Here is a 128570-nt window from a genome sequence, read left to right as displayed (position 1 = left end):
TAGCATTCATTTCATTTGCAATTAAAATGAATTCCTTAGTAAATTTTAACTAAACTTAGTAAGAGAAGGAAGTGAAAAAACTACATTAATAAAAATGTCAGGTGTATGCCCAAAAAGTGTCCTAATCCAATTTTTCTATTAGAGCAGAGAGGGAATTTCCATCTCTCTTAAACAATCTTTTTAATGTTCCTCTGGACCAACAAAAAGATATTGAACATGATTAAAAAAAATAAATTTCTTTTTGTCTTTTCTTGTGTCAACTGGCTATGCTGTTAACCAAAAAATATATCAACAGCTGAAATGGTGAATTCCCAAGACTGTCTACTCCAAACGCATGGAACAGTAAACATAGCGGGGCTCAGGTTATGCCATTTCCCCTTAACTATATTGGTCCCCCTCACGAAAAATAGTCAAGTCTTAATTATTAAACATTTTATGTGCTTCACTACTTTGAACATTACAGGAACAACCAAATGGAAATTTGTCTGCTGATGGTTCCATATACTGATTGTGGCTTATCACAATGGCTATTTTATAGTTTTAAAGAGTTCATGAGCATTACTATTTATTTACTTCTGAATAATAGCTTCTCATTCGGTCCTTTTTATTATGGTATAACTGTAATAGTTGTCATATAACAGTAAAATAAGCTCATAGAGGCCATCGGACGTATTAAAGTGGTACTTTTTTTTTCTTGCCAGAGCTAGGATGAATCTATTTATCCCTCCCTCTATTCATCGAGCCTTCACTTTAACACTTCCTTCAACCTGATTCCTTTAGAACTCTTCTTGCTTGATTCACACAGAATCAAGGCTATAAGCAAGATAAAACAAGTAGTTGATCAGCCTTTTCATATTTTCAATAGGAAAAATTTGATGCTTTTGCAATCATGTGGAATATAAACATTTCAATGCTAATTTTATGGACCCAAGAAGATCATACATTAGCTCGTGAGATTGCCAAGATATAACTGTAAATGCGGAAATGAAATAGAACTTAGCTGGATTTGAGCTAAAGTTCTTATAAACTGAGCTAAATCTGAGCTCAAGTTCTTAAGAAATATGGAAATGATGAAGAGAAATTGAGAGGAAATGGCTGGAAAATATGTTTTTTTTTTCTTATATTTTCAGCCTTTAACATTTGATTTAAATAGAGAAGGAGATTACAAAAGTTGTAGTTCCCAATGCCACTAACATAGGAACTTGTACAAAGTCAAATAAGAAATTAAATACTACGTGGGAACTTACAAGCTAGTAGTTCCCAATGCCACTAACATAGAAACTTGTACAAAGTCAAACAAGAAATTAAATACTACACGGGGACTTACAAGCTATGGAAAACTGCTGGAAACCATGTGCTTGTTTCCAAGACAAGCTCACATGTTCCAACACTCCTCCTTGAGGTTGGTCTTGGAAGCTCCTAGCTGATTCTTCAAAAAATCAATTCTTGGTCTTGATAATGGTTTGGTAAAGAGATCGAAGTACGCTCTTCCGAAGAGCAATCACGGAGCTTGATCTCCAAATTCTTCTCGGCTTCTAATGGAGTGAAACTTCACATTGATGTGCTTGGTTCGTCCATGTTGAACTGGATTTTCAGCTATAGCAATTCGCCGACTTGTTGTCACAATAGATTGTAGTTGGTTTGTCTAGCTCAACACATAACCGACAAGAGCTTCCTAAGCCATATAGCTTGATTTGATGCACCGCAATCGACACATACTCGACCGGTTGATCGAGCTACAACTTCTTGTTTCTTTGAGTTCCAAATGAAATTGCACCGAGCCTAGCGAGAACACATAGCCCGAGGTGCTCTTCATGTCATCCATACTTCCAATCACTATCATAACCTTGTAGCTCAATTTGGTCAAGCCTGTGATACCAAATACCATCCTTCACGGTACCCTTTAAGAACTTCAGAACTCTTTTAGCTACTCCTAAATGCACACTCGTAGGATAGCTCATGAATCTTGAAAGAAGGCTAAATTTGGATACATTAGGTCAGTCTTGTAGGCTGAAAGATACGAAGTCGCCAACAATGCTTCATACACAATTGGGTTTTCTAGCTTTTCTCTATCATTCTTCGAAAGCTTTTCATTCTGAGCTATTGGAGCTGCAACTTCTTTACAAGCTTCTAGCTTAAACTTCTTCAAAACATCAAAAGCATACTTTCTTTGAGATATGAAAATTCCTGAGGAGCATTGATGAATTTCCATCCCAAGAAAATAGTTCATTAAGCCCAAATCGGACATCTCAAAACACTTTCCATTTGCTTCTTGAGTTCAAAACGACTTCTTCTTGGCTACCAGTAACAAGGAGGTCATCAACATATAATGAAACCACTATCTTGAGCTTTCCATCTTCTTGCTTCAAATAAAGAGTAGCTTCATTATCACTTCTCTTGAACCCTTGTTGCATCAAGTGAGCATCAATTTTCTAGTACCAAGCTCTTGGAGCTTGCTTCAGCCCGTACAAAGCCTTTCTTAGCTTGTACACCTCATCTTCTCTTCCTCTCACTTGGAAACCTTCTGGTTGCTCTATGTAGAGCTCCTCCTTGAGCTCACCATTCAAGAATGCTGATTTCACATCGAGATGGAAAACTTTCCAGCCCATTTGAGCTGCAAAAGACAACAGCAACTTGATAGTGTCATGTCTAGCTACTGGAGCAAAGGTATCCCCATAGTCACTACCCGCAACTTGAGCATAGCCCTTCGCAACTAATCTGGCCTTGAGCTTGTTGATTGAGCCATCAGGATTGTACTTGGTTCTGAACACCCATTTGACTCCTATAGCTTGCTTGTTTTGTGGTAGCTCAGTGAGCAGCCAAGTGTTGTTCTTTTCTATCATTTGAATTTCAGCTTTCATAGCTTCAATCCATTCTGGATGCTTGGAAGCTTCATCAAAGTTAGCTCGTGAAGACAAAATTGCATCTTTCATACACCTCAGCTAACGGTCTTGTTCTGAGCACTTGAGTGTCACTAGTGTTGTGCACATCAAATAGCTCGTCATTGACGTTCTCTTCTTCTTCCACTTCAAAAGTAGGAGCTAATAAGGAAAGGAGCTCATGCTTCTCGACTTCATGTGAATCCCAATTCCAAAAAGAGCTCTCATCAAAGCTCACATCTCTGCTGAGCTCAATTCTTTTATTGTTGAGCTCAAAAATTCTGTAGCCTTTGGACTCTGTTGAATAGCCTACAAATATACCCTTCATAGCTCTCTGATCTAGCTTCGTTCTTTTGACTGAAGGAATGTGAAAATAGCATATTGAGCCAAAAATTCTGAGATGCTCAACTGAAGGCTTGACACCATTCCAAGCTTCATATGGGGCCTTGCCTTCCACTGCCTTCTTTGCAATTCTATTCAACAAATATACTGAAGTAGCTACAGCTTCAGCCCAAAAAGTCTTTGGTAGCTTCTTCTCAAACAGCATGCCTCTAGCCATGTTCATCACAGTTCTATTCTTTCTTTCTGAGACTCCATTTTGTTGTGGAGAATATGGAACCGTGAGCTGGTGTAGGATGCCTTCTTCTTGGCAAAAGGAGCTGAATTCTTATGAAGTGTACTCTCCACCATTGTCAGTTCTCAACATCTTAAGCTTGCAGCTACTTTGAGTTTCCACTAGCTTCTTGAAATTTTTGAAAATTGAAAAAACTGAGGACTTGGTTTTGAGGAAGTGCACCCAAGTCATCCTTGAAAAATCATCAATAAAGAGCACAAAGTACCTGTTTTCACTCAAAGAAGGTGTTGCCATATGACCACAAATATCTGAATGCACAATTTCTAGCTTTTCAATAGCTCTAGTGACTCCGCCTTTTGGAAAAGGAGTTCTTTGTGACTTTCCGAGCTTACAGCCCTCACACTCTACTTCTGGAGCTGCAATTTCAGGCAGACTCAAAACTAGCTCTAAATCATGCATCTCTTTTAAAGTTCTAAAATTGTAGTGGCCTAGCCTCTTATGCCATTTCAAGCTATCATCCTCTTTTACACTAAATGCACATGTCTGAATAACATCTAGCTTCAAATAAAAGCTATTACCAATCATCTTGACTTTAGCTATCTCAACACCACAGGTATCTAAAATATAGCAGCATGCATTTTTGAAATAGACACCATAACCTTTTCTAATCATTTGAGGCACACTAAGCAAATTTTGATTGAGCTCAGGTATGTAAAGAACATCTGAGATAACTTTGATACCTTTCTTAGTGTTGATAGAAATTTAGCCTCTTCCTCTAGCTTAAACCGTTGAGCCATCTCCCAGCTTCACTCTGGTTGTTATTGACTCGTCAAGTCTAGTAAAACTTGTAGCATCTGGTGTCATGTGGCTAGTATATCCACTGTCTATGAGCCAAGTGTAATTCTGAGTTGTTTTGTTAGCTTGAGAAGCCATGAATAAATGCTCTCTTGGATGTGATTTCTCCTCCTCAGCTGCAAGGACCTGCTCTTGAGCTTGCGTCTGAGCTTGTTGAGCTTTCTTAGCTCTGCAAAACTTTTCGGTGTGGCCAATCTTGTTGCAAAAGCTGCATTTTGTACTTTGGTTTTTCACCATCTTTGTACCAACAATCTTTTTCAGCATGGTTTGTTTTCTTGCAAATGGAGCAAGGAGGAAGCTTGCCCTGTTTTGAGCTCGAATTTTCTGGAGCTCGATTTTTGTAGCTAGTACCTCTTCTATTTTTGCTGTTTGGCTTCTTTCCTTTATGAGAAACAAAGAAAGCACCTTCAGCTGTCTCTTCATCTCTCATTGAGCTTCTTTGTTCTTGAGCTACTAATTTGCTAATGAGCTCAACTACTGTTAGCCTTTGCAAATCACATGACTCTTCAATAGCTGAAATTTTAGCTTCAAATTTTCTTGGTACGCTGACCATAATCTTCTCCACCACTCTCTGATCAGGTAGAGCTTCACCATACAACCTAATTTGGTTTACAAGATCCATCATTCTTGATGAATAATCTTTCACTAGCTCGTCATCCTTCATCTTGAGCAGCTCAAATTCTCTCTTGAGCGTCAAGAGCTTCACAGCTTTCACTCGGTCTGTGCCTTCAAAGCTCTCTTTGAGGTAATCCCAAACAGCTTTGGGTGTTTCCAGGTCCATGATGCTGGTGAAAACATGATCTGCCAAGCTTGAGTGGATGCAAGTCAAGGCTTTATCTTTCCGAGGAGTACGTTCTTCATGGTCTCCGAAATTTGAGCTACTGTTGGATTTGGCCTGAGAGCGGGAGGATCTTCATCTGTCTCAACCACTTTCCATAGACCTTGAGATTTGAGGTAAGTTTTCATCTTCACCGACCACAAATGATAAAGTGATCCGTTGAAGGTAGGAGCTGATGAGCTACTTGAAGCCATTTTTCTGGTTTTGTTCTTGTTCTTGTTCTTCTTTTTCTTTTTTCAAAAAATCTCACAAATCTTTCAAACACTCGGTATTTCTCTTCCTCACGTGTTTGACTCTCTAGATTTTTTGTTTTTAGCCTCACAGCACGTAGGACAGGAGCTCTGATACCACTGTAAATGCGGAAATAAAATAGAACTTAGCTGGGTTTGAGCTAAAGTTCTTATAAACTGAGCTAAATCTGAGCTCAAGTTCTTAAGAAATATGGAAATGATGAAGAGAAATTGAGAGGAAATGGCTGGAAAATATGTTTTTTTTTTTTCTTATATTTTCAGCCTTTAACATTTGATTTAAATAGAGAAGGAGATTACAAAAGTTGTAGTTCCCAATGCCACTAACATAGGAACTTGTACAAAGTCAAATAAGAAATTAAATACTACGTGGGAACTTACAAGCTAGTAGTTCCCAATGCCACTAACATAGAAACTTGTACAAAGTCAAACAAGAAATTAAATACTACACGGGGACTTACAAGCTATGGAAAACTGCTGGAAACCATGTGCTTGTTTCCAAGACAAGCTCACATGTTCCAACAATAACAAGTAAGAGCAGCTTTTTCATACTTTCTTTAGAAAATTATTGCTGCTTTTGCAATCCTGTGGTGTATAAACATTTGCATGCTATTTTTATGATGGATCTAAGAATATCATACTTATTCCGCGAGATTGCCAATTTCCTAGGGAGGACTGTTAAGTACTTCTTTGAAAATAGTCTAGAACTTCATAGGTAAATTTATGGTTAAGAAATCCTCATTCTTATACATGGTTATGCCCTTGCCTGGGGATCAAGTTCAGGGGTATATGTAAATATATGGTGAGTACAACAAAGTGTAAATGGTTTCACTAATTTATAACTTTAAATGTGTTTTTTTTTTTCATATAAAGGGAGGTATGTGGTTAGAAATTATGATAAAAAAAATTGCCGTTAAAAAGTTTCAATTTGCAAGAATTTAGCTATCTTTGCTCCGATCAACTATCATTATTATGTTACTCGTGTTTGATAATATGAGTTTAGAGCTTAACAACTCCTAATTTCGTTATTTAACTGTTAAGTCGATCTCATCAGATCAATGACTTTTTAAACCGCGATTTGACGTGCAAACAACGAAATTAGAAATTATTAAGCTCCAAATTCATCTTATCAAATACGAGTAATATGATAATGATGGCTGATCGGAACGAAGATGATAATTTCTGTGAATCGAAACTTTCTAACAGCGAGATACATTTTCTTGTTAGGATTTGTAACCACATGTTTCTTCTTAGATGGAAAAAAAGCACATACTTAAAGTTATAAAACGGTGAAACCACATGATATTTTTTTGTACTTATCCCAAAATATTAAGACACTTAAAAGGATGAAGGAAGGTGAGTAAACATAAGAGCAACTTGGGAGATGCAATTTGATTGTTAAAATGGACATGGGTGGAGGTAAATACTCATAGGGTCTGTGAAACACCTCTGTGAACTTTCAATATTGTCATCTAGGGTTTCTAGAGGGGTGTTCCAAAGGGTATCTAGAGCAGCGGAGAGTATATTTCTAATTTATGTGAGAGGGTTAATACAAGAAATTGTGGGTTTGGGCTTGATTAGCTTGAGCGAAATTCAATTGTGTCGTATACTGTAATTTTTGTTCTCATATAATGGAGATTTGGTGGCGCTGTAATTTTTGTTCTCATATAATGGAGAATTGGTGGCTCTCTGTAGACACAGACAATTAAGTGTTGAACCACGTTAAGTCTTGCATGCACTTATTTTCTGTGTTTGGTTTATTTTTTGGCATGCCTGCTCGTTTGCTTATTCTTTTTCCCAAAAGTATCATGACTTTGACATTTGAATTTGATGTCTTTATCCTAATTGTGCAATTTTTACAAAAACACTTGCACAGCTAGAGACCATGACCATCGCATAACAGCCACAATGGCCTTGTTCTGTTATGTCCAACTGTCTTTGCACTGTGACCTAAAATAATGCTTTATTGGTTATTCTTCGATTACTATTTGTAGACTTGCCTTCATGCTAACTATAACTATCATTAATAATCGCAATGCTTATGACTGTTTTGATGGCAAACTATTAGTGATATTCATCTTAATGACTGTCAGTCACCAGCATCAATCATAGTCATCTTACAACTATTGGCAACCATTAGCATGTAATGAACTTTCCTCATATTCAGGATAATAATGATAAATTTATTCTAGTATTGTGCAACTGGCAACTATCTTGGTCAAATATATAGGAAAGAACTTCACTCTTCTTTTCCGATCTTTTCTATATAAAGGTGTAGAGAGAGACATGAAGTGCATTTAGACATCCTAGTTAGGCTGATACATTTCTAGCATCAACATCACAGCCCTCCTCCAGGATTCTTAGCAATTAAGTACTTCTATTAATGGTTTCAAGCACTGTCTGGAAACCGCATGATGCTTATTGAGTCAACCACATATTTGCTTATTGATTAATGCTTTGCATGGATGGCTACGAGCAACACCGCTAACCACATTTGGTTTCAAATCTTTGGGGTTGCTTTTTCCAATAAATGTTACTGTTTGAAAACCCCATTATATATTAAATTAAGTTCTTAGTTTCATGGTCGTTTGATTTCCATTTTCAGGAGTTTAATAAATTTTGTTTCAGTATTTTGATGACTTCAGAGATTGTTATATCTGTGATATATTGGTTTTTGCTAACACGTCCAGAAATGGGATTCATGCAACTAAGAACTCAGTTCTTGTGGTTCTGGGACAATAGTTCTTTTGAATATCTTCTATTAAAGAATTAAGAGAAGAAAAAGAAAGAAGAAGCCCAGTAATGATTTCAGTATGAGGAAATTTGTGGTTAGTTTACCAATTTTAGCTGTAATTTTAGTCGAGACTGGTTAGAATTACTTGTATTTGGGAAAAGTATGGCAATAGGACATTACATTTAATTACTTGAATAATAGCATGCTAGCTAGGAGCTGAGGATGGTAATTGTTTGAATGCTGGAGAGAACTTCATGATCTTTGTATTGCAGCTACTCTGGAATCATGTTGATTTTGCCATCTGAAGTTTCGTAATTGATTCATTTAAATGATAGTGAAAACATGTTGATATTAAGTTTAAGGATACACATCTGTCATTTTTTTGACCTCAACTTAGGCTGAAACTGGACCGGTTCACGTGCCTGGACCGGTTCACGAGCCTAATTAGTTGAGTTTTTAATTTTATAATTTTATGGCTAAAACAGCAATTTACCCTTTGAAAAAGGCTTTTGTCAAGGTCTGAGATTATATAGAATTGTAGGTTTCAGAAAAAAGTGAAAGAAATCTGTCAGACCTATAAACAGTATGGTTTTTGGCATTTCGTTTAGTATATTTTACTGGTATAAAATGTGAAATGATAGTTTAGTAGATTTTCCAATTTGAAGAATTTTGGATTAGTATCTTTAACTTGACATTTGGATTAGCATTTTCTACATAGATTAATCCAATGTTTTCAAAACATTAAATAAGGTAATGAGCTTTATGTATCAGTTCCTCTTCATTTTTAGGTGGTAATTCATGCATTATTGTCCTATTTAAAATAAAAAATACTTTTTAATGAAAGATTCATCTTCAATAAATGGCGTAACCATGGTCTTAATTGAGTATGCAGTATGTAAATGGATTTTACCTAAGAACTCATTTAGCTTCAAAGATTTCACTTTTGAATTGTAAATGGTTATGGGTATTAGAGTGATATTAATCTAGAAAAATGGTGTGATTCTTTTAGGATTATAAAGATGACAATGGGGTGTTCGAAAAATATAAGATATTCAAACAAGTAGGATGGATTTCCACTCGAAAATGTGTGAGAAATCCAGTCTGAAAAGAGGAAATCCTTCCCTTGCAGTATATATTATAGAGAAGTAGTATATTTATATTACCATATAGAACAATATTAGAATAATATTGTATAATTATCCTGGACCATTTAGTACTATAGTAAAATTAAGCAAAATTTATTATATTAAACATACAATATAGTATATAAATGTATATATATTCATTCAGAAAAATGTATGCTAAATTTGTTTAAATGCCAATGATACCATACAAAAATAGAAAACCTAACAACCATTCTAAATATAAAAACTTAAAATGTGTAGTTTTTTATTAAAAAAATATTTAAGATTTTTATTAACTTTAATTTTAAATGGGAATTAAAAAAGTAGGCATACCATATATTGATATTGATATTGGAATTAGAAAATTTATTAATATTTTAATACATTTAATTGCTGAAATGGGAGAATTGCCAAGCTCGAGGGCATGGAGCTTTTGTATAACATTATTAGCCGTGAGGATTTCCTCACGCCCTTAGGGAAGTGCCAGAGCTACAAGAATTCCTCACACCCCATGAAAACTTTCTCAGCAGATGTAAGGTGTTGTCCTCCCTCACGACGAGTGAGATATTTGTCACGCCATGTGATGTATGGCTTTTCTTTTCATCACCCTTCTTTCTCCTCCTTACCCATCCCTTCACATTCACATTGACACCTAAAGGATAGTTCCATCACTAATTGGGCCATTAAATCACTCAAAACCATTACCAAAACCTTATCATTTTTTAGTTTTGGAATACTAATTGAAACTTGTGTTATTTTCTTAAGTTTGAATAAGAAAGAGTAATCTTCAATCATTTTTAATGGAGTAACTGGGTGTTATGACTCGAATGTAGATAGTTGATTAGTTATGGATAGAATAACACTTGAAAGTTTAAGTGCAAATGAGCAACAATGAAAAGACAGTTCGAAGTATTGTTCATTCTAATACAAATGCAATGTAATACATCCTAGAGCAAAATAGTACTTAATATAGTTCATATGAGTATGGAAAAGGACTCGTACTTTAGAATAATTATAATCATAAATATATATATATATATATATATATATATATATATATATATATTTATATTTAAAATTATATATTTTTACAGGTTATATTCTTTTCCTTTTTATAAAATCATATTTTCTCTTGGAATGTTGCAATATTATAAAAATTAGATATTAACTATAAAAATTAATTATCACAATATAACTCATTATAACAATGCAAAAAATCTAATGTTACCATAACCAAAAACATATATTACTATAGCCCATAAGGAGGCCTTTTTGTTTTCTCATAAAAAATTAGATACTAAATGGTCGTAAAAAATATAAAATGAGGGAACTCAATTAGTTGAGATTTGAAAAATCCAACTTTGTTATGTAAATTTTACACCCACAAGTGAAAAATCAATCAAATCACAACTTTGTTGATTCCCAGAGCAAAAGATGACCAAAAACCAAAGGAAAATCTTTGCAACTATTTATCCTTAGGTGTGGTCCCTAAACTCAAACGGGTGTGGTCCCTAAATTAAACAGATATGGTCCTTTAAGTGACCAAGTGTGGTCCTTCAATTGGACGGACGTGGTTCCTAAATCAGACCGATGTGATCCCTAAAATTAGATAGGCGTGGTCTCTAAATCAAAGCTAGATAGAAGTTTGCACTCGGGCTTATGAAACATAGCCTCTTCAACTCATAATCATAGCCTTTCTAGTATATCATTAATATTTATGATTTGTCTCGATTTATTGAATCATTTTTATGCTTATAAATCTTAACAAATCGTGAGCAAACTATCAACACTCGTTTTTTGAATTTAGATATCGAGAAAATTACAGAAAATCTGATGATGAAAGTTACTGCTTTTCTCAAGCTTTTGAGGGGTTGAGAACGATCAAATCTCAATTAGAGTTATGAATAATTGGACCAAAATTATTTTCTAAAATCAATTTGGACTAAATTGACATAAAAATTTAAGTTTTTAGGATGAAATTGTAAATTCTAAAAGTTTAGGAGCTAAATTGTGAACTTTGTCTAAGTTTTTTAACCCAGAGCCAATCTGCTCTTCATACAACCGAATCGATTGTACACGGAGACAATTAGCTCCACATAGAGTCGATTGGCTTTACATAATACCCGGCTCCAATTTCAAAATCTGACTTTATTTTTTAGTATTTTTTATTTTAACATACCAAAATAAATAAAAATACATCTTCTAGAATGTTTTATTAATAATTATTTAGATTTTTAGGGATTTTCATAATTTATTCAGTATTTATCGATAATTATATCATTAAAAAAATTTTATAAGTCCAAAAATAAGTTTTTCTTAATTATGAATATTTATCAAAAAATTAGAACGCATATCTAAAGTCTTTAGGGTTTTCTTAAACATTTTCCTATAAATAGAAAGGGAAGTCCTAGGCTTAGAGGTTGGCAATTTTCAGTAGATCGACAGTAAGTTTTCAGCAATATAGACATTCTAAAAAATCAAACACAAAATCTTTAAACACTATGGATTACTACCTTGTTTTTTATTCAACCTCCTTCTCATCACCTAAGAATCGATGAGTCTTTTCATTTCTTTATTATTATAAACATGTTAGGATTTCATATAATTACTATTTTGATGTTATATATGTTAGAACTAAGGTTTCATATGAATTTACATGTTTCTATGATATTTATGTCTCCTAGTTTTGAAACAAATAATTTCTGATTCATAGATTTTGAATCTAATAATCACATGAATATATCTACATGTTAGGTTTGTTCCTTTTTATCAATAATTCATATATATTGATATGAAATAGATCTAGATTGAATTGGATTTGCATGTTCAAGTGTCATGTTAATTGTTCTAAGAAATTGTCATTTTAGGATATTTTACTTATTGTAAGTATACCCGTGCATTGCAAGAATACTAAATATTTCTCACATGAGTGGAGCTGCTCGCAAGCTACTTAAAGCTCGACTTGGTAAAAGCTCGTTCGAGTTTGTTCGTCAGGATAAACAAGCCGAGCTCGAGCTTAGTAGTACCCAGTTCATCTAAGGTCGCAAGCTGGCTCATTTGAGGAGCTCACAAGCTGGCTCGTTTAATTAGCTTGCGAGCTGGCTTGTTAAGGAGCTCATGAGCTGCTCGTGCATTAGTTCAATAAATAAATAAATAATATATTCTAATTGAAAATAAATAAATAAAATAAATAAATAAATAAATCATAAAAACTTAACTTTTATTATGTTAAAGTAACAATGTATACCTACAAATTAAGTTTTAATTATAAATATTCTAATTGAATAATTTTAGTGTTACTTAAGCAAGTGCTAGTTTAAAAACATTGTTAATTATGTTAATATTTAATTATGTACATTTAATAATTATTAATGTCTTACCAATTTATTTTTTTATCATAAATTAATTTAAGTAGAATATAAAATAAAAACTATATATGAAAACAATAACATAGTTTATGTATAATATAGTTAACTTAAATCAACATAAACTATATTTCTTTACTATAAAACTATGTAGTTTTAGTGTTGAATATACAAGCATGTATTTTGTAAATGCTTAAAGATATTACTATAAAACTATGTAGTTTTAGCATTGAATAAAAAGCATATATTATGTAAATGTTTAAAGGTATTTGGAAATTATAATATATACATTTATAAATTAATGAAGCATGAGTAAATATTTTTGCAATATGCTTAATGTGAAGCTTGTAAATATAGCAAGAACTTTATAAATTAACATAGAAGATATTGTAGTCTAATTGATAAAGGCAATGTACTAGAGTAAGAACTATTATAAATTAACATGAGTAAACATTTTTGTAATATGCTTAATATGAATGAAGCTAGACTCGACTCGTTTTCACCTCTAGTTCTGACCGAATTATGAATGGATTTAGAATGAGTTTGAGATAGAATTCTATGAAGTTTGTTGAACTCTTTCTTCTTTTTTTTTATCAAGAACTTGATTTAATTATTTTAGTTTTTGAATTTATATACATATTTTTCTTTTATATATAATTTATTTATAATTGTAAAATTTATAGTTACATATTTGGTAAAATTGAGCTTGCTTGACGAGCTTACTTAAATTTATATAAATACCGAGCTAATAACGAGCTGAGCTCGGGTTAGACTCATTTGTGTATATTATCTAGCCAATTACTAGCCGAGCTTAAACATATCAAAATTACAACAAGCCGAGCTCGAGCTCTAAAATATAAAAGATTAGCTCAAGCTCAATTAAATTTTTACGAGCCAAGCTTGAATATTGAAAAGCTTGGCTCGACTCGGCTCGTAGGCAAATCAGTTTAGCTTTTTGGTATCAGTTGTCTTCAACACCTGTTTGTTTGGTGGTTGAATAAGAACTTCTATTATTTTGGATACAACCTTTTATTTTTGTAACCATGAATGCTTTGAAGCTTGGGATATATTAGGTTATCAAAATGTCTTGATATGAAGAAGTCTTTCATAAACTTTGTGGTTATTTTCAAGTCATGTATACTAATACTAACCTTAATATTGTAATGGTATTGTTTATTGAGCTCATTACAAATATCATCATCATATGAGTGTATGCTTTTCTTCTAAAGATAAAAGCCATTTTAAGGTTATTCTTTTGAGTATTCCTTGGAATAGCTAAGTGATGAGCTCGTTATCTATCCTAAAGGTTTTATTGCCCCTACATATATCTTTAAATGAGTTGTAGGGCAACCAAAATAATTAAACCTATACAATTCTAACATTTTAAACTTTTTCGGTAACCTAAAATTTAGAAAGGACATGAGTGAGTTCACGTCAATAAGTCCTTATCTCTGTTGAAGGCTTTTAAGGTTTTTTTTTTAAAGTCTTAATGTGTTTTATGAATTTTGCCTCCCATTTAGTTAAGGTAGGCTAGGCTTCTTCTTGGATAGAATCTAAACTAAAGAATGGTTAATAGAAGTAGTATTTGGTGATGTATTTATGGAGAGATGATTGTTGGTCAAGTCAATATCAAGTGTAGTATTGGAAGAATCTGGGATTATAGTATTTGGTAGATTTTAAGTGATGGGAGCATAATGGAGTAAAAGGGAGATGGCTATTCAAATCACCAATCGGTGTAGAATTTGAGGAATTGGGGCTATTGCTGGCATTTTGAATGGTATTGTAATTTTGAGATAGTAAAACTCTCACTTCATCCATGATAACTTGTTTATGTTGATTGAGTACTTCTTTCAACATTTTGGAGATTATAACTTGTAGAGAGACATGTCAATTCCTTTACTAGCCATTGCTTGTCCTTTTTGACAGACATAGAAAATATGGGATTCTATTTCTAAAGTAAATTATTTTATGTATAGCCTTTTGTGAAGTAAATATTCTCAATTGTTGACAAGGTCAAAGCGTAGAGCTATTAGCATGTGTGAATAATATGTATGAATGAAATATATTTTTATGCATATGGTTACACGCAATGACATAATGTTTATTTGCTTAATTATAGAGCATACATCCTAAAAGTCATGATATAATGTTATTTACATGCTTTTTATAAAAGGTAGTTTAGTCTTAAAGGTCTTGTCAACTACAGTGTGAACACCATATGTGACACTAGGAGCATCACATGGGTCCAGCAGTATGATGGCCCATTATACCTCGAGGGGATCGAGGATTCATTGCGAGTTTGGTGCTTTACAATCGACAAGAGCACCTTAGGAAGGTCTCCATTCGGAGTTACTAATAACAACTTCATTATTTTTTAAAAACTAGATTTCATACAATCATACAATAGTTTTATACAAGAAATTGATGCATGTTAACATAAAAGGATTATAATTTTTGGCAAGGAAATAGTTATTAGCTATGAAAAATCATTTTGTAATCATCTTTTATTTTTTTGTAAAGAAAAACCATTAAAGTCCCTAGTAGAGTTGCCGACTTTGAGGCGTTGCCCGAGTGCCGCACATAAATTAAATTTAGAGCACTTTTTTTTGGATGTGGTCTCATTAAGAAGATGACCTACCATCTCATGCCTTGACTTTTATATTAATTTTATTTTGTTAGAGTCACTACCTTATATTTAAAAAATAAATATATATATATCTAATTTTAGATTCCATTTATATATATTATAGCTTAGATAAAACAACTAGTCTCGAGTCTAAGAGGGATTCGAGTACTAGATTTAGATTTTAAAATAACATTACTAATAAAAGAAATTATCAAATACTGTAATCTTTATTGATGTTTACATTGAAATTACATTTTGCATGATTTGGAATATACATGAAAAAAAAATAATAGGAATTGGGTTCAATTTGACCGTTAAACTTTGCAGTCAAGTTCAATTTGATCTTTTTTAAGTTTTACAGCCAATTTAACCCCTGAATTTTTCGAATGGGTTTAATTTAGCTTCTTTTTTAAGCGAGTTTGTTGCACACGTTATGACAAGAGCGTAAAAAAGTAGTCAAATTGAGCCTAATTGTAAAGTTCGAGGGTCAAATTAAACTCGAGTAACAAGTTGAAAGACCAAATTGAATTTTATTAATTTTCTAAATTAAAAATTAAAAAATAAATATAAACCTTTTAAATTACTACAAATCAATAAAATATCAAAACAACTCACTATTGATGACATTACTTATCCATTAGTATCAGCAATGATTCTTAAGTAAAAATTTACTAATATTATCACTAGAAATATAAAAGCATATATGAGATTTTACAATCTAGCACCATCATTGTCACCACCTTATCAGCCTCTACATGACTTTCACCAACTAATTTAAATCCTAAACTATATAAAAAATTAAATGTATAAATTCAACTATAATTCAAAAATTGAACCGTACAAAAAGTTGAGTGGTCAAAATAAGCCTGCATTAAAAGTTAAATGGCCAAATTAGACTTTATAGCGCTTGTATTTCACTCTCTTAAAAAAAGAGACTGATATGTCTTTTTTAGTACTCGCAAGTGCACGAACCGTTCCTATAGTAAGGGTAAGTTAACCGCGAGGTCGATCTCTCAAGGAACTATGAGGCCACTTATTATAAAGGCTAATTATCAACACAAAACAATAAAAGTAAATCTAAACACTCTAAATCGTATGTTTGAGAGGATAATGGTCATAAAGTAAAGTAACTAAACAATAAATAAATATGCAATGCAATGCAAATGCAAATGCTTATGTTCTAAAACTATATGCTAAAGATAGTATTTAATCTAGTCATTTACTTAGTAATCTCCTTGTTTTACTTTAAACCTAGATTTAATGAACGAGATAATGATGTGCCTTTTCCACTAAGTCACTCAAGCTAATGATGCAACCTAAGTTTCTTATACCAACATAGATTAAAGTAAAGATGATGTTTCTAATACTTTTAAACCTAAAGATTTTCATAACAATTACTATTGCTAAATTAATATAATGGTTAACTAACAATAATAATTGAAACTAATAAAGATATGAAGGTAAAGAAATCATTCATTAAATAAATAAATAACAAGGTTCATACAAAAGTAAAAAGACTAAACTAAACACTTATGAAAACTAGCCTAACATATTTAACCCAATGATCATGGTATTAAATAGAAAGACATAAAAAAGTAAAAACTCCCTTTAGATAAAAAATTTCTTCAAGTAGGAAGAAGATTGATCATCACTCTCTACTTCTTGAAAGCTCTTTAGATCCTAAAAAGAGTAATGAAAACTAAAGCTATATATTTATGGAAAATTATAGAGAATTATAGAGAAAATAATAGTGGCGGGTGTAGAAAGCATGTAGGAGAAAACTTCCCTCCTTATTTTTTTTTTCTTCTCTTCTTCCTGAATTAGGTTTTATAGAGATATATATAAAGGAGAGTTATCCTCTAAATAAATCTCTCTAGAGATAAGTATACTAATATAAGTCTATCTAATAGATAAGACTTAAAGTATCTTAATCTTCACCAAATACTATCCCATAAATAACTCTTAATATAAATTCTAATAATTATACAAAATAATTAAAATATCCTTTAGGCCTTTTAATTAGCAGTCTAAGCGTCTTAATCTTAGGTCTTGATACGAACATGTCTCATTAAGCTTCTTTTAGTTCCATATTTTCCTCTTTTTGCTAATATTCCTGAAAGTAGACAATTAAACTTAAGTGAGGTAAAAATACATATTTTCACCATTTTATATATAGAATTATATCATTAAAGCTTTAAAATACTCTTAAATTTCTATACGTAATTTGGACCAATCAGGGACTACACTAAATCTTTTCAAAGAGTTTAGGGGTTAAATCAACCGTAAAAATTAAAAAAAGTCAAATTGAACTTGATTGCCAAATTCGAAAGCCAAATTAAACCTTATCTAAAATCCTAATAAAATCTTTTGAGAGGTAATCCTTTAACCTAAAAGAAGTTTATATTTCCTATTAACTGAAATAGGTTAAAGCAGACTAAAACTTTTTAAGTAAAACAAAAATAATTTTTCTAAAGCATACATGATTCAACTAAGTCGACCAGTTTTATAACTAAACCAAAATTATTATATCTGTATATTTTTGTCTACAAAACTGTAATCAAATTATTTTTATTAATTAACCAATTATTAGTTAATCGTTAAAAATAGCTTGTTCTCAATTAATTGAACAATTAACTATTCTATTCTGTACTATTTAATTTTTAAATATAATATAAACACAAATAAAACCATGATTTTATTTAATAATAATAATAGTACAATAACAAATTAACACAAAATATAATAATAAAAAAATAATATAGTGTGCATATGTAAAATAATATAATAAAATATATAAAAATATAATTTACCAGTTAATCGAAAAATTAAAAGACAAAAAAAAATACAAAATCGATTAACTGCTTTTTCAATTCGTTCGATATTAACTAGTTCCGGTTTGATTTTCGGTTCAACCAATTTTCTTGCCTACTCAACGTAAAACTAAATTGATATCCATGATTGTACAAATGTGTGTGGTAAAACATGTCTCAAAAGAATTGAAGAATAAATGAAGTGACCACAAAAATGATAGGTGATGAGCAATGCATACAAAGACTTTGACATTGCAAATTGGCAAAATGGTAGGCCACGCGATGTTCTTTAATTTACTCTCGCCTTTCACATGGCTCATGGCTCCAACCTTTCATTTTCAATCCCTCGTTGCACATGCCATTGGATAGAGACCTATTCATTTCTTTTCTCTTTTCTCTTTTTTTTTTTTCTTTATAAATCAATTTGGTTCAAATATTAAAAATAAAAATAAAATTATTTTTAAAAATATATAGTAAAACGTATTTATAGTCATATACTTTAATCAAATAAAATTTATGATTATGAAGAGGTTTTATAACTTAATAGAAGTTTGAGTATTAAAATTTTTCTTTACACTTAATACTTAATTTTATAGATAAAAATGATATAAACAGAAATAAGATACATTAGTATTCTATAACATTATATAAATAATATTGATGAAAAAAAATAATACTAGCATAACATATATTTTTTAAAATTATATATATATAAATATAGAAAAATATTTATTTAAGATGATAATTAAAAAATTTATAACTTATTATAATAGAATTTATTTTTTTTATAACTGGTTCAAATTGGAACCGTAAAATTTTATTACTATACAAAAGTTATTTCTATATAGAGTATTATTATAGAAAGATTTTACCATACATAAAAGATATTTTTTTAATTAATTCTATTTCTTACCAAATAATTTTTACTAAATCAACGATCACCATAAAAGATGATAATGATAAAAGTGCAATCTCATTATACTATGAACTGTCGATAGGAAACAAAATAAAAAATAAATTGTAAAAAAGAATATTCTTTCAAACTATCTGTTTGGACCTCTCCTCCAACCACTCATTCTATCAAACTCCTAATAGATTTTATAAAAACTTTTGTTGTGTTGGATGGTAGCAATATTTCAAAAAATCAATTCGCGATTAACCAATTAACGATTTGATCGCTAGTTCAAATTGGTTAAATCAATTGAACTGTTGCTCTGAGTAGTCTTATATTTTTTTTAATTTTAATTTTTTTTGTTTTAAAGGTTCTATAATTAAAATTAGTTAAACCGATCAAGTTTATCAAATTAACCAATCAGAACCATCATAGTCTAGTTTCATTAAATTTTTAATTGTTAGTTTCTAAGAGAACCGAACTAGCCACTAATTTTTAATTTAATTAGTTGAACCAGCTAGTCTGATCTAATTTTTAAAAGTTTAAAGTTTGACTTCTGTATATAAAAGTAATAGAGGACGAAGAATTATTATTATATAAAGATAAGAAAATTTAAATTGAAATAAAAAAGTCAAACCAATCAGGAGGCTCAATTTTTTAAATTCAATTTTCAGAAGTAGATAAAATTCTAGTTTAGCTCAATTTTTTAACAAAGAAGATTTTGGTTAATCTAAACCAATTGAAATCTTTTTTTTTTATTGAAATACTTGTACATATTATAAAATTATTATTTGGATGGCATTTCATATTATTGAATTAAATTTTAGTAAAAAAATAATTTATTTTTGTTGTTTCTTACTTAAAACATTAAAACTTTATTATCTAAATCATATTTAAAATATTTGAACCACAAGTATTTAGCTCAATATATATATATATATATATATTAAATTCGAGTCGGTTCGATATTTTAAAGTAAACCGGCTATTTACTCACGTGTAGTTTGATATATCTTTAGATATTGTCATGGTGGTCCACCAAAGACCCGGTTAGGTTATTTGTGTGTAGAAAAGTAGCCATGTGGGGTGGTATTTCAGAAACCGTGTTTGTGGTGCAAAGCAAGTACACAGTTTTTTTATATAAAAATTAAATAAATAAAATACTGACAAAAAAAAATTTATATTTCTGAATTTATATTGATTAATTAATTTAATAACTTAATTTTTAATTTAATTTAATAGACACCTGAATTTTACTGTTTTAATATTCAAAGACTTTTAATTTATAATTTAATCTATCATGCACCATGAATTTTATTTTTTTAGTAATGTTTAAACAATTTTATATAATATATATGAAACATATTAAATAGAGACATATATCAAAAAATATTAAAATATCACAAAAAGATAAATTCAAATGTATATTAAATTAAACTGAAAATTAAAATATTAACTAATTAAATGATCAAAATTTAAAAATATAAATATATATTTGGCAAAAATTTAAGTAAATAAATAATTTTCCCACCACACTATTGCCATTTTACTTCACCATTTACGATATGATAAAAAGGTATAGAAATTTCAATATTATAGAATATAACAACCAACAGTCATCAACTCTGTTTATGTCGGATTTAATTAAAATTGTAGATTTTTTTTGCTCTTTTCTTTTAGTGCCGTAAAATTTCACTAATTCTACTTGTGGAGTCTTTTTCACTATTAGTATAATTTATAATTTGCGAGCCATTGATTTTAGTGAATTTCTATTCTGTAATAGCTTTTCTCTGTAATTTGGTAAAAATCGAATCATCAATTTTTCTTAAATTCAACGAAACTTCTTGCTATCTCTTATGTTTTTTTATTCTTATTGATCGAGCGAACCAACAATATATAGATAGCGTTAGTTGTGAGGCTAACAATTATTATGGTCCAATGTTGCTGGAGAAAATTCTTAACCAAAGATATAAAAATAGATTTAGCGTTTAGATTTTTTTTTATAAATTATGAAAGAAGACATCGAAAAGAGAAAGATAAAAAGTAATTTTTTTTATTTTTAAATTAAATTTTTTATTATTATAAATCTATTTATTTAAATTTTTTATTATTTAATTAATGCATCATTTTCATGCATATTCTCAAGAAGTGATGAAGGAGTGAATTGCTCAATTTTGCAAGTTTCTTGAGTAAATCAATGAAGGATGAAGTTGAGGAGGCAAATTGCGGCTTAAGAAAATACCCTTTTCCCTCGTGAAAATTGAAAAAAGAAAAATCTTAGAAAAGACAGAAGACACGTGTCAATAAAAGACTGTCATTACTATTCCTACTACATCAACCTTTCTTTTGTTTTTGAGAATAGCCAACGTGCTTTCTCACCTCCTAGACCGGGTCTCTCTTACCGGACCCGCCTGTTTCTTATCTTTAATTGTTTTTTTTTTTTTTTTGGTTAAGAAAATATCTGATAATCCAACGGCTGAAAGCAGACATGAAGCAAGGCAGTGTTTGGATCAAATGGAAGATAATGGGAAAAGAAAGTTAGTTGAGGAACAAATGCCTTCTTTTGCATCAAATCTTTGGATAGGTGTTTATTTTTCTACTTTTCCTTTCTCTTATCTATATATCTATCTATCTATCCACACACATATAATATATATATATATATATATATTAATTTTTTAATCCTAAATTTTTTAATATATATATTTAATATTTTATATATAAATTTTTATTTTAATATATATATATTTTATTTTTGACATATAAAATTAAATTTAAATATAAATTTATAATTTTTATTAATTTATAAATTATATTTCTAATTAAATACTGAGTCTATCTTTAAGAATTAATTATATTCTAATATTATATTAACTAATAAATAATTTTCTAAACAAAATCTTATCTTAAAATATTAATTATATTGTAATATTATATTAACTAATAAATTAATTTTAATTATAAAAATTAGCATCTTAAATTATATATTTAATGTTATATTTAATAATAAATTATTTTGTAATAATAATAATAAATTTTTAATAATAAAAATAAAAATATCAATTATATTGATATATTAATTTATATAATATTAAAACTAATTAATAAATAAGTTTTATATCATTACTTTTATAAAATTCTAAATTTCTTAAAAAATAAAAAATTCTGCTGTTATTTTCTAAATTTTATAAATTAATATTAAATATTAAAATTTTTATTACATTAATATCTATCAATTTGATATTATAATTTAAATAATAATAACAATCATAAAACATACAGATAAATAATTAGTTACTTGTAAATATAAAAGCACATATAAACCTAAAATTTCTTATTATATCATAATCTGGATATAAGCAAAGATGAATATTTATTCTAAAACCAACAAATTTATATGATCATATCTTAAGAATTTTTTATAATAACATTAATAAATGTATATTTATTTATCAATAACAAAGACTTTTACATATATTTTTTTTAGTATATGGCTCAAAAAAAGTATACTCTAATATTATGATTCTTTAAAGTTCAATAACAATCTAATTTTACGATTATTAGCTATGAAAAAATATTTTATTTTATAATAAGGTCCTGAATTTTTAATTTCTTCCTTCTTTCTTTATGTTCTCATAATATCATTGAAAATCAGCCTATTAAATAAAAGGCAAGCTAAATATCAATATAATTTCTAGTAATATATTTAATAAGAAATAAAATTAAATCAAAGTAAAAAGTTCATATTAATAAGATTGAGATCATATGTAATACTCTACGTTTTCAAAATATTATATTATATTTAATATTTTTATTTAAATTACTAAATATATTGCATATATTAATAAAGAGAAAAATAAAATAACCAGTAAAGGAAAAGTGTTCGTAATCTTTCATTGAATTAGAGACCCTGACAATTGGATTAGAGATTTTTATTAATTAATTGTAAAAAGAAAAGAAAAACTTAATGTAAAACTTAATTATAAAATAAGATTATATTTGATACTTAAATTATAAAATTAAGAGTTATATTTCAGTGAGGTGAGAATAAATATAAAAAAAGTAAATATATAGTTAAAATTAAATTTGGTTGAGTAGAATTAAAAAAAATTATTATAAATTTTATAATTTAATTTAAAAAATTAAAATTTTAAGTTATTTATTAATTATATTTTAAACTTAAGATTAAAATTTGAAATTCAAATTTTAACTATATAACAGTATTAAAATTTTAAAAATAATAAAAAATATATTTTTTAATTTTTTATCAAAAATATATTTTTATTATGTAAAAAATATAAAAGTATAATTTTAATTTTTTTTAGAAAATATGATATTGGTTGTTTTTTGATCACCAAAGAAAAACAGAAAAATAACCATATAGTATTGTTTAAAAAAATTAAAAAAATAATTTTTTTCTTAAAATCTATATAGTAAAATAATATTTTTTTTTTTTAATTTTAGAATATTTCTAAAAGATACCTTAAAATTTTTAACAGAGTTTTATTATCCACTCCCACTCAATAAGACATAAATTAGTTAGTTAGATTAACTGCAGATACTGAATTTTCATTTTTAAAAAGGAACAGAAAGTCCAACAGTAAAAGAATAGCTATTGCCATACTTCCTCAATCCTTTCATTTGTTATTCATTTCCCTCCAGTTCCTTGCAGCCAAACCTATAATAGCAGAGAACAATATAAATTATTTAGACAGTATTAATATATAAAGGACCACTCAGTTTGCCTTCTCTGTTTAAACAAGCAAACTATTTTATTTTTTTCTCCTTTGTTCGTTGGGAAAGCTTTTCAGCAATAAAAAACAGGAGAGTAGAAGAGGAAAAAGAGAAAAGCAGAAACCAGAAACTGGGTTCTCTAGTTATAGTAAGCTTATTCGCTTTGTGGGTATTGAATGAAGAATATGATAGAGAGAGATTTTTTGGGTCTAGCTTCAGAAAACATTCCTTTTACTGTGAAAGAGGAGACCATTGATAGCTCCGAGGATTTGGGTATGTTTGTTTCTTGGTTTAGATTTCACTTCTTATTCAAAGCTTATTTATTGGAGAATATATTGCTAGAATTCTCTTATAGTCTTAATTGTTTTTGTTGTAATCATATTGTCTGAAACTTGGTTCTTGAGTTTTTCTTTTATTGTTTGGTTGCTGGGAAAGTGTGAGAAAACAAAGAAAGAATCAAACTTTGTCAATTCTTGTTGGGTTCTTTTTTGAAGCGGCTGTTGAGTTTAATTCAAGTATTGGTTTGATGGTTACCATATTGTAGCATTTGGGTAATGTAAACATTGAAATTGGTTTACTTTGAAAACAGAAATCTCAAGTTTTCTCATCAACCAAACGTGGGATAAGGATAGTGTATTCAACAAGAAACCTCATGGAGAATATGTAAATAAAGACACATCTTAAGCATTAAGCACAATTTTTTAAAGCAACCAACCATTGGATACTTTGCATAAAGTAATCAAAGAAAGAAATAACAGAAAACAATTACATGATAATTTGTGTTTTCATTATTAACGCGAATTTTTAGGGGTGTTAGCCTAGCAGATGCAGGGGCACTTCTGACTTATAAAAGAAAAATTTATCAACTCAATAGCTATTCTGGTAGGTAACTTCACGGGTTCAGTTGGCTGGTTAGAAAAACGTGTTTTTCTTTTTAATTTTATTTGATTGTTTTGGATTCTGATATAATTTTTGTTTAGGTTTCTACTTTTGACTTTTAGGTTATAATTTTATTTTGGTATAAGATAATGGTTTTAAGCTAACATGCACATGAGCTGTTCATGTTTATATTAATAGGTGTTGTTTTATTTAAGCGTATTATATTAATAGGTGATGTTGAGTTCCTTTAAACAAAGAAAAAAATTATGTTCTGAATGGTAGTGCCTGACAGATGCAACGATGCATATTGCTAATAAAGTATTTGCCCCACCACAGAATAAAACACATTTATATGATATCTAACGTGTGAAAAGGAAATCTAGAAAGAAGAAATTAAATTAAAAGGTACGATATGATTAAATTATGCTCTTAATACAAGGGCTTTTGTATAAAGTAATCTTTGTTTTTTTATTTTATAATTTTCATGTGCTTATTCTGAATGGTAGTGCTTGGCTAGGTGCAAGCAACTTTTATTTTAAATGGAATAAAGAAATATATTTTTACCAACATCAAGATTTAAAAGTCCAATGTTTCTAAGGTCATTACTTGTTCTCTTTGTTGTCTTTAGTTCTTAAAAGATAGCAGTAACAAAATGGATTCATACTTGGTTATTAATTTTGGAAGCTGCAACTTCATTTCGTTTCTTTTCCTTGAAAAGATTTTATGAAGGGTGTGTTTTGGCATCATCATCACAAAATACTGGTAAATGATCTGTTTGCAAAAAATCTCCCATCATTAAATATTTGGGATTTTCAGCAAAAGGTTTTACATTCAAATTCTATATAGTCTTTCAATAGAGACTGGGATTACTACCCTATGTGTAGTTCATTTGATGAGAGCATAGCAGCCAAAAAAGCAACAAAGAAACCTAAATTTTTGTTAACTCTTCATGCAAATGTTATTTGTCATTTTGAAACATGTTGTGATAAGAATTGTTAACAATTATTTTAGTCCTAGCTCACATTAAGAGTTCCACTCTATAAAAAAGTTTCTTATTTAACTAAATTTAAATATTGTCTGTATGTGAGAATCAAGATTCTTTTTGGCATATGGTATGGCCACTAACTAGGTGAGCAATATATAAACTGCTTTTTCTACACTTGTCAATACCTCATTTGGTCTTAGTTTTGTATCAATTATATTATTCTATCAAACTATTATAAGTTTTCAAAGTCATTCGTTAATATATTTATGTAAGCATGTGCCAGTGTATTTATTTATTTATTTGCAGTTAGTCATGCCGGATCTTAACTTATAGCAGGAAATTACTGTCATGGACAGAACTAAGTTCTATTTTCTTTTGGTTTTGCAGTATCAATGAGAGGTTCAGCAATGCAGTGGTCTTTCTCAAACAAGGTTTCTGCCATTCCTCAATTCTTGTCATTTAAGTCTAGTCTGGAAGAAAAGCCAAGAAAGACTATTCATGATCCCCTTATATCTTCTGGATTTACTCCCATTTCAACTGCTGATGCTTTGGATTCCACCCGAAAGACATTCTCTAGCATCGTTCAGGTTAATCATTGCCACTGTGTTATTTTTCTTTTTTTTTTTCTTTTGATGTTTAGCTAATTTATGTTCTGCAAGTTACATATGAAAAAATAAGGATATTTACCTTTAACATGAAATTATATGGCATCCATGAGAGATTATCTGGTGATACTGTTATATGGTGGTAGTTTCTTGAAATTGTTAATCAATTTCAATAGGAAATGGTTAGCTCAATACATGCTTCATATGGTCTTTTTCGTGTTTGAACTAATCTTCTGCCCCATTATTTTCCACCCGTGAACTGCAGAAAAAAATGACTCTTGATAAACAAGGGACAAACAATTATGCAACGACAACTTATTCTGTGCAACACTTTGATGGATATTCAATCCATCGCCCCCAGCAAATGAGGATATTCCCAGTTTCCAATCAACAGAATCAAACAATTACTGTTTCTATGAGCAATCCTGTTTTGCAATCCCATTTTACTTCCACAGGTCACAATATGATTAGTAATGCCATGAACTCTCTATCTCTTGAAGGAGTACAAAGCTTAAGCCCTGCATCAGTTCATCCCACTCCAAGTTCTATTGTTGGCACCACTGATCTTAGGTATCTAATTATCTAATGCCCTTTTTATATGTGCATACAGTGCAACTATCTCTGGAATTGCTGAGAGATGAAATTGATTATCTTTTGTAGAAATGGGTCTAAATCCCCAGGAGCACCTGCTCAGTTGACCATATTCTATGGTGGTTCTGTTTGCGTTTATGATGATATTTCTCCTGAGAAGGTATCATTTCTCTTCTTCTTGAAGCTTTAATGCTAGTAAATTATGGAACTCACATGTACAAATCGAACAGAAACAACACAAGAATTTTTAAGGTGGTTCTGTTTCCCCAATAGACCTATCAGCCAAGCTTATCTACATCCATGATTATCTATATGTGGTATTCATTTTTATTAATTGCTTGCTTCTCCATACAGGCTCAAGCTATGATGCTGTTGGCTGGACATGGATCTTCAGTGACTCAAAATAAGATGTTCTCGACAGCTCAAGTGCAGGCACCGATCACAAGGGCTTCTGCTGGTGATGGTTATATTGAGAATAAAGTCCATACTACATCTCCATGCTCAGGCCTCCCAAGCCCCATTTCTGTGACTTCTAGCAGTCCCAATGAATTAGCAGCAGTAAGATCAGTTGGAGCTTTAGCATCTGGAAGTAACCAAACAGAAACCCCCAGGGCAATTACTTCTGTAGGACCTGGTTCTGCAACCCTGATTCCAGCAGGTAAGATTCTTTACTTTTTATGTTCAAATTTTAATGGTCATTTGAATACTAATTGACTTAATCTTTTATATATGATTCATTGTAAAAAAATTTCTGTTTTCTTTGCAGTGGCTGTACCTCAGGCTCGTAAAGCATCATTGGCTCGGTTTTTGGAGAAGCGCAAAGAAAGGTATGCAGTAGTGCATATTCTTCAAAGAAAGCATATGCCTAACCATAATAATTTGCAATATAATATAAGTTCCTAGTTCAGGATCATGACATTGAAAGTTGAGTTTATGCCTATACGTTTTTTTGGATTGCCATAGGACATGAAGTACTCTTGATGCATATATTTTATTACACTATATCTTAGTTTCTGCCTTCTGAAATGAGTTCTTTTTAAACCATTAAGGGGGTTGCTCTATGTTCTTTGGTGAATTTGTTTCTAGGTGCTTATGTGCTTCACAATGCATTTTGCACATTAAAAAGATGAGATTACTTTTACTATCTGCCAGAGAATGTTTGCAGAACATATATGACTGTCTAAATTATTGTGCTGCACTTGAGCGGTCAAGCAAGCCATCATCTGTTTTCTAAGTACCTACTTTTATTTTAAGATTTGGATAATATCAACGAGTAGCTTCTTTGCTAAATTTGTCCCATACTGACTTGCTTGCTTGAGTTCTTGAATTATTTCAGTCTTGTGTATTGTTCGACAAAGTAACTATTAATTCAACTGAAATAAATTGTTTGTAGCACGATATCAATTGCTGATGGTGTATTTGAGAAGTTCTTAATCCATCAATCCTTAAGAGGAAGGGAAATTCAAATTATGAAATAACTGTTACCAAATGCATATCGAGTGACTCACTTTCTAATAAACATTCAGGATATGTGTCACTCACCTATTTGTTGGACTAGATACACCTAGGGTATGCAAATCTTAACTTAGTTTCTATAATATGAAGAAAGCATTCTTTTCATTAGACATATTGTAAATGCTTTTCCGTATGCTCAAACCTCTTAGAATCAGTGGATTCACTAGAATTACGAAGACTAAATATGAAAGGGCTACAACTTACCATGGCCCCTTGTATAAGGGCAGTAGAATAGGCGTGGAGTTGGAAACTTGGGATGGTGCCTATCCTGAACTTTGTTATGTGCTATTAGTATTAGGAGGTGAAAGTAAGCCAGGAAAAAGGATAAAAGATATAGACATTGAAGATTGGTGGTTTCATTGAATAATCTGGGGTGCGAGCAACTGATTTTGATTAAATGATGAACTAGAACTGTTAGGTAGCCTATCAGTTATCAACTACTTTTTCTTTTTCTAATTTACCAGAAGAATAAAGTTAGCTGTTGGGAGACAAACCTCTTCTTAACTACTAACAACTAAACCAAACATGCTGAACCCTCTTTTTTTTTTTCTTTCTTTAAGAAATATATTTATTTGGTTTGCAACTCAATTTTCTCGCCTTAAATTTCCATTTGTTCATTTCAGGGTGATGAATGCCTCTCCATACAATGTTAGCAAGAAATCTCCAGACTGTGCTGCCAGTGGATCAGGAAATGTGAGTTTGTCCATCAGTTCTTTTTCTTCTTCCAGTCATCAATGAGCGGTCAAAAGGAGCTCCGATTCAGAGGACTCAAGACCATAATTATGTACTCTACAAGTATGTAACAAAGAGAGATATATTTGTTCTGATATCAACTGTAAGCTTAATTCTTTTCACTTAAAAATATTAGGTTTCCCTTAGTTTCTTAGATATATGTTTCCTATTTATTTTTTCTTTCCTATCACTACCAATATCATTTTTGTTTAAATTTTGATGTGACAGTGTTATTTGTGGAGATGACACTGTGAATGAACATCTTGTAACTTATGTCAACTTCCAATATGTTGTAAAATTATTGTTATACTGTTATTTCCATATCCTTTTTCTTTTTCCCGTTCATGTTCATAGTCTCTCACAGTCAATATGGGAACATTTATTTTTTGGTATAAGTTCTTGTATGATGCATGGGAAACTATGAAAGATGATCTCTTTTTGCAGTTTGTTGTACTAGCTTCAGCCATTGACTGGTTAAACTTGCCATATTTCTTTTTTAGGGTTAAATGCACCGCTGGTACCAAATCTTCGCACTTTTTTTCCAAATGGTACCAAACCTTCAATTTGTTTCTTTTTGGTACCACTCCTATTATTTATGTATCTTCCGCCAGTACCAAAGAGGAATCCGGCACTTATTTGCTCATGTGGCTGCCGGATTTTGAATTGATAACACACCTGTTGCTGACTCAACAACTTAATCCTAGTCAGCAATTAACTAATTACCTTAAATTTTAGCTAAAAAATTGAGGGAAATTGTAATGAAATTGATTTCTTCCTCTAAGCTAATCCAAAAGTAACTGTTGGTACCAAACCTCAAAAATCAATGCAAACCGCTCGACTTCCACCTTCATTGTCAACAATCTCTGAATCTCTCATTTCTCGTCTCTGACCCTCTTCTTCGTACCTGGATATTACGACATTGTAGAACAATGACACTCGACTGACGAGTAAGGGAGAAAACCGAAGATCCACCACTATACTGTAAGTACAAGCGGACCGATATTTATTCTGTGGTTATTGAAAGCTATTTTGCATCTTTCATTGAGTAATGCACGCTGCATTTATTTGGAAGTTAACAATGCAGGGGCTAGGATTTTCCCTAATCCTTTTTAAAAATGCAAAGAATGTTGATGATGTTTGTTTATAAACACTGCTTATGTGTGGTTGTTTCACATTTGTTTAATTAATTTATTTTGCAGTGCCTAATTCCGAATACTTCATTTTGTATTGGTATGATTATGGAGTTGATGTTAGAGGTGAACCTAAGCTATGGGATATAGGAGTTGTGGATTTTTGTAGTTTAGATAAGATATCCAGGATAAAAATTGATTCAATGGCTAGAGAGCTAGGACTGAATCCTGAAACAAAGCTGATTATGTGGAAGGATCCTACAAAGAGTATAAGTGATGGGTTAAGAAGCCTTGAAACTGATAAGGATGCTTTAGAAATGGCAGTGGCTGTGGAGGGTTCTAAATTAATGCATATATTTAGTAGGGATAAGTGGAAAACAAAAGAAAAAGTTGGGGCAGAAGCTGGGGACAGTTTGTAGTTGACAAACAAGAAATGACATGCACATGTAGGAGGTGGGATCTAACTGAAATACCTTGTTGTCATGCTGTATGTGCAATTTAGTATAACAATGAGAACCCTGAATTTTATATACATGACTTCTACAAGGTTGAAACATACCTAAAATGCTATAGCCATTTGATTAACCTAACCACCAGTAAAGAATTTTGGCCCAAGGCAACTGCCCCACCAGTCTTACCCCCTAAACCAATAAAACCTAGAAAAGACAGACCTGCTAAAAAGAGAAGGTTAGAGGAAGAAGAGATAGAGGGTTTGATTAGAAATGGTAAGGTCACCAAGAAGGGCTCTCTGATGACATGCATAGTTTGTGGTGCTAAGGGCCACAATAAGAGGTTTCATGGTGCTGGTGCTTCTACAACGAGGGAAAAACTGCCTATAAGTACACCTAATTGGTACCAAACTGTCTTCTTTTATATTCAATTGGTACCAAACTATATCAAATTGGTATCAAACATTGGTAACTTATATTCAATTGATACCAAACATTGGTTACTTATATCCAATTGGTATATAATACCTCTTCAATTTCTTTCTTTCTTATTGTAGGTGAAGAGAAAGACAAAAAAACAGCAAAAGGAAAAGGAATCAAATGCTGCAACTACTGCTGCACAGAATGTAGATGACCAACCTGATAATGTAGCTCCTACAAACACAGCTCCTTTAGGGACAACTTCAACATTTGATAATTTGTCACTGCTAATACCACTGCCACAGGTAAGTAATATGTCACCTATAATATTTATTCAGTAATGTCAACTGTTTGCTAACTTGAGACTTTATTATACAGTTATTCAATGTAATACCATCAGCAAAAGAATCAGAAAAACCTGCAGTTCACTCTACTACATCACCTTCAAAACCTACCAGCAAGAAGAGTAAAAGTATTAATGATTTGTTGAGTGTGCTGCCACCAGATCTGGCCATTGGAAGACTTTCAGAAACACAGAAAGGAGGAACTGAAGCTAAGGAAAAAAAGACTTTCAAATTCCCAGGGTTGTTGAGCAAAGATCTTGGGGCTGAATGAGTTACCACAATAACAAAACAAGACAAAAGGAAAACAAAAGATTGATGGAAGTGTTTCAATAAAGAAGAGAGCTCGGGTGCCTCCAGGAAATGCAAAGAACAAAGGAATTACAATTGGAAACCCTAAAAAATAATGTTTATTTTGGTTGTTGTGTTGTTAATATGTTAATATATGTGTGGACCTAACATGTGGTCCTTTGACTGAATTTTGTTTTTTGTAATGCCTTTTGACAGCCTTGGGTGTAGGGTTCATGTGGACAGGATTTCCACATCCATTCACTTTTTGTTTAAACATTTCATTATTTAAAGTAATCAACAGAGTACAATTATTTTCACTTAACTTGTATGTTGCGAGAATTGCTCTATATAGGACATGTCTGTGCATATTTATCATAATAGTAACATTCAAATGAAGCAATATTAATCAACTACTGTAAAAACCAAATACTCATTTATCATTTCATTCATTCATCAGTAAATTACATAAGTAACAGTAATTGTAAATACTACTGTATCCAAAGTATATCTTTAAGTAAAGCTATATCTTAAAAATAACAATCCTAGCCACACCATAACAACCAAGCTTAGACAGGTCCATTCTGCACTTCATGCTCCTTCTTTCTTCTTTCATTTTCTGCAGCTTTGAATTTAGCAAATTAATCCATTCTTGTACTCATTCAGCAGCTCAGTTGTAAGGTCAGATTCACCACTGTCCATTTTTAAGTTAATAAAATGACAAATGAAGAATATGTACAAGAAGAAGGTTCTTCATTACAACTCAAAACATATCAATGTAAGCTAAGACAACATCCCCAAAACTTACTATAATAGAGCATAACCAAACTTGCGCTCGAATTTCCTTTCTGTTCGAGAGACGAAGCTTCACTTTTAGTTGTTTTGGCAAAGCTTCACTTTCAGTTCGACAGACGAAGTCACCATGCACATATAGATCAGTGGCTCAACTCCAACACTAAACACACTGTAATTCAATACGACACGATAAAGAACAAGGAAGCTATATAATCGATTATTACAGAAAGTAAATCGATCGATATAATAAAAACTAGGTTTCATAATTTGGGAATTTTTCTGATTTAGGGTTATTTATTTGGGGTTTAGAGTTATAAATTGGGAACGAAAACTAGATGTTTGTAATTGCTGAGTTGGATAACTATTTGTTGAGTGAGCAACAGATGTGACAAGTGGTGTGTTATCAATTCAAAATCCAGTAGCCACATCAGCAAATAAGTGCTGGATTCCTTTTTGGTACTGGTGGAAGATACATAAATAATAGTAGTGGTACCAAAAAGAAACAAATTGAAGATTTGGTACCATTTGAAAAAAAGTGCGAAGGTTGGATACCGGCGGTGCATTTAACCCTCTTTTTTAAGTAATGCTACACTGTCTACTGTCTATTGTTATTTGTTTCAATTCTTGCCCTTGCGATGTAGCATGTAATATTTTTATTAAATTACATGTTAATGGTTTAAAGGTAAGGAACAGTTTAGTAAAAATATTATATATGCCACATCAGTCAAGCAAAAGCTGAGACAAATAATAATAAAATATTTGATATTTTTCATTCTTCTTATAGTTCTTCTTATAATTAAGCTGCAATTATTACATTCATAGATTTAGCTCATTCGTAAATACAAATTTTTGAATTTTTTTTTTAAAGTTTGAGTATCCTCTTATAACTTAGTAATTATAGAAAGTAGAGTTAATCATCACAATTTAATTAAAGAAAAATTTCAATAAATTATAATATCCGAAATTTTTCTTTAATAAATATAACGTTAATAATGATTAATAATGAGTTTTTATTTAAGTTAATTTTAGCTTTATTTTTATTTGGTTTAATTAGAATGATTTAAATACAAATTTTGAATTTTAATGTTAGATAAATAAATGAGTTATTTTTTATACCCAATTAGTTTGAAATTTTAAGAATTAATTAAGTAAATTATTTGAAGGGTAGATTATATTTTTGATTATTCTAATTTTTTCCCAATGTATATGTATTTGTATAAATAAAATTATATATATTGGAAAATTTTTGAAGAAATTGTAAAGGATGTTTTTATAAAAGAATTTTGGGGGAATTGGTATTTTAATTGGCTAGTAGTATTTAATTTTAAGTTGGAAAATAATTAGTGAATTTATTATTTAAATTAATTTTGTGTTAGGATTAAATTGGAAATTTATTTTGGAATAAGGATTGAAAGTATAATTTTATTTTTATGAGATTTTAATGGAAATTTGTGAGTTTGGTATTTTTATAAATAAATATGTCGGTCAGGGGTATTTATGTAATTATATATTTTCAATAATTCTGATTTGGCCTAAATTAATTAGTTAAGGGCTTAATTGAAAGGATAAAGAAAAGTTTAGGGGTTAAATTGGAATCCTGCAGGATGAAATTGTAAGTAATTAAGAAAGCTGGGGGACCAAATTGTAATACGGAAAAGTTTAGGGGTCAAATGTCGGTATTGAAAGGAATGGAATCGGGGAAGAAGAAGAAAAAGGAAAAGAGATGTCGGGGGAGAGAGAGGAGCGTGCGGAGGAAGGAGTTGCGGCGTCGGGCGTGGAGCCAGGCGGGCGGCACGCGAGGAGAGAGCCGAGACTCCTGCGTCGTGCGTGCGTTGATCTTGGTGGCGATCGACTCCTCTCAGCCTTAGCTTTGTTTTGGCGGCGGCGGTGTCGACAATGGGGGCCGAAAACGAAGGTTTGCGGTGGAAAGAGAAAATGGAGGCAGCCGAGGTTCTTGGGCATTTCCGGCGAGCTCCGGCGAGCTATGGACGATCGGAGGGCATATCCTGGCTCTCGTCAGCTCAAGCTTCGTAATGGCACCGGTTTTGTGGCGATCGGGCTTCGTTTACAAATCGACGGCCGAGATCGTCCGTAAATCTCTCCGGTTGATCGGAAAATCAAAAGCGGAGATCGTCGTCAGCGCGTCGTTTGGAGTCCGATGGTGAGTTCGGATCGTCGATCGGACTCCGGCGGTTGGAGGCGAGTCGACCGAGCGATCGAATGTCTCGGTAATTTTTTCTCTAGCGTGTAATTTTGGAAATTCTTGGTTTAATTGTGTGTCTATTGGTTTATATTGAGTATTTGATGATATTTGTGAGTCAAAAATAATTGTCTGTCAGTTTGCCTGCCTTGTATTTTGTGATGTGTGGCGTGGTCAGGAAATAGTGAAGTTTGGGGACCCGACTCCCGTTGTTTGAATTGTTGAATATTTGAAGTGTTTTTCTGCAGGTCCTGGATCCGTTTTTACGGGTGGTAATGTCCGTGTTGTAGGGGAGGTTCTGCCGGATTTTCGGTAGAATTCTCCCGAGTCGAGATTCTTAGACAGTCAGTTCTAGGAGTCTAGACCTAGGATTAATGATCGATTGTTTCAGCATTTTGATAAATTGTTTTCCGTGATTAGATGATCTGTCTGTTCGGTTTGCTCCAACCGAGGCACCGGAGCAGAGCTAGGAGGTCGCCCAATTCTATGAGTTAAAGTCATTTAATCATTGCACTATTGATAAGTCTGATTTTAATAAGCTATTTTAGAATTTATGCTTGATATGATTGTTAGTATCGCAATATAAATGATTTCCCTTGATTATTAATTATTGAAAATAATATAAATGTTATTATTAGTAATGTTATAATAATACATACGTTATTATTTTTCCCCTCACGAATTGCACGTTGCTTTACCCTAAATGTTTAATCTTTACTTCGATATGTGTTGGATGATTTCATTAGACAATGATATTTATTAAATGTGATGATTGCGATTTGGAAACATGCCACCTGATGGGTTACATCAGGACCGCGTGCGCACCGGTAATGATCATGGACGGGTAATAAGATTTTTATGAGTTCGCCCTGGTCGAGCATGGCTCTCTGGGCTGATTTGAGTGAGATGCCGGAGTAAAGGACCCTGGTCGAGCTTCGCTCTCTGGGCGCCGGCTTATTTGAATATTAAGTGACCGGACTGGAGTTAAGGACCCTGGTCGAGTAAAGGTCTCTGGTCGAGCATTGCTCTCTGGGCGCCGGCTTATTTGGATACTTAAGTGACTAGACTGGAGGTAAGGTCCCTGGTCGAGCATTGCTCTCTAGGCGCCAGTCTTATTGGATCAAGAGAGCCAAAAGGCTACTAGAATTTGGAAATTAGGGTTCTACTGAGCCACTCGTCCTGTAAAAATAAAAATTTATTTTATTTATTTATTTATTTCGTATGATTATAATATGAGTTGTATTTACGTGCATGGTTTGATATACTGATTCAAATGATTAATATTTTCTGTGAAGACTGCAATAGTCTCTAGATTATTTGATTTTAACTCACTCTCGTGACTGACAATCTCCATTTACTGTTTTTCAGATTCATGACTGTTAGTCTTCCCGTGACTCTTACTCAGTAACCCGACTTCTTCATCATCGGGTGGTATTTGATTTGGTATGTCAAATTGTAAAAATCTTAGATTCTCCGCAGTTGCAATAATAGAGGTATCAGTTGTAAATTTTATGAGTTTCGGGTCTCGCCTAATTTTTCTGGTAGACCGAAGTAATTATGTAAAATGTAACTATTAAGATAATTTGTGGCTTTAATAATATTAATTTGAGATGAGATTTGATTGAGTTAGTGAGTGTCAGGCTTACTACGGGATTCGGTGGCCTTAAGCCTACACATTCCCTAGTGCTGGTCATGGGTCCACAGAGTGGGTCGTGATATAAATTATTTTATGATTTAGCATATTTTCATTTTAAGGTTTGTAGTTTATTTTTTTTCACTTTAATATCTTATGAATATGAACATTAGCAAATAATGAGTAAATTTCATAACACTATTAGCAAGTGCTGACATGGTGGTTGGAAGAACAATAGTTATTGCATGCTATGTCAGAAGTTTTTAACGATAATGTGCAATTTGGCCGTTATTTACTAACTGCCATGAATATGTATTAAAGTAAAAAAAGGTAAACCACATTATCTAAAATGAAAATATATTAAATTATAAGGTATTTTAACAAAAAAATTTCATTAATTAATTATTTGGTAATTTTTCAAGTGAAGCTGCAGGTTTGAGACTATATATATAACACTTTTATCAAAGAAAATGGATCCAAGTTGCCATGTTGGGTCAATCCGGATCATTAATAAGAAAGAAATAAAAATAGATTTATAACTGTTAATTAATTAATCAAGTAATAAATAAGAAATGGTTTTTCTATTGAGTGAACATCTTCTAAGTTATCTATATAAATGTTAAATTCTTTATTATAAAGAATTATTATTATTATAACATATATAATAATGTCTTACCATTTCTTAAATTAATTAAATTATTTAATTAAATAATAAATAATATTAACAACTCTAATTTTAAAAATTCAATTCTATTAAGAATTTAAATTATTAATATAATTAAATCATATTAAAAGTAGAAAAATAAAAGATATCAATTTATTATATATATATATATATATATACATCCATTCGGTTTAAAGTACATGCTTGGACTAATCAAAATTTTATTTAATTTATTTTTGTAAAAACATTTTAGTTTTAATATTTATATTAATCACTTAAAATCATTATTAAAAATTTAAAAATAAAAACAGTAGCAAACACTAATTAATATTTTAATATGATATAAGTATTTATTATGTGTTTCTATTAATTAAGTTAATCTAATTAAAATATTAGATACTTAATTTGATGGATTAAAATTATTCATACCAAATTTAGTTATAAACACATTAATTTATTTTATATCAATTTGTAACATTAACAACATTTATTTTTATTTTAAATTTAATAATTATTTTATTCTTTATTATATTAGTAATAACTAATTCAACTATTGATATTTACACACATTTAAAATAAAATTAGTATAAGATAATAGTCCAATTAACTCTTTCTTCTTCAACTATAAAACAAAAAGTTGGATTATCTTCATTATAAATTTAATTAATATTGATGTGTCTAAATTAGTACTCACAATAATACGAACTGAATGGTAGTTCGGATAAGCTCACCACGAGGTCGATCTCACAAGAAATTGTCGAGCATATATTATAAAGACCAACTATCACACAAATTGCTGAAAGTAAATATAAACACTCTAAGCCGATGTTTTGAGAATGATCTTAGTTTAATAAAAGAAATTAAATAACCAGAAAGTAAATATGCAACTAGAATGATTAATATGAACTATATGATAAAATAGCATTTAGTCTAGCTTTCACTTAGTAATCCCCTTAATTCCCTTAAGCCCTAATTTAACAAATGAGATGGTGATGTGTCTTTTCCCTAAGTCACTCAAGCTAATAATGCAACTTAGGTTTCTTATACCAACACAGCTTAAAGTAAAGATGATGTTTCTAATACTTTTAACCTAAAGATTTTCATAACACATATTACTACTAAATTGATATGATGGTCAATCAATAATAATAGATGAAACTAATGAACATATGAAGGCAAATAAATCATTCATTAAACTCAAAATATATAAGGTTCATACATAAATAAAAAGCCAAACTAAACACTTATGGGACTTAGCCTAACATACTTAATCTAATGATCATTGTAATTAAATAGAAAGACTTAAGATTCATAAAACAAAAAACTAAAACTCCCTCAAAGTTCAAAGGCTCTTCAAGGAATGAAGAAGATTGGTCCTCTTTCTCCACGTCTTCGAAAAGCTTCTCTGATTCTTCAAAGAATGATGCAACACAAGCTAGCAAGATATCAAAGATGATGAACTCCAGAATTTTCTACAGAGAATAATAGAACCCTTCTCCAGAGGGATTCAGTAGCCGAAGAACTCCCTGTTCTAATTCACCTCTACTCCTTATAGAGATTCCCTTTTTTAGAGTTCTTTTCTCAACACACAACTCCTATAGTTTCCCTTATTGTCCTAAACAAACTAAACAATTCAAATGATAATTATCCACTAATTACATAATAATTACTTAAACTCCCCTTTTTGGGCCTTAATGAATTAAGCTAGGCCTAAACTATTAATAGCCCACGTGTCTGATTCTCGAGCCTTTAATAGCCGCAGCCCAATTAACGCCCATTAATGCGTTTTTAGCTCAAATTCTCCTTTTTTGCATTATTTTCTGAATTTAGACAAGAAAAACTAAAGTGAGGTAAAATACATCTTTATACCATATTATATATAGAAATAAATTATTAAAGCTCTAAAATACCCTTAAATATCTATATGCAATTTAGATCGATTAAATACCCCCACACTTGAACTTTTACTTGTCCTCAAGTAAATAGTAACTTAAGAATCAATCGTTGCAAAAAAATCAATAAAGCAATTCGCACTCAGCTCAAAAGTACTATTCTAAAGAATCTCACTAATGCAGAAATTATGCAAATCAAAGAAAACTTGAATCATAAGAATTTTTCTTAAAAGGTTGTAAACTCCATCATAGTTAGTCAAAAGATTCAAGTATTCATCATTTACACATGTTTATAACAAATAGTTTAACTCATTATCAATGAATACAATTATAATGCATAATCCAAATTATGATAACCCTATTCAAAAAGGAAAACCTTAATGTTCAAATAAGAGATCAATAGGCATTTGCATTTTTCACTTGCTTTGCAAGCTCTTTTTCTTAAATTTTCTTTTCTTTTCACCCCTTAGATTTACTTTATACTTGGGGTTTCTTTCTTTCTTTCTTGATATGTTAATGCCTTTTTATGCAAATACAAACATGGGTAATGAATGCACCTGGTTACTCAATAAAACAAAAATCAAGATGCTCTGCATTAGTCATGAAGACCCCCGGTTACTCAGCAACTAAAACTAGCAGAGTAGAATTATTAACTTAGAGCTTTTAACTTACCCATATCATTTTCCAAAAACATAGGTAAACCATAATAATAACAAGGAAATAATATCCTAAATCATGTACTTCTAATCATACCCATGTCAAATGTTGCTAAACTACTAATCATGTTCTTATGCAAACGATGAACATTTGATCATTTAAGTGCAATCAACTCATGAGTTCACATTCATATGTGCTTAAAAATCAATTCAAGAACTCAAAGATTTATCATAATAGCATTCTTTCATTGATTCTTTAGTGTAGAATAATAACAAAAAGTTAAGTATAGAATAGTTTTAAATTTTTTTTACAAAAATTAATTAAAAGCTACTAAATACTTGGCATATATAACAGAATTACTCTAAATCTTTCTCCCCCACACTTATTTTAGACATTGCCCCTCAATGTCTTAATCATAAAAGAAACACATAAAAGAGAAAAAGACAGAGTACTTCCTTTAGAAATCAGAGTGCCTTTTGAATCACTACTGGCCATAAGTAATTATCATCCCGTATAAACCTTAAACAAGCTTTAGAGAACCATCATTGATAAGAACTAATTAGCTTAAAATAAAATATCATAAATAAAATAGAATCTAAAAGTTATTATTACAAAATAAATGCATAACAGAAATCCTAAATAGCTATAAAGCATGGAAATCCTAAGATAGCTAAAAATATCAAAGCAAATGCCTTATAGTAACTAGATAGCTAAATCCTAAAACAAAAAAAAAAGACTTAGTACAAAACTAGAATCAATGATGAGGCAGGGATGATGGTGGTGAACTAGCATTAAAGTCGACGGATTTGAAGTAGCAATCGAGTCTGTATGCTTGTCGACGTTGACTCTTCTCCACATTAGCCAATTGAGAATCAAAGGCATTGCGCCGTTTGTTAAGGTTGATGTTCATTGCTTGAAGTTGAGTTAAAACCTGGTGCCAACCTTGATTACCCCATTCTTGCCCTCTACTTTCTTCACTATTTGATTCTTCCTCCATATCATGTCTTGGTGGCTCATCCCTAGCCACACTACTACTACTTCCACTCGATCCGTGCTTAAAAGTAAGAGGACCACCACGACAATTTACCAAATTAGCTCTAATCAATGCATTAGTATCTAAATTGCCCATGGAGGGTAATGCCTCATATGGAGAAGACTCTGGATCAAAACTACAAAGATACATTGCCAACCCTGTAACAATATGTCCTAACCCGATACAATTCTTAGGTCTAGTCAGTGTCCTTAGTAAACTTTGCATAATAAAGTATGCCAAAGAAACAGATTTATGGGTATCTAAACACCATAGAATATTTAGTTCTTGCTTCGTCACCTTATTTGTCTCTTTCCTACCAAAGATGCCTCCACACATGAATTTTGAAATAAGCATATAGCAATGATCATTGAAGACATTATTTGACATGTTATTAATATCATATTTGTCTTGACCCGTTAGTTTTTTCCAAAACTTACCCAAATTAAACTTATGATGTTGCTTACAAATACCTCCTTTCTTTAAACCGAAAGCTTGGACAATTGTATCAATAATAACAATATAATTATGCTCAAACAATCTTACCTTAAACTCCTTGTCATTGGAAGGATCATAATGTAGAGTTGTGAAAAACTCTAAAGTTAATTCATTATATGATGGCAATGAGTTAAAGGCAAAACCTTCCATCCTAATCTATCTAAGAGTATCATCATTCTCTCAAAAATATTCAACTTAACTAGAGAGGGAGCATCCAAGCATTTACATGAAACTTGCTCTCTTGAAGCAAGGCTAAGGAATCGATTGCCTTCTTCATGAGAGCTTGAGACTATCTCTTTCCCTTTTTCCTTTCTTGTTCTCTTCTTTGGGGCCATTATTTACCTATGGAATGGGTAGAATAGGGATTGATGGGTAAAGATTTTGAGGTTTTGGAAGAAAAATTGAGGTTTTTTGTCAAGAGAGAAAGAAAAACGAGAAGAGAGAAAATATAAGGTGGTGTTAATGGAGGAAATGAGAGAAAAAAATAGGTTTTATGTGAGGGTTAGAATTTTGGGGAGGAGCGTTTTTGAATTCAAATAAAATTCTTTTTGGTGTTTTAGTGGGAGATGAACAACTTTGGAGTCCTAATATATTTCAAATTAAAGTTGCTCAACTCTTTTTTTTTTTCTTTTTAGGGTCCGCGCGAATTTCGCCACGAGGTCGCATTGTGCGGACCTCCCAAATGCCTGCCCGCGGGGTGCGGCGGGTGCTTGGCTCCTTCGGCTGCTGGCTGCTGATGCTTCAGGCCCGTGCGTTCTTGCCGTGACTCTGCTATGGGCCCGTGTGAGATTTCGCTGCCGCAACATGGCTCGCTCGAATTTTTTTTTTAAATAAACAAAATTGTATCTAGTAATAATAGGAAAAACTAAGCTATCAAGTATGACTTGACTAGAATTAAGACTGAATTCCTAACTAAAGACAAGCATTGCAAAGGATATTCAAATCCTAACTAAATGACCTTTATATAATACATATAATCTTATAAATACTTGAAGCACAATATCGACTAGTAAATTAAGTGTTACCACATAAAGCTCCTTTGTTGTACTTGATGATCGTGCATATGCTCGGATGGTTGAATCTCTTGCAGGATCCTAAAAACAAAGTGAGAAAATACTTTAAATTGAAAACTAAAATAGTAAAAATAGAAAATATGTAATATACAAGTGCTAAATTTATTGTCTATAGCTAGACATTGATAAAAGTTATTTCAAATTGGAGGTGCTTCCATGCACTCCACTTCATGTCCATAGGTCATCCCTCATAGTATGGCTTTAAGCGATGGCCATTAACTTTGAATTGTTCTTTGGTCTTAATGTTACGTAATTCCACCGCACCATGATTGAAAACCGTTATTACTTCGAAGGATCCATTCCATTTGGATCTAAGCTTTCCTGGAAAAGGTTTTAAGCGTGAGTTAAATAATAATACTTTCATTCTAGTGACAAAAGATTTACGAAGTAAACTCTTATCATGTTGCTTCTTGGTCCTTTCTTTGTATAGCTTGGCATTCTCATATGCCTCACTACACATTTTTTCTAGCTCATTTAGATGCAACAAACGCTCTTCACCTGCTTTAGTTAAGTCCATATTAAGCTCCTTAATAGCCCAATATGCTTTATGTTCTAATTCGACCGGTAAATGGTAAGCTTTGCCGTTTACTAATATATAAGGACTCATTCCAATCGGTGTGTTATAAGCCGTCGATATGCCCACATGGCATTATTCAAGTGCATAGCCCAATCTTTTCTAGATGGACGCACTGATTTCTCAAGTATTGACTTAATTTGTCTATTGCTAACTTCCACCTGTCATGATGTTTGTGGGTGATAAGGTGTTGCAACTCTATAAGTTACTCCATATTTCTTTAGTAAAGCGCTAAATGCCTTATTGTAAAAATGTGTTCCCCCGTCATTAATGATTGCTCTAGGTGTTCCAAACCTGCTAAAAATATTATCTTTTATGAATTTGCATACTATCTTAGCGTCATTAGTTCGTGTAGCTATTGCTTCTACTCATTTAGACACATAATCAACAACAACAAGTATATATTCATAACCATGAGAAGGTGGAAATAGTCTTATAAAATTGATACCCCACACATCAAATAGTTCAACTACAAGATTAAAAGTCTGAGGCATTTCAGTTCCTTTGCTAATACTTCCACTTCTTTGGCACCTATCACATTTAGCACAAAAAATATGAGCATCTTTAAATAACGAAGGCCAAAAGAAACCTGATTGCAGAACCTTGTAGGTTATTTTCTTATCACCAAAGTGAAAGTATATATTCATAACCATGAGAAAGTGGAAATAGTCCTATAAAATCGATACCCCACACATCAAATAGTTCAACCACAAGATTAAAAGTCTGAGGCATTTCAGTTCATTTGCTAATACTTCCACTTCTTTGGCACCTATCACATTTAGCACAAAAAATATGAGCATCTTTAAATAACGAAGGCCAGAAGAAACCTGATTGCAGAACCTTGTAGGTTATTTTCTTACCACCAAAGTGACCCCCACAATGCATTTCGTGGCAAAAGGCCAGAACGCTTTGTTGCTCATCTTCAGGAACACATATTCTAATCATTTGATTAGAATAATGTTTAAATAAATACGGGTCATCCCAATAATAATGCCTACACCCTGATAGAAATCGTTTCTTTTCCTGCCAAGTTAAGTCAGTTCTCATAACACCACATGCCAAATAGTTCACAATGTCAGCATATCGTGGCTCATGACTTACTACAAACAATTGTTCATAAGGAAAAGTCTCATTAATTACTTTTTTAGAACCAAGGTTATCAAAATCAGAAAATCAACCTCGAAAGGTGATCTGCTACTACATTTTCACCCTCCTTTTTTTAATCTTTTATCTCTATATCAAACTCTTGCAATAAGAGCACCCACCTAATAAGCCGTGGGTTAGCATTAGGCTTAGTTAAAAGATATCTCAAAGTTGCATGATCTGAATGAACAATGACTTTAGATCCCACCAAGTAAGATCTAAATTTGTCTAATGAATATACAACAGCTAGAAATTCTTTTTCAGTTGTCAAATAGTTTACTTGAGCATCATCAAGAGTTTTGCTATCATAATATATTACATGTAACACTTTATCAACTCTTTGGCCTAAGACCGCTCCTATAGCATAATCAGATGCATCATACATGATTTCAAAGGGAAGAGACCAATCAGGTGCCACAATAACTGTGCACTAGTCAATCTTTCTTTCAAAATGTTAAAAGCAGATAGGCATGCATCATTAAAAACAAAGTTAACATCTTTAGCCAGCAATTCAGTTAAAGGACGAGCAATTTTAGAAAAGTCTTTAATAAAACGCCTATAAAATCCTGCACGGCCAAGAAAACTTCTAATGCCCTTTACTGAAGTAGGAGGGGGCAATTTGACAATTAAATCAATTTTTGCTTGGTCTACTTCAATACTTTACTAGAAACAATATGCCCTAGCACAATACCTTGTTTAACCATGAAATGACTCCTTTTCCAACTCAATGTTAAGTTACATTCAATGCATCTCTCAAGTACACGAGTCAGATTACCTAGACATGCATCAAATAAGAAACCAAAAACTGAGAAATCATCCATAAATACTTCGATGCAGTCTTCTAACATGTCAGAGGAAATAGAAAGCATACATCTTTGGAATGTTGCTTGAGCGTTGCACAACCCAAAAGGCATCCTTCTAAACACAAAAGTTCCAAAGGGACATATGAAAGTTGTCCTTTCTTGATCTTCAGGTGTAATGGGTACCTGGTAATATCCTGAAAGTCCATTAAGAAAACGATAAAATTCATGTCCTGCTAAACGTTCTAATATTTGATCAATAAAAGGAAGAGGAAAATGATCATTCTTTGTTGCGGTGTTTAACTTTCTATAATCAATACACATTCTCCACCCCGTTGTCATTCTTGTGGTGACAACTCCCCTTTTTCATTTTTAACAACTATTGTGCCTGACTTTTTAGGCACTACATGAACAGGGCTTACCCAATTACTATCAGCTATAGGGTATATAATACCCTCATCCAATAACTTTTGAACTTCCTTTTTTACTACTCTTTCATATTGGGATTAAGTCGTCGCTGTGTATTTCTAACCGCTTTAGAATTGTCTTCTAAAATAATTTTATGCATAGACATTGTTGGACTAATCCCCTTAATATCAGAAATTCCCCACCTAATAGCTTTTTTAAGTCTTCTCAATTCTCTAGTAGTTGCCTCTTCAGAGGCTATGATCACTGGATATGTATTCTTTTCTCCTAAGAAGACATATTTAAGTGTGTTAGGCAACTCCTTAAGCTCAACTTTAGGTGGTTCATCAATAATTTCTGATTTACTTTTAATGGATGAATTTAAAGCTTCAATAGTGCTTTCATCAGGTAATAATGGAATAGCTTCATCTAACTTATCATGTAAGTCTAAGACTTCTTCATCTAAATATTCTTCATGCTTTTCCAATGTTAATGCAACTTCTAACTTATCATCCTTATCCTGTAAATATGTTTCATAAATAAAATAATCCATGCAATCAACATATGTACATTCATCAATTGAAGTGCTAGGAGATATAGTTAGAGAATCAAACACTTTAAATTCTACAGTTTCTCCCAAGACTGTTATAGTCAGCTTCCTATTGTGCACGTCAATAACTGTCTTGGTAGTTGCCATGAAAGGTCTACCAAGGAGTATTGTTTGCTCCTTATCCCATGCTGATGTACCTTCCATGTCTAAAACCACAAAGTCAATAAGGATTATCAGTCTTCCTACCTGAATCAACAAGTCTTCCACTATGCCTCTTGGATATTTAATTGACCTATCAACCAGTTGCAGAGACATGGTGGTTGGCTTCAATTTTCCTAAGCCAAGTTGTGCATATGTTGAATATGGCATCAAATTGATGCTTGCTTCCAAATCCAACATGGCTTTAACAACCTTTTTGTCCCTCGTTGTAATATCAACGGTAAAGCTCCCAGGGTCTTTCATTTTAGGAGGTAACTATTGTTGGAGAACTGCACTTGTTGTTTCAGACACCATAACTTTTTCATTATTCCCATATCTCCTCTTGTTGGAATTGAGTTCCTTAAAGAACTTAGCATAAGCTGACATATATTCCTTATCACATCCAACAATGGCAAATTAATGTTAACTTTAGAAAGCATATCAAAAATTTCAGAAAATTATTTATCCTGTTTGCTTTCTTTCAATCTGTTCGGGAAAGGAATAGGAGGCTTATAAGGCTCAACTGCCTTATGAAACTTAGGTCTTAAAAACGCCTCATTGTCTTTCTCTTTCTGCCCAAGATTGGGCTCTATTCTTCCTTCTTTTTGTAAACCTCCTTCAGTTATCTCTACATCAACTAGTCCACCTTTTTTTGATGTATCTGCGTAAGAAGAATCTTTTTCAATTAGATTTTTAACATTATTATCAGATAACTCACCATCCTTAAGAATAGTGATTGCTTTAGCTTGCTCAGGTTGACTTGTCAATTTTTCTTTCTTATTTTCTTGTACCGCTTCAGCAATTTGCCTAATTTGAATTTCTAATCGCTTTACTGAAGCTTCTATAAAATCAGTTTTCTTCTCATTCCTCTCCATTCTATCATGGGTAGCCATCATAAAAGATTGGAGTGTTTCCTCCAAACTTGGTTTTCTTTGAGGGGCTTGTCCTTGATTAGAGAATGTAGGGTTTTGGTTCCTTGGGTATTGAGGCTCTTGATTTTGATACTGGGGCTGGTTTTGGTTCCTCAGTATTTGTGGTAGGTTATGATCGTTATTTCTCCAGGAGAAATTCGGATGATTCCTCCATCCCGGATTATAAGTGCTGGAGTATGGATTATTCCTAGGTTGCCTAGGTTGATAAGATTCCATTAAGTTAACTTGTTCATAATCATCGCCTGCATGAGTCTCATATAAGACGAACAAACGTTAGCACCATGACTATAAATACCACATATACCGCATACCTCATTGCTTTGTACATTCTTAGTTGAAGCAAGAATCTTAACTTGTTTAGTTAATTCGGCTATTTGCATAGCCATCTCATTATTAGATACAACTTCATTCACTCCTACTCTTTTTGTTCTCACACTCTTTTGTTGTGAATTGGCTCCTAACATCTCAAAGATGTCATAAACCTCATCAGTAGTTCTTTCTAGTATAACACCCCCAGCTGCATTATCCATCATACATTGGTATTGTTATATTAAACCATCATAAAATGATTAGTTAGTAATAGGAAGTGGGTATCCATGGTATAGGCATTGTAGTAAAAGTGATTTGAAGCGGTCCCATGCTTCATGAAATGATTCAATATGCTTTTGATAAAAATTGGAAATCTCAGCTCTTAATTCTTTGGTCTTTTAATGTAAGTAAAATTTACTCATAAATTTTTGATAAACTTCATCCCAAGTTCTCAAAGAATTAGGAGGCAAGATCATTAACCAAGCTTTCTTTTAATGAGTAAAGGAAACATCTCATATTTAATTGATCTTCATTGAGTCCAGATAATGGGAATATGTGAACTATAGCATAGAACTCTCTAATGAATGTCAATGCATCCTCACCAGGCATACCATAGAATGATGGAAGCATATTAAAATGGATTTTCTTAAGCTCATAATTCCTAGATGCATTGCCTAAGACTATGCATGAAGTAGTGTTACCAATTATCGGATGAGCATAGTCCTTCATGGCCATTTGCCTTTATGCTGCAACTTCCCTTTGATCATTAGCCATTATCTCAACTTTTTCTTCTAACTCTTGTTCCAGCTTTTCTTCAAATTCAATTCCTCTTGGAGGTACAAACTCACTCTCTACCTCTTGGTCTCCTTCTGCTTTTTTAACAGTTGATCTCAAGTTGTAGGAATTTTGAGTTGATGAATCACCTGATCTTGTTTTCCTGCTAGGCATACAAAATCAAAGGAAAAATTAAAAAAAAAACTTAAAAACAGAATTTAAAAAATAAAACAGAAATAAATAACATGCAACACATAAAAAAACACAAAAAATGATATTTGACAATTAATCAATATAATATTGACACAATTCCCCAGCAACGGCGCCAAAAACTTGATGTGCCTAAATTAGTATTCGCAAGTGTACGAACCAAATGGTAATTCGGGTAAGCTCACCATGAGGTCGATCTTACAAGGAATTGTCGAGAATATATTATAAAGACCAACTATCATACAAATTGCTGAAAGTAAATATAAACACTCTAAACCGATATTTTGAGAATAATCTTAGTTTAATAAAAGAAATTAAATAAGCAGAAAGTAAATATGCAACTAGAATGATTAATATGAACTATATGATAAAATAGCATTTAGTCTAGCTTTTACTTAGTAATCTCCTTAATTCCCTTAAGCCCTAATTTAACAAATGAGATGGTGATGTGCCTTTTCCCTAAGTCACTCAAACTAATGATGCAACTTAGGTTTCTTATACCAACACAGATTAAAATAAAGATGTTGTTTCTAATACTTTTAACCTAAAGATTTTCATAACACATATTACTGCTAAATTGATATGATGGTCAATCAATAATAATAGACGAAACTAATGGACATATGAAGGTAAAGAAATCATTCATTAAACTCAAAATATATAAGGTTCATACATAAGTAAAAAGCCAAACTAAACACTTATGGGACTTAGCCTAACATACTTAATCCAACGATCATTATAATTAAATAGAAAGACTTAAGATTCATAAAACAGAAAACTAAAACTCCCTCAAAGTTCAAAGGCTCTTCAAGGAATGAAGAAGATTGGTCCTCTTTCTCCACGTCTTCGAAAAGCTTCTCTGATTCTTCAAGGAATGATGCAACACAAGCTAGCAAGATGTCAAAGATAATGAACTCCAGAATTTTCTGCAGAGAATAATAGAACCCTTCTCCAGAGAGATTCAGTAGCCGAAGAACTCCCTGTTTTAATTCACCTCTACTCCTTGTAGAGATTCCCTTTTTTAAAGTTCTTTTCTCAATACACAACTCCTATAATTTATCCCTTATTGTCCTAAACAAACTAAAGAACTCAAATGATAATTATCCACTAATTATATAATAATTACTTAAACTCCTCTTTTTGGGCCTTAATGAATTAAGCTAGGCCTAAACTATTAATAATCCACGTGTCTGATTCTCGAGCCTTTAATAGCCGCAGCCCAATTAACGCCCATTAATGCGTTTTTAGCTCAAATTCTTATTTTTTGCATTATTTCCTAAATTTAGACAAGAAAAACTAAAGTGAGGTAAAACATATCTTTATACTATATTATATATAGAAACAAATCATTAAAGCTCTAAAATACCCTTAAATATCTATATACAATTTAGATCGATCAAATATATTATAAATTTAATATACTTTATTACTCGATATTGTTATTTATTTATTCTATTGATAAAAATTAGAAAGAAAAATAATGAAAAAAATTAAAAGAAAGAACAAAATTATGAAGTGGCAATTAGACTTAAATATTTATTTTATATAGTTATATAATGATTACAATATCTATTATTATAAGATTAATCCTTTTAAAAGCAATTAGTACTCTTGGAGATTGAAGTTATTTATGGACTTATTGGTTGCTTCTTGTGAAAGCATGATCGAAATTGAATCATTGATCTTTTGGAGGCAATCAATGTATTAGGAAAGATTCAAAAGCCTAAAATTCTTTTGATATTGCAAAGTATCTTGTCTTCTCCCATAAATACTCCTTATCTTTTGTTTTATTTTTTTTTACTTAGAATTAATGTTATTAAAATCATATCGGACCGTTCAGTTCAATTCATTCAATCGATAACTGTTAATCAATTTAGTCTAATTACTTATGACAGATGTATATATAGTTAAATCGAATTGAATTTGCCAAATTGGAAAGGACCATTTCAACTAGCTGGTTCTAATTAATTAATTAGTTGAATTATTCAAAAAATAAAAAAATAAAAATAAATTGAACCTCCAAATCTTAAATGATCTTATATTTGTTCACTATAATTTGCCTTTAAAACAAAGGTGATAGGTTTTCTTTAAAAAATTTAACATTTATGGTTATAATTTGTTTTCTTGCAAACTCTTTTATTATTTTATTTATAGGCTTGATAATCAAAATAAATATCATGATTCTATTGATTATATATGTACTTAAACTTGTTATTTGATTATTTAAATTTTAGTGTTTAGATTTTATTAGGTATTATATTCTGTTAGTTATTTGTCATATTTTAGATATTTAAAATTTGATAAATTACTATTGGTATATATTATATTTACCATTTTATAATATAATAAAATTAAATATAATGAATTTTTATTGGATTTGATAAATTATTAAATAAGTGAAAATTAAACATTTTAGATTTAGCTTTCCATTTGCATTTGATTTAGTAATTAGTTTATTAGTAATAAATGTTATTTATGATTGAGTATACTTAGCTTGGTTGCATGTTTAGAATTTGATGTGTTGTTATGAATGTATATATTTATAAAAGTGTTGTTCAAATTATTGAAGTTTGTCGGGACACTTTAAAATCAGAATAAAATCGGGTATCAAACCTTCAATTTGTTTCTTTTTGGTATTAATCTTATTATTTTATCTTATTTTCAACGGTACCAAATTTGGTCAATTTCAGCTTATGTGGCAGCTGCTTGTCCAAGTAAGCCTTCCAATAATATTTCACATCACATAAATAGTAAATAACCCTAAAATTTAATTTTCACCCTAATTGCTAACCAAAGTACATCATTGTTGTAAGATTTTCTTCTTCTTGCTTGCTTACTTATTAGGCTACCCTTATAACAACTCTCCTCTTCCTTTAAGTAACTACATGTGGTAGTAATAGAGTTGCGATGTCTGGGACTGGTCAAGGTGTTGGTGGACAGGACCTGAGTGTGGAGTGCCTAGTCCAAGCTATAGAGAATGTTACTCAAGTATTCTTAGCGCGTCAGATGCCAGCTAGAGCTAGTGCCTCAGTGGGAGCTTTTTTAAATGTTATTAGAGAGATGCAGATGGTGGAATATATGAGGTTGAATCCTCCGTCCTTTGCTAGAACGGAAATAATAGAACCAAAGGACTTCTTGGAAGAGGTGTGGAAGCGAGTCTGTGACATTTGGTGTGCCGATGTATTGTGCGCTTGCTGATACAACTGCAGAGTTATTCTAGCTTCAATAGTTAATTACTGATTTTAGGGTGCATGTATTTACTTTTACTCCATTGCACACACTATGATAATCAAAGTGCAATTTAAATTGCTTATAATAATATTTTCACGAACGTATTAAGTATATTGAAATTGATTGTCACTTTGTTCATCGCCACTTGTTGTAAGGCAACTTTCATCTTCTTTCTATTTGCTCTATTGATCAACCTGCTGATGCTTTACTAAAGCACACTTTGTTGGTTGTCTCTCAAATTATTATCTAAACTCAAGTTGACATCACATATGCCACCTTGAGTTTATGAGCAGATGTTGTATGATATAATCTTATAATATATGCTGCAATTATGCTTTTATTCTTGTAATCTTTGATCTTATAATACAGGTTAGGATTAGTCTTACTTTTTATTATATTTGGGTATAAATATTTTTCGGTATAATACTTACATACAAGAAATATAAACTTATTTTACATTGTTCCCTTAATACTTTTTCATTATTATAATTAAAATTTTTATAGATATTTATATACTTTTTTGAAGTGAATGATTTTTTATAGTATTTATAAAATTTTAATAATTTTTGTAGAGTTTATGATTTTATAAATGATTTTCATAAATTTTATTTTAAAAGACTATTATAGATATTAATAGACTTTTATTGATTTTTGATATTTATTTTGATATAATAAATTTTTATTTTTATGTAAGAAAAATAGGTTCTTAGGATCATTAATGGAAATAGAAGTTTTCAATTAAATAATATTGTTTAATCTAAGTAATAAATTAAGTTAAAATAATATTTAAAAAATTTAAAATTCATTAATGTTATGTGCTTAATATTGCTTCACATATTAGTAGCTATAATAGCCCTTCGTTCATTGCTAGTATCTTTCTATTGTTGTTGATTCTCAATAAATGGTTCAATATTCTCTTTTAATTAGTTGGTATAAATTAAGATGATAAAATTCCGAAAAGAGAAAGGTAATATAGACCCCACTTTTTCTTATAAAAGTATATTATATTTCATTTTTGAAAATAAAAATATTTTCTAATTTTAAAATTCATTAAATAATGAATATTATAATTTGTTGTTATTATATCACTAATTGGGATATAAGGATCATCTTTTGTTGTTGCAAATACAAAAAATAATTGCCACTAAGTTAACTTTAGGGTGATTTGGACTTCAGTTGTAACTTCAAAGGCAATTCGCTACCTAAACTAATAATTACCTATGTTACATCCAATGTACTAAAATGTGGATGTCATCAATAGCTCCAATTCAGTTTTTAAATAATTTAAATAAATAATTAAAAAATAGTAGTAACAACCCAATTAAAAAATTGATAATATACTTGCTTTAAAATAAGAATAAAACCTTATTATCTTTTTTCTTTTGCACACTCAGGAGATTGGTATAATTATCATATCTACTGCGATTTTGTATAATATTTTTAAAAATTAGTCAAAATTTTAGTTAATAATGAAATGTGGTCAACAAAATATTCTACAAATTAAGAAATATCTAAAATGCTGACCAAGAGTGATATAAATGTTACAAGTACTTCTCCAATGCAAATAAACTTCCAATCTTGTAAGGATTGTTTTTTCCTCAATAATAATATTGCATATCTTGAGAAACACATTAGGATACATTTTGTATATTTCAAAACTGTGTTTAGAATAATGTGTATATACTCATATTTACTTAAAGTTATTAGTCATCTAGTTAGGGAATGCCATAAATATTTATATGACAAGCTACATATAACCTTATTTAGCACATATAAAATTACTTGAATTATTGTGAACAAATACTTAATAGTTTGGCACTATTTTTTTTGTCTATTTTTACTTCTTCCATTTCTTGATTATTTACCTTATCATTTCCATACATGATGTGATATGTATAAATAATATGCTGTTGGAAAAAGAAAATTAACTAGGTATGAATTTATCCATCTAAATTTCATAAAAATCTTATATAATAGATACTATTTTTGAAAATAAATATAAAAAAACTTGAGTACGAATCCTTATATTATAAATCATCAATTTTATACATAAAAATATTGATAAAATATTGATATATGTTATCAAATCGCAACAATAGATAGATTACATAATAAAAAACTAAAATAATTGATAAGAAAAATAGAAGTATGTACATGGGAGAAAATAATAATGGATTATTATCATTATTTTGAAGATTGCATTCCTCTCTTGTTAGTAAATGACTTCGAAAATGTCATGTGAAAATTTTAGAAGGGAAAGAAAATTTTTGAAATTTTATATCTATGCCATCATAAAAAGTCATTTAAAAATATACAGATCAATAATCTATTAAAATTAATAGCATTTTATAATATTATTTACTCGTATAAAATTTATAAAAATCATAATTATATACTCTTTAATTTTATAGACTTTCTTAAATATTAATTCTTTAACTCTATCAAAATCTTAATCTTTCCGAATTAATACACTCGTGAAGATTGTTAAAATAATTGTTTTAATTTTTTGGAATTAAAATACTTAAATTAAATAGTTCTTTTGTTAATAGTTTATCTAAAAGTTTAGCTAAAATACATCTTTAAATTCTCAAGTTTTTTTTATTTTATTTAATTTTATTAAATTTTTGTAATTCTATATTAATTTAATCAATATAAACAGATTCTTAATTCTGATAAAAATAAAATAAAATTTTAACTCAGATAAAAATAAAATAAAATAAAAATTTAAAAATTAATAGACATGTTTTTTTATGTTTATTATTAATAATATTATATTATACCAAAAATTATTACTGACAATATTATTATTATATTGTATAAATTTAATATAGTAATTATATATTATAGATTTATAATTTTATATTGAAAAATTTAAGAGGTTAATAAGGTTGTTTAATGGTTAAATGTCATTTCATTTTTTTTGAAAAAAAAAGTCTTAACGGTTTAAAGAAAATTAGAAAAAAAAGAAAAGAAAAAGAAAAACCAGCAGAATCTCTCAGGAAACAGCATACAATTCCACTTGTCAGTGTAAGACGAGCATTCCACTATATTCTCAGTACCCTTCAGGTGTTTTCTAAATTCTGTCTTACAGAAAGAAGAAAGCGGCTCATATAATTCAATGGATGCCGCCACAATAGCAGACCTTAAGCAATTTGTCGATCACTGCAAGTCTAATCCTTCTATTCTTCACGACCCATCTCTTTCATTTTTCAAATCCTATCTTGACAGGTATTTCGTTTTTTATTCTAAATAAAAATTTCTTTTGAAGGATATGTTCTTTTCTCATAAATCTTTGATGGGTTCCTCTCAATTTTCTGTCTTCTTTTGGTTAATTATACAATTTCTTTCGAGTTTGCAGTTTGGGTGGTCAAATTCCACCTCAAAATAAACCGGTGAGGACTAATTCCCTTTCAACACCTTTATCTATGTCTTTAGCAATTTTGGGTTTCTTCAGCTTGATTGTTAGACTTGTTCTTCTATTATATTATTGTCGAAAGGATCCCTTTTCAATTTTGATTAAGACTTATTCTTTCATTTGCTATAAATGGAAGTGCTTTTTATTTCTTTAGATTTGCTATTCAATGATAAATAACTCTGTATATACAAGACTGGTTTTCCTTAGTCAAGCGAGAGTGCTTAATTGACTTGTGAAATACACTTCCCAGGACCTTTAAGTAACTTAAAAAGCACTTCACAGACAAGAGAATCTCAAAAACTGAAGTGTTTCTTGACCATAAAATATCAGTGTTTCTTGTCCTTCCTATTTAAGGTTTTTGACGTTAGACTTAATGTTAATCCTGTTTGCTTCAGCTTATTGGCATTTCAAGATAACATTTCAGCTAATTAATTTCGTAATCTGTTTTGAGTTAAATTTTCACAGGGGATTCTTCCTTTATACTTAAAAGTGTGCTCTGCGTTGTTTCTCAACATTGTTTTTGAAACTGTCATTTTGGATTATTGAATGCAAGTGGCTTTCTTACATGGCATTGATACCTTCTCTTTCGCTATTTTAAGAATTCTTTTCAGAATTAAGCTGAACTCTTTGCTTCATTTAAATTTTACTTTTCTAAGTTGCAAGCATTTTAACAGTGAGTGCAGACCATTTTGTTTGTTCATTTGGCAATTAATATGTGTTGAAAAAAGGATTTTCACTTCAGGAGAAAAGTGGTATTGACACCTCTGACTCTATGGAATACTTTGATGCTCAAAGACCAAGTGAAGAGGGTGATGATGTAATTGAGTCTGATGTTGAGTTGGACGAGAGCGACATTGTGGAACCTGACAATGATTCACCACAAAAGGTGGAAGTTTCTTTTATTTTTTTGTGTTTTTATTTTCTTTTTGTGCTGTTCTTTTTTTATTTTCCTGCGGTTAAAAAGCCTCAAATTTTTTGATATTCTTGGCTAAGTACATGTTTGGTTCCTCAAATGCAGATGGGTGACCCTGAAACTGAAGTTACAGAAGAAAGGCAGGATGCTGCGCAAACGGATAAGTTAAAAGCTATGGATGCAATCTCTGAAGGTATGTCATCTTGTTCTGCCATTAACCTTTTTCTATAGATGTGGTCTTGCTTTAGTCTTTTTGGCCAACATTTCTAAGCAATCCAGGTAAGCTAGGTGAAGCCATAGATCATCTAACAGAAGCCATCATGCTGAATCCAACATCAGCAATATTATATGCAACTAGAGGTAAGTTGCTCTTCTATTTCTTTCAAATGTTTTTTTGATGGGAAGAAAATAGATTCCTTATTTTTTTCGTTATGTTATATCTTGCCATTATCTTGATTTCTTAATTTCCTTGTCTTCAGCCAATGTCTTTACTAAACTGAAGAAACCTAATGCCGCCATACGTGATGCTAATGCTGCTTTAGAGGTTAGTCCTGGGCGGCAGGGTCCTCTCTACACCTGAGGTTTTATAGGCAGCAAAGCAAGTCTGAAATTTGTTACTTGGAATGCGTGTGTTGATTTTTATGATTTTTGACAAACAAGATGAGGAAATTGCATGTGTTCTAGATCAACCCAGACTCTGCAAAAGGATATAAAATACGAGGAATGGCACGGGCCATGTTAGGCTTATGGGAAGAAGCAGCGAGTGATCTGCATGTAGCGTCCAAGTTGGACTATGATGAGGAGATTGGTTTGGTGTTGAAAAAGGTAATTTGCCTTTTTTAATTAGTAAAATAGTCACAATTATGTTTTCTCCCTCGCTATAGGTTTTGTTCAACAGGTTGAACCTAATGCAAAAAGAATACAAGAGCATCGTAGAAAATATGAGCGGTTGAGGAAAGAAAGGGAGCTAAAGAAGGCTGAATGTGAGAGACAACGGCAAGTTAAAGCCCAAGTAAGTGTTGTTACTGTTATTACTTAGTATTGATGATACTCAATACTGATGGGCCCTCACTGTGATAAGAGAGGGCGTTTATATTAAACGAGGTTTGATGAAAGTACATGTTGAGATCAAGGCTATTGTTGAATTTTAACATCAACAATTTCAGATGTTAAATACTCAAACTAGAAGGTCGGAAATGCAAAATCATTGAGGAAGTTAAGGCAATAGCAGTTTGGAATCCCTTGGTGTGGTCTAAAGAAGGTTTACACAATTCAGTATGTCTGAGTTGTGACTTTTAGGTGATTGATGTGACTGCATAGGAGCACATTTGGTCAAAGGATACTTTAATGCTTTAAGAATGAACAGATTGAGTTAAGGGTATCATTCATTTTCTTATCTAATAATAGGAGCTTCAAAGGATTCTTTGGGTGTCTCTTGTTTGGTCATAATTGTAAATACATTTAAACACTTTGAGTACACATGGTATGATGTTTAGGAGTTCCAAATTATTTTTAGTAATTTGTAGTGTACTTATTCTGGGAATCTTTAATACTTATGTAGGTGATGTAGAACTGCAATAACAAAATACAGTGGTATAAAATTTCACAAAGTGATAAAGAAAAGCAAGAAGCTATACATTTGAGTTAACTTATTAAATTTGACAAACGACAAATTATTGATATATTCTTAAAAATAATTTGTTTAATTTCTTTCTTTGCTTATGTGTTGATAAATGGGCTTGGGTAGAACTCATTCCTAAAAGTTAGCTCAAAAGAAGAGGGTGCCCAATCCACTTATATACACTATAACAGCCTAGTAATCAAGCGATGTGGGATAGATACAACTTCTAACATATGTCAAATTCTTAAACTCGAGAGATGGAAAATATTGTTATAAGGTCAATTGGTTGAAAAGATCCTCAATTTTGTGCTTTGTCAACTGTACTCTTTAACATTTTAATTGTAACAAGTTAGCACATGATTTTGCACATTGGTTACAATTGTGCTCGTCATGTGAGGAGGGCGTGCAGGTCGGCATGGCCTTTTGAGGTGGCTTTATTTGCCATTTAAGTAGCTATAGGTCCCATTGGGTTGAAAATTTACATGTCATAGAGATTTGTGGTTCAAGGGGCAGCAAATGACAAGGTTGTTCATATCAAAAGTCCTGCAGCTGTTTAATGACAACTTTGCAGATGGCATGTCAACCTTAGCTAGGTTGTGGCATATGCTTTTTAAGATGATGGATATAATTGCAATCAACATACAAACTTATATTCTAAATTTTTAAAATAAAAAATCTAGGATACAATTGAAAAAACAAGCAAAATGTAGGATATTTTGGAGCATTGGGCCTTGACGTAGACATTTTTGGATCTCTCTCTCTACACACACACATGTGCGCATGCAGAAATTCTAACTAATGGTAAAGTAGGAGTTCTCTAATTCAATTTATTATAGGTAGGAAAAGAAATCATAAGCTCTTAAAAGTTCCCAGTGATATTAAAATTCATAAACTTTATTAGACCCTGAACTTTCTAAATGTGACCTAGAGAAATTTGAATTTCATAACTAAGAAAAGATTAAGATAGTTCCTAAACTTATATGCTTGACAATGTAATTCTTCCACTATAATTCTGAAATTGAATTTCCTTGACATGTCATCCTTCCACAAAGAAAGCTCAGCTTCAAGTTTATATTATAGAAAGATTGAAACGTGGAGATATAGGTTAATCTTTTTAGTGGCAGCAACAAAGGCGAAATTAAGAACTTCATATTTTTCCTTAAAGTTACCAAGTTTATTAATACAATGAAATCATTTGTAGCTTTAAAGATTCAAGTCCTCTTGTATTCACCATGAATAAGAAAATTATCTAGGTTTGCAATTTTCTTTTCATGACTACGGTCACTTATAAATTCTGTCTCTAAAATAGGTTCCTTATAAGTTCTGTCAAATCCTTAATGAGAGCAAAGTTGCTAACTATTTCTAGAATATATTTAACTTCTCATCATGCATGTCAAGATAGTTAAGTAATATGTTTCAGTTGTTGCATGTGGCCATGATTATTCAAACAGTTTGTTTGGACTACTATTACTACTAGTACTGCTATCACTATACCTTGCCATTGCAGCTATAATTCATGTAATTGATGTGTTATCAGCATCAAATTCATTTTCTTTTGATTACCATTTTGTAATTTGCGGGTTACTTTATATTACACTTGTCTGTGGATAGAGTATTAAATTCTGAAGTATTTTACAATTTTATGCAGGAGCAAGAAGCTTTGTCTGTTTTGAAGGAGGGTATGGTCTTTGCTTTCTTTTTTCATTCCTTTTTTTTTCCTTGATTTGTGTGGTTGCACATATACACCACACAAGCATTTGTGCATGCATATGAGTCAAATCTTTTCCTTTTCAAAGAGGAATCCTGGTTGAACTAAGACTAAATTGATTTTTTGAGTTCATGGCCTTGATATTTATGGTTTTAGAAGATATTTGCTTTTCATACTTCTATGAAGATACTGGGTTTGTGATTGTTCTTAATCCTGCTTTGTTTTTTGTCATTCTTAATAAAAAAAAGTTAGCAGTTGCCCTTTATTATGGTTCTGATTACTTAAGTGTTGAAATAGCGCAAAGAGAAGCTAATATGTTTGATGTAGCTTAATCTTCCCAAGGAAAAACTCGATAATTTGTTAACATCGATATCTAATATGGATTAGCATTGCTAGTATTGTTTATAGGACAGAATTCATATGCAGGTATCTCATTATGCTTTTGGTATCGGCAGGACAAGTAATAGGCATCCATTCTGCTGGTGAACTAGATACCAAGTTGAATGCTGCTTCTAGGACATCTCGACTTGCAGTCCTGTACTTCACAGCAACATGGTGCGGACCTTGCCGTTTCATTTCGCCTCTTTTTACAAGCTTAGCTGCAAAATACCCCAAAACTGTGTTCTTGAAAGTTGACATAGATGAGGCAAGGGATGTGGCTGCAAGATGGAATATTAGCAGTGTTCCGACCTTCTACTTTATAAAGAATGGCAAGGAAATTGACAAGGTAGTGGGGGCCGATAAAAATGGACTGGAAAAGAAGATTGAACAATATGCAGGATAATGTTGTACTAACCTACTTAAGAAACTTGCAGCTGGCAATTTCTCCTCTCTCTCTTAGCTCGTGTGATCAAACTCATCAATAATGTTATTTGCGAATAAAAGTTTTACTCTTTCATGATAAAATGACAGGTTAAGTTATGTGTACCATTTAAAATTTACATTTGTGCATGCTAAGCATGGACTTGTTGCCTTCTAGCTGAGATCACGATTGCCAGCCTACTTTTAGTGTTGAAGAAACTGCAAACTTCTGATCGCTATCAGCAGAGTAATATTGGCAAATTGGCAAGGCCTTTGGCTTGATATATTTTTTGATCGTAATCAGAATTCAGGGGGCCTGAAATACTGCAGAACCTATGCTTGTCAATAGTTATCTGGGTTGTCTTTGAACATGCTAGAGCATCACATGTACTCTTGATTGCTACTCACTTAAACTAAGGAGCACTTTTTCTTATGTTTGATCCTTTTCTTTAAGCCTGTTGCTGGTTGAACAATTTTTAAAACTGATGTTTTTTTTGTGGATGTATTGATTTTTTTCATGGCTTGATCTCAAGAAAATCCTTCTCCTTAACCCCACGTTGTCCACATGCTGTAGAACATGATATGATTCTTATGCAAGGTTGTATGCATGGAACTTCTCATTACTAATGTTGTCCCGTGTTGATCTGCTATCTAATGACTACTGACCTTATTTCTGTGTTTCAACTTTTTATTTTCAAGTTCTTTAAAAATTGTCAATTTAGTCAATATTTAGCAAACTGAATACAATTTTAATCTAATTGAGTTGATTATCAAAATTAAGCAACACAATAGTGACATACATACTAATTAGGAAATGAGAAGGATTCTAATGCCATAGTATGTATACATGGTACTTAATTTGGAATTATCATTGTCTAAATCGTATTTACGTTATTAGTGTTGCTTAACTTTAACCAGCAAATTAATTCGGTTAAAATTGTACTCAATTAATTAAATTATAGTTAAATTGATAATTTTTAAAAAAATAATAAAAATAGTAAACTACTCCAAAAGTTTGTATTTTTTTGTATTTTTTAGACTATCAAGTCATAAAATTTTATTATTTAACATATTTAAAACTTAAGATTCAGTATTTAATTTTTCATCGCTTAATGTTCAATTTTATCGAACGGCATTGAGTATGAAATTGCTCCACTCTTGTTTATGAGTCATAATAAGTAATAAAAAAAAGTTAGGAGACTAACAAGATTAAAATACAGGCTAATGCAAATAAATTTGTTTTATGGAGAATAAGAAAAAAAAAGAAATAATAAAATAAAATAAAATATATTAAAAAGCTTTCTTCATTTTCGCTCATTCTTAGAATAAAATCTGAGTACCACATAGAAGAAGAGCCTGTAAAGCACTCCCCAAGCTAATAAGATAAGAACATCATACCAAAGGTTGTCCATCTTGATATCCATTGAGAATAGAATATCTTCTCCAATCAGTGGGCAATTTGTTCCAGTTGTAAAATTGTTATGCAGTTTGCTGGTTTTGATCTCTCCTAAAGGACCAGGTGAAAGATCTACAGGGTTTCCATTGTAGCATTTTGTTCCTTTGAACTCATTTGATAACATTGCCTCAAATGGATATTTAATTGCAGATATGTAATGGAGCCACCTCCAGTAAATTGGTATCTGCGTCCGCTTCAAGAAAAACCCACAAGTTAGGAAGAAGAGAGCAGTCGTGGCGATGACTACTGCATAACCTGTGATGTAACTGGGAACGAGGGCACTGACAAGCATAACGTAAGCATTGGTTGTTATCAGAGAGGCGTAGAGTATAATCCAGAAATTGAAGAGATTGCTTTTCAGGTGCAGCGCGAATCTGGTAATAGCAGCAAATGTGAAACCTTGGATGGCGAAAAATGGGAGATAGACTAAGAGAGAGGAGACCACATAAGAAGAAGCACGGTAAGCATTGTGGGAAGTCTCCCTGATGAATATGAATCTTTCCTGGATGAATGTTGGAACAGCGTCATTGGAGGAAAAGAAAACCAAGCAGACTGCAAAAATGTAGAAATTCAGGAGCCGGTTGATGGTTTTAAATGTTGGTTCGCTCAGGTTCTTAAAAAGGGAGGACAGAATTAGTGCCATGACAGTTAATACGATCTCTCTTGAGAGAAAAAGTTCAGGAGTGCGGACAACGTTAAGTGCTGTCCGCCATGAGAGGACTGCAACCTCACGGAGCCATGGGTTAGCAAATTTAGGACCCTGTGCTGGCACATCAAGCAGTTCCTCTTCCTCCAAGTCGAAATCTGCGTATGAAGCTGTATACGAGTCCACTGAGGAGCTGAAGATTACTGGAGTTTTGGGACGAGAAGGGGCAAGCTGAGCTGATGGAAACTGACTCGAGACTTGACTTCTTGCCCCAGAAATTGGGGTTTTGGCTGGAGTTCTTGCAGGAGTCCAAGATGGCGCACGGCGAGGAGTTCGTTTGACACCATGGTAGAGCCAGACTGGAAAATCTTTGTAGAACTGTGAAGCCAACCGTGGTTGATAGACTCCACTTTGCGGATGCATTGGTGTGGACATCGTTCTACGTTCAAGGGATTTATCAAAGTCGTCGTCGTCGTCGTCGTCATCATCATTGAAACCATATTGTCCAGAGTCTGCTCGGGATGTCCCTGTGAATGAGAATGCTTGGCTCCAGAGGTTGATGGCATGCTTGTTGGATCCAGAGGTACTTGTGTATGGAGTTCGTGGCGTTTTAGGAGTTTTTGGTGTCTTGGGGATAGGTGTCCTGGCTACTTGATCAGGTTTGATTCCCTGCCTTTGGTAAAGAACAAGAGGATCGAGTCCCACGGTGGATTCATCATACTCTTTGATCACATCAAGGAGATATTCCAGGCTGTTTTCACCGTCAGGAACTGGCCTTTCAAATCCACAGAGATAAGCAGGAAGAGCAGCTGGGGATCCCATATATACCAGTCTACCCCTGTTTACAGGTTTTGATATCTTCAAATCTTAGTCTCCAATATAAATAGAAACAATTAACAGCTAATTTTTAAAAAATTTAGTCTACTCGTAGATAAACAGAATTAACCGCTGACATGTGATTTTAATTATTAAGTGCTGTATTTAATTTGATCGATTTATTTATTAACAATTAACTACTAATAATAATTAATTAAAGACCAAGAATGTCATTATGCAATTAGTTTTATCTAGATATCTATTTAAAAATTTATCGAGAGATTATTGTTACAGAAAACATCAGTTTTCTACTGTACCTTGCAAGAACAGCAATGCGGTCTAAGAGCATTTGAATTCTGTAAGAAGGCTGGTGAATAGTCATCAACACAATGCTACCGCCTTTGGCTATGTGCTTCACCTTTTCCACCACACTGAAAGCGCTTGTAGAATCAAGACCTGAGGTTGGTTCATCAAGGAACAGCAGCGATGGCTTATGGATTATATCAATTCCTATTGACACCCTCCGGCGTTCCCCGCCGGACACTCCTCTCCTTCCTTCGTCACCAATATATGTATGTGCAGTGCTCTGCAAAAACCAGTTATACATCAGTTACTTTGCCTTTCTTTTTCTTTTTTTCTTTCGGGTACATTCAGTGTGTAAATATATACAAGAAAATGAGTTGCTGCACCGTTAATCCTAATTGGTCAAGGAGCTCGTAAACCCTTTGTTTCTTTTCATTCCTGGAAATGGAAGGAGGAAGCCTAACTTCAGCAGCAAACATGAAGGTCTCAAAGACAGTCAACATGGGGAAGAGTTGATCATCTTGCATCACATATGAGGAAATCATCTTCATGTAGCTCGTAGTGACCTGCACACAAAAAGATTAATGACATGCATAATCTATCCCGTCGTTAATAAATAAATTAAATTAAATATTAATATGTGGCATTATTTATTAAGTATTGCATTTACATTGATCAATTTATGTATTACCAGTAACCACCAATGATTAAATATCAATTTATACAAATACAACAACTAATAAATAATGTTATATATTAATATATAATTAATTTTATCTACAAATAACGTGATATACTGAATCAAAATGAGAATTATAATATTTTACATTTTTATATTAGTTGATTGACGTATTCAGTGCTTAATTATTTAAAATTAATGAATATATTTATCAATTTGATATATATAGACGGAGCGATAATATTTTTTTTTTCTTTTTTCTCGTGTCAATCTCATTCTAAAAAATAAATGTTTTGATCTTCTAATTGTTTTTTTAATCCTAATTTATTCTTAGAGTAAAGCTAACATGAAAAGAAAAAATGAAATCTAAGTCTGAAATCTTTTATTAACGTGGTAAATTAGGATAATGTAATAATATCCCGGTGAAGAGGCATTATAATGCACTAACCGGTTTTCCATCTACTTTGACAGATCCTTCAAGACTTCCCTGTGCAATCCGACCAGCCAAGGCATCAAGGAAAGTGGATTTCCCAGCACCACTAGGACCCATGATGGCCATAATTTCGCCTCTCATAGCCTGACCAGATATATCATTGAGAAGATAAGCTTCCCTAGTGATCCAAACCCCATCTTTCTTTTGCTTCTTTTTCACACTGTAAGATACATCTCTGAACTCAAGACCATGACCGGGAATCATTTTCCGGGGATCAAGAGGCATGGCATTTTTCCTTGCGGCCTTTGTTTTGTCAATATCTAGCAGAGTCTCCAGGCTTCTGTTGGTGTTTTTCCGGCTTGCCTTTGCTGCCATTTTGATAAAAGATACAGCAAAAGCAAGCACCCCTTTGGCCTCCTACTTTCTGGCTTAGCCAAAGATGGTTTAAGAACTTGGAGTCCAGATTTGGGGTGGTATTAAAAGGCGAAAAGAATAAGGTGGATAGGGATATAGACAAAATGTCTGATGGTTAAACTCAATGAAATGGAACTTTGGAGTGTTGTGAAGGAAGAAGACGGCATGTCCCTCTCCTTCTTTCATTGTTTCTTTCGTTAAACTTTGCTTTGGTATTGCCGGGAATGATGAGCTGCTTTCTGCTCTTCTTCTCTCATCCAAGTCGTTTGTTTGTTTGCTTTTAGTATTGGGCTGCCATACATAGAGGGATTCATTGTAAATCAAAAGACTTGATTTGTCATTCAGCTCTCGAATGTGGTATATACTCGTATCTTGTATATTTATCATAAAGTTTGAAATAAAAATTAACAATTGTAATTTCTTTATTGTCTTATTTCATACCCGTAATATGTTGCAAATTAGTGAAACTTACCGGCATAGTTGTTGAATTAGTCTTTGCAGAACTATTATAGTTGTTGAATTAGTCTTTACTGAACAAGTCTATTCTGTTTGAAGTTTTTCTTTTATTTAGGAAGCTGATGTTAGTTTCCTTTTATTTAGGAGTTAGTGACTTTTATTTAGGCAAATAAACTCAGAAGACACGTGTGTATTATTTGAGATATTTTAGTGCATTTTTTAGTATTTATAAAGTTGTAATCGTTGTTTAATTTTTTTTTTTTTTTGAGTAATAAAAGTTCAGTTTAAAAAGGATCTTCTCTGCTTTCTCTTTGGCTGTTTTCTTGTCTTTATATTTCTTACATGGTATCAGAGCTTGCTTGCTTATTAAGCGTTTGATTTTATTACTCAATAAAGATGAATGGTGGAAGCAGTGTCTCTATAGACAAGCTTGTTGGTAACAATTATAGTTACTGAAAGCTATGCATGAAAGCTTATCTACAAGAGCAGGATTTGTGGGATCTTATCTCTGGTGATGAAGCTATAATTCCAGAAGATACACTACAGAATGCCGAGTTGCGGAGGAAGTGGAAGATTAAGTGTGGCAAAGCTTTGTTTGCTTTGCGAACATCGATCAGTCAGGAGTATGTAGAGCACGTTCGTGATGTGAAGTCGCCAAAGCAAGTGTGGGAGACACTTGAAAGGTTGTTCACTCAAAAGAACACAATAAGGTTGCAGTATTTGGAGAACGAACTTGCTGGGATGACTCAACATAATCTTTCAGTTTCAGAATATTTTCTAAAACTTAAAACCTTGTGTTCTGAAATTTCAGAATTGGATACAGAGGAGCCAGTGAGTGAAGCTCGTTTGGTCGCTATCTTATTCGCGGATTGCGGAAAGAGTTTATGCCCTTTATCTCCTCAATACAAGGGTGGGCAAATCAACCTTCTATTATTGAGCTGGAGAATCTGGTCTCAAATCAGGAAGCATTGGTGAAACAAATAAGCGGCAGCAACAAGTTGTCTCCCTCTCAAGTGGAGGATGCTCTTTACACAAAAGACAAAGCAAAAAGCAATTATTACTCTAAGCATGCTTCAGGTGACAACAAACAATTCAAAACTGAATGGCAGTTCAGAGGTAATTCAAAAAACTGTTATATGTGTGGAAAGCTGGGACACTTAAAGCGCGATTGTCGTGTGAATGTGGTATGTAATCGGTGCGGGAAATCAAGTCATATTAAATCTCACAGGAGCAAATGTTGCCCATGAAACTAGTAAGTTTGAACAACTCAAGTGGGAGCAATGCTTATCAATTGAAGCTGTTGATCAACCTGTTGTTGTGAATTCTATTGTGCAACAAACAAATGCAGAACCATATGCTAATGCTTCCATAGACTATAGCAAGGATTGGATTGTTGATTATGATTGCTCTCATCATGCAACGAGACATGATTCTTTACTCTCTAATGTTCGTCCGCATTATGGAAACAAAGCTATTGTTACAGCTAATAATTCATTACATCCTGTCGTGAACGAAGGACAGTTTGATGTCAAGAAAGATATTTCCAATGCTGGTGTCGTTTCTCTCGAAGATGTTTATCGTGTTCCAGGCTTAAAGAAGAATCTTGCTTCATTTTCTCAAATTGCTGATTCTAGGAGGTATGTTCTTTTTGGTCCAGATGATGTGAAAATTATTTCCAATATAAAACACCTTCAAGCTGATGTTTTATTTATTGGAAAAAGAAGAGTCACTCTATGTATTGTCTGCAAGTGATGCATATATGGAAAAGACAGGTCAGAATGCAAGTGTGACACTTTAGCATGCTCGATTAGGCCACGTTGGTTATCAATTGCTGCAGAAAATCTCTACAAAGAAGCTTCTTGATGGTGTTCCTCCTTTTAAGAAATTCATCAAGATGTGGTTTGTCCTGGTTGCCAATATGGAAAATCACATCGTCTTCCTTTCCCGAATTCGAAGAATAGAGCTATTGCTGCACTGCAGCTGGTACATTCAGATCTGATGGGGCCAACTAGAATACCCAGTTACAATGGTTTTCATTATGTAATGGTTCTTGTAGATGACTTCTCTCGGTTCACTTGGGTGTTTTTCTTGGAACACAAAAGTGAGACTTTCTTCAATTTTATTCAGTTCAAGGAGCAGGTGGGGAAAGAATTTGGGCTGCCAATAAAGTGTCTATGCACCGATAATGGAGGAGAATACATGTCTGATCAATTCCTAAATTATTGCAGAGAACATGACCTTCGGCGTCAAATGACTTGTCCAGAAACTCCACAGCAAAATGGAGTTGCTGAGCGTAAGTTGGCACATCTCACATCCATGTGCTTGTCATGGTTGCATGCAAAGAACCTTTCGAGAGAGCTACGGGCAGCAGCTATTCAATCAGCTTGTCATGTCATAAATCGTCTACCTTCGTGGCCAGGAACATAATCATCTCCTTCTGAAGCACTATACCACCACAAACCAAATATGAGTTATTTTCGAGGCTTTGGCTCAGTTTGTTATGTCCATGTTTCAAAAATTAATCGGACTAAACTTGACGCAAGGGCCAGGCGTTATGTTTTTGTTGGTTATGACACTCACAGGAAAGGATGGAGATGAATGGATCCAGAAACAAAGAAAGTTGTTGTTTCTCGTGATGTGGTATTTGATGAAGTTTCATCACATCAAATTGATGCAGATATAAATAGAGGCACAACTGATCTTTTCCATTTTTTTGGTGACGATGCATCCAGTGAAAGGGGGAGCAATACTACTCCTTCTGGAGAAAATATTCAGCAAGATGAGGTTATAGGGACTGCTATTCGGAGGTCCTCTAGGCAAAGAAAGCAACCTGATTATTTAACTGATTATGAAGTTCAATTAAATCATTGCTCTGTTGTGTCCTATTTTCTGATGGGAAATTCATATGTTCATGAACCTAAGTTTTACAATGAAGCTAAAGGAATTTTTGAATGGGAAGAAGCAGTGCGGGAGGAAATATTAGCTTTAAACAAGAACTACACATGGGAGCTTGTTCCGAAGCCAAAGAATGTTGAATTAGTTACTTGTAAATGGGTTTATAAGTTGAAGAAAAGGGCTGATGGCACTATTGATAGGTATAAAGCTCGTCTTGTTGCTCGTGGTTTTTCTCAGCAATATGGTCTAGATTATGAGGAGACTTTCAGTCCTGTTGCTAAAATGGTGACGATTCGAACAATTATATCATTGACTGCTTATAAAGGCTGGAAATGGTGGCAATTAGACGTAAAGAATGCATTTCTTTATGGAGAGTTGGATAGAGATATCTTTATGGAGCAACCACATGGATTCATTTATAAGGAGTTTCCTGATTATGTATGCCTACTCAAGAAGGCTTTGTATGGCCTCAAACAAGCTCCACGTGCTTGGTATGGTAAAATTGCTCAATATCTTGATTTTTGTGGTTTCAAGTCTTCAAGTGCAGATTCAAGTTTATTTGTTAAGAAAACATCTGCAGTGTGCACAATGCTCCTTCTTTATGTGGATGACATGATCATTACTGGTGATGACAATGCTGAAATAACTCGTCTTCGAGATGCTCTGTCTCTTCGATTTGAAATGAAGAGTTTGGGAGAGGTTAGCTGTTTTCTTGGCTTAGAGGTTAAAAGGTCAGATGGATATTTTCTCTCTCAAAGAGGATATGCAACAAGTTTACTGAATCGTTTTCATATGGGGGAGTCAAAAGCAATGACTACTCTTATGGAACCTTGCTTGAAGTTAATTAAAGATGAAGGAAAACTATTGGAAGATGCAACACTTTTCTGACAGCTTGTTGGTAGTTTATTCTATTTAACTATCACAAGGCCTGACATTTCATATTCTGTAGGAGTCATCTCTCAGTTTATGGACAAACCACGTGAGAGCCATTTAATTGCAGCAAAGAGGATTCTTTGCTATGTAAAAAGCACTCTGAATTTCGGGTCATTGTATAAGCAGCATGCATCATTTCTTCTAACTGGTTTTGTAGATGCAGACTGGGCTGGTGATGTGAATGATAGGCGCTCCACAACAGGGTATTATTTTAATACAGGTTCAGCAGCAGTCTCATGGTGCAGCAAAAAGTAAACTATTATTGCTCTTTCAAGTTGTGAAGCTGAATATGTAGCAGCTACAATGGCCACTCAATAGTGTATTTGGCTTAAGAGGCTTATTCAAGAAATGTTCTCTGTCTTGGATTATCCAGTTTCCATTCACTGTGATAATGAAAGTGCAATTAAGCTTGCTGGAAATCTAGTGTTTCATGCCCGCACAAAACACATTGAAACACATTATCATTTCGTTCGAGAAAAGGTTTTGACTAAGGAAATTCAGCTGCAAAAAATATGAACTGAAGATCAAGTTGCTGATATATTTACCAAAGCACTTGGCAAAGCAAAATTTGAAGTGTTTCGAAGTGCTCTTGGTGTTGTTGACAGTAAGTTTGCACTAAGGGGGAGTGTTGCAAATTAGTGAAACTTACTGTCATAGTTGTTGAATTAGTCTTTGCTGAACTATTATAGTTGTTGAATTAGTCTTTACTGAATAAGTCTATTATATTCGAAGTTTTTCTTTTATTTAGGAAGTTGATATTAGTTTCCTTTTATTTAGGAGTTAGTGGCTTTTATTTAGGCAAATAAACTTAGAAGACACGTGTGTGTTGATTGAGATATTTTAGTGCATTTTTTAGTATTTATAAAGTTGTAATCGTTGTTTGATTTATTATTATTTTTTTTGTAATAAAAGTTCAGTTTAAAAAGGATCTTTTCTGCTTTCTCTTTGGCTGTTTTCTTGTCTTTATATTTCTTACAATAATATATATGTATATTATTTAAAAGAGTATCAAATATTGGATTCGAATACCTTATACTCATATCCGTTTAAATAATTAGGTTTGGATAGCGAGTGCCTAAAAGTTCAAATCTGAATTCGACCTGAACCTGACACATATATTAAAATTTAATTTCAAACTCATCCTAAACCCATTTGTAACTATATTCATTCTATTAAAATTCAATCGGACCGAATCGAGTATTCAAAAATACCCGGCAAACTATAATCCCTAATATTATATAGGTAGTGCCCCTAATTTGGCCATATCAAGAGCTCATAATTTTAACAAAAATTAGATGTTAACCCCATATTACAAAAAATACTAATCCAATTATAAAAAATTATTATTATCTTTTGAATTTTATTATTTTTTTACTATTTTTTTATACGTAAATATTATTTATTTAACTCATTATTACTTAAAAAATAAAATAATATTTATTTATTTTTAAAGTTACCATCATAAGTATTTTTAATGCTAAAATAATGATAAAATCTTGTTATTGAACTTTTTATAATTTATAAAATTTATAAATAATTATTTTATAAATGTATATAAATTCAATGAAAAGAATTTTATATTAATAATTTATTTCTGTAACTTCCCTCTTTCGTCCGTCCACGAGGCTGTAAAAAGAGAGAAAGGGGTGGCTATCTAGTGGGAGTCGTTTCGGTTGTATGCCACGAGGTCCCTATGGACAAGGGGACAAGTGAAGAAAGTCATTCCATTTAGGGCGAGACAGAATGGGCGGGCACGAGCGGTCTGGTGTCCGAGCCAATTGGTCGATCAATTTGATTAGGTACTCGCCATCTATTTTTATTGTTCAGAATAGCTAGGATTTCCAGAAGAAGATGTCATTCGTTTGATGAGAAATAAAAAGAAAGCTGTTTCACCCGCCCGGAAGGGGGTCTCGTCTGAAACAAGAAAGGCACTTTGATCAATAGCCTTTCTATCCCGTTCTGCTTATTTCCCGATGGTTGAGACAATATACTTTGATATTATTGATTATTTTTTGATTTAAAGAACCATTCCATCTTAATCCATTCTTTCTTTCACTTATGAATCCTAAACAATTTGATTCGGGGTCAATACACAAAGATTTGGAATCAAATAATGTCAGTGTCGTTTTAATGGGTGACGGTTTAATGATACAAGAGGGAAGTTCCGTAAAAGCAACATGAAGGATCCTCTCCAACTAGGAAAAATTAATGCAGCCCATACACAACCTAAAAGAAAAAAATTAGATTGGTTTTTCTTTTGTTTTTTGTTTTGTTTGTGCAAAAATAATAAAAATGAGTTAATTAAATTTAAATTAGTTAATTCATTTTTATTTCTGGCGAGCAGGTATTTTTTTTAGCAGAATCAAAGGAAAAATCAAATTTTTTTATATACCAAAGTGGATGATTGACTCATTCCATACTAGAAATATCAATAAGTGGCCAAGGTCTAAGCAGGGAAGGAGGGGGGAAGTAAAGAACGTTGGAGTTTTGGTTCGGAAGAGCAAGAACTACTTTAGCTCTAAAGCTATTGACAATCTACCAACGATATTGCGAAACCTCATGGGGGCGTATCCGTATTAGCCCACTTCTTTCTCGAGGAGAGATGGGAAAACGTGTTCTTGCCGGGAGTCAAATCAATGTTAGGGGAAATAGGCAGCTACAGTCTTGTTTCATAAAAATAATATCAACTCGACTTGTAGCCAGACTCCCCTTTCGATCCTGCGATCTTCGTTTTTGAATACAATCCTGCCCCTGGCTCAGTGAGTCCTTTCTTCCGTGATGAACTGTTGGCATCAGTCCTATTAAAAAATAATGTTATTATTTTATATTTTAGATTAAAATATTTATTTATTTTATTTATTTAATAAAAAAACATATAAAAAAGTTTATTTTCTTTTTTTATTTTATTTAATCTTTAAAATTAAAAAATAAAAGAATCTTTTAGAAAAAAAAATCACTTGCTGGTCATGGATTAGTGCGTTCTGCACCGTCGGCGGCCTAAACGAACAATGGTACCCGGGTGAGCCAATTCTCCCAGCGCTCGGGGCAATTCCCCACATACAACAATTACAAGACTGCGAATGATAGAAGGAATGAATCCATTATGGATTGGATTAGTTTTTTTGGTAGGTATCCTTAATTGGATTTCGAGTTAGCAACTTATATTTTTTTCGGCGAACCGACCGGTAACGTACTTGACACTTGACTGTAACCCAGTTTGTTTTAATAAAGTAGATATAGCAAAGACTTTATGGTACCAACTAGTGTTTAGATTAATACTTTTTCTTTTATTTTGTAGTAATAATTTCAATAGATATAAGACACTAATCATTTGTTGCTTTAGTGCCTATTTTAATTTCATCCCTAAAAGACTATGATTTGTTAAAATTTGTATGTAAAGATGAAGTAATATATTTAAAAAAAACTTAGAAATAGTATTTTAATTATATTAAAATATTAAATTAACTAAAATATATTTAAAAATTTATAATCTTAAAAGATAACATATAATTTTAATTTTAGTATTAATTTTATAATTAATAAATATTCCAACATAATTTTTATATTTCTTATATAATAAAATTTTAAAAAAATACTATGATTCTATTAAGAAAATATTTTAAAGTATTTTAAATTGTTATTATTTTCATGGTAAGTAATTCTAAAATATTAAAAAATTTGTATTAAATTTTGCTAAAGACTTGTTTATATTTTAATTTATAGTCAAATTTTATTTTATATATATATATATATATATATAATTTATTAAAAACAAAATTTTTAATTTTAATTTTTTAAATTAAAATTTTTTATTATTAAAGTAATAACAATAATTTTGTGCAAGGCAAAATACAGGTATGACTAGTTGAATTTAAAGTCTACTTTCATCTCCTTTTATTTTGGGAGTAAATAGAGGAAAATAGATTAATGAAAACTTGAGTTATCTTTATATCCTTTTCATGATGAACAATAAAAGAACATAAAAGGGGTATAATAGTAAAACTAAATTTAATTTCCCTCCCACTATTAACACATTCAAAAAATAAAAAGAATTTTTTTTTTCTTCATTTTTCTCATTGAATTTCTTTATTTTCTTTCTTCTCTTGCACAATTTGCAGACCAAATATGGAGTAAGAGGACATCTCAACAAATAAAGATTTGAATCACAATAGATAGAAGATCTCCCATTAGGTGAGACAAGTACCCCTACCATAAATAGAGTACCAATGGAAACTACTTTTTGTTGTCTACGTTATTTACATTATAATATACTCATCTTCAATAAGAGTTAAATCTAATAGTTGATTTTTCAATTCTGCCAATATAAAATTTCCAAACATGTTAAATCTAATCTTTTTGTGTACATTATGTGAATTCTATTTTTTCGACTTTTTTTTTTTTGTCAAAAGGATTTAAAGATAATCGGTTCGAGATGTAAATTATATTCTTCGTTTTTATAGAAATAAAAATAAAAGGGAAGAGATTATCATTTTTTAAGTTTTTATATGAAATATTATATTACAAGTTTTATTAAAAATGTTAATCTCTACAAAATTTTGATGGGATAATGATATAAATGTAACAATAAATTAGATATTTTTAAATGTCTTATATTTCTTTTATATTTTAAAATTCTATTCATGCAATAATATAAAAATTATTTTAAAAATATTTATTAATTGATTTTCGTATTATATAAATTAATACTATCAATAAATGTTATTATTTTTTAGAATTAAAAGTTATTATATAATTAAAGATTAAATCATTAAAATTTTAATTTTTAGAATTAGAAATATTATTTAATAAGAAATTATTTTATTAATTAATATAATATTAAAATTTAATTAATATATTATTTTAAGATAAAATTAGAAGCAATATCTAATTAAATAATTAATTAGTTAGTTAATATTAAATCAATAAATTAATAAAAAAATCATCCAATTACATATGAGTTTGAATCCATGTATCAAAAATAAGTATATATATCAAACTAAAAATTTAATTTATTAAAATTTTATTAGTTATTGTTATTCGTATATCAAATAACTATTAAGATTATAATTTATATTTAAATATCTTTTATTTTATAATACTATTTTTAATGATATAGTTTAATAAATATAACATATAATTAACTCAATTTCTATAATTAAATTTATTTAACTTAATTATATTTATTATTAAAAAATTTCATAAAAGTGATATTTAAAGTAATAATCGATATTTAATTTTACTAATTAAAAGCTTTTTATGTCATGAATATTATAACTATTTAAGTACTAAGTATAATTTAAAAATAAACACCTAACTTGTTTCTAAAAAGATTTTCCTCTAAAGAATTTTGTAATCTTATAGTGATAGATATGGCATGATAAATTAAAGTAAATATTTATGAGCTAACAAAAAGCTTGATACATTTATATGAAGATGTGGGAAATTATATGTGATTGATTTAGAGGCAACATTACTAGATCTAGAATAAAGCTTCTTGTTGACTTATCAAAATTATATTTTCTTCATTATAAAATTACAGAAATCCTCATTAGAAAGTATTTTATTTTATTTTTTAAATTATAGAATAATTTATTAAAATTGTTAAAAGAATATAAAGTTTATAATTTAATTAGTAATTAACTCTTAAAAACTTTTACAAAAATTATTTTAAAATACAGATTGAAACTTAAATTTCAAAAATTAATTTTTTGTTTTGTTTTAAATACTCTAAATATGAATAGTATAATTATATAACTATTAATTATAATTTTAAAATAAAATAAGCATTTTTTTAAAGTTATCAAATAATTAGATAAAATTATTTAAGAATATAATTTCTAGGATTTAATAGGTGTTTAGGTCTATTTTTAATAATAAATAGAATAGAATTAAATAAATTAATTTTAGTATTCTTAATTATTATAATTTATTTTAGCAGTTATATTATTAAAAATCATATTATTATTTAAATATACATAAGAATAAGTTAAATTTTTTATTATTTTTTAAAATAATAATAATAACTATTAATAAAAAAATTAAATAGTTTAACTTATTCACTAAATTTGAATTTTAAGTTTTTTAAATTATAGAACTTCAATACTATATTAAATAAACTATACTATATAAAATGTGTTAAATGAACCCTAGATAATATTTTATATCACTTACAATATTAAATATCCTTTCATGAAAAAAATTGGGAATACCTAGTATTCTCTTTTTCTTTTATTTTGAGAAAATAGTATTTTGTTTCTTGTAGGGGGCAAAAAGAAAAAAGACATCCATTAAAAATTGTCAATAAGTTGTGAAAGAATTAAACTGTTTTATGGGGAAGATCAAATAAATAAAAATGCAAGAAAATAAAAATGGTTAGTCAAATCGGAGATATAGCAGGATCAGAACAACTCTTTAAAAAGCCTTTTCTTCTAAAATTAGACCTCTTTCACTGCTATATAACTATCATTCCCCTTCCATAAACAACTACAATCTTTCCTTCTTCCAATATATTATATTCTTGCACCCTGTGAATGGATTCCAAGTTCTTTACAAATCTTTTCATGCTCTTTCTCTTCTTCTCTTCACGGGTCTCTCTAGGGTTTTCTCAAGATCTTAAAGACCTTTCTCAAACCGCTGGTGGGTTACCCCAAGAAGCCGGAACTGGCGGCGGGGATGGATCGCAATGCGTGCAAAAGTTGCTGCCATGCAAAGACTATTTGCGCTCAGCAACACCGCCGCCGCCAACTTGTTGCATGCCGTTGAAAGAAATGGTTGCAAATGAAGCTGCATGCCTTTGTAGTGTCATCACTAATCCTGGAATCCTGAAGAGTTTCAACATCACCGAACAAGATGCCTTGAATCTTGCCAAGACTTGCGGTGCAAATGCTGATCTCTCAACTTGCAAGCATGATTGTAAGTTTCTTCAGAAACCCCATTTTCAAATCAAGATTTTTTTATTTTCTCTTTATCTTTTCAAATCAAGATTCTCTAGTTTTTTTTTCTTCTCTTGCTACTATTATTAGTAATTCCATTGGTTTATTAGATTTTAGTCTGATAATTGCCATATATTTATATTAGGTGTTTTTTAGGATTTTTATTTTTATTGTTTTCTTTACTTTATTTTTCATTATCAAATTATGAAGTAATATTTACTTTACAAAGATAAAATTAGTATAAAATCCTCCTAAAGATTTCAGTTTCATTTTGAGATTTCTCTTGTCCTACTCAATTAATGTTAATTGGATCTAATTCAGGAAATGATAGGTTGTACTCATTGACTACATTGTTTACTTGGAAATCTGTTCTTAAAAGGAAAATCTATTATTAGATTCCATTAGGATTTCTATTCTTATTCTCTATGTTTCTCAAATATCATTTATAATATTTATTAGTTTTTTTGTTGGTCCATATACTATTTCATCAATTGCATTAAGGCTATTTTATGTTAATTTTTTTTTCTGACTTATTTAATAAAAATTAACTTTATTAAAAAAATATGATTCGGTAAATTGTAGTGACCCATTGTAGTATATCTGAAAGAAGTTTATTAAATTCAATTGTTTTACTATTTAAATAAATTACTAATATGATCTTTGTTGAAACACTAAGCTTAAGATTAAGCTAATTGTTTTTCTTATTTATTTGTTTGTTTAATGGGTGCAGCACCTTCGCCAGCCAGTCCAGCTGTGACACCTCCGGCCGCAAATTCCTCTACTAATAGTATGTCTTCCTTTCTTCTTCCAATTAATTTTTTTCTACTTTTTATGCAAAGGAATTTGTCTTTTTCTTTGGTTCAAATTGAAAAGATTATAAACATCTTGATAATTCATCTTATGTATAGTGAAGACACATGCCACAAATTTGAAAACTTTTAGCTAGAAAACATTGGATCTGTTAAGGGTTAATAAAAATACTATAGGAAATCAAAATTTTATATGATATTTGGGTATCACTATTTAAAAGATTAAGTTTTGAACAAAGGGCATCCTTGAAAAAGAAATCTATAAAATAAGAAATAAACCATCTTATTTTAAAAAGAAAAATCTTGAACTCAAAATCTTAATTTCATACTAAATATCTAACCGGCATATTAAAAACCCGATAGTTTACACTTTAGTGTTTATATGGCGATGTGTTAAAAAAGGTGTTAGAGTTAAATTTCGACGTGAGTTAAATGCAAAAATTAAAAGAAAAAAAGGATTTTACACAACGATTGTCCTCACTACCTAAATTTTTAATTTTTCTAGGCTCTTTCTAACTGAATTTTATATTTAAAATTATTACGACTATTTTGCATGTTGGAATTTTGATTGAGAGAAAAGCATATATTAGGAAAAGCATTTAGGGGGGATGTACTAAATTGTTCAAATTTGTTATGATCTTTTTCTCTACTTAATTGGCTCCAACTGAGTTCAATTTTATTAGTTTTGTTTATATTAGTTTTATTTATTTATTTATTTGTTTAGTTATTTATTTATTGATTTTTCACTTAGATAAGAAACAAAGCATATGTTTATTGTTTGTGCAAAACTGAATTTTAGTTTTGACTTTCCTTCAACCTTGCTTCCAGGTTCTTCTCCAGACAAGAAAAGTGCAGGGCATAAAATGTATAATTTGGAGAGAACTAGTTTCACTGCTTTCTTTGTGGCTTTGATGTTCTTAGCATTTTCAGTTTAGTCTATCAAAATTTTAGTGTCTTATTTCTTAGATTATGTCAAATAATAAATTAAATTTTGGAATTTTTATTCTCATTATATGCTGGTAAAAATCTTCTAAGATTCGTTCTAAGGTTCGTTTTTATTAGAACCTTATTAAAATTAAAAATATATATTTACTGCCAAATTAAATTCGTGATTTCTCTAAGAATAAAAATTAAAGCCATATAAAACTTATATCTAAAATAGAAATATCATAAATGGTAAATTTATTATGGAATAAGGATACATGCTTCTGTCTATAAGTGCTGCTTTGAGCAAATTGCTTGCTCTACATTACTATTTTAGACTTTTTATAGTACTTTAATTTCTAATAACTAGAATTAAATTGCATTTTATTTATTAAAGTTTTATCTGTTCACTTATAATTTAATCTTTCAACTAATAACATTTAATCATATGCCACTAGCCTCTCAAAACTTTACATTTTTCAGGTTTTATATTTAATCTATCCTTGAACTTGTTTACCATGTGTCCTATTGAATTGATATTTGAAATTAGGGCTCGTAATTTTTTACACGATCCAATATGACATATAGTTAAATGAATTTGAATTTAGGATAAACATGTTTGAGTCATAAACGAATTTAGATATAGAATAAACAGGTTCAAGTTATAAATTTGATTATGATACAAAAATAAATTAGGTTGAAACAAGTTGACTTATCTAATCAGTGAGTGACACGAATAGACATGTTTATTTAAACTAGTTCAATGGGTTAAGAGGTATATACAATATGTATAAACACATTTAAATACATTTATTTTTTATTTTTATATATTATATAAATAATTTTATTATTTATAAAGATAAAATTATATTTTAAAATAATAATTTATATTTAAGTCATTTTATAATTAAATAAATACATTTTATAATGGTTAGTTTTTTTATTTAGAAAGACAAATTTTTAAAAATTAAATTTATTAAATGGTTTATATGGGTTAACCCATTTAATTTAGTTAGTAAGTTTAGATTTGATGTTTTGACACGATTAGTTAAGCGAATTATGTTCATATTAGCCATTTTTATGTTATACACGTATCTCGGTATGAAACAATTGGACACAATATTATGTTCGTATTAGCCATTTTTATGTTATACAGTTATCTCGGTATGAAACAATTGAACACAATATGACATAAATTGCTAGCTCTATTTGGAATTGATTTTTATAGGAAAACAACATAGAAATAATGGCATTCCTCAATAGATTGATGGTGATGCAAGAAATAGATCCATATTTTATACCTTGTTGCCATCCTTTTAAGAAGGCAAGACAAATGGAAAAAAAAAAAAATGCTCAACTACCAATACTGATAAAAGCACCAAAAAAAGGGATAAGAGAGTCATCCTTGATACTATGTTAGGAATGAGGCTTCATAAATGAGGAAAAGTAACAATAAAATAACCAGTGGTTTTAGAGAATTATTGATTTGAAGATTTTTAAATTGCCTAAAGCTATCTTTATGCAGCACATCTTGAAACAAAATACAAAATGAAAAAGCGACTCAGGACTAAAAAATGTTTTTTCCAAAAATAAGAGAGTTTATTAGGATAAGATTAGCATGTGGGGTTGCTAGTACATCGGATAGAACTTCAAATTATTTGAGTGTAATATGTTAATCCTTTAAAATGTTGACAAGGTTAAATAAAAGAATTTGAGCCATGCTCGGAAATGGAGTCCGTACTCGAATAATTTTTCGGGATATTTTTATTAATTGAGTGACGTACTATATTTTATAAAAAAGCTTCACCACATCCACAAAATGAATCTGGAAATCAATTTTTTTGTTTGTGTATTTTGGTGTTTAATTTTATTATTTAATGGGTTATTTTCTATAAATGCGACAGTTTATATTTTACAAACATAGTATGGCAAAACCCACTAGGTCTATATTGATTTTAAATTTAGATCTATTTATTATATTATTAACATAATGGATTGTAATTTCATGCTAGGTTCAATTTTTAGCTTGGATCCAGATGTCCAATTTTTCTTAAGAATATACATTTATGTCCAATTCTTAAATACATAGATATTTTAAGAATTTGAATTATGAATATCAAAAGAACTAAAATAAATTTATGATATATGAAATTACTAAGCCAAGTAATTGAAAATAACTAAATCCATATACATATGAAAATTAAAAAATACTATAAAAATTAAAATAATCAGAATTTAATTCACAAAAATTATTACTTTTATATATATAAAAAAAATTTAAAAGTGGTTCTTGGAGCAGCTTGCAGAAGATTTAGAACTGAACAATAATCATCATTGGATCTTTACGAGCGATAGCAAAATATATCTTCTAATTTCTTTATGCAAAAATGAACAATTAATGTTAAAACCTTATTATGTGTTCTATTAATTATAAATTTTATTTATATTTTATATTATTCTTGCTATTGAAAAAATATTCCCTAACTCTCGGCAACGATGCTATTTACTCCAAAACTCACCCACATAAATACATACCTTATTATATTACTAAAATTAAGTTAAAAATTGTTAATGAAATTTAACATATTAATAATTATATAATTTGAAATGTTTATTTTATATTAATAACTAAAATTAGATTATATAATAATTTAATAATATTATTGTAAATATAAATAGTTCTAAGATTTTAAAATTTGTTTAAATTAAATTGTATTAGAAATAAAAAGTTAGAGCAAGAAAAAAATATTAAATTTATTATTTTGATTAAATACTAAAACTAGCTTGCACTAAAAATAAGATTTTATTCTAATATGATAATAAAATTAATTTTAGACGAGTTTAATACTTGATAATAAGTTGAAAGATCAAATTGTAATATTAAATTACCAATTCAGTCGTATGATTAACACAAAATAAAATAGTAGTTAGTGTTATTAATAGAAAAAACCGAAATAAAAGAATTACTTCAAAATTAAACTAGGTCAAAAATAAGACCTTACTTTATAGAAAAAGAAATTAGAATATTTACTAAATCGGGGAATTAAGACGGTGTCGTATAATAGCCGCCTGTGACGAACGAAGATGAAAGAGAGAAGGAAAATGCATTGAATTTTGTAGCCTCAGCTCCCTAATATCGGACCAAAAAGCCCATTCTCTCTCTCTCTCCTTTCGCTCTCCATCTGCCTCTCTCTCCCTGCTTTCTCAGCAAACAAACAAACCCTAACCCAAATCTCCCTCTCTAATTCTCTCTATTTATTTTTATTGTCTCCAATTAACCTTTCCATGCTTTGATCCATCAAACCGTACTCTCTCTAGTAAATGTCAGATTAAAAATGTCAGCTTTAACTTCCATTTCCAAAACCCTAACAAGGGTTGGTGCAGGTGGTGGTGGAAGTGTTGCCACCCTTCAAATGCAATTGGGTCCTTACTCAAATGCATTGTTTTGTACTTTATCGGCCGCGGCCATCTCTCAAACACCTTCAACTTTCACTCCTCAATCTCAAGGTCTAATCTTTTTTCTCTTATATCTGTGCTTTCTCGTGTTTCTGGGTTTTTGTTCAAAGTAATGACAAGTATAAGAATGTAGTGTCTTTTTTATAGGTGTTCATGTGCGAGAAAAAGAGAGAATATCAAAATGGTCAAAATGGTTGCTTTTTCTACCTGGAACTATCACTTTTGGCCTTGGAACTTGGCAGATCTTTAGAAGGCAGGAGAAGGTACTATATCACTTACTATTTCTCTCATTTTTTTTAATTAAGATTGTTGCTTAATTGGGTTCTTCAATCAGCAGGTATTGTATTTATGTGATCATTATTTTTTATTGATACTGTTGGGATTATATTGGATTATTTGATAGAATTTATTTTTCCTGCTCGAGTGTTCCATTCTCCATTTCTGTTCAAGTGGAAATAGCCTTCGAAAAGCATCTTATTGAGTTTTAATTAATTGCGATGTTCTGGAGAATGAATTGCTACATATATTAGGTGTTTTTCATGAAGCTTATTAATCATGTGTGATTTTGTTATGTCTAATTGACTAAAAGCTTTTAGTTGATGTGAGAGTGTACTACAACCAATGTGGTCTACTCAGAATGTTCTTAGATTAGTTGCTTCCCTAAAAACTGCAATCCATGTGCAATCTATTTTTAAGACTGAAATGTGTATTGAACATTGAGTTGGATTTTCTTTTTTGATACCCTGGTTTGTTATATAATTCAGAAGCTGGAGAAATATGAAAGCCATAGAAAATAGAAGTATGGTCGCACACTTTCATCTGTAAGCGGTTTTCAGAACAAGGATTCAGGTATATCATAATGGTTGCTTCCCAAGAAACTGGGATCAAATACCATATGATGGTGGATGTTGATGGCTAGGAGATGCTGCACACACAGACAAATATGCACATGTATCAAGTAGAATATTAGCATATCTGCTAGTCTTGTTCCTCCTTTTAGTTTAATTGAGGTATTTGTATCTCTCAATCACATAATACAATGTCATAGGTTGATACACCATGTTGTTTGAGGCTAACATCTAATTCTACAGGTGAACAGAAAGTTGTCATACTTGTTTCCGTCTAAAGCTCTAATATCTATCTTCCAATGTTATATGTCAGAGTAACTCACTCATAACCTATAAAAGTGGCAGATACTATATGTTCATTGAGTCAAATATATACCCCCAATTCCTGGGAGGTAGCTGCTTTAAGTTGAAGTACTGGTTGCCTTTTGGAAATTTAATTGATGTATTCACACTGTTAAAAATATGTCCTATGCAGATCAAAATGCTGGATTATAGACAGAAGAGATTGGCAGTGGAGCCTATGAAGTTTGATGACATATCCCCATCAAGTGAACAATTGGATACTTTGGAGTTCAGGAGGGTGGCATGCAAAGGTGTTTTGGATGAGAAAAGATCAATCTTTGTTGGTCCACGTTCTAGAAGTATATCTGGAGTGACTGAAAATGGCTATTATGTCATTACACCCCTAATGCCTATCCCCAACAACCCTGAGAGGTAAGCCTGCAAGTGTTTTCTGTGGTTATAATGTAGCTTAGATAGATAGTTTGATTATATTTTTAAGCAACTCATTATGGATAATACCTCTTTCCCCCTTCGAGGAACATTAGGTTAATAAATATAGTTGATTAGTTTAACTGTTAAGGCATATTCTTAGTTTGAAAATAATTTGTTGATTTATTGCTTAAGTAGAATGATACCTCATTCGTTATAGATGTTTTCCATCAAGAACCACTAATACTATCCATTACATTATGCATATGCATTGACTTATGGGCCTGTTGAGTTTCTGTGGCTAGCATGATCAGATTAAAAAAAATTAGATCTTCCAAAGGGAACATGAACTTCTTGTTCAAGACAATGAAAGAAAAGTGCAGCACATTACCAATTCATCAAGCCAGCATTTTGTCCATAGACTAAAAAAATCATCTTTCCCCAAAACCTATTGATTTAGCATATAATGGCTGCAATGGACATTAAGGATGATGGAACGTGGGAAGAAATCATGCATTGTTTTCTGATTTTCTATCCGACTAGTAATGATCATTTCCCTTTCTGTTTGGCGATGCTTTGATTGGGTGTCTTCATATTGTGGTTTATACTGTTCTTCCCACTTAGTGTTTTGAAGGCAAGCATCAAACATGTTCATATTTACTTTCTTGCCTACTGTTTCTATTGGACATTAGTCACGAGCAAACTTTGGTTCATATGATGGAACTAATAAGTATATGCAATGAAGCTAATTTGAAATTTGAACATTATACGTCATGAATTTGGTTTATTATGTAATACATACAAAAAGATGACCAAGGCAACAAATATTATGATCTCTATTTTGGACCTGCAAATTAGATGATAGTGTTGTATTTACAAATGCTGGGTAGTTTTCTTTCAGTGTGCGGTCACCAATTCTGGTCAATAGAGGATGGGTCCCTCGTATTTGGAAGGAAAGGTCCTTAGAAATTTCACAAGATGACGAACAGCCTTCCTTAGCTGCCCAAAAGGGTGAAAGAATCTCGTGGTGGAAGTTTTGGTCCAAGAAGCAAAAAGTGGTTGAGGTGTTCCTTCTATTGCATTAACCTTGTTTATTGTAGGTTCATTAACTTGGAAAGTGCAGCATTTAACTTCAGCAATTTACAGGATCAAATTCCATCTCTCACTTCTGTAGAAGTTGTTGGAGTGATTCGAGGGAGTGAAAAGCCTAGCATTTTTGTTCCAGAAAATGTTCCAATGTCTGGCCAATGGTTCTATATTGATGTTCCTGCTGTTGCTCATGCTTGTGGACTTCCTGAAAATACCATCTATGTGGAAGACATCAGTGAAAATATTAGTTCATCATGCCCCTATCCTCTTCCGAAGGATGTCAATACCTTGATACGCAGTTCAGTCATGCCACAGGACCATCTCAACTATACATTGACATGGTATGCTAATTCAGTCTCTTGATATATTTACACATTTTAAGTATTTTGCACATCTATTGGGGGCAATTCTTAGAGCAAATCTGATTTTATGTTCTAGGTACATTCTAAAAGGATGAGATGCTATAAGATTAGGTCTTGGTTGAGTCTTCTGATAGTGGTTGTATTTTGAGCAGGTATTCGCTATCTGCTGCTGTTACATTTATGGCTTTCAAGAGACTAAATCCACGGAGAAGCTGGAAATAGCAAAGTCTATGGGGTAAGAGATGTGTATTTTCTGATAACTTCCGATCCTAAATTTTGTGCAAGATTGAAGGAGTATGAGCTGCTCAATAAATTCATTTGATTGGTCTATTTTTGCGGCAATTTCTGATGTCATCGGTTTGTGGTAGTCCTAGATTGAAATTTCTGAACACACTTTTGGTGAAAGCTGCTTTCAGCTTGGCCTATCCTTTTCCTTTTATATTGATATAGTAAAGAACAATGTACATTTCAGTTTAACTGATGATATGAAAATAGACAGGATAGTGAAACTTGTGACAACTGTCTTATGTAGTTGAAAATTTAACTGTCACATGAAATACTCTTGATACAATAAAGTTCTTATTGTATTTTCTTTTGGCTGTTCTCTGGCAGGAAGGATGGTTATGCACAAATAAAGCTTAGTGTAAACATTTTTCATTGCATTATTTTCCTAAAGAAAAAAACACTTCATTGCGTTATTGCTTTGGTCCTACAACTTTTAAATTATGTAAATCAAAATTAATAATCAAGTCCCTAAATTCATGAATCTTGATTTTTCTGCCTCTTCAAAGTAGGCTTATCCTCCAGGCTAAGTAGAAATTAATAATCTATTGACTTGTAGAACTCCCAAGTAGAGAAAAGTGATAATATTATTATCTACTAATTGTATAGTGATGTATCATTATTTATTATTAAAATCTCATTAATTAATATTTAATTATAATTGATTTATTATAATAAATAAACTAAAGCAAATACAATAACTAATATATATCACAAAGCTGTGTTAGACTGATGTATTCCTTAGAACATTTAAGATTTCTAATAGAATAAATTCTTAAACAAATCCCTTACCAATACCTTAACTTTTGTCTTATTCTATTAAATCATCAAATTTTAGTTTCAATTTATTCTATTAAGTCTAGATTTTTATTTTTAATTTTATTAAAAATTTCTTATATATCAATATTTCATATATTTTTATTTTTACTTTAATTGAAAATTATTAAATCTCAATAAAAATATAAAAGACAAAATAAAATAAAAATTAAGAATTTAAAAATACATTTTGCCAAACTCTTACCATGACTAGGAAAACACAAAAAATTAAAAGATAAATTATGAAATCCAAACTCATAACCAAATCTCTACAATCAAAGGATGGCTTTGTTTGAATTTGCAATATCGTCGAACACTTTCCCAGAGAAGCAGAAACGAAATAAGCATGCATTTTTCTTTTTATATTCTGTACTGTACAATTTGTACACAAGACAAAAAAAAAATCAATTACAAAAGAATACAAATCAAAGAATCACAATAAAAAGAAAGCTACTGAATCGTCAGACTGAGGCTACAAGAAACCAAAATAACTTTTTTTTTTTTTTTTAAAAGAAAAGAAGAGAAGGGAGAAAAGATGAAAGCCTACACCAAAAAGAATGAAAAGAATATGAAACAAACTAAATTACAAAATCATGATGCACGCCTTATGAGCAATGGGGACATTGATGTCCCTGCATGAATTGCCTTCAACAATGCTACAAAATTTAATAGACTCTCTTCTGAGAACCACTTGAGCTTCCATGTCTGAGAGCCTGAAGCTGTGTTTCCCTTGTTACTTGCTGCAGCCTCCTTGTGATCCTTGGATGAGTTGCACAACATTGTAGTAGCATGTTCAAGAACGCACAGACTCTCGCTACTCTCGATGACCTGAACATGGAATTCCAACCTTAAATGAACATGATCTTCCCATATTTGAATGACCCGATGGGGCAAATATTCTTCACAAAGAGAAGAATGAAAAGAAGCTTCTAGTGACTCGCAAAAGAGAAGAACAAAAAGAAGCTTTTGGTGACTCGTAAATCAATACTATGCACTTTAATGTGTAAGTTAAGTAAACTCAGATTCAAAACCCCCCTTGGCTCCATTTGAGGCTGTGATGTTGGTTCCAGAAGTCAACCCAAACCAGCCTTTTGTGATGTTGGTCACAAGGAAAAAATTAGGGCATCTCAAATTCTCTCTCAACAATTTTTGTTTAATAAAGAAAAAGGAATGGTACAGAAAATAGTAAAAAAAAAAAAAAAAATTGTTTCAGATAAAGGACCTCACCAAGTTAGCTCGTCATGGGAGAACTGATGGGAGAATTGCTCCAATGTGAGAGAGAGAAGTGAGAAAATAAAAATAAATGAGGCAAGCAAAAGGAATCCCCATAACTAACTACTTACAAGGTGCATTTAGGCATAAGACCAACTAGGCTCTACCTATGAAGCATCAAGATTCTCGATCGAGGTATGGCTGATGGCCGGAAAACGTATGGGACACATGGGACACGCCTAAATCTACGTCCCCTATTTTCTTTCTTATTTATAAGCTGGAAATGCGCCTGGGACAGGCCTAGGACATACAGAGATAACCAGGAGGTCACGATAACCAGAAGCTATTGCTGTTTGTAGATGAATCGGTGGAGATGAGGAGCTTGAAGATGTTTTATGAATGAATCATAAGTGTTATTCAAATATATTAATTTCCATTCTCATAGTAATCATTACATATACGGTGTGTCCCTACCGCATTCATATCTTAAATTTTTAAAAATGCCGTTACCCATAACCAGACTATTACCCGTTTTTTTAGTGCTTCATATTGCAATAATGGCTGCCTATACCCATGAAACATATATAGCTAAACAACAAAGAAAGATCAAATGAAAAATTTACCAGCTCAGATACGTTACTGATGGAGCAACATGAATCAAGGGAAAAATACGAGGAAGATGCATCCAGTGAAAGAGAGCTGAACTGCTTAAGTTCTTCAACACACAGAAGCACATGCCCGCCACTAACAAAGAGTGATCTTGAAAGCCAGGCTTCGTCTGTTCAAATTCATGTGTGAAAAATAGGAGAACAAAGTATCTATAATCTATCTATCTATAATCAATATAATATATATAAAAGCACAAAGGGAGGAGAAAATTCTTGAACTGACTAAAATACCTTAAGAGTTAATCAATAATTACTAATCTTGTACTATCCTAATTCTATAGGGAATTAATTTAATTTCCTAATCCTAATAGAATTAATTAGTAATTAATCTAATTCAATTCTAATTCTATCAAAATTTATGCATCTAAAATTTGTAAAAGGATAACCTAAATTATCTAAAATTGCATCTGCAGTTACTATAATACTTCGTTAGTAGGATTAATATAAGTGAATTACTTCGTGTGGTCAATATCTTTTTTTATACATATAAATTTATGTGAAGTCTAATTAATCACTAAGTTTGTAAAGTATATAATAACACATGAGTTCATATTATATGAAAAAGAAAAGTACTTATAAAATAGTTAGAATTATTGCAAGTGAATTACTTAATGTGGTCAATATATTTTTATATATTTTCATGAGTTTCTACTATACAATAATGAGAAATATTCATAAAAAATAATTAAATATTTTTAATAAATATTATATTATACACTAATTTATCAAATATTTTAATATTGTGACTTTTATTATAATAAATAATGAAATGATTACTAATCATATAGTAAGCAAAAATATAACAGAAATATTTACATTTTGCTGTAGAAAGCCTACATCCTGAGCCAATTATAGTAAGCAAAGAATATAGACACTAGGTCAGGAAATTGATTTATTCTACAAATTACACAAATTGATTGAAAACTTGTGATTAAAAATACATTAATAAGATAACTGCAAACTGCACTTATAAAGTTGTCACAGTTACAACCATCAATAGCAACTTAGACAAAACAAGTTTGTTGAGGCCACTGTTGGATTATCATTGTCCCTCTATGCTGAACATGCATGCTTAATATGCCATCTATTTTAAGTTCTATTAGAGCTTTTCACTGAGAAAAATAATGATTTTGTGGATTTGACAGCTAGTTAGAACATGTCACTATTATTAAATTTGGCATCTTGAGATAAATCAGTAAGTGTATCAATCTGTTTAATGAATCATATATCCCAGAACAACTGAGCAGTTAGGAGACTTCTAAAGTCATTTAAGAAGTGTAAAAATTGAACTCTTAGTACTTGATTCCAAAGTATTAATCTTTTTCGAGTATTTGACTTTCAAACTGCAAAAAATTTGAATATGATCCAATAGCAAGTCCAAAAATAGCTAGCAGGGCATTTCCCAAATTTTAAGATAATCGAATCAACATAAAATATTAAGAAGTATACCTTTATCTTTGTGGCAAAAAAGCACCATAGCATATTGGAATATGCTCATCTTTGAACCTCCACATATTTGTTTCTCAAACAACTCAACCTGAACCTGCTCCAAACTGCCATATAAATTTCCAAAACCCCAATCTATCATATAACAGCCAAAACAAATATGTATAAATATAACATATAGGTCGAATTCAAAGAAAAATCTACTATAGTTGCAAGCGTACATATGATAAGATGAAAATTCAATTTTATATGGATCACCTTCTTAATATGCATTTATTATTTGTTACACATGGATCAAGAACTTGAAGTGTGTAAAGTAATTGTCTTGATTTCTCAATGCTCCTTGTGAGAAACAGATAGGTTGCTCCCCTCTCAATGTACACCCTAACCAATAATAGAAGACTACAGTTTCAGGAAACTGATCAGTGCAATAATTGTTAGCAGTATCACAAAACATTAACCTTATGGCCTGAAGTCCCACACCAACCAAAACTTCTTTGACATCTTCAACCCTGTGCCAACCCAGTAAACTCAAAATATTTCCTGCAATACTCATGAATGCCAAGTTACAAACTTATAAAACTGGCCAACCAGAGATAAGTACACTTCCACTCAAGCAACAATCAGAGAACAACCAATAAGTAATTCTCAAAATGACTTCATAACTGACCTGACCCATCAAATGCTACTCCAATGAGCAGTACATACAACTTATTTTCACTGCTCAGTAATAAGGCTACTTCTCTGCGTGCAACCAAAAAAGGTTCAGAAAAATAAAAATGCAGAAAGTATCTGATTCAACTACTAAATCATAAATCAAAACTAGAAACCATATCATTTTCTCTGAAGAACCTATGAGCAAAAGAGAAAAACAGCACCAGATTGCCCACATCGAATTTCATGCAGAGCTCTTGATGACCATTGTTGTATTGTAACAAGTGTACACAAGACCTAAAGTCTATAAGGTCCAATCCAAATTTATAGAAAGTGGATCTAACTTTAAGAATATTATCTAGTAACTTGGACTAGGTGATTGCAAATGAAGGTAAAAGAAGGCATCAAGCACGCCCTTGATGACGTTGATGCCCGGTCAATCACTCTAACACAGATGAAAACAGGTACCCCATGCATGCAACATTTCGATATTACCATAGTCTTGCCCAGTTGTCTGTGATTTGTTCAAACTAAAGATTTATGTGGTTGCAAAATCAACTCTTTTGAGAATTAATATGCAGAACTATTCTTGCACTTTAAATTTTTTTACATTTAATAACATAAGCTATGTTAGAGAAGTCCAAAAAAAAGAAAGATAGAAGAATCCCATTTACATGCTAAATGCAAACTGCCACAAAAATAAACCATGAGCTCCACCCCCCACCCTCTGCCAATTATGTGCACAAGAGAAAGCTTACTGGACATCTTGGTATATGTTTAAAAGGCAAGAAGAAGGGGGGAAAGAGAGCTAATGGGATAATGTACCATAAGAATCAAGTAGATAGACTTTAGGTGTTCATAAATAATTTCAGAATTACTGCAGCATTCATTCCTGAGATGTCAGAAAGTTTACCTTTCTCTGTATAGGGATTCTGGCTCAAGTACACATTCACAACACATATAGCGCATACAAGTCTCATTGATTCTGGAATCTGCAACATTTGCATTAAAATACTTCGCAATAAAATCATCCGAAAATCTACCAACATTTGCAATTGCTGGGGTTGCAATTGCATTTGTCTGCAATTGCTTCGTACAAACAGTATCATGAATATTGCACCTAGAAACATCATCAGCTCCATATGTAACTATATGACTTGGTTTTTCTGATGTCCCTGTCCTGTTAACCCCATTTTCTGATAGTAAAATAACTCTTTTTCTTGGTTTCCGTTTACCTTTTGTCTTCTCTAGCCAACCTGCCTCTTGGTCAACAGAATGAACAATTTCACCACCACAAGATATAGAAGAAAAGTCATCACAGTTTGAATTTGAAGTTTTGGTTTTAATAGAGGTTTGTTCAGCACTTGGATCAAACAAAAACCTCTCATTTTCCCTTACATGATGAAATCCGTATTCCTGGTCATAATTCTTATCATTTAAGAAATCAGAAGATGGCCGTCGTCCAACATTCAAAGTCAAGTACTCTGCATTCTGTGACTGATCATCATGTATTGAATTCCTGTAATAATTCGTTTTGTCTTCACTAGAGCTGGTATCACTATCAGATGAAGCCACTGAGTAAGACTCTGCAGATAGTTGCAAAATTTCTTCCACCAAATTGTGGCGGCGATGCAATATATCCTCTTGGTAATGAGGAGGAGACCCAGGGTGAAAAAGGGAGGAAGAGGAATGAGACTCTGTTGTATCATCTATTGCAGTCAAAGGTGATAAGCTGCCATTTTCAACAAACTTATGGTCTCCTTGGATGGTTAATCCTTCATACCAAGAAGATTTTCTGTACTTCAGGCTTGATCCATCCATGCCCGGTGGAGACATACCTATAAAGGAAGAGTCAGATTCAAAGACATCTTTACTTGTTTCATCTCCTGAAGCATGAGAATTCAAGGCATATCTTGAACTTTTTCCTTGATGCTTCTGGTTTGTCTTGTTATTCTTCAGATGATTTTCCTTCATATGGTGCAATACAGCCCTACTACATGTACTGCCATCCACAATATTATCAGAATCATGATCCATCCACTCCTTAAATTCCCTCAGCCAAAGAATAGAATCCTCTTTCTTCATGAGTTCAACTCTGTTGATCAAATCAGCTATTTCAGCTTCCTCATCAGATATGTTGTTCTCCTCTTTACTTTGAATATCATTATCACATGATGGCGACTCCTGATCAGAAGAAAAGTATGTGCTCTCTTCTTCACTTTCAATTGCAGCAAGACGAGATACTTTTCTCTGCATGGGATGTAACGACCATCTAGATCAATGATAATAACGAAATTGAGTTCCACAAAGACAAGCACAGTATTTCAAACTAAAAGGGGCTTTTCCCATTTAATGCACATAAAAAGATGCTACCACTTTAGAGTAGATTGCAAAACTTTTACCAATTTAGAGCTGATGTGGCTGTCAGAGGGTCTGTCTGCCACTTGAATTCAAATAATGGACATACAATTTTTTTATTTGTGAATATGGCTGATGTAACTTGTTAAAGACCATTTTTAAATGAAAAATATTTGCCAAGTTTTTGGTGATGGTTGTTAACCTTGGTATAAGACACATGGAACATGACTTGCCAATGCTACACATGGAACCTTCCAAATGTTATATAAGATGCAGAGGAATTGCAGAATCCAGAAGTGGTTTCTCCAACACCTGAGCAAATTATAGCAATAAAGGCACTATGCTAACAAAAAGAGTCACTCAATCTAGTTTATTTATTTTTATTTAGTCGATTTGAATTTTTTTTTAAAATGATATAATTACTTTATTACAATTATTAAGCATTAATCTAATTTTCTTTGTTCAGAAAACCAACACCATGCTCAAAACATTTGTAATCAATATTCAGTTTGTAATTTTTTTTTGTTAATAAAAGTTAATTTCAACATTAAACGGGATTTTAATCTTACATGAGTTGGGTTCATTTCTTGTCTGTATAAAACTATTTTAACATTAATCAAAATCAAGACATATTTAAGCAAATAAAATACATCTCAAATTAAAATAGTTATAAGAATTAGCTTTAGCTTTGCTTACATAGAAAAATTAATAGATGTAAATATTTCTAGTGTTAAATTTTTATGTTACGTTTAATGTTAATAGTTAAGTTACTAAACACTTATAAGTTCGTTAATACTTTCTTGTCATGGTTTGCATTGTGGGTGACAAAAGCATCATCCAGAGGTACATATTTGAATTGAAATGGCAGGACTAGGATTAGTTTGGTGCAAAAGCAAATGAAATTTAAAGCAAAAAAGTTTGAAGAGTTGCATGGTGTTCACCAATTATTGGCAGACAGCATGCTTTCTGCAGCATGCCTGCAGAAAACACAGGCAGTCGGCCAGTATATGACTGCCAGACAGCCTGGCTCTAGACACTTTCCACTATTAAAATTGTGGTCGGTGTATTCTATTACCAGACTAGGGTTGCAATTTCCCAAAAAGAGATTTTTCTTCCTCAACCACCCTAAACTGAACTTTTTTATTTGCATGAAATTGGAAAAACTTCAAGTAAAAAGACTTGGTAATACAGTTATAGCATTCAGGTATTCAATGAGAGCTGTACATTATGCATTGAGAAACTAAGTTTACCCTAGTCAGAACAGGGCAAGCTGTTCCTTTAAAGATCCGAACCAACAGCAACTACCTCGAATATGAACTCAGAGACATTACCTACCCTTTTCCTGATAATACTCCCCTCTGCTTCAGCATCATCTTTTGCAGGAGAATAAAATCCAAAGCTGGAAGGTCGCTTCTGTCTGCTGGCAATTATGATTTGCCTCTTCCAAAATTCTCTTCTGCTTATTTCTTTGTCATCTAACTTCAACTAATCAGCCAAGAAAACAAGGGAAGGGAAGAAAAATGCATCTCCTTGGTTAGATTTCAGAATCTCAAATCAAGTAGCATAATGCATCACTCAAATATCATTTTTTACCCCATGAAAAAGTCATGACTATGAGCCCTAAGAAAAATGAACTAGGGGGAAATACCAAAAAGAAAAAAAAAAAACGCGATGGTTAGACGCTTTTTCACTTGCTGGTTTGTGATTTTTTTCCTTGATTTACTAAGAATAAGAAAAAATTTAAAATAAATTTTACAACATTTTTATGAATATCTCGGTACTTAGTTTGATAGTAAATCACTTAGGAAATTATTCTATAAACTGAAATCAATGTTAAACTAATGTCACATCATAAAAGCAATAACAGTATTAGTTGAAAAGGTACCCAAAAAAAAAAAAAAAAAAATGAAACCACCTACCATAAAATAAGAAGAAAAAACACAAATCCTTAAGTGAAAAAGCACTTGACTACAAGGTACCTTTTTGTACTTTTACTTTCCCCAAGGAACTATTATAAAGGTCATCACTTACTGTATCTGCATGATTAAAATAGCTGAATACTTGTGCTCGATACCATCTGGAACAGCACAATGGATTTCCTTCTAACCACAAGTTCTGTAGAGATGGGAGGCTTGAAAGGAACTCCAGCTCTGAAAAATTGGAAATAATATTGTAGGAAACATCAAGCCCTTCAAGTGACTTCAAATTCTCAAGCCCACGTAATGTAGATAGAGCATTGTTCCGCAAAACAAGTTTAACAATATGGCAGGAGACCTGCATAGTCCAACAACATTGTTGTATGGGTCCAAAACTAACTCCTAAAAGGAAAATTGACTGTGGTATTTAAAATTTCAGATTCAAACTACAAACATGTTCACAATTAATTTATTCAAGCAACTGTCTAGCAACTGAATCTTAAGCATATCTTAATTTCTACTGGAGATGATTTTCATGCAGTTCTCAAAATTAAATATTAAAAGAAAGAGATGATTTCCTCTAATAAAATCTGAGAATTTGATGCAAAATGATATAGAAAATTAAAAGGCCAATGACTAAAACTTCTAAATGGATTCTCAAAATGACCTCTTGAATAACCCAAACTACTTCAATAATTCATGATATTAACTGATATGTCCAAATGAAAATTATTTTGGTGAAGGTGCATATGTCAAAAAGAGTGAAGACTCCAAGTTTTTGTTTGCCATTGTTATTTGGACTCTGGCATTATGATTAATATAGATATCTGCCAGGAAGTTGAACTCAGCTACAATTCTGTGTCTCAAACAAATCTAGTTAGGATCATATATACGTATCCTCCAAATCCAATATGCTCATTTTAGGCTACAAAAAAACATTATCCCAGGTTGGATTAAATTTGGCATGTCTAAGCTCGAATAAGCAGTCACTATAGATGACAACCCATATGAGATTTCCAGTGTAAAACCCAAATCCAAGTATCATATTTGACACAAGTACTCAATGTGAAGGGTTGAAATCACCATGCTTGCCAAACGACCTTCTCGAAGCAACCATTGCATGTGAGAAGACTTGTGATTAACAGTTAGATACATGCATGACAACCACATTTAGCTTAAAAGTTCAATCCCTAGGATTGCAGGATTCTAAATTAGGTTTATTTCAATCTTCTCATGCATTCCTTGACTTGGGACTCTAGAAAAGCAAGAGCCATCACAACTTCCCCATCCTAAGTAAGTCTCAAACACTTTAAACGAGTTACTGGTTATACTAAGATCATTCAAAGACAGACATTATTGCTCTTACAGAAATTTACAGTGCTTCTCATGCACACTCATTCCCTTGTAATGCCCTATGCCATTTAAGTTCATTGCTATGCTTCCCACTAGGCTATTCTCCATATCTCCAAACACCTATAGGGCCCCTATTTGTCACTAGTCATTATGCTTATATGTGACTGCTTGCAATGAGATTAAATACAACAAGAAGATAACACTAGTATCAGCCAAATTATTAGGCTCCAATTGGGCTTGTTAGCATCCAAGGGAATTCCCTATAACACTCCTTGTACATTAAGGGGAACTAAAGAACAAAGGTTAAAATGTGTCAAAATCATATTCAACCCAGAAGCTCAAGCCACTAGGTTGAGAAACTTCCATTCGCATTTAATTTTCTCTTTCCTTATGCAACTTGAAAGCATAAGCCCACACCTTTTGCACGCACCTTAACCCTAATAATCAATTTATAACGTTCATCATTTTAGGAATTAGGTTCAAGCTTACACTAGCCACTCCTAATCTTAACCAATAGGCTTCTAATATATGACAAAGGAAAGAAAAGTGTTAAGTCAAAAAAATCTTAGCTCTCATCCTTCTTTGAGGTGCTTGGAATTATCATAAAAAAAATTGTTACTAGGTATTTTTTTAATAGGCTATTAGGAAAAAATCTTCTTAAATATGCTAATCAGGGGATATTAGAAAAATGATTTCAAGGTAAACTTGACATGCTATAGTAATAAAACACAACGTTTTTGTAAATGGAACGGCTAAAAACTAATTATTTTATAACCTCAATGCCAAAATGATGCAGATAAGGAAAATATCAAGAAAAACAAAATTCAAAGAATTGAAAGATTCAAAATTTTGGTTTAATATTTACAATTTTAGTACCCAAAGGGTAATTCTGCAATATTTAGCTTTGCTGGAATAGTAGTTCAAATTTATTTTAGGAGAAACGTTAATTTTATTTAAAATACTAATTATACCCTTGTAAATAAAGAAATCTTAGTATCTCTAGATTTTATCAAATTGCACTAATAGGTCCCTCTATTTTTAATAATTAATTTGAACATCCCCCTCAAGGATACTAAGATAATTAATTCAATAAAAATTTAATTAGAAAAATATTAGTCACTTTTATATTTAAAAATTAATTAGCTATTTCAATATTTAAAAGCTAAGTTATAAATTACTAAAAGAATTTAAAAAATATATAATTTGCACTAATATACTATAACTAAATAACTACCTTACATAAATTGTATGAAAGAATTATAAGATAATACTTTTTCATACTTAATCAAGTTAATAAATATTAAGTTAAGTAATGAAAAATATTGCGAAATTCAATTTCGGTTAACTTTTTTTTTTGACTGACAGATGTAATAATTTAACGTAATAAAATAAGAGGATGTTAAAACTAATTATTGAAAACATAGAGATCTGCTAGTATAATTTAGCAAAACTCAAGGATGTTAAAATATTTGCCTTATTAAGGGCATTTTGGATATTTTATTTGCAATTAATGCCTATTTTTAATAGAAGGATGTAACGGTTTATCAGAGTTGAAAAACAAGGATGTTAGAATTAATTATTGAAAACAAAGGGACCAACTAGTGTAATAAGAGCAAACTCAGGGACGTTAAAACCAAAGAAATAATTGACAACTCATTTAACAAATGAACTGAATTTCAATTTGGCTAACTTTCATCAAATCAGCCCATGAAGATTAACAAAGTTCAAGCGGCTAAAGAGAAGCTGTAGATTCCTTAACAATTATAATCTTATGTGGTTTAAATTTGTCACAATTTCATGAAGCAGACTAAGCTGCTAAACTATCGATTCAAAAATGTTTAGGAGCTTGGAATGCTCATATTAAAGCATTCAGATCTTAAGCACCTAGTCAATGAAATACTAATAAATACATCTAAATATGAAAATTTTAAGTTTAACAAATAATGAACTTGGAATGTACATTTGAAACAAACAAGCATATTAATCATAGAGATATCAGAGCAGCCTTTTCTTTCAATAAAACCTACTAGTTGAAGCATAAAGTTCTCAAATTTCTACCTCACTGAAGGGTGCAATTGATCTCAACTGATTAAACCCAAGGTCCAGGTGCTTCAATTTGGTACACTTGCGTAGATTATCCACCTTTGCAAACTTATTTCTACTCAAATCAAGGGTTTCAACAGCAGGAAGGAGTTGCAAAGACTCATCCATCAAAACCAAACGATTACATGCGCATGATACAAATGACAATCGGTTCCATTGTGGAGAGTTCTTTATCTCTGCAATCCTACTTGCAAACACATGGCGCAAAGCATCCTAAGAAAGACACAAACAGAATGTATGAAAAGAGCATACAAGAGGTATGCACCGAACACTCATTTGCTAACAATTACACACATAGAACATAAAACAAAAGAATTTAATAAGAAATACTGTCTGGAAAAATGCAAGAATTCAGTTCAATTATAATTTCATTTAGTCAATTCCCATGTTCAATAAGGTCAAAGTTGCTAGATTCAATTCTTTCAACTTTAAAAAAATTTCATAGTTTTGCAAGAGTTAAATTGAATTCTTGTAAATGTTTCATGTCAATAGGGCGATTACGCTTGCAAGAACTAATGTATTTGCAAAATTAACCTAAATCATAGTTTGATTCATAATAATTCAATACCCTAATATTCTCGCAATCTCAAGAAAATTAGAAGTTAATAGTAAGTCTTTGCAGGAATTGACTTCACTTCTTCCAAATGATTTATTCAGAAAAGCTCCAAAGCAATTGATGCAATACTCAAGTTCGATTTGGAATAAATAAAAAAGAAGAAGCTACAAATCAAAGAAAGTAAAATCTCTTACAGTAGAATTATGACAAGTAATCTTTTCCAAAGTATGTCGCAGCTCAAGCAAACCCTTAGCAGCAGATGTAGACAAATCACAACCTCGAAGCTCCAAGATTCTCAATCTCCCAAACGGAACCAAATTCAAAGGAGTAGGATCACGAGCAGGAGGAGAAGGCAGAACGGAAACAACTTTAAGACACGTCAGCAGTTTAAGAATACGACGGAGTTGCTCGAGTGCGCGATGGTCACCGAGGTCAGAGACGTAAGCGCGAAGATAATCAACAGGCGCATTTGACAACAGATTTTCGAGCTCTTGAAATGCCTCGAGTCGTGATTGGACGTAGTGGAGACCAACTGGATTTAGTTTCAACACTAAATTACCTTCGATCAATGGACCTGCGTTCTGTTCCACGAATTGTACTAGCTTTTCCAGGTACAAATCTCCTGTTACAATCGCCATAAAAAAAATCTTTGATTAAGAGAAATCAAAAATTAGGGTTTTTTTTCCTTTCTCTGTTGATTTTAGAGATAGAAACGGCCATGTCTGTGTGCAGAGACAGGCAGACAGATAGAGAGAGAGTGTGTTTTTTTTTTCTTTTGTTTTTTTGGTTTTGGGAATGAATAATTGAATAAGGGGTGTAATGATTGGGTTAGAGTTTGGCATTTTTGGATTTAAGAATTTGTTTCTATTTTATTTAATTTTTTTTTATTGTAAAGAGATTTGAATACGTGGAGAGAGAGACACGTGGACTAGAACAAGCATTTGCGGGGACCACATTACACGTTTTGGTTTACTTCATCTTGTAGTCGTTCAGGCGTTGGCGTGGCGGGAGTATCTTCCGTTTAATTTTACTTTCTGCTCCCTCAAAAGTCTTTTAATTACTGTTATTAATATTAATCGATTTACTATTTTTAATATCATTATTAATAAAAAATGATGAATAATAGTAATATATGAAAAAATATATATGGAAATAAGATACTAAAATATTATAAAATAAAAAATAATAAAAATTATATTTAAATAAAAAAGCGTTTGTAGTTAACATATATAAATCCCACAGTCATTAAGAGATGTTAAAATACGGTAAATAACATTAGGCAAAATTGTTAGTGAATGATAATATTAATATCAATAAATAATTTAATATTTGTTATTAAAATATTTTATTACGTAATTAAAATATTAAGTAAAGTTTTTAGTTTAGTTCAATATTGTAGTAATTTAATAAACACTACAATCATTAATATTGTTATTAATACATATTTTAATATTAAAAATAAAATGTTTTTATTATGAAAGCTAAAAAAATTATACTATGAATATACAACTAATAATGTTCTATAAAAATTATTATTACAGTATTAATTAATAAAATTTAAAATTTAAAATAATAATTGTTGATAAGAATACTATAATTTAAAACAATAATGAATCAATTGTATTTAAATATATATAATGTTATTTCTTATTCTAACAGTAGATGTTATTCTATATTTAATAACTACTACTTAAATACTAATATAAACAACTAATAGGAAATTATGAATACACAATCTAACTAAAATATAAGGTGAGAATGATTAAAATAATTAATTAGTATGTATATAATTTAATTGAGATAAGAAAAGGATTAATAGATGATCCAACTAAATATAAGGAAAATAGTCTATAATTAGTTATTTATTATGTAGTTCAAATAAAATAAAGAAAAAGAAATCATCTAATTTAATTAATTAAGATAAAAAGTAAAAAAAATTATTTAATACAAATTTAATTAAAATAATAAAAAAATAAAATTAAGATAAATTGAGTCACGTGTAAAGCACGTATTTGAGAAATTTAATTAAAAACCAAATTATTATAAAATAATAATTAAAATAATTTATTAGGTATAATTACATAATAAGAATAAATAATATCTAAGTATTTTAAACATTGTTTAGAGCAATAAAAATATTATTTCTATGTTAAATATTTAGATTTTAAGAATTAGATTCATGAGTTTTAAAAATAATGATTAATGTGCAGAGCACATGCATGAAAATTAAAACATTAAATATATAAAATAAAAAAATTTAGCTCCTGGATATATTACTTATTCATTAAACTAATTTATAGGTTTTATGCATTATAAATAATTCACTTATATATAAATATACTGTAATTTAAAACTTTTTTTATTATATGAATATTAAAAATATTTGTGATGTTAAATTTAAAAATACATATTTTATTTCTTAAATAATAAGAAAATTAAGTAATTAATCTTCACGTGCAACGCATGTGAGTAAAAAAATTCGTTTAATATAAAAATACGAAAGGAAATATATATAAATTTAAATTAATTAAATTATTTACTAATTTATTTTATTAATAATAAAAATATCAATAAATTATTAAATGTGAATCTAATTCTAAGAGTCCAACTTTATTAGAAATTCAATAATAGTTGTAAAATAAAATTTTTAAATCATATATGTATCACCTTCATTTTTTGACTGATCATATGTGTAAAATATATATATATATATATATATATATATATATATATATATATATGGTGGTATGCTTATTACTTGAATAAATACAATTATTAAAAATTATTCTTATCATCTAATTATGTCAATTTACTGTTATTAAATATTCAATTGTTCCTTTTATTCATGGAAACTTTAGGGAATGACTTTCAATTAGCAAGAGAATTTAAGGATGTTATCCATAAACTATTCCTGATGCTAGTTGTTATATCTTATTTAGTTAGTGTCATATAACATGATTACATTTAATCAAGAGAAATTAATTTTAAGATCCTAAAGAGTTTGCTTTATCTAATAGTTTAAACCTTGTGTTACATATAAATTTTAATTTCTTGATTTTACAACATATAATATGCATACTGATCCATTAATTTTCATTGAAGTCAAACAAACACTAATAATCCCAATAGTCTTAGGGCATGCTTGCTTTTTCTTGTTTCACCTTTGATTTTAGTTTGAATTTTCAAAATTTAAAATTTGATTTATCAAATTAAAGGTTGATTGGTAGTGAGCATGTCATAATATCATTGGATTAAAAGTGCTTGCACAATTTTAATGAAAATTATTGAATTAGTGGGAACTATTATATATTGTTTCAATATCGATTTGTGTTCAATTTCTTAAGTTTGATCTATCAAATTAAGGGTCCATTGATAGTGAGTATTGCCCCTAACAATTATTGCATTAGTAGTGCTTGCTTGACTGCAATAAGAATTAATGGATTAGTAGGTATATTATATATTGTTTCATTATCGATTTGTGTTTGAATTTTCAAAAGTTAAAGTTCGATGTATCAAATTAAAGGTTAATTGGTAGTGAATGTCTAACACTATTAGACTAGTAGTGGTCGACCAATTTCAATCAAAATTAATGAATTAGTAAGCATATTATATGTTGTTTAACTATCAATTTGTGTTTGAATGTTCAAACTTTGAAGTTGAATTTGTTAGTGTTGCAATAAGCTCCATAGAGGTTTAGAATCACAGTTTGAAAAGTCAGAAAATTGTGAATTTAAATTATATAATTTTATTACACTAAATTATATAATTTTGTTACATACCACATGCCTATGTCATTGATTGTTATTAAAGTTGTGTTACTATTCAAAATAGCAATATCATTAATCATATTATCATTATTATTATTATTATTATTATTAATGTCATTATTACCGATCATTTGATTATTGTTATTGTTATACGTATAATGAATATGAGATTTTGTATAATGTTGGGATGAAAGCTTCAGTAGAACATGTCATATGATAGGTTATCATTTGATTATTGTTATTGTTATACGTATAATGAATATGAGATTTTGTATAATGTTGGGATGAAAGCTTCAGTAGAACATGTCATATGATAGGTTACATCGGGATCGTGTGCATACCGATAAAAATCTAGGACATGTATAAGATCATATATTGTTAGAAGTAATGAATGATGACAATATTTTTCTATTTCAAGTTATTCCTCTCAGGTTTGTCCTAGGGTGTTATCTGTTTCTGTTAATAATTGTCCTATGTTTTAGGATATGCATTGGACCTATTCCTATGCAACTACCTCATGATCTTTAGGTCTGTTAGAGACGTGAGGAGTGCTTAGTGTAGTGCTGCATTGTTGCACCAGCTTCTGTTTCGCATTTGTAAGGCTATTTAATAGCCAAACTTTATCAATTCAAAGTGTGGTTGTCATTCTATATTTCTTTATTCAACATTTTTGGTATCAGAGCTACATCATCCTGATATAAGTGCAATACAAAAATCTAAGAGGAGAGAAGCAAAAATGGCAGAGAGCAGCAACATAAACACTAAATTTGTACAACCTGTGATTCCAAAATTCGATGGGTACTATGACCATTGGGCTAAGCTCATGGAGAACTTCTTGCGAGCCAATGAGTATTGGAATCTAATCGAGGTGGGAATCGAAGCTGTTCCAGAAGGAACAGAAGGAGATAGCGAGAAGATGAGGGCAATGGAAGAACAACTCCTAAAGGACAGGAAGATCAAGAACTATCTCTATCAAGCTATCGATAGAGAAGTTATGGAAACAATTCTGAATGATGATACGTCAAAACAGATTTGGGATTCCATGAAGCAGAAATTCAAAGGATTAACAAGAGTGAAACGTGCTCAATTGCAGGCCCTGCGCACCGAATATGAGACTATCAAAATGAAAGAAGGCGAATTGATCAATGCTTATTTTGGAAGAATTCTATCTGTTGCAAAACGGATGAAAGCATGTGGAGAGTCCATCTAGGAAAGAGAAATAGCAAGCAAGATAATGAGGTCACTCACCTCAAGGTTCAACTATGTCGTATGCTCAATTGAGGAATCAAACAATATCGACACACTCACAATTGATGAGCTTTAGAGCATTCTGCTCATTCATAAGCAAAAGATGAAAATTTATGTGGAGGAAGAACACGCACTCAAGGTCTCACATGATGATAGAAGTGATCGAGGACGAGGGAGAGGAGTGTTTCGAGGAGGAAGGAGTCGAGGCAGAGGGAGATTTTCATACGGCTCAAGCAAGGCAATGCTAGAATGCTACAAATGTCATAAATTAGGATATTTTCAGCATGAATGTCCTAGTTGGGAAAGAAGGGCCAACTATGCCGAAATAGAAGAAGAAGATGAGATGCTACTCATGGCTCATGTTGACTCCATAGAAGCTAGCAAAGAAGGAACTTAGTACTTGGACTCGGGGTGCTCAAACCACATGACTGAAAACAAGGGATGGTTTGACAAGCTTAATGAAAAATTCAAGCATTCTGTAAAGCTTGGCAATGACTACAGAATGTCAGTGGTTGGGAAAGGTAATATTAAAATTAAAGTAGAAGGAATGGCTCGCACCATTAAAGATGTATATTATGTTCCAGATTTGAAGAACAATCTCTTAAGCATGGGGCAGCTGCAGGAAAGGGGAATGGTCATTATCATTAAGCATGGTGTCTGCAAAGTCTATCACCCACACCATGGATGTATCATTATGAGCAGAATGACTACCAACAAAATGTTTATGGTGGTAGCCAACATAGTCATCAGTGCAGCAGCATGTTACAACATTAAAGCTGAAAATCTAGAGACTTGTGGCACAAGAGACTGGGGCATTTGAGTTCTCAGGGCATGAAACAAATGATGTAGAAAGATATGGTCAGAGGCATTCCAAAGTTCATCACATCAAGTGACATATGTGATAGCTGCATGAAGGGAAAACAACACAGAAAGATCATACCAAAACGGAGCAAATGGAGAGCAAGCAAGCTTCTTCAACTCATCCACTCTGATATTTGTGGACCAGTCTTTCCCAAATCTCACAGCAACAAAAGGTATATCTTGACTTTCATTGATGATTTCAGTAGAAAGTTATGGATTTATATATTGAATGTGAAGAGTGAAGCCTTCACCACATTCAAATGTTTTAAATCACAAGTTGAGAAGGAGAAAGGAATGAGCATTAGTGGATTAAGAACAGATAGGGGAGGTGAATTCACTTTAATTGAATTCATGGAGTACTACAGAACACATGGAATCAAAAGGCAGCTCACCACAGTATACACTCCACATCAAAACAGGGTAGCTGAACGAAAGAATCGTTCAATACTTAACATGGTGAGATGCATTCTAGAGGAGAAAAAGATGCCAAAGGCTTTCTAGCCAAATGCAGCTAAATGGACCTGCCATGTGCTGAATAGATGTCCAACATCAGCACTGAAAAATAAGACACCTGAAGAATGCTGGAGTGGATCAAAGCCAAATGTAGAATACTTTAAAGTATTTGGATGCATAGGATATGTTCATGTACCAGAAGCTCAGAGACTAAAGCTGGATGCAAGGAGTAGAAAATGTGTGCTCATTAGATACAGTGATGAATCCAAAGGGTACAAAATGTATGATTCAGTAGAAAGAAAAGTGTTAGTCAGTAAGGATGTGGTATTTGAGGAGAAGAACTGCTGGAATTGGGGAGAAAGTGAATCAGACAGTAGAAAGGAGACACTAGGTTGGGGAGAAGTAGAAGATGATACTTATGGTTCGAGTGAAGATGAAGAGGAAATAAAAGTGAACATAAGTTCTAACAGTTCACTATCATCTGAAGAAGAACAAGTTACAGAAGTACCAGAAACGTTTTCACTTGCCACCAGAAGAATCACAAGAGCAACAAGCTATCTACAAGACTATGTTAGTGGTGAAGGACTTTCAGAGGAAGAAGAGGTATAAAATTTTGTTTTCTTTACAACTCATGATGATCCAATTTATTTTGAAGATGCTGTAAAGAATAAAAATTGGAGAGATGCCATAGATGCAGAAATAGAGCCATTGTCAAGAACAACACTTAGGACCTAGTTAAAGCACCAAAAGAAGCTAAAATCATTGGAGTAAAGTGGATCTTTCGTACCAAGCTTAATGAAAATGGAAATGTTGACAAGTGCAAAGCAAGAATAGTTGCAAAAGGTTATGCACAGGAGAAAGGGATTGAATACAATGAAGTTTTTGCTCCAGTAGCTCGTTGGGATACAATTAGAACAGTAATTGCTCTAGCTGCCAGAAATGGATGGATGTTGTACCAACTGGACGTGAAAAGTGTATTTCTGTATGGAGAACTCACTGAAGATGTCTACATTGCACAACCACAAGGATATGTTGCTAAAGGAGAAGAAGATAAAGTGTACAAACTGAAAAAGATATTGTATGGTCTCAAACAAGCACCAAGAGCATAATTCAGCAAAATAGAAGGTTACTTCATCAAGCATGGGTTCAATCAAAGCTGTCATGAACATACACTATTTGTGAAGAAAGAAACACCTGATAAAATTCTCATTGTAAGTCTCTATGTTGATGATTTTGTGTTTACTAGCAATGATGATATATGTTAAGATGTTTTAAAGATTCCATGAAGAAGGAGTTTGAAATGACTGATTTGAGGGAGATGAAATATTTTCTGGGGATAGAAATAAATCAAGGTGCAGAAGGAATACATATTTGTCAAAGAAAATATGCTGAAGATATTTTGGCTAGATTTGGTATGACTGAGTGCAATGGTGTAAAGAATCCTATGGTTCCAGGCAACAAATTGTCAAAACAGGAAGGGAGAGAAGCAGACTCTACTTTGTTCAAGCAAATGGTGGGCAGTCTTATGTACATTACAGCTACAAGACTTGACTTGATGTATGGTGTGTGTTTGATTAGCAGGTTTATGTCTAAACCTATGGAGATCCATATGCTTACAGCAAATAGGATATTGAGGTATATAAGGCACACGACCAAGCTGAGAATTTTCTACAAGAAGGAGAGCAAGAATGAGCTCACTGCCTATACTGACAGTGATTATGCAGGGGACAACACAGATTTTAAAAGTACTTCTGGCTACACTTGTATGATGAATGGTGGAGCAGTAACTTGGATGTCCAAGAAACAACCCATTGTTACACTCTCAAGCATTGAGGCAGAATATGTTGCAGCTGCAACTTGTGCATGTCAATGTGTGTGGATGCGAGCTATCTTAAAGCAAATTGGAGAAGATGACAGCAAGCCAATTACAGTTCTATGTGATAATTCTTCAAGTGTTTCATGGAAGGACTAAACACATTGGTGTTAGGTATCATTTCCTGAGAGATCTTGTTAAGGATGGAGTGGTGTTAATGATTCATTGTGGAACTGATGAGCAAATTGCAGACATCATATGACCAAGCTATTGCGACTGGAAGTGTTTGAAAGACTGAGGACAACACTTGGAGTTTGTCGTTTAAACTAAAATTTGGCTACTGCCCAAATTTTGGTTTAGGGGAGGGATTGTTAGAAGTAATGAATGATGACAATGTTTTTTTATTTCAAGTTATTCCTCTCAGGTTTATCCTAGGGTGTTATCTATTTCTGTTAATAATTGTTCTATGTTTTAGGATATGCATTGGACCTATTCCTATGCAACTACCTCATGATCTTTAGGTCTGTTAGAGACGTGAAGAGTGCTTAGTGTAGTGCTGCATTGTTGCAGCAGCTTCTATTTCGCATTTGTAAGGCTATTTAATAGCCAAACTTTATCAATTCAAAGTGTGGTTGTCATTCTATATTTCTTTATTCAACATATATATGAGATATCCTTATCGAGCATAGTCTCTCTAAGCTTGTGAGAATCAATAGTTACTGGATACAAAGATCATGGTCGAGCTTAACTCTCTCTTTGGGTGTGCGCCGGATTTAGAGACAAAAGTTCTATTTATGTTCTCATTCTGATTGATAAGTGCATTAAAATTTTTATGATGTGTGTTTTAATAGAAATTTATCTAATATATAACAAGATTTATATATATATATATATGATTTCTTATAAAATTATTATTAGTTATATAGTCTGAACTCATTTAATGAAATCTGATTCCCCTCAATATTTTTTTCAAGTGCCACTCACTTGTTAGTAAGATTTAGCAAGTTGTTCTTATGCAAAAACACATTAGTAAAATTTCTTTATAGGTAGTTATTGAAAGATAAAATATTATTTATTATATTTTTATAGATTATAATTGATGATATTACTTGTAGATAAATGTTAGATATTATAAGTTGCAAAATAATAAGTCTGTGAATAAAATTTAAATTTAAATTTAAATTTACTACAAATAGCAAAGTTCAAAATTCTTTATTCAAATTTAAGCTTACTAGAAATAGCAAAGTTCAAATTTAAGCTTACCGCATATAGCAAAGTGCATCACCCATATGGGTTATAATTTTTAAACAAAATTTGAAAGGTAAAAGAGAAAATTAGTAAAAGGCACTTAATTTATCATTAATGGAAATGTATACCAAATTTATTAATAACTCGCTCAAAAAATGTACGTTGATGTTCTACTTGTTAATAACTCACTTAGTGTGTCTCACTTAATGTATTCAATACACACACACGCACATATATATATTAGAATTGAAATAAAAGAGAATAGATTCATAGCATCTCTAATGCATTCTTTTATATATGTCAAACTCTTTATTTTAAAGAGTCATAATATAAAATGACACTCCAACGCATTCTATTTTTTAAATATAAAGTAGAGATTCAATTTGGTTTTTATATATGAAGTGCCAAACTTCACTTTCTAATCTACATTTAATAAATACATTACAAATTTCTATACATTTGATTTAATTAAAATTTATTATTATTATTTTCTATTGGTAAAAATTAAAAAGAAAATGAAAAAGAAATTAAAACTATTAATGCTTACAGAAATAAAAGCAAGATAAATAATAAAATATAAAGAATCTATTGGACTTAAATAAAATTTTTTACTCTTTATGTTTAAATATTTTTTAAGATGCTTTTTATTATAAAAATTTTAAAAAGCACCGTTAGGAATACTCTAAGCACAGTTTACAATGTAGGAATACTAAAAGATGATATTTGTCACTCTTTTATAAATAAAAAAGATAAACTTTTTCTCTTTTAATTTACAAATATAATAATAACAACTTTTCAAATTTTAATTTTTATATTGCAGATAAAATGACCACCAAAATATCAGAATCTGTTGGGTATTGACCCCAGATTGTATTTTGGTTACCTCTTGAAATCTGCAGCTGTTGGATTTTGCAACTAGAAAGTTACAAGGTAATAACAGTTATCTACAGTCCCATATTTCAGTGGGTACAGATAAGGTAGACATAGATTCTGTAAGCTGATTTTCCTATAGTTGTAATGATCACATTTTTAACCATTGTACAGAAATTCTGATGGACATAAAGCTTAGAATGTTTAAGCATACTTCAATTAACCTGCTCACCACTTGCTTGGCGGCTCTTCTCTTCCTCAACTTGTTCAAGCAGTACTGCTAATTCTGCTTCTGTCAAACCCTCCAACCGCTTCTGTAAGGCGAAAATAAGGCCCGAATAATATGAGAAAGGGAAACTTAGCAGCGAAATAACCACAACATATACCAGATCTTAGTACTGACACAGCATTTGAAGGTTTGATGATTTGGTTGGATTGTTCCAGTGAAAGGGAAATCAAGCTGCATAATATGCATGATAATCTAAAGGAAACCTTAATGTTCATGAAGCGAACTCCATGAGCGATCATATAAACATTGCATTTAAACTGCAACGATGCAGAATGAAATTTTCATGGATTTTGCACAACTTGGTTATATGGAAGATGACTTCTGCACATCAAATATCAAATATCTAGCTTTCACAAGAATTATTTTGATTTTTTATTGAAAGTAATGGAGTTTCAGTGGTCATACTAAAGAAGGAATTTGCTCGTCTTTATATAATAAATATTGCAAAATTTACTTTTGAATTAAAATAACATTAAGGATATGGCATCTTCAGACAACAGAAAAATTAAACTGATAAATAAAAGTGTTGCTGCAGTAAATAAAATAATTAGCAAACAAGTACTGATTTTTCCAGCCATGAGAAAACAAATCTAAGAAAACAATATAATACCTCCATGACTTTGTATTCATAGTCCCGCAGTTGCTGAGCATATGTCATTTCCTTGTTTGAGACCCTAAAGATGTATGTAGAAATCCATCCAACTGTTAGGCCTAAAACCAACACCAATTGAACAACATTTCCTGCTTGTAAGGGATCAACTCCAACAAACTGTAGAATAAATAAGAAAAACAGCAGCCCAATTAGAGTATGTGAAAACGATCTGGCTCAGAATCAATCTGTGATAAATAAATAATCTAGGCAATAAGTGGAACTAACTATGTAAGATAATAATGTGACATAGACTGCAGTAAATACTCTATTCAGGTCTCATTTCAATACTTCCTATGCATTTCCATATGTAAGCAACAGAAGTCACTCCATCAATGAAGAATTACAAAGTGGAGGGTGATTATGTGAATAAAGAGGAATTAGAGATGATAATACAAGATAAGAAAGTTAGGATACCTCCAGTCCACTTTTCAAGCCATAGCCAAGAACAGTAACTCCAAGTCCAATCAATAAAACATCCTTCCTGGTGTATCCAAAAGGTGTCTGCCAAAGGAACGTGTAAAAATATGAGCAACATCCAGGTCAACAGAACCATAATGCAAGTGATCACTGTAAGGGTCATTTTAGGAGATCAAATAATTAAAATCCATGACAAAAGAACTAAATTCATAACTGGCTACTCATACATGCCTTGCCTTGATCAGGGGAACCATCTTTACTGCTACTGGAGTCTGAGGAACTGCTACATCTAGGTGTAATGAATTTTACTTTATTTGATATTACGCTGCTGGATGATGCTTTTCTTGGAAAAGAGAAAATGTTCTTTCTATACAAGCTTCGTGAAATTAATCCTCCTGATAATTAATTGAATGCAGAACTAGATAAATCATAAAGCACTGTAAATAATATTACTGTAAGTCTTAAGACAAAAGCATTTGAATGTTTTATTCAAAATGTTAACTATGATTGTCAACAATAATTACCAAATGCCTATCCTGTCCATATTGAGGTGGATTTCATAATAACAGAGTTTTCGACATTTGCAGCATGAAAAGCCCAAAAATGTAGAGTAGATGCATTTAAATAGGTTGCGTTTCATATATTAAGAACTCAGAAGGTAAGCCAATGTTGTCATGGATATAAATATTAATTAACATGTTGAAGCAAGAGCCATAATTTACATGCTGAATCCAGAGAACATTTTGATATTTTATTTGTCACTGGCTGGGAAGTTATTTAATTCCTGAATTAGAAGTAAACAACTTCAAAGAGACAATGAAAGAAACATGAATAAGGGAAAGAACTGAAAAGAAAGAATTTGCAGAACCAAGGTTGAGAAAAAAAAAGTAAGCCAATTTAGATCCCAGAATTTAGTAGCTGAATATTGGGAGGCAATGTAATTGAACCACTGACATTTATTTTGGATTTGAAAAAGATAACCATGCATTTGAGACTGTTATATTGTAGAATTAAACATCCCCTTGCAAAGACCACAAACACCACCATCTACCAACAAACCTAAAAAGAAAGGTAACATTCAAACAAGTCTTGAGCTAAGGATAAACCAGAAGCCTTGCAATTATCAGTTGGATTTACATTAATTCAGAGAAAGATGCCAATGGTAAATTTGGAAGAATAAAACAATAACAACCGGAGTTTCATAATTTTCTCAAATGAAAGGCCAAAACTCAATTTGGAAAACACATGCCTAAATTCTACAACCTGTAATACTTCTAAGCCAACTGATAAGCTCATAATTTGCATGCTTTTTGTCTGATCAATTATACAAAGCACGGTCATGATATAGAATGTATAGACATCTTTCAGCAAAAAAAAGGAAAACCTCACTGAGAAAGGTATAGACATGTAAGCAATAAACTAACTACAATCAAAGAATACCAAGAAACTTAACTTTTTTGACATAATGTCCCAAATTAGTTTAATAATATAAGCTACTTGTTAAGAAATTGTTCGAAATTAGTAATTATATAAGGTTCCACTTACAGAACTTGGGATCCAAAGGTTTGAATTTGAGCTTTTAGCTCAAGCTGTATAAACAAAGTCTTGCAAATGTATCAAACTTTACCAAATTGTAGTGTGCTTGAACTTACCCATTTATAGCAGGTACTTGGAATTTGTCCAGAAGCAATATCAATTCAAACAAGAAAAACTGGGTATTCTAAGTATTACTGGACTAATTTAAATTGAAATATTAATGTCAAATTCACTTGTATTCATATAAAATGTAAACTGAAAGCAACTTCAATTTAAGAAATTAAAGATAATAAATTGAACTTGCATGAGGTATGCAGCAAGAAACACCACTATCAACAGCTAAGAATTTAACAAATCACAGTAAGGAATAAAGCATTTTATAAGAATTAGGCACTGCAAAGAGACACATAAAATTCAGAAAAAAAAAAAAAGAGAAAAATGAAACTAACCTCTCTTGAAATGCAGCACTGTAGGACTTGAAATACCCACATAGGAAAAAGCTCTATTTTGGCATAAAATATTGCAATTTAGATTTCCATGCAGAAGAGAATTCATCCTGTGATTTTTCTTTTTCAGTTGAACAAGCAAAAAAAAAAAAAACAGAATTAAACTTTATCAGCTTACTTAAATCTCCAAGAAAAAGAAAGCACTTTCATGCAGGGAAATTTATGTAAGAAGCTCCGCCTACGATTCTTGAATCTAGGATTCTAACGAAAGTGTTAATAACAGAGTACAAGAAAAATGAGAGGAGATTGGAATATGACTTACATGGACGAAAGGAGAAGGAGGAGAAGAAGAAGAAGAAGAAGCGGGTGGCTGGGAGTCACAATGAGTTCATCTTGAGATTATAGATTTGGCGCCTCGTGGGTCCCACTTCACTGAAATATCATGCCTATGTTTTTTCATATAATTTTTTTTTTTAAAATTTAAGTTTATAATCACAAAATTCAGATAAATTTTAGGGTACCTTAGTTCATTATGATGTGATTTATTTATTTATTTATTATGTTTAATGGGTTAATATTAATTTGATCTCAAAAAAATAATATTTTATTGCAAGTCACTTATAATTATATGTAAATAAAAAATATAGATTTATTATAATATTATAAGATCATCCACTATCATGCTAAAATAAAAATACTACAAAATTATAGATCAGACCTAATTAGAACTATACATATTTTATTTAATAATTTAATTTATGAAAATATAATTTAGTAGTGAAAATAATAATAATTTAATTATAAAAATGTTAGTAACAAATTAAAAAAAGCAAAATAAAAGAATCAGAAGAAATCATCCATTTGGCATTCTAAAAGAAATTTCGAGTATTGGCACTTCGCACTCTAATCTCTGCAATTCTGAAAACCAATTTCTTTTTCAACTCTGCTAATGCATCTTTATACTCTTCAACCTCCTCCGCGTCCAAATTCTTTATACCCTTCTCCCACAAGAACCCTTCTCCCTCCTCTTCCTTCTGTGGCTTCGGCGGTGTAGTGTCCTTGGCTCTTTGAGGGGTGGTCAGGTAACGAAGGACAACAGAGTCGGGAGAAGGTTTCCCGAAAGAAAAAGGTCTACCTGAAGGAGAGAAAGTGATGAGAACAACTTCAGCACCACCACCATCTAGGTTGCAGAACTCCATAGCTTTCTTAAACAAACCAGTGCGCCGCTTTGAGAACGTGACGATTAGACCTGTTTTGTTGTCTTGTATCTTCTTTATCTCTATCTTTCTCCGTCCGTTACCACCTCCTCCTCTTCTTTTACTCGCATGCACCGCCCACATGCTAGGGTTGTCATCGGCGTCGGCGTTCATGTTATCTACGTTTGAGAGGGTACTACGTATTGATTACAAATAGGGATGCAGATCGGTGCAAGTCATTCTGTGTATATATATATTATTATTATGACAAGAGGGAGTAAATATATATATAGGAACTAGCGAGAGTTTTCTTTTTCTTTTTTATATATATTTTCGTTTAGGAATTTGTGTTTTCCTAGTAAAGGGCTTCCATGATTCAGAAGTTATGTCCTATTTGGATTTGGAGAACTTTGGGGTTGGTTGCCTATAACTTCGTGTATATATATAATAAATTAATTAGTGATTAATTTTTTTCTAATCCTAAAAAATATATTAGTAATTAATCTAATCTAATCATATAAACCTATCATATAATTTTATATATATTCTTAATTTTATAAAACATTAATGAATTATGTGCACTCTCTCTCTATATATATAATATATTTTTATAAAAATTAAAAATAAAAAGTCAAAAAGTAAAAGGATATGATACTTTTAATATATTAATTTATATATTCATTACTATTATAATATTTTATTAGTTTATTTAAAGTCTAAATATTTATAAAGTATATAATAATACATGAGTTTCTATTATATAATAAAAAAATACTTATAAAAATAGTTGCATATTTTTAATAAATACTAATATATTTTTGTTCCATTTCTCATTACTGGATCCTCAAACAAAAATATGAACAATTTTATCAATTTCATGTCAAGAAGAGAGAGGAAAATTTAGCCATTAGCATATGATAAACAAGCATGGTTGCAATATTAGCGAGCTAAGGTAACTTTCCCTACAAATGATAATTTTTTTTATAATTTCTTAGCTTTCTAACCTAAGAGGCAATGTTGAAGCTTATCTAATATCTCACAAAAAGTTAATTTGGTAATCTGATCACATAAAACTAGAGATTTCAGGTATTCACCAAGGTTATTAGAATAAGAGAAGCCTAAGGAATTGCTAATACTATCCTTAAGGCTGGTTGAAACACCTTTAAAAAATAGTACACAAGTCTTAGGCTTACTAATCCTCCAATCATGCATATTAGAAAAGATATCGAGGCAATCTTCAATAACCTGACATTGGTCCATACTAGCCTCAGAAAAAAGAAGCAGATCATTTGTGAAAAATAAGTGAAATACATGAGGACCCTCCTTACCAAGGCAAGTAGGCTTCCAAGCTTTCCTATCAACAAGATCACAAATTAAATGGGACAACTTTCTTGTATAGATCATAAGAATATAAGGCGATATAGGATCACCTTAGCAAATGCTACAAGGAGAAAGGAATTTATCGGTGACTTCTTCATTCCATAGATCTCTTATAGTAGAAAAAAAGACACACTTCATGATTAGGTTAATTAAAGTAGTAGGAATATTAGTTAAGCATAAAAACCGAATAAAATCCAAATTTAACCTATCATACGCCTTCTCAAGATCAACCTTTATAGCCATCCAACATTTCTTGCTCTTTTTATTCCTCATAAAGTTAATAACTTCTTAAGTAATAATAACATTATCCAAAATATTTTTTCATAGAACAAAACTACACTGAGTTTAGCCACCATTCTAAACAATATTGACTTAATCCAATCAACCATAATAGTTAGTAGTGATATTGTATGAGACATTACAGAGGTTAATCGGTCTCGATTGAGAGAAAGAGTAAGGATGTGCCACTTTCAGGATTGGGACAATAAAAACTTCATTCAAATCCGCATAAAAAATCCCCATCTAGGAAAAATTAAAAATCATTCTAAAAGTTGAGTATCCTACAATATGTTATTAACTCTAATAGAATATAGGCTGAAGCCTATTTACCCCTAGAACTCTGTAGGCCCCCGTCTCAAAATTAATTGTTTTAACTTCGTCTTCAGTAACGAGGCGTAGCAGATTCACATGGGTCACAGTTGGAGCAGTAGTAGATCGAGACCCTCTTCCATATATAAATCTTGATAAAAATGGACTCAAGCAAATTTTGATTGTCTTGATCAATAACACAATCACCATCAGGGTAAAGAATACCCTCTGCTCGATTTCTCTTTCTTCTAATAATTATTGAAATATGGAAGAGAGATGTATTGCAATCAACCAACTGAGTGCTTTTCTGCCTAGGCTTTTAGAACCATAAAACCTCCTGCTAGGCTAAGGAGTCCTCACAATCTTTAATAAGCTGCTCACAAAGAGTAATTAAATGGGTAGCCATACGAAATTCTAAATTTCAATTAATACTCTAAATTTTAGCTAGAAGCCTCATCTTCCTAACAAAAATATTTCAAACACCTCTTTATTCGACTTTTGAACCATTCTAGCGAAATATTTTGAGGCCCAAACTCAAGCAATTATCGTACTCTAATTAAAGTGAACAAAGTCCTTAAAACTACTATGAGAGAGCTAAGCAACTTGAAAATAAAAAGATCTACTTGCCTTAGGCAAATGTTTTGCCCCCTGTAAGAGGATATGAATCATGTAATGGTTAGACTTAACTCTTGATAAGTGCCTAACCACTACCTCAGTGAAGTTTAGCCTCTAAAAGACATTGCAAATATCGTGGTCCAGGCGCTCCTTAAACTTTAGCTCTGACCTAGATGAACTTATAACCAACAAACCCCAAATCAAATAAGTTGACAATAAAAAAATTCTTAAAATCTCTACACTTAGCAGGCTAGAAGGGCTACCACTCATCTTTTTCCCTAGTTCAAGATAAGATTTAACAACACTTACAAGAATTTAAGGCTTAGTAATGTTAGAGCTAATTTTATCTATATCATCCTCTAGAGCATGAAAACACTAAGGGATTGAGTCTTATAAAAAATAATGTATAGGCCATAGTGCTTCTCCTGACTCCACCTAAAGTGAATAAACTGATGATAAAATAGTAAAAGTTTCACCTACATCACATTCAAATTCTATAAAATGCAAATGCCACTTAAGAAGCCTAAAGCATCCTCATGGTAAGAATTTTGAAAGCCTAGTTGCTTAATGAATTTATCCACTCAAAGGCCGCCAGTACAAGGCTCTAAAATCACAAACATAATTGGATTACGGGACTTTATCAATTTACATCGAACGAGACATCTTATAGCCAATTGCTTGGTAGTTCCAGCAAAGAACATACAAAATAAACATGACAAAGAATAAGAACTAAGCATCCAAGGAGCTTGGGAGAATACCCAACACAATAGCTCGAACCATAAAGATCTCATATGATCCCCTTCATCTCCACAAGCTGACACAATATCATTTTGATAACGACCTTATGCTCAGAACCTAGATGAGAGCGCCTAACAAGCTTCCTTCTTTAACCATCTCTGTCCTTAATGGTGAGCTTCTTTGAATTCTAAACTAACAAAGACCTATTAAAAATAAAGAACTATTATCATTAGAGTCCAAAAAAGGCACATCTTTATTAGTTCTTATAAAGAATGGGCTAGGCTTGAAGGTAAAAGGGTTGTTACCGTGGACCCGGGCTTAAAGACTTCGGGGTCCAAAGATTTTTCTTAGGCCACCTTAAATAAAGAAAAGCAATCCTTTGAGGACAAAGCTTGATCCTTAGGAGCCATAATTCCATTTTTGGAGCAAGGTATTCACTTTAGATTTTATTTGACTGATTGTGATTAGTAAAAATCCTTTTAATTGTGGTGTCCCCCTGCTGATAGCACCAATATCCTTAAGACTTGACTCAGTTGTCCGCACATCATGTAAATCCAATGCCTCAAATCTCAATCTTGAATTGCCTTCCTTACGAGAGCTTTTCTTTGCTTTCCTAGTGGCATGAATCCACAGCCCATAAGCTAATGAGGTATCACCAACCATATACGGTGGTTGCATAGATAAAACAAGAGGAATATTAGTTTAATTATCATTAGGATCTGACTAATGTTGTTGATCATGAGCTTTATTAGAAGTAGATACAAGTTGGTTATAACAAACTCAATTACCACAAACATAGCAAAGTTAGGGCAAAATCTCATATTTCACATTTTGTTACTTGCTATCAACTGTGAAACTTGTTAAAAAAGGCTTATTCAAATCTAGCTATAAAACAACTCTAGCAAACTTCTCAATGTTACCCATTTAGGAATTGAAATCTGTAATACCCAGGATTTTAAATTTTAATTACTTTAATTTTTTTAGAAGTAATTTAGTAAATTTTGAAATTAGATCTGTGATCTTAAAAAAGTAGTCAATTTTATTTATATTCACATTAATTATATTTAAAACACTTATTTTCTATTTATTTAAAATTAATATTACATTAAATATTGATGATATATATATATATACATATATATATATATATATATATATATATATATATATATATAGAGAATCAACAAGAAATTTGAGATTTTGCTTAAAACTTCATCTTCTATTTGGAGCTCATGGAGTTCTTTGGAAAATTTGCAATACTTTGAAGTATGGCCCTTCTTGCCATATTTATAGCAAGTAATTTTGCTAAAATCTTTTTTGGAACTTTATTTTGGAAATTTTGAAGAGGATGGCTTTTTGTAGAAATTCTCTTTGTTTTTGGGAGTCCTTATTTTTGAAAAACATTTTTCTTAAAGATTTGGAAAAATCTTCTTTGCATTTTCCTTTGCGGGTAGGGAAGGCTCATGGGATTATACTGTTGGTTACAAAACTACCTAGTTCTTGCCTAGTCTTCTTCATTTCCCATTTGAGTTACCTTTGGAGTTTAAGGTCATGGCATATCTTCAATCCTTCTTTACGGGTAAGGCTCACTAATTCACCATAAGTGTAGAAATCATAAGGGATCTGGCCATTATGGGCTTCTCTTATGGTATTCCTAACTCTGTCACCTAGTATCTTAGGTAAACCAGCTAAGAATTTCTCTTTCCAGAAAGGTAGGCTTGAATCTTCCCTAAGCATGACTCTGGTCAGGAAGGTGTCTTTGTAGGCTTGAAAATTGCTAAGCTTTTTGCAAGTTAGATTGCTAAGGAGCTCAGCATTCTTATCTTTCAGAAGAGAAGGGTCTCCTATGAAGTGGAGGGAAATCGTTAGGATTAAGATTGACACAGCATCCTCAATTGGATTTCCTAGTTCATCTAAGATGGGGTCCCTTCTATTGTGGTTTGGATGGCACCTAGGATTTGGAGCTGTTGTGCTTGTGTGAGATGATAATCCCACCATCCTTTAAGCTGGCCAGAAAATCCAGCTATGAGAAGTTCAGCAATGGCTCTATCAGAGGTACCACTTTGGGTTTTGTAAGCATTGGCTGACATTTTTCTATGTTGTTAAGAAAAATGGTTTAGTAGTTTCAAAATCCAAGATATCTTTATTTCAAACAAAAATCAGATTTCTTGGTCACTATATCTCCCGGGAAACTATCACCCCAATTGAAAGGTCTCTAGCGTTTACTTCAAAGTTTCCAGACAAAATTTTAGAAAAGACACAATTACAAAGATTCTTTGGTAGTTTAAATTATGTAATGGATTTTTATCCAAATTTGAACTGTCTAGCAAAGCCCCTGCATGATAGGTTAAAGAAAAACCCCCCTGCATGGACCGATGATCATACAAAGATTGTCCAAAGCATAAAAAGCAAGTTTTGAAGACTTCTTTCTTTGTAACGCAACAGATGACCATGGCAGCCAATACTTACAAAACCCAAAGCGGTACCTCTGATAGAGCCATTGTCGAACTCCTCATAGCTGGATTTTCTGGCCAGCTTAAAGGATGGTGGGATTACCATCTCACACAAGCACAACAGCTCCAAATCCTAGGTGCCATCCAAACCACAATAGAAGGGACCCCCATCTTAGATGAACTAGGAAATCCAATTGAGGATGTTGTGTCAACCTTAATCCTAACGATTTTCCTCCACTTTATAGGAGACCCTTCTCTTCTGAAAGATAAGAATGCTGAGCTCCTTAGCAATCTAACCTGCAAAAAGCTTAGCAATTTCCAAGCCTACAAAGACACCTTCCTGACCAGAGTCATGCTTAGGGAAGATTCAAACCAACCTTTCTGGAAAGAGAAATTCTTAGCTGGTTTACCTAAGATACTAGGTGAAAGAGTTAGGAATACCATAAGAGAAGCTCATAATGGCCAGATTCCTTATGATTTCTACACTTATGGTGAATTAGTGAGCCTTACCTAGAAAGAAGGATTGAAGATATGCCATAACCTTAAACTTCAAAGGCAACTCAAATGGGAAATGAAGAAAGACTAAGCAAGAACTAGGTAGTTTTTGTAACCAGTTTGAGTATAATCCCATAGAGCCTTCCTCTACCTGCAAAGGAAAATGCAAAGAAGATTTTTCCAAATCTTTTAAGAAAAAATGTTTTTTCAAAAATAGAAGAACTCCAAAAAACAAAGAGAATTTCTACAAAAAGCCATCCTCTTCAAAATTTCCAAAATAAAGTTTCAAAAAAGATTTTAGCAAAATTACTTACTATAAATGTGGCAAGAAGGGCCATACTTCAAAGTATTATAAATTTTCCAAAAAACTCCATGTTCTCTAAATAGAAGATGAAGTTTTAAGCAAAATCTCAGCTCTTCTTGTTGATTCCTCTGAATCAGAGTTTTCGAATAGTGAGGAAGAGTTTTAAATTGATGAAATCAAAAACTCATCCGATTATTCTGAATCAGATTCTGAAGGTATTTCAAAGAATATTAATATACTCACTAGGCAACAAGAAGCTCTTCAAGCCACATATTAATGACCCCCGAATCCAAAACTAAGTTTTGAAAGAAATCCTAAAAACTGAAACCCTTGTCCCCTCTTCTAGTAGGAACACTTATGATCTTACTATGATCTTGGATAAAAGGAAAAAGCTAAAAAACCTTCTTCCTATCATCCAAGAACTTCAGAAAGAGATCAAAGCCATCAAAATAGAGCTCAAAGATTTGAAAGAAAAACAACAAAATGATTATGTTTTACTCCAAAGCCTGATTCTCAAACAGAATAGTGATTCTGATTCTGAAGAAGAAAATGATTTTCAAAATCTTGAGGTTTCTAAAAGTGTTACAGAAAACTTCATTAACGTTTTAAAAGAAATTACATCAAGAAAATATTTGATTCAAATAAAACTCGTTTTCTCTAGTGATTTCCAAATAGAAACTATCGCTTTATTTGATACAAGAGCAAATCTTAATTGTATCAATTATGAGCTGGTTCCTAAAAAGTATCATCAAGAAACTAAAGAAAGGCTTACTTCAGCCAATAGTTCAAAGATTAGGATTGCGGGAAAAACTGAAGCTGCAATTCTAAATAAGAATATTGCTTTAAAAAATATTTTTATTCTTACAAAAGATCTTCAGCAAACAGTTATTTTGGGAACTCCTTTTATCAATTTAATTACTCCTTTCAAAGTAACTATTGCTGGTATTATTTTTAAAGCTAAAGATTCAAAGATTATTTTTCCTTCTATAGAAAAACCCAAAAAGAGAAATCTTAATCTTATTAAAGCCCACTTAATATACAATTTTGAGATAAATGCTTTGATCAAAGAAAAACAAACCCAGCTTTTCCACTTGAAACAAGATATGGGTTTGAAAAGGATCCAAAATCAAATGCAAAATGATTTTGTCCAAAGAAAAATCTCTGATTTGCAAAAGAAGATTGAAAATGAAGTTTGTTCTGATCTTCCTAATGCTTTTTGGAGACGAAAACAACATATGGTAGATTTACCATATGAAAAAGATTTTTCTGATAAACAAATCCCTATCAAAGCTAGACCCATCCAAATGAATGAAACCCTAGAAAGCCATTGTAGAATAGAAATAAAAGATTTAAAGCAGAAAGGTTTGATTACCAAATCTAGATCCCCCTGGTCATGTGCAGTTTTCTATGTCAACAAAAATAGTGAGATAGAAAGAGGAACACCTAGGTTGGTGATTAATTACAAACCTTTGAATAAAGCCCTAAAGTGGATTAGGTACCCAATTCCAAACAAAAAAGATCTTCAAAAACTTCATTCTGCTTTTATTTTTTCAAAGTTTGATATGAAATCAGGATTTTGGCAAATCCAGATTCATCCAAAAGACAAGTACAAAACTGCTTTTACAGTTCCATTTGGCCAGTACGAATGGAATGTAATGCCCTTCGGATTATAAAATGCTCCTTCTGAATTTCAAAAAATCATGAATGACATTTTCAATCCTTATTCAAAGTTTTGCATTGTCTACATTGATGATGTGTTGATATTTTCAAATTCTCTAGAGCAACATTTCAAACACTTGGAGACATTTTTCTATGTTATTAAGAAAAATGGTTTAGTAGTTTCAAAATCCAAGATATCTTTATTCCAAACAAAAATCAGATTTCTTGGTCACTATATCTCCTGGGGAACTATCACCCCAATTGAAAGGTCTCTAGCGTTTACTTCAAAGTTTCCAGACAAAATTTTGGAAAAGACACAATTACAAAGATTCCTTGGTAGTTTAAATTATGTAATGGATTTTTATCCAAATTTGAACTGTCTAGCAAAGCCCCTGCATGATAGGTTAAAGAAAAACCTCCCTGCATGGACCAATGAGCATACAAAGATTGTCCAAAGCATAAAAAAGTAAGTTTCTGAAATACCATGTTTACACCTAGCTGATCCATCTGTATTCAAAATTGTTGAAACTGATGCATCAAATCTAGGATATGGTGAGATTCTTAAGCAAGTCCAAAACAACAAATAATGTATTGTCCAGTTTACTTCTGCACACTGGAATGATACACAAAAAAACTATTCAACTATCAAAAAAGAAATTCTGTCGATAGTTTTGTGCATTTCAAAATTTCAAAGCGATCTCTTAAACCAAAAATTTCTTTTAAGAATTGATTGTAAATCTGCTAAAGAAGTTTTACAAAAGGATGTTCAAAACATTGCTTCAAAATAAATTTTTGCCAGATGGCAAGCCATTCTTTCTGTTTTTGATTTTGAAATCGAATACATAAGAGGAGATTCGAATTCAATTCTAGACTTTCTAACCAGAGAATTTCTTTAAAAACAGGAGTGAAAATGCCAAGAAAATCAAAAGCAAAAGAAGAAAAGTCGACAGCAAGTTCAAAGCCTGTCCAAAGTCCAAAGAAGGAAATTTTGCCTTCTTCTTCAAAGCCCATCAGAACCTAGACCGAAATCATCCAGGAAGAAATTGACCAAAGCAAGGCCGATTCGGCCCAACAATAATTGCAAATTCAGGAGTGGCTTGCACAGTAAGATCCTGAATTCCTGAAAAGGGTCGAAGAATATTCAAAGCAATTGATACAACATCAACCCGAAGCCTCTCCAAAGTCATCCTCCTCTTCCAACAAGGGTAAAGGTATACTTTCTATCCCTTTTTCAAAACCTGAGATAGAAATTTTCCCTCAAAACCTATCTCAGAGCTCTAAAAGTATTTTAAAGCCCAACTCTCAAGAAATAGTTTTGTCACGAACAAATTTTTTTAAATCCAACGAATATATAGAAAAGCAAAATTTTCAAAACATTTTGACTATTGAGGAAGGATTCTGTACAGAAAGCCCCTCAAAACTGATTTCAAAGATTTTCCCTCCAGGATGGTATTTCAAGCCCTGGAATATTTCAAAGCCTCAATCCTACTACCAGTCTATCCTTGAGGTAACTGGTTTTGCAAAGTTCAAACACTTCAAAAAACACAAAGACCATAAAGACCCCGCATATTCCACATGCACCATACAAAGAATCCTCCACCTTACAAATTGGGGAATGGATTTACACTCTTCAAGATCTTTCCCAACTTCCCTCCAAAGAACCTACCCATCAAGCCTAAACACTTCTTTCAACTATTCAGATTACAAACAAGCTTGGTTTGATACCTTTCTTCTTCAAAACGAAGGACAAAGCCATTCTTGGCTTTTCTACTTCGATACAAGCTCAATCCAAATTTCAAAGATCCCCTATTGGTTTAAACAATGGTGGAATTTTTATGGCAATGTTCCTGAGACCATAATTCCAGAAGTTCTACCTCTGTTTAACCTTTTCAAAACCCACTACAAACCAAACAAAATAGAAAGACGTTTTCTCCCGTTACTTCTATTTTGTTCAAACTTCTTTCTTCCCTGGGTATGTGTATGATATTTCCATTTCAATCAAGCAGTAGATGGAGAAATCATTCTTACCCGAAGGTTAAAGTCAAATGGTGGGATAAATTTAACCACCAAGAAAAATTATCACTAAAGTTGGTACAAAATTTCCTTTCAAAAAATAGCTTCTTGCCACCTCCGAAAGAACAAACCACTTTCTTGGCACAGAAGTCCTTCATAATTTCAAAGCTAGCGGCGGCTCAGACAGAAGAAGATTTCTTACAGTTGATCAAACAATTGTCGGAAACCGCCTCTTCCAAAGGAAAATCAAAAGCTTCATCTTCCTCTTCTAGCACCAGCTCGGCAACAATAGACCTAGATGGTGACTCAAACGAAGATGACTGTTTTGGGATATTCAAGCCCATCAAATGATACCTCTGTAAAGCCCTTGGGTTGAAAACCAGAAATGGCAGCTCGAGATATTAATGTAATGGGCCAAAAGCCCAATAATAATAATAATAAAAAAGAGAAAAAGAGTCATTTAAAAAGAAAAAAGAAAGAAGACAAAAGACTCTTTAAAAAAGTAAAAGATTATTTTCAAAGCATGGTCGACATCTTCCACAAAAGGAGTGAAGCATCTTACTCCATTATCACAAGACTACAAGAAGAAGTGGAGCCCCATTTATTCCACTAAGTAGAGCATCCAAAGCTTCAAGAAGAGCATCCAAAGCTTCAAGACCTCTATAAATAGAGGAGTTTCCCTTAGAAGATATCAGACTGAATACGAAGAACCTCTTGTATTCTTCAAGTCACACAAAGAGAAATATAGTGAAAAAAGAGAGAGTATAGTGTGAGAGTGATAGTGAGAAGAAACACTTTCCTCTTATGTTCAATTTCTCTTCTTGTAAGTTATATTTCTTTAGTTTAAAGCTTTCATTTTAAAGCTTTTTCAAAGTTTGTATATTTGTTCAAAGTTTGTATCTATCAATAAATTTTTTTTATCTTCTTATCTACAATCTTTTAGATTTAACAAGCGTAAGCTCTGTGCTTGCCTCGTCTGAGGATCCTGCACACCAGAAACTTGTTGATCTGTTTTTCTATCTTGAACTTGTTGATTTGTTTTTCTATCTTGGTATCGAGCCAAGATATATATATATATATATATATATATATATATATATATATATATATATATATATATATATATATATACACTTTGGTCATGGGTGTCATTGTAGCAACTTATTTGGGGGGGAGGGGAGGGACTTATTTTTATTTTTTCATATTTTTCTTTTAACAAAAAAAATTATTACAAAAAAAAAAACTCATCTCCTTCTTTTTCTCTTTTCTCGACGCCACCTCTCTTCCTCTTCCCCCACTCCCTTCTTTTTCGTTGTCTGTCCCTTCCTTCCAGCCGCCGTAAACTCCTTCTTCTTCCCCCTTCCTCGTCAGCCTTGCCTCATTCTTCTTCTTTCTTGCTACTGTCGACGAGTTAGAGGAAGGACAGCTCCTCCTTCACTGCCACCTCAAGAACAGCCACCTGCCATCGGCCTTTCGCCCATCCAATGCTGAAATCGTGCTCTCCACCGTCGATGACCCAAAGCTAGCTCCTCCCCGCCGTTTTTCCTCCGCTGGTAGCCTTGGGAGAGTCTCATTGGAGCAGCTCCTTTCTCACCATGATCTAGCGGTTTCCGCCAAGGGCTAGGTGTGCTTTTAGTGTTTTGAACTCCTTGCAACTTAAGCTTCAAGTTGGCGTCTCCGAATTCGAAATCTGACACCGTTGGCAGTACGACTTTTGGATCCTAGTGTTTTTAGGATGCGTAGAATCTCGAATTTCGACTCGGTATAATTTTATTTAGACCCGAAAAATTATTTAAGATTATTAGAAAATATTTAGTATATCAATTGTTAGTTAATAATAATTAAGTAAATTATTTAATTAATTAGTAACCTGATCCTAGAAGTACTATCGACTAATTAGAGAAGGAATTATTATTTTTTTCTGTAAATTGAGGCTGGATTAATTAAATTAAATGTGAGAAAAATATTTTTGTGTTTATCGTGAATAATATTATTTTGCCAAACTGTTGTTTTTCGAACGCGTAAAATTTCGAGTTTCGTCTCGGTATAATTTGGTTTTTAGGTTTTCCACCGATTTCTTTTTGTAATCCGACTTTCCCCTTTGGACTTATTATAATCAAATCCTAACTTTTGTATTTCAATTATTTGGAATTCTGGACTCTCCCTAGTAATAGACTTTGTACTATACATATTACCTTGGTCTGTTAAAGATTATAGAAAATTTTTCGGTAATTTAGCTCAAGGATTATTCTAATTGTGTGATGAATTATTTAAATAATATACATTCATGTATGCGATTATTTAGATCATTAGCTAGTCAGACTTGTTACGGATTTCAGTAGCCTTAAGCCTACTACTCCCAAACACCGGTCTCGAATCCATGGATTGTATCGTGACAAAATCCACCTTGACAGTCTTTCCTACCACACTGCTTATAGCCAATAGAACATCCTCCTAATAGTATTAGACCGACATACTAGGAAATTGAATCCAACAACCACTAACGAGAGATTAGCTGTCGACCCACAAAAATCTTGAGACCATTTCTAAACTGTTAGATAATGGCCCATAACCATCCAGGATCCATCCATTAATGCTTGCATCATGTCATCCTCAAGGGCTAATTGGACTAAAAAGATTATTCCCAAGGTCAAAAACCTTATAATAACCATTTGGTATTCACGAAGACTTAATACTATTACAGAGCATGGTATATCCAATTGGCTCTCCAAGGAGTTTAACAATGATAGAAAAGTGTCTTGGGTGACAAAGACTCTCCTATAAATTCTTAGAGGTTGCCACAGGGGGATCACTGGACTCAAAGCTGATCTCAGTCTCCCCCTCATTAATCGAAATCTGAAACCAAGGTCCTGTAGGAAGGAAAATATTCTTCATGACTCGATCCCCGGCCGAGAACTTTGTCTGGAAAGGGGAATTCGGTAACGGAACAGACTCATCCACTCCATTCTCAACCATAGAGTCAGTCTCAACCATTAGTTCATCTCCTATTACTATGCATGCACTCTTTATTATTAGTTATTAATTCCTGCAACTATTAGCTAAACCCTTAAAAAGTAAAATGTAATTGGCTCAAATTTTTGTAATTTTTTTTTGTTTTATCAAACTTTCACTCTTGAACTAAGCTTGACCCATTCATTTTCCAAGAAATGCAAAGAAGGGTCTAACACTAGCTGATTTCATAAGTTTGCTTTTGAAATATTTGAGGGCAACATGTCTGAATTGTCTTAGCCAACAGCCACATAATAAGGTTGCAATATTTCGTGGGCATATATTCCTTAATATCTATGCATAGTTGTATAGTTTTCTTATTACAATCCCTTTTTCAAATAAATAAACAAAGCAAATAATGTATGTATGTAGATGACAAATTTAAAAGGATCACAGTTTGGTGAAGTATGCAGATTACTTGAATAAATATACTATAAAAATTTAGAACAGAAGAGAGCAGCTTGTTACCATATCCAATCATTAGTTTGGTAGCGTCCTCAAGTGACTTCTCTTACATAACTCAGTCTTCGGTCCATCCCTTAGCCATGTGCTCACCTTAAATAAAACATATTACAATGATTTTTGTTTTATAAAAGAAAACCTGAAGAAAATTTCAAAGCAATAGGGTTACTCATGATTGCATTTTTGTCTTCATGCAATCCACCTCAAATGCATACACGTGTAATGCTAGCTCTCTATTGGAGGTATCATTAGCTATTAAATTTTAATTTGCACTCATGATTCTTATTTTTTGATTAATATAGCCTCATGTTTGACAATCAAAAAAGAAAATACAATAGATTAAGTATTTTATGTCAGCATATATAATTAACATGTGGAATATATAAGAAAGTATATTAGAAACTTCAAGACTATTATTGAAGATAATCAACCAATAAAAAAGAATCAAAGTGTTTTTACAACATAAATATTAGAGACCAGTTTGCTATATTATGTAAAAAAAAAAAAAAAAAACTAAAATCAGGATAAAATTATAAGATAGTATTTTCTCTTTTTTGTTATGGAGAAAAATAACAAAAATACCAATGTTTTTTGATCTTTTTATTAGAAATATTATGTAATTTTTTTTTCATTTTTACTGTATGAAAATATCAAAAAATATAATTTTTTAATTTTTTTTAGAAATACAGTTTTAGTTGTTTCTTTAGTTTTTTTTTTTTTTGTTTTTTTTATTTTTTTTACCAAAAAACAACAAAGAAACTATATAAAAAAAAATCACGCCATATCTTCTAAAAAAAAATTTAAAAAATAAAATTTAAAAAAAAGGTTTTACATAATAAAAATAAAAAAATTTGAATTTCAAAATATATTGAAAATTTTTATTTTTTATTTTAGTCTCCTCTAACCAAATAACTGTTGAATGAAAGATAAAATACATTATCTTTGTAAAGAAATGCATAATAAGGCAAACCTGTTAGAGATATTCATGGGTTATCTGTTTTAGAAATGTGTGTAAATAACCAAATACTTTCGAGTTTATTCAACTCTCAAATTTTAAAGCAACCTCAGTTACATGAAAAATCCATGCACTTACCAGCCTAGCTATGATAGTGCATTAGTATATATAATATTCACAATTGGATACTTGATTTTGTTTTGTGTTTTTTCTTTTGGTACTGTGATCTCAAATTAAGACAACTTAACCAACATTAGAAAATTAATGGGATTGGTATGTCTCTTTCTTAACTACCCTTTGATGCATCTTAAAAATGACTCATTTCCAAGGCCTCCCACCACTTTCCAACAACCTCATCATCAAATTCTGCCTAACCTTTCCAAATGATCTAACTCTTTCTTTCTTTCTGCTAAAAAAGAAAATACCCTTTCTCTCTCTCTGTGTCATGGGAAATGCAGCTTCTTGTGCTCCTTTAATCATCTCAAGTAATGGAGTAGTCAAGGTCTTACCCTCTAATGGAACCCTGCAAATCTACACAAAGCCAGTAAAAGCAGCAGAGCTTATGCTTGAAAATCCAGGGCAGTTTGTCTGTGATTCTAGCAGTCTGAAAGTTGGCCATAGAATTCAAGGTGTATCAGCAGATGAAGAGCTAGAAAGACACCAGCTCTACTTTCTTCTTCCTATGGATCTTCTCTACTCAGTTCTAACCCAAGAAGAAATGACTTGTTTCACTTGTAAGGCTACAAAAGGTCTCAAGTATATCAATTTGGGCAAGATCATTTTCCCAGTCTTTAGTGAGCTTTGCATCTTTCCTTCAGAAATCAAGACAAAGAATCACAACCCGACCTGCACTGACACACAACTTGTTGAGAGGTTCTCTAAGCAAAGATCATGGAAGCCTGCTCTAGAGACCATTCTTGAAACATGATATTGTATGTAGGCAGCTTGAATGCTTTTCCTTTTTTTTTTTTTAATCATCATTTATTTATTTACTTAGATAGATTTAAAATACTTCATGATATTTGAACTTTTTTCTGTTGAAGTCTCGTAGTTTTAAGGATTAAGCATTGATAGAGGAATAAAATTTTGGAGAATGTGGTTTAACTTTTGACACAAGTGGTTTTGTGGTTTTTTTTTTGACATTTTAATGTTTTGAAAATTAAAACACTAACAATTTGTATCCAAATTTACTAACACTGTTAATTAAATAGTTGTAATTCATTCAATTTTTTACAATTCCGCCACCATTTCACTCTTTATCAACTTAGTTTTCATTCAAGATTAGCTATGCTAATTTTTATAGAGATTGAAAAGAAAAATCAAAAAGAGAAAAAATAGTCTCATAATTTATTTTTTAAAAATTTTAGTCAATTTCGACGAGTCTTGAATAATATAATAAGACTAGAAAACTCTATATTTTCTCATAGATTCAATAAAACCAATTTTATAGTGATCAGGCTTCATTTGAGATTTAATTTTCAAAATTATTAACGATGTTGATGAATTTGAAAACAAATTGCTAACAATAAAATTTTTAGAGTACTAAATTATTACCCAAAAAACACATGACCTAAAGATTAAATCACATGGTTAATTTTTGTACTTTCCCCTAAATTCTTTTACGATTCATTTTAAGGATCGAATATAAAACTAAAGAGCACTTCAATATATTAAGTTGGCAAAAGAGTAAAAATTTTATTAGATTAGGAGAAGTGGGAAATAAGCTATTGTTTAAATTTATATCAGTTACTATAATGTAATGAATGTTAGTTTTCCTTAGAAAATGTTTCAATTATTAGTGTTAATAGTCTTATAATTATTAGAGTTAAATGTTGTTTACTTTTTGACGTCTCGTATAATATATGAGTAAGTTTTTATATTTTTTTATTACATTAGAACTCTTTTGAATTTTAATAAAATTAACTATTACTTACTTAC

At 31.6% G+C, this 128570-nt stretch overlaps 11 protein-coding genes and 1 non-coding gene across 19 annotated transcripts; 8 read left to right on the top strand and 4 right to left on the bottom strand.

Moving 5' to 3' along the window:
• Positions 1-23625: 23625 nt before the first annotated feature.
• On the top strand, positions 23626-29300 carry LOC8263896 (protein TIFY 6B). Its single transcript, XM_002530738.4, has 7 exons — positions 23626-23951; positions 25930-26129; positions 26413-26717; positions 26808-26898; positions 27093-27396; positions 27505-27565; positions 28877-29300. Exons 1-7 carry the CDS (start codon positions 23855-23857, stop codon positions 28989-28991), a joined length of 1173 nt encoding a protein of 390 aa, XP_002530784.2. The 5' UTR covers positions 23626-23854; the 3' UTR covers positions 28992-29300.
• Positions 29301-47247: 17947 nt separating this feature from the next.
• Positions 47248-47355, top strand: LOC112536625. The gene has a single exon (XR_003080601.1). It is a non-coding gene; the product is annotated as a small nucleolar RNA R71 (small nucleolar RNA).
• Positions 47356-54122: 6767 nt separating this feature from the next.
• LOC8263882 (TPR repeat-containing thioredoxin TDX) lies at positions 54123-60072 on the top strand. 3 transcript variants are annotated; one of them, XM_048372022.1, is made up of 10 exons: positions 54123-54409; positions 54540-54573; positions 55339-55482; positions 55615-55702; positions 55789-55869; positions 55989-56053; positions 56194-56334; positions 56408-56521; positions 58779-58809; positions 59265-59436. In XM_048372022.1, exons 1-10 carry the CDS (start codon positions 54300-54302, stop codon positions 59300-59302), a joined length of 846 nt encoding a protein of 281 aa, XP_048227979.1. In that variant the 5' UTR covers positions 54123-54299; the 3' UTR covers positions 59303-59436. The 3 variants fall into 3 exon arrangements, with proteins under 3 accessions (XP_048227979.1, XP_002530786.2, XP_015581867.2); XM_002530740.4 differs by having other exon boundaries at positions 54136-54409; positions 59294-60072; XM_015726381.3 differs by having other exon boundaries at positions 54307-54409; positions 55325-55482; positions 59294-60072.
• Positions 60073-60683: 611 nt separating this feature from the next.
• LOC8263883 (ABC transporter G family member STR) lies at positions 60684-65447 on the bottom strand. The gene is made up of 4 exons (XM_002530741.4): positions 63988-65447; positions 63247-63426; positions 62875-63143; positions 60684-62579 (listed from the first exon to the last, which is right to left on the bottom strand). The coding sequence occupies exons 1-4, from the start codon at positions 64345-64347 to the stop codon at positions 60944-60946; spliced, it is 2445 nt and encodes an 814-aa protein (XP_002530787.2). The 5' UTR covers positions 64348-65447; the 3' UTR covers positions 60684-60943.
• On the top strand, positions 65308-67269 carry LOC125369515. Its single transcript, XM_048372284.1, has 5 exons — positions 65308-65691; positions 65805-65958; positions 66071-66479; positions 66592-66614; positions 66725-67269. The coding sequence occupies exons 1-5, from the start codon at positions 65308-65310 to the stop codon at positions 67267-67269; spliced, it is 1515 nt and encodes a 504-aa protein (XP_048228241.1).
• A 7873-nt stretch (positions 67270-75142) lies between these two features.
• Positions 75143-77408, top strand: LOC8263885 (non-specific lipid transfer protein GPI-anchored 3). Its single transcript, XM_002530742.3, has 3 exons — positions 75143-75582; positions 76333-76389; positions 77240-77408. Exons 1-3 carry the CDS (start codon positions 75201-75203, stop codon positions 77344-77346), a joined length of 546 nt encoding a protein of 181 aa, XP_002530788.1. The 5' UTR covers positions 75143-75200; the 3' UTR covers positions 77347-77408.
• A 2974-nt stretch (positions 77409-80382) lies between these two features.
• On the top strand, positions 80383-84393 carry LOC8263886 (surfeit locus protein 1). The gene is made up of 6 exons (XM_002530743.4): positions 80383-80842; positions 80939-81054; positions 82115-82353; positions 83252-83414; positions 83497-83780; positions 83954-84393. Exons 1-6 carry the CDS (start codon positions 80671-80673, stop codon positions 84021-84023), a joined length of 1044 nt encoding a protein of 347 aa, XP_002530789.1. The 5' UTR covers positions 80383-80670; the 3' UTR covers positions 84024-84393.
• Positions 84394-85223: 830 nt separating this feature from the next.
• On the bottom strand, positions 85224-98230 carry LOC8263887. Of its 6 annotated transcripts, XM_025159406.2 has the most exons (11): positions 97360-98210; positions 96565-96822; positions 93269-93511; positions 92573-92722; positions 89793-91129; positions 88896-88969; positions 88687-88768; positions 88484-88609; positions 88229-88332; positions 86735-86889; positions 85224-85727 (listed from the first exon to the last, which is right to left on the bottom strand). In XM_025159406.2, the coding sequence occupies exons 1-11, from the start codon at positions 97801-97803 to the stop codon at positions 85491-85493; spliced, it is 3210 nt and encodes a 1069-aa protein (XP_025015174.2). In that variant the 5' UTR covers positions 97804-98210; the 3' UTR covers positions 85224-85490. The 6 variants fall into 6 exon arrangements, 4 of the variants coding, with proteins under 4 accessions (XP_025015174.2, XP_048227734.1, XP_048227736.1 ...); XM_048371777.1 differs by lacking the exon at positions 88484-88609 and having other exon boundaries at positions 97360-98215; XR_007215096.1 differs by lacking the exon at positions 85224-85727 and having other exon boundaries at positions 88229-88360; positions 97360-98225.
• A 6546-nt stretch (positions 98231-104776) lies between these two features.
• Positions 104777-105466, top strand: LOC125369514 (secreted RxLR effector protein 161-like). Its single transcript, XM_048372283.1, has one exon. It carries the CDS (start codon positions 104777-104779, stop codon positions 105464-105466), a length of 690 nt encoding a protein of 229 aa, XP_048228240.1.
• Positions 105467-107347: 1881 nt separating this feature from the next.
• LOC8263888 lies at positions 107348-111230 on the bottom strand. The gene is made up of 6 exons (XM_015726379.3): positions 111088-111230; positions 110769-110886; positions 109015-109178; positions 108781-108867; positions 108325-108483; positions 107348-107739 (listed from the first exon to the last, which is right to left on the bottom strand). Exons 2-6 carry the CDS (start codon positions 110872-110874, stop codon positions 107641-107643), a joined length of 615 nt encoding a protein of 204 aa, XP_015581865.1. The 5' UTR covers positions 110875-110886; positions 111088-111230; the 3' UTR covers positions 107348-107640.
• A 290-nt stretch (positions 111231-111520) lies between these two features.
• Positions 111521-112392, bottom strand: LOC8263889 (agamous-like MADS-box protein AGL62). Its single transcript, XM_002530746.2, has one exon. It carries the CDS (start codon positions 112133-112135, stop codon positions 111635-111637), a length of 501 nt encoding a protein of 166 aa, XP_002530792.2. The 5' UTR covers positions 112136-112392; the 3' UTR covers positions 111521-111634.
• A 14455-nt stretch (positions 112393-126847) lies between these two features.
• On the top strand, positions 126848-127743 carry LOC8263892. The gene has a single exon (XM_002530749.4). It carries the CDS (start codon positions 126946-126948, stop codon positions 127558-127560), a length of 615 nt encoding a protein of 204 aa, XP_002530795.2. The 5' UTR covers positions 126848-126945; the 3' UTR covers positions 127561-127743.
• Positions 127744-128570: the final 827 nt, after the last annotated feature.

This window comes from Ricinus communis, chromosome 3, assembly GCF_019578655.1.
Source record: "Ricinus communis isolate WT05 ecotype wild-type chromosome 3, ASM1957865v1, whole genome shotgun sequence".
Lineage (NCBI taxonomy): Eukaryota > Viridiplantae > Streptophyta > Magnoliopsida > Malpighiales > Euphorbiaceae > Ricinus > Ricinus communis.
This window is presented reverse-complemented; position numbering and strand designations above follow the sequence as displayed.

Excerpts from the sequence above, each read along its gene's own strand:
- LOC8263896 (XM_002530738.4), top strand. The coding sequence starts at position 23,855 with ATGAAGAATATGATAGAGAGAGATTTTTTGGGTCTAGCTTCAGAAAAC. Across the intron at positions 26,718-26,807 it reads GTTGGCACCACTGATCTTAG|AAATGGGTCTAAATCCCCAG; the intron begins GTATCTAATTAT and ends TATCTTTTGTAG. Across the intron at positions 26,899-27,092 it reads ATGATATTTCTCCTGAGAAG|GCTCAAGCTATGATGCTGTT; the intron begins GTATCATTTCTC and ends TTCTCCATACAG.
- LOC8263882 (XM_002530740.4), top strand. The coding sequence starts at position 54,300 with ATGGATGCCGCCACAATAGCAGACCTTAAGCAATTTGTCGATCACTGC. Across the intron at positions 55,703-55,788 it reads TATGGATGCAATCTCTGAAG|GTAAGCTAGGTGAAGCCATA; the intron begins GTATGTCATCTT and ends TAAGCAATCCAG. Across the intron at positions 58,810-59,293 it reads TTTGTCTGTTTTGAAGGAGG|GACAAGTAATAGGCATCCAT; the intron begins GTATGGTCTTTG and ends TGGTATCGGCAG.
- LOC8263883 (XM_002530741.4), bottom strand. The coding sequence starts at position 64,347 with ATGGCAGCAAAGGCAAGCCGGAAAAACACCAACAGAAGCCTGGAGACT. Across the intron at positions 63,144-63,246 it reads TTGACCAATTAGGATTAACG|AGCACTGCACATACATATAT; the intron begins GTGCAGCAACTC and ends TGGTTTTTGCAG. Across the intron at positions 62,580-62,874 it reads CGCATTGCTGTTCTTGCAAG|GGGTAGACTGGTATATATGG; the intron begins GTACAGTAGAAA and ends ACCTGTAAACAG.
- LOC125369515 (XM_048372284.1), top strand. The coding sequence starts at position 65,308 with ATGAAAGCTTATCTACAAGAGCAGGATTTGTGGGATCTTATCTCTGGT. Across the intron at positions 65,959-66,070 it reads AACTGAATGGCAGTTCAGAG|GAGCAAATGTTGCCCATGAA; the intron begins GTAATTCAAAAA and ends TAAATCTCACAG. Across the intron at positions 66,615-66,724 it reads TGCATATATGGAAAAGACAG|AAATTCATCAAGATGTGGTT; the intron begins GTCAGAATGCAA and ends CCTCCTTTTAAG.
- LOC8263885 (XM_002530742.3), top strand. The coding sequence starts at position 75,201 with ATGGATTCCAAGTTCTTTACAAATCTTTTCATGCTCTTTCTCTTCTTC. Across the intron at positions 75,583-76,332 it reads CTCAACTTGCAAGCATGATT|CACCTTCGCCAGCCAGTCCA; the intron begins GTAAGTTTCTTC and ends TAATGGGTGCAG. Across the intron at positions 76,390-77,239 it reads CGCAAATTCCTCTACTAATA|GTTCTTCTCCAGACAAGAAA; the intron begins GTATGTCTTCCT and ends CCTTGCTTCCAG.
- LOC8263886 (XM_002530743.4), top strand. The coding sequence starts at position 80,671 with ATGTCAGCTTTAACTTCCATTTCCAAAACCCTAACAAGGGTTGGTGCA. Across the intron at positions 82,354-83,251 it reads ATCCCCAACAACCCTGAGAG|TGTGCGGTCACCAATTCTGG; the intron begins GTAAGCCTGCAA and ends GTTTTCTTTCAG. Across the intron at positions 83,415-83,496 it reads AGAAGCAAAAAGTGGTTGAG|GATCAAATTCCATCTCTCAC; the intron begins GTGTTCCTTCTA and ends AGCAATTTACAG.
- LOC8263887 (XM_025159406.2), bottom strand. The coding sequence starts at position 97,803 with ATGGCGATTGTAACAGGAGATTTGTACCTGGAAAAGCTAGTACAATTC. Across the intron at positions 88,610-88,686 it reads GTGGGACTTCAGGCCATAAG|GGTGTACATTGAGAGGGGAG; the intron begins GTTAATGTTTTG and ends ATTATTGGTTAG. Across the intron at positions 85,728-86,734 it reads TCAGTAACGTATCTGAGCTG|GTCATCGAGAGTAGCGAGAG; the intron begins GTAAATTTTTCA and ends TTCCATGTTCAG.
- LOC125369514 (XM_048372283.1), top strand. The coding sequence starts at position 104,777 with ATGAAGAAGGAGTTTGAAATGACTGATTTGAGGGAGATGAAATATTTT.
- LOC8263888 (XM_015726379.3), bottom strand. The coding sequence starts at position 110,874 with ATGAATTCTCTTCTGCATGGAAATCTAAATTGCAATATTTTATGCCAA. Across the intron at positions 109,179-110,768 it reads AGTGCTGCATTTCAAGAGAG|GAGGATTAATTTCACGAAGC; the intron begins GTTAGTTTCATT and ends ATTAATTATCAG. Across the intron at positions 108,868-109,014 it reads GTTCCCCTGATCAAGGCAAG|ACACCTTTTGGATACACCAG; the intron begins GCATGTATGAGT and ends TTCCTTTGGCAG.
- LOC8263889 (XM_002530746.2), bottom strand. The coding sequence starts at position 112,135 with ATGAACGCCGACGCCGATGACAACCCTAGCATGTGGGCGGTGCATGCG.
- LOC8263892 (XM_002530749.4), top strand. The coding sequence starts at position 126,946 with ATGACTCATTTCCAAGGCCTCCCACCACTTTCCAACAACCTCATCATC.